This window comes from Hippopotamus amphibius, chromosome 1 (assembly GCF_030028045.1).
Source record: "Hippopotamus amphibius kiboko isolate mHipAmp2 chromosome 1, mHipAmp2.hap2, whole genome shotgun sequence".
NCBI classification, from domain to species: Eukaryota; Metazoa; Chordata; class Mammalia; order Artiodactyla; family Hippopotamidae; genus Hippopotamus; species Hippopotamus amphibius.
This window is the reverse complement of record NC_080186.1, coordinates 145,299,589-145,439,737: the sequence shown is the minus strand read 5'-3', so window position 1 is coordinate 145,439,737 and position 140,149 is coordinate 145,299,589. Positions and strand designations below refer to the sequence as shown.

Sequence of the window (140,149 nt, the reverse complement as noted above, 5' to 3'; positions counted from 1 at the left end):
ACTCACTATGAACTATTGCTTACTATTTTTATTATATTAACATTACAAAAAAGGTACCTAAATTTGTCTAAGAGGAGCAAGACATAGTTCTATAAATTTTAGAGAACGTGGCTTTCCCAAACAAAAATGCAGGTGAAGTATGCAGCAGAAATGGCCTTCTAGTGAAATATAAAATTACACAAACAATGCAACAAAAATATTTTGCATGACTAGGAGGAAGAAGATTCACATACAAATAATCCCAAACTTGTTTACAAACTATATTTTTTGGCCATTAGAGGTCAAATTATAGTCTTGATTGAGGGAGGTCAGAAAAAATTGAGCCATGTACTGCTTTTATCATAATATTCCAGAACTGAAAGATTTGAAAGAACAATTCAAGAATTACTGTATGCTCTAGATATTGCTTTAAAAGACAATGAAAACTGTAATGTAAGGAATATTTATATAATCCATTTATTTAATAAAATGTAAATGTGTAATATTTTCTGTAATAACAATAATTATACATGCCCTCAAGAGTTGTTGAATGTAATATATAAAATGCATGGCTTGTTTCTGAATCTAGTTATTGCTTTAAAAATTTTATTGATAATTTCATGTGCTACCCCTTACCAGAACAGAATCTCTTCATATTGAAATTAATATTAAAACTCTCTGAGTTATAGCAACTCAAGAAAGGTTGTATAAATTGACATTACTGGCAATAGAATATAAATTAGATAAAAATCTTGATTATAGATAGTAGATTTTAAGTGTTCTCACTGCATAAAAAAAGGGGGAATAACTACGCGAGGTGATGGATGTGTTAATTAAGTCAGTTGTGGTGATCATCTCACAGTGCATTCGTATATCAAAACATCATTTTGTACACCTTGAATATATAAATTTTTATTTTCAGTTGTACCTCGGGGCAGGGGGAATCTTTTTTTTTAATTGACGTGTAGTTGATTTACAGTATTATATTTCAGGTGTACAGCAATAGTGATTCAGTAGTTTTACATTATACTCATTAAAAGTTATTACAAGATAATGGCTATAATTCCCTGTGCTATATAATATATCCTTGTTACTTATCTATTTTATATATAGTAGTTTGTATCTCTTAATCCCATACCCTATTTTGCCCCTCCTTGCTCCCCTCTCCCCACTGGTAACCACTAGCTTTTTTTCTTTTCTCCTGTATCTGTGAATCTGTTTCTATTTTGCTATATACATTCATTTTCAATTTTTATATTCCACATATAAGTGATATACAGTATTTGTCTTTGACTGACTTCACTAAGCCTAATAGTCTCTAGGTACGTCCACGTTGCTGCACATGGTAGAATTTCATTCTTTTTTATGACTGAGTAGTATTCTATTGTGAATATATACCACATCTTCTTTATCCATTCATCTGTTGATGGATACTTGGGTTGTTTCCATATCTTGCCAATTGTAAATAGTGCCGCTATGAACGTTGGGGGTGCATGTATCTTTTCAAAGTAGTGTTTTCATTTTTTTCTGGATATATACCTAGAAATGGAATTGCTGGTAGGTCTATTTTCAGTTTTTTGAGGAACCTGCATACTGTTTTCCATAGTAAAACAGCTGCACCAATTTACATTCCCACCTACAGTGTACAAGACTTCCCTTTTCTCCACATCCTAACGAACATTTGTAATTTGTTGACTTTTTAATGATAGACATTCTGACAGGTATGAGGTGATACCTCATTGCGGTTTTGATTTGCATTTCTTTAATAATCATTGATGTTGAGCATCTTTTCATGTGCCTGTTAGCCATCTATATGTCTTCTTTGGAAAAATGTCTGTTCAGGCCTTCTGCTCATTTTTTGATTGTGTTGTTTGTTTATATTGAGTTGTATGAGCTGTTTATATATTTTGGATATTAACCCCTTGTCGGTCATATTGTTTGCAAATATTTTCTTCCGTTCCATAGGTTGTCTTTTCATTTTGTCCGTGGTTTCCTTTGCTGTGCACAAGCTTTTAAGTTTAATTAGGTCCCATTTGTTTATTTTTGCTTTTGTTTCTTTTTCCATAGGAGGCAGATCAAGAAAAAATATTGCTATGATTTATGTCAAAGAGTGTTCTATGTTCTCTTCTAGGAATTTTATGGTTTGGGGTCTTATATTTAGGTCTTTAAACGATTTCAGTTTATTTTTGTATATGGTGTGAGGAAATGTTCTAATCTCATTTTTTTACATGTAGCTGTCCAGTTTTCCCAGCACCACTTATTGAAGAGACTGTCTTTTCTCCATTGTGTATTCTTACCTCATTTGTTTAGATTAACTGACCATAGGTGCATGGGTGTGGGAATCTTGATTATAAAAACATAATAATGTTAAAATGAAGGCAAGAAACGTTTTATAGAATAAATACATATTAATTTATGAATCACATCTTTATTTTAGCCTAGCAAACATCACTGTCCAATAACAGAATGTCCAGAAATACACAATGATAATTAAATTCAGTCATCTTTGGTATTTTTATCAACTTACAGTCATATGAAACCCATGACTTTATGTATACCTTATTTTGTGTTATAAAAGTATATTTTGTCTTCAGGAAGACAGAGCATATTTTGTAAGAGTTTAATCGTGTGATTTAGAACTTCTACTTATTTAAAGACATCTGGGATGTGGTATTTTTGCCCCTGACCCTGCAAATGTTGGGAGGGGGCTGCTCGGATCCTGCCTTTGGTTCCCCTGAGGTGAATAAGCCAGAGGTGGGAAAGGGACGAAGACACACTTCCCTCTGGGTGAGAAGGAAAGTAACCAGCCCCCAAAGCCAGTCCCCACTTCCTGTCTGGTTTGGTCTCCTCTGATTTCCTCAGCCTGTGCTCCCCTCTCAGCCTGTTCCCCACATTCCCAGATGCTGCTTGTCTGACTAGTCCAGAGCTTCCGGCAGAATGGGGAAAGCAGAGGGTTTCCCTGGGAAAATATGCTCTGAGATGTTATCAGAGCTAAAAATATGCAGCCCTTAAGCTCCACCCTCATTAGTTAGAATAAAACCCAGAGATGTCTGCCTTCTGGAGTTTCAGATGAACAGGAAAGGGGGAAATCAAAGAGCCCCTGGTTGGGGCATTTCTTAAACACTTCTGGCAAGAAGCCCAGCCCTAAGCTGGAGAGAGCTCCCTGGACTCATTGGGGCTGCAGTGGAGAAGGGACTGATCTCCTGGGTTCAGCCCATCCACAGCTGCCATATATTCTCCTTTAATTTTCTCCCCTGTCATCAGCATCCCCATCCTATACTCGAAGATCCAGGCTCAGAAACCAATACAGGTTAAAACCACACCAAGGGCTCTTTACAGTTCATCCTGAGGTCCCAGGCTCCCCCTTGTCCCTTTTGAGATGCTCACACCTGCCCCTGTCAGCCAGCAATGCGCCCCTATATCACCCCCACCTCCCCATCTTCACGGACTCAGGCCTTCCCTCATCCTTCAGGCCTCACTTAAAACACTCTTCCTCCTGGATACCTAGGTCCCAGTTGCTCTGTTAAATACTCTCTGAGCATTCTGTACTTGACCTTCTTGCCGTTTATCAAAATTACAATTCAGTGTTAATTGTGTGACCATTTCATGTATACCATCCATGAGTATAGAGGCTGCATCTGTCTTGCTCACCACCATAAAGCCTGTGCCTTTCACAACAGGTAACACATTGAAAGTGTTCCATCTGTGTCTGCTGATGGCATCAATCCCCCTGTCCCCTCAAAAAAGCTCACCATGTAATTGGTGTCAACAAGTTAGCCTGCCTTAAAACAGCTGTTGTCATAGGAGAGAATAAAGGACTAATTGTCTGGCATTGACTGTGGACATGATGACTGTACTATATAGGGCGGTAGGGAGGACTGGAGTTGGGATAGAGGCAGAAGGGACTGGGGCAGACTCCAGAAGGGAACAGAGTACGGAATAGGCGTGAGGTCTGGGGGAGGCATGGGGCAGTTCATGGTGGTGTTAGTTTTCTCTTGGGATCCTCCTTAGCCAAGAAAGGGGGCAAAAAGGAGTAACTGGTTAAAAGCTGGATTCTTGAAAACCCAGCTCTGCCAGGAACTAGCAAATTCTTTTTTTTTTGTTTCTTTTTTCTTTTGGCTGTGTTGGGTCTTTGTTGCTGTGCGCCTGAGTTGGGACTACTCTTCATTGCAGTGTGCGAGCTTCTCATTGCGGTGGCTTCTCTTGTTGCAGAGCATGGGCTCTAGGCATATGGGCTTCAGCAGTTACAGAACACGGGCTTCAGTAGTTGTGGCTCGTGGGCTCTAGAGCGCAGGTTCAGTAGTTGTGGTGAATGGGCTTAGTTGCTCCTCGGCATGTGGGATCTTCCCAGCCCAGGGATCGAACCCGTGTTCCCTGCATTGGCAGGCAGATTCTTAACCACTGCGCCACTAGCGAAGTCTAGGAACTAGCACATTCTTAATCTCTCTTAACGTCAGATTCCTCATGGATAAGAGCAGTAGTGGTGATAATACCTATTTCTGCTGTTACTGCAATAATCAAATGATAGTATGCATGCATTACCTTCCACAGTGTTTTGGGGAATCAAGCACCTTCCTACTCTCGGTGCAAATAAAAGAGGATGTAACCCTGTATTATTACTGCTTTAAAAAATGACTGTGAGTTTAGTGGCTTGTAGGAGCACAAATTTATTATCTTACAATTATGGACATCAGAAGACCAAAGTCTTCCGATTTAATCACTAGGTTAAAATCAAGGTGTCAGAATTTCCTTGGGTCATTGTGAGGGCTGGAAATATTCTGTATGCTTATGAGGATGGCAGTTACAAGGCTGTATACATACATAAAATTACAGTGATCTTCACATATCATTTTAATATTTGTGCACTATTCTTTAAGAAATGTTACTTCAATAAAAATGTACATTTAAAAATTTAGAATTTTTTTTTCCTGTGGCCAAAAGCCAAGGATTATTAACCTGAGTCCCCCTAAAATTCAGTGCAAAGTGGTGTGTGTATGTAAGTGTGTGCATCTTTCTGAACCACGTGTTCACAATTTTTGTTAGATTCTTAAAGGGATGTGGGACCCCTAAAAAGTTAAAAATTACCAGTGAGGCCTTTCCCTAAAATGAGGAGCACTCGCTCATGGTTCTTCTGGGGTTTGACTCAAGGTCAGACAACTCTGTGCAGACCAGGCACTCTGGAAATGCAGGCTGGAGTTGGAGAGGCATAAATATATTTATTGGACCTGTCACAAAACAAACAATGACGTTTTTCTTTGGGCAGCAAAATGTAGATAATTATCTCCAGTCGTCGATTTTTAGCTCAATTTTAAAAAGGCGTGGCTTTCTATTAGCCCAGTGACTTGGCCTGCAGCCAGTCCAGAGCCTGCAGCTCCCCGCCTCCCCCCCCCACCCCACCTTACATCCCCATCCCCATCAGGGCGGAGGTCCTCCAGGGTGGAGGGGCAGCTTAGTCCCCTGCCCCACCTGACAAGCCATGAAGAAACCTTAACCAACACTCTGGATTCCTTTGGAACCTCTCTTCCAGGCCCGGCTTGCAAACCAGAATTTCCAGTGTGACTGTGTTGGCAGTAAGTTAATTAGCAGCCAGTGAGGACTGGATGCTCGTGGCAGTGGATCTATCCAAGGGGGCAGGGCAAGGCGTCTGGTCCTCTGTCTCACCCCTTGGTAAGAGGCAAATGGGAGGCTTGCAGCTCAGCGAGTGGAGGCCAGCAATGAGAGTAAAAGCCCCTTGGGGTGGGAGTCCAGAAACTGAAACTCCAACCCCAAAATATATTTGTCACTTGCATATATTGGGTGCTTAGTGGATGAATGCCAGGCCCTGTGCTGTACATATAAAAGCTTTACATAAAAGAATGAACTCTGATCCAGACACCCTAGGTGTGAATCCCAGCTCAGTCACTCTGTAGCTGTGTGGCCCCAGGGCCGGTTGCTTACTCTCTCTGTGTGCTTGGACCCTCCTCTGTAATATGGGCGTAGCAGGAGAACCTACCCTAAGCTCTTCAGCCTAGCTTCTAAGCTGGCTTCTTCCTAGCCCTCTGGCTTTTTTTTTTTTTTTTTTTTTTTTTGGATTGAGATACAATCCATTTACCATAGTTTATCCTTTCCAGTGTACAGTTCAGTGGTTTTTCATATACTCATAAAGTTGTACAACAGTTGCCTCTATCTAATTCCAAAACATTTACATCACCCCAAAAAGAAACCCCCCTACCCATTAGGAGTCACTCCCTACTTCCCCTCCCCCCCAACCCCCGAAGCCATTAATCCACTTTTTGTCTCTATGGATTTCCCTATCCTGGACCTTTCATATAAATGGAATCATATAATATGTGGCCTTTACTATGTGAACTCTTTCACTTAGCATAATGTTTTCAAAATTCATGCATGTTGTGCCAGGAGGTATCAGGCCCTCATTCCTCTTTGTGGCCAAATAATATTCCATTGAGTGCATGTCCCACACTTTGTTTATCCACTTATCAGTTGATGAACATTTAGGATCTTTCCACTTTGGGGCTAATGCTGCTATGAACATTTGTGTACAAGTTTTTATGTGCACGTGTTTTCACTTCTGTTGGGTATGTACTAGGAGTGGATGATTTATCTTGTATTCCTCTCCTGCTCCTTGTCAAAAGGGCCTTCCTTCTATCCCTCAAAGAAGCCAGGGCCTTTGCACTAGCTTACTTGTACCTCAGGGTCTTTGCACTAGCTATTCCCTCTGTCTGGAAGGCTCTTCCCCCAGATATTCCCATGATTCCCTCCTTGTCAGCCACATCTTACTTTAAACATCACCACCTCAGTAAGCTTTTCCCAGACCATTTTATCAGTCATTTTCTGCCTCTTACCCTATTTCATTTTCTTTGTACCTATTATTACATTCTGATTTAATACTTTTACATTTATTTGCATATTTGTCGCACATCTACCCTTTCTAGAATATAAGCTCCAGGAGAATAGTCCACCATGACACTAGCTATCCGCAGTTGTTTTAACGGTGCCTGACATGCAGTAAGCACCTATTTAACATCGGTTATCATCACTTGGTACCTCAGAGCAAACTTAGGAAGTAGGTCTTACTATAATCCTCATGTTACAAATAGAGAAACTGAGACTCGGAGAAGTTAAGTGACTTGGCCAAAATCCCACAAGTAGGAAGTCCAGAGCTTGGGTTTGATGCCAGGACTGTCTGTATCAAAGCTGGTGCCTCTTGTATGAAGCTTACTGCTTACTCCAGCTCCTGGGTCACAAACTGACTGTTCTGCCAAGACTTTCTCAGAGCTTATACAGGAGAGCAAGGAGGCAGACATGTGGACACTGTCTGGTCTCGCAGCACCAAGAGGCCTGGCCCCAGTGGCAGGTGGTAGGAAACCCCTCTCCTGGGAGCTTTGGCTGGAGAAAGGACAACTCAAAGCTACCAGCCAATCCCTATGGGATGCAGCAAAAGCAGTTTCCCCCCTGCAGTAGACTCTCTTAAGTAGAGCTCACCTGCAGTGCCACCGTCACTCAGGTGAACTTCGTCTTGCACAAACTACAGCAGAGACAGGAATGACTAGCTTCGTCATGCCAGTATCAACTCACTGACTCCCCCAATTAGCCTGATGAGATATATGCCATATTGTCCCCATATCATCGAGGTCCAAGGGGGTTCAGTAACCTACTCAAGGGCACCTGGCTAGAGAATGGTAGACCAGGATAGAAGCCCAGACTGTCCAACTCCAGGTTCCTGCTTTTACCCACTATTCTGTCCTGCTTCTCAGTAGTGAGTTTGAAAATAAGGCTTCATTTACAAAAGAATCCATCACCAGGTAGCTGTGTGACCCTAGACAACCCATGCAAGCTCTCTGGCCCTTAGCTGTATTATCTGCATAAATGGACAAGACTCAGCTTCTTTCCCAAGTGTGTTCCTTAGAACCAGGTGTTAATAGTATTATGTGGGTGCTGTGTGGGGGTGGGGGGTGGATTCCATGATCAGTGGGATTTGGAACACTCTGGGTTGAACTAAATTAAGCAGAATTCTTTATAGCAGGACTTCTCAAGGACTTTAATATGCTAATAAACAATTAGCATCTCTAAGAGAAAGGTTGAGGATGTAGCATTTCCCAAACTTTTTTGAACACAGAACAACATGGAGAGGTGTTTTCATGGAACACAATTGGGGAAACGCTCATTAGAGATGCTTGTTTGTAGGAAAAAGGTAGTTTTTCCTGAGATCAGACAGAATTCTCTTGCCTTTCCTTACTTTCACTTTCTGGGAAGAGAGGGACTTGTAGATATGCATGGACCCCTTCAGGCCTGAAAGGGAGTTTGGGGCATTTAGCAAGGAGACAGGAAAGGGAACCCATTTACTGAGCCAGTGCTGTGAATATGACCTAGGTTGTCTTTCATGATTCTCAAAACAGCCCTTTGAGGCAGGTTTAATTTAAGAAGGTGATACATTGCAGGTGAAAATGCTATCTTTAGAGTAAAACAAAAATGGGTTTGGTTTGCATCTTAGCTCTGCACTTTGATAGCTGGATCTATGTGAATTTGTGCAAGCTACCTAGCATCTCTATACCTCAGTTTCCATATCTGCAAAACGGATAATACCTTCAAAAAGATATTGTGCACATTATTAAACAACCAAGAAATCACTGAAGAAATCAAAGAGGAAATCAAAAAATACCTAGAAACCAATGACAATGAAAACACAAGACCCAAAACCTATGGGATGCAGCAAAAGCAGTTCTAAGAGGGAAGTTTATAGCAATACAATCCTATCTCAAGAAACAAGAAAAATTTCAAATAAACAACATAACCTTACACCTAAAACAACTAGAGAAAGAAGAACAAAAAACCCCAAAGTGAGCAGAAGGAAAGAAATCAAAAAGATCAGATCAGAAATAAATGAAAAAGAAATGAAGGAAACAAAAACAAAGATTGATAAAACTAAAAGCTGGCTCTTTGAGAAGATAAGCAAAATTGATAAACCATTAGCCAGACTCATCAGGAAAAAAAGGGAGAAGACGCAAATCAACAGAATTAGAAATGAAAAAGGAGAAGTAACAACGGACACCGCAGAAATACAAAAGATCATGAGAGACTACTACAAGCAACTATATGCCAATAAATTGCATAATCTGGAAGAAATGGATAAATTCTTAGAATCTTCAAAGACTGAACCAGGGAGAAATAGAAAATATGAACAGACCAATCACAAATACGGAAGTTGAGACTGTGATTAAAAATCTCCCAACAAACAAAAGCCCAGGACCAGATGGCTTCACAGGGGAATTCTATCAAACATTTAGAGAAGAGCTAACACCTATCCTTCTCAAACTCTTCCAAAATATAGCAGAAGGAGGAACACTCCCAAACTCATTCTACGAGGCCACCATCACCCTGATACCAAAACCAGGCAAAGATGTCACAAAAAAAGAACATTACAGGCCAATATCACTGCTGAATATAGATGCAAAAATCCTCAGCAAAATACTAGCTAACAGAATCCAACAGCACATTAAAAAGATCATACGCCATGATCAAGTGGGGTTTATCCCTGGGATGCAAGGATCTTCAATATACACAAATCAATCAATGTGATATATCATAGTAACAAACTGAAGGATAAAAACCATATGATAATCTCAGTAGATGCAGAAAAAGCTTTTGACAAAATTCAACATCCATTTATGATCAAAACTCTCCAGAAAATGGGCATAGAATTACCTCAACATAATAAAAGCCATATATGACAAACCAAAAGTCAACATCGTTCTAAATGGAGAAAAACTGAAAGAATTCCTCTAAGAACAGGAACAAGACAAGGGTGTCCACTCTCACCATTATTATTCAACATAGTTTTGGAAGTTTTAGCCACAGCAATCAGAGAAGAAAATGAAATAAAAGGAATCCAAATTGGAAAAGAAGTACAATTGTCACTCTTTACAGATGACATGATATTTTACATAGAAAACCCTAAAGACTTTACCAGAAAACTGCTAGCACTAATTGATGAATTTAGTAAAGTAGCAGGAAAAATTAATGTGCAGAAATCTCTTGCATTCCTATACACTAACAACGAAAAAGCAGAAAGAGAAATTAAGGAAACTCTCCCATTTGCCATTGCAACAAAAAGAATAAAATACCTAGGAATAAACCTGCCTAAGGAGGCAAAAGACCTATATGCAGAAAACTCTAAGACACTGATGAAAGAAATCAAAAACGACACAAACAGATGGAGGGACATACCATGTTCTTGGATTGGGAGAATAAACATTGTGAAAATGACTGTACTATCCAAAGCAATTTACAGATTCAACGCAATCCCTATCAAATTACCTATGGCATTTATCACAGAAGTAGAGCAAGAAATCTTACGATTTGTATGGAAACACAAAAGACCCCAAATAGTCAAAGCAATCTTGAGAAGGAAAGACAGAGTTGGTGGAATTAGGCTTCCTGACTTCAAACTATACTACAAGGCAACAGTAATCAAGACAGTATGGTACTGGCATAAAAATAGAAAGGAAGATCAATGGAACAGAATAGAGAACTCAGAGGTAAGCCCAAGCACATATGGGCACCTTATCTTTGACAAAGGAGGCACGAATATACAATGGACAAAAGACAGCCTCTTCAATAAGTGGTGCTGGGAAAATTGGACAGCTACATGTAAAAGAATGAAACTAGAACACTTCCTAACACCATACACAAAAATAAAGTGAAAATGGATTAAAGACCTAAATGTAAGGCCAGACACTATCAAACTCCTAGAGGAAAACATAGGCAGAACACTCTATGACATCCATCAAAGCAAGATCCTTTTTGACCCACCTCCTACAATAATGGAAATAAAATCAAGAATAAACAAATGGGACCTAATGAAACTTAAAAGCTTTTGCACAGCGAAAGAAACCATAAACAAAACAAGATGACAACCCTCAGAATGGGAGAAAATACTTGCCAACGAAGCAACGGACAAAGGATTAATCTCCAAAATATACAAGCAACTCATGCAGCTTAATACCAAAAAAGCAAATAACCCAATCCACAAATGGGCAGAAGACCTAAATAGACATTTCTCCAAAGAAGACATAGAGATGGCCAACAAACACATGAAAAGATGCTCAACATCACTAATCATTAGAGAAATGCAAGTCAAAGCCACAATGAGGTATCACTTCACACCAGTTAGAATGGCCATCGTCAAAAAATCTAGAGACAATAAATGTTGGAGAGGGTGTGGAGAAAAGGGAACTCTCTTGCACTGTTGGTGGGAATGTAAGTTGGTACAGCCACTATGGAAAACAGTATGAAGGGGCCTCAGAAAACTAAAAATAGAACTACCATATGACCCAGAAATCCCACTCCTGGGCATATACCCAGAGAAAACCATAATCCAAAAAGAAACATGTACTACAGTGTTCATTGCAGCACTATGTACAATAGCCAGGACATGGAAACAACCTAAATGCCCATCAAGAGATGACTGGATAAAGAAGAAGTGGCACATATATACAATGGAATATTACTCAGCCATAAAAAGGAATGAAATTTATTTATTTGTAGTGAAGTGGATGGACCTAGAGTCTGTCATACAGAGCGAAGTAAGCCAGAAAGAGAAAAACAAATACCTTATGCTAATTCATATATATGGAATCTAAAAAAATGGTACTGATGAACCCAGTGACAGGGCAAGAATAAAGATGCAGATGTAGAGAAGGGACTTGAGGACATGGGGGGGGGGGGGGCAAAGGGGAAGCTGGGACAAAGTGAGAGAGCAGCATTGACATATATACACTATCAAATTTAAAACAGATAGCTAGGGCTTCCTAGGTGGCGCAGTGGTTGGGAATCCGCCTGCCAATGTAGAGGACATGAGTTCAATCCCTGCTCCAGGAAGATCCCACATGCCGCGGAGCAACTAAGCCCGTGCGCCAAAAAAAAAAAAAAATAAAAAAATAAAACAGATAGCTAGTGGGAAGCTTCTGCATAACACACGGAGATCAACTCGATGATTGGTCATGACTTGGGTAGGTTGGGGGAGGGAGTCGATAGATGGAGGGGATATGAGGATATGTGTATAAATATAGCTGATTCACTTTGTTGTACAGCAAAAACTGGCACAATAGTGTAAAGCAATTATATTCCAATAAAGGGCTTAAAAAAAAGGTATTGTGAGGGTTTGCCACTATAATACCTAATACCCAGGAAGTGCTTGCACAGAGCAAGTATTCAATAAGAAGTAACTTTATTACTACCAGTATCATCATTATCTCAATTTTATAGGTAGGACAACTCAGGCCCAGGAAAGGTGGTAACTTGCCTAAGGCCACACAGCTACCATGTGTGGCTGAGGTGAGATCCATAGACCACCCCAAACCTGCTCTTCCCCACCCCTCCCCGCCAGGATCCCTAAAGGAGGCTGAGCTAGTCCCCATCTTGAACATAAAACACCTCTTCCACTTCACACCTCCTCTTGCATGCCACTTGGGAGTGTGTGGGAATTTCCCCTGAGACTCAGATGGTTCCACTTACCCAGAAGTGTTCAGACCTACTCGGCATCAATGTGCCTGTGTCCCAGGGCTCTGACAGATGGCCCTGGAGAACTGAGAAAGTCCTGAGCCCACGGGCATCCCTTCAACAGCCTCCTGAGCAGGGAGACAGCACAGAGGCCAAAGCACAAGTTTCCAGTCTCTTGCCCTGAATCAACGAAAGAAGCTCCTTTTAAAGAGGTTTATGTGTTGTCCTTTCATGTAACTTTGGAAAAAAAGGTTTTGATGCCTACCGCCTCCCACCAAGAAAAATATCGTCAAAAATCCTTCATTTTCATAGCATAATGAGGAAACTTAGACCCACATGAGAAGGACCTGCCAGGTCCCGATATGTTAGTGGCAGAAAGAGGACCAGAACTCACATGGCCTGACTCTTTTTTAATACCAGACATCAGAGTCCAAGATGGGCTTATTTTTTAAAATCCAAAAGGGAAAACAGCCTAAATTTGTCCTTCATTTTTGAGTTGACTCTTCCCACTTTTGGATCAGTGTTCCCTCTGGCCACGAATCTCACTGTGCCCCTACCCTCCCTGTTCCCACGTACCAGGTGCTGCACCTTCAAAGAGGTGTTGGGAACCAGTGTCACCACGGTCTCCCACCCTGCGGCTGCCGACCTGAGCAGCGACTCAGACCAGCAAGAGGGGGGAATGAGGATGAGACTGCAGTCAGTGCTTTGAGGACCCACTCAAATCCCAGTTTAGCCATTTCTTATCTGCGTGACCTTGAGCAAGTCACCAGACTTCTCAGCGTCTCACTGTCATCAGTTGTAAAACTAGGATAACTTCATGTACCTCGCGAGATTACTGTAAGGATTAGAGGTTAATACACACAAAGCACCTGCAGCACAGAAGTCGTGCAGCAACTAGGAGTTCATATCAGTATTATTACGTTTAACTCCAGCTGGTTTTAGATAAGATCTGAAGTTCTTTTCCATACACAAAATGCATTAGGCTCTCTGCACACCCACACCAAGGCCAAGCAATGCTGCCCTTCCACATACATTCCTCAGAGTGAGCTCTGCCCTGCATCGTAACGTGAAGCTTCTTCCACCTGTAAGCAGACGTTCTGATGGAGGATCCCATAAACACGGTGTGATCAGCCTGAGAAGAGCGGTCAAGAAATGGCTCTAGAATCAGCCTGCTGAGTTTCATCATGGCCCCACTATTTAATTACAGACTAGTTACGTCACCTTCCTGAGGCTGTTTTCTCATTTCTGAAGTAGGAATCATAGCAGTACCTAACTCAGAGGCTTATTGTGAGGAGTAAATGGGATAATGTTGTAAAATTCTCAGTGCACTGGCTCAGCCTTAAAAAGTGGCCCAAAAGTAATACCTCTTATTATCTGCCCTAAGGTCAGTCCTTTCTGCCCAGAAAGAAAGCATAGTAGGAGATAAAAGTGCTGGATTGGGATTCTAGCGACTTTGAATGAAGTACTTATTCTGCCACAAATTAGCAGAGTGATGTTGGCATGACTGCGCCCCCTCTGTGCCTCGGTTTCCCCATCTGCCAACTAAGGGGTGGATTCCTTGAGGCTTTCCAGCTCTAACTCTGAAGGATGGCTGATGAGAAGATTGTATAGCCATTCCATGTAGTTTCTGGTGCCTGTCTTGCTAGCTACCCCATACAGAGGAGGACCAGGAATAGGTCAGGGAAGAAGGCTCCGGCCTCCTCAAACCAGTGCCTTGGTTAAGAGCACTACTCTGGGGATACCCAAGCCCAGCTTGAAGTTCTGTCCCTACCACTGTGCGTGACCTTGGTAAAGTCACTTCACTTCTCTGAACCTCAGTTCCTTCATCTAAAAAACGGGACTTAGAATGGTACCCAGAGTAAGGGATTGTAATGACCAGGTGACTCAATGCCTGCAAAGTGCTTAGTGTACAGAGGAAGGACTCATTGTACTGTTTTTGGTTTTTTTTAATAAATTTATTTATTTAATGGCAGCATTGGGTCTTAGTTGCTGCATGTGGGCTTTCTCTAGTTGCTGTGAGCAGGGGCTACTCTTCATTGCGGTGCATTGGCCTCTCGTGCTGGCTTCTCTTGTTACAGAGCACGGGCTCTAGGTGCACAGGCTTCAGTAATTGCAGCACAAGGGCTCAGTAGTTGTGGCTCACAGGCTCAGTATTTGTGGCACACGGGCTTAGGTGCTCCACGGCATGTGGGATCTTCCCAGACCAGGGCTCTAACTGTGTCCCTGGATTGGCAGGCAGATTCACAACCACTGCACCGCCAGGGAAGTCCCTCACTGTGCTGTTTTATTAATCATGATTGATGCCAGTTGCACTTGGACCCCATCTCTGGGCATGATCCTCTTCTTAGGGCCAGTCTGAGTGAACTTGTGTCCATTCCAAGCATTATTTCTTATGTTCCTTATGAGCATAAGACAGTAAATCTCTTTTTGAGGACAGCAGCCATCCTAGGAAACCACGTGGCTGGCCTCTGCATACTGACTGTCTAGATTCCCATGATTCCAGGTCAGCTGGAAGGAGGCGACAGCCCTCTGTCCTTCCCCTCCCTGCCCAGAAGACCAGCTCTCCAGGACTGGAAAGGACCATAAACTACATCTTTTCCAGCCCTTTTACCTAGTGTAGGATGCCAGGAGGAGAAGTGGCCTACCCAAGTCTCATGGGATGTTACTAGACTTGGGACTCTAAGTCGTGCATGTGGTATCGAAGAGAGTGACTGCATTTGATTCTTGGCTTCTCGTGTAATAGGCTGTGTCCTCACTTGTTTGGAAAATAGGGATAATAATAAACCTTTGCTTCCCAGGGTTGTTGCAAAGATTAAACGAGCATGCATATAATATATAGCAAGTCCTCTAAAAATAGCATTCCTATTACTCACGTCTCTACTCTTTATTCTTCACTCAGTGCTTTTCAGCTGTACCATGGTGGAAACACGCAGTGCATTGATTTTGGGATTTCCTTTCAGCTGTGAAGCTGTGTGGGAGTAGTAGCATTGGTCTGAGGTGCCAGTCTGAAAACCTGATTGGAACCCTGACTCTGCTTCTCTGTTGCTTCATGACCTGCCACTGGTCATCTTCCCTCTCTGGCCCTCAGTCTCTTCCTCTGTAAGAGCACTGTCCAATAGAAATAGAATGTGAGCCACATTCTATATATAATTTTAAATTGTTCAGTAGCCACTTTATAAAAAGTGAAAAGAAATAGAGAAACAATTTTATTTTATTTATTTTTTTTTATTGATTCTTATTTTTATTTTTTTTTAATTTTTTGGGGGGTACACCAGGTTCAATCATCTGTTTTTATACACATATCCCCGTATTCCCTCCCTTCCTTGACTCCCCCCCCTTCGAGTCCCCCGAGAAACTTAATTTTAATAATATATTTTACTTAACCCAGTGTATCCAAGAAATAATCATGTCAACATGTAATCAATACTTAGAAAATTATTTAATGAGATATTTTACACCTTTTTTCTTATTAGTTTTTGAAATCTGGATGATTCTTGAATTGGGGTGATTTGGGCAATTGTCTGGTGTGCTTTTGGTTATCACAACCAAGAGGGGTAGAGGAAGGCAGGTAGAGGTATGTCTGTGCTACTGGCATCTAGAGGGCAAAGACCAGGGATGCTGCTAAACATCCTGCAGTGCATAGGACAGCCCCCCACAGCTGAGAATTATCTGGCTGAAAATGTTAACAGTGCCTGTTTTACACATACAGCACAATTCAGATTAGCCACTTTCCAAGTTCTCAGTAGCCACATGGAGCTGGTGGCTACCATATTGGAAAGTGCAGCCCTATAACATAAAACATTTGGACATCCCCTTAAAAAGCCAAATTTTTAAGAGTTTGGGCTTTGGTAAATTTGTTTTCCTGCTCATTCCTGTAAGTGACCAAATGAGATGTGGCTGGTTCACCCGTCTCTGGCTGGCTAAGGACAGAGCCCATCTGTCTCTCGCTGGTTAGACTCTTCCAAAGCTACCCGCCCTCCCCTGGGATACTGAGCCTGGGATGGACAGTGAACCCTGTTGTTCTTTTCTGGGGAGACAATGCTGCAGGCCCTGCTACCTACCTGACAAGGCTATTGTGGCTCAGGGAGAAAAGGGCTTTGTCAGGACAGCAGCCGAGGAGCCTGCAGTTCAATGGGGCCCTTTATGTCTGCACTCCCAGGATGCTGGATGCCAGCCCTGGGGAGGCCCCACCCCCTCCTAGAACAAATGGGGACCCTGAGGCCCAGAGAGGGTATGGAAGGCCCTCCAATAGATCCCAGTTCCTTCCACCTCAGCCCACTGCCCTAAAACATAAAATCCACCTAACACTGAAAAGCCCTGCCTCAAAGCACTGGGTGAACTCAGTATTGCCCTTAACCTGCGCAAGGGGGCTCCTGCCCCATGCCATGAAATTTGGCAGCTCCACAAATCACAAACACATATAAAATTAATGTATTAAAGAACACATGTGTATCTGTCTCCCAGGATCTGGGCTCAGCTGCAGAGCAAGGCAACTATTGGGTTGGTCAAAAAGTTCCTTCTGGTTTGTCAGTAATACCCAAACAAACTTTTTGGCCAACGCAGTATAACCACACATCTTCTCTTGTAACTTAAAAAGCCCAGGTCAAAGCGAAGCACTCCATCTCTCTTGTCCTATGTCCTTGGAACAAAAGCAATGGAGTTTGAATGCAGTGAGAGTTTGAAGGTTATACCTTGGCCAGCCTCAGAGATGGGCAGTGTTTTATAGCACAAGTTGGATCTGAGCAGCAGAAATGCTTAGGTAAGAGAGAAGACAAACTAGATTCTCTTGTCAAGTCCTCCCTCTCAGGTAGCATGGACACATTCATTTTTCTATAATGAAGTATCATTTCCCAGTAGGGCCACTCTCCGGTTTCTGGCTCCTCCATGTTCCGATTCATGCTGGTCTTGGAAGTACTCACCTCCATTTGAACTCTGGTGCCGCATCCCTCCAAGGTTAGGGATAGGCCTGGGTGTTAGGGGTAAAGATGCATGAACTTGGATCTGTCATGCGGGCAAGACCTATGGCTTCCCTTTCCTTTCTAACCTCTGCCCTACCCATCCCACCCCGGACTCTACGCAGATACACACACACACACACGCACGCACGCGCGCGCACACACACACACACGCACGCGAGCGCACACACACACACACACACACACAAAGGAGCAGGAAGGGCTGTCTTATTTGACAGATAAGGAAACTGATCCTTCTGGAGAGAAGATGACTTTTTAAAGTCATTCAGCAAGTTAAGGGAAGCCACATGCTAGGAGAACCCATCCTCTGAGGCCCAGGTAGAAGGCCACCAGTAGCGCATGGAGGGTGGTGGCTGGGGAGACAGATTGGGGACATAGCAACTCTTTTTACTCCTGGGTCCCTCACTTATTGGCTATGGGACCATAATATGTTACAGAAAAACTCGAATGAACTTTTTGGCCAACCCAATATGTAAGGTTCTTGGGGGACAGGGAATATGTCTGATTCATTTTGATCTCCAATTACTTCATTTCTTTCTTTCATTCAATTTACCAAGCTTCTGTCACCAATTCATTACACATATATGTATCTACCACTTCTTGAGCGCCTACTATAAGCCTGTGGCCTATTAGTGCCCCAGTGCAGATCAGACCTACGTTGAATGAATGAATAAGGCAGGGAGGCCGGGAGGCTGGAAGCCAGAAAGGCAGGCAGGAAGGAAAAAACCCGGGGTCCTGGATGCCCATGGCCCGAGAGAGCCCCACCTGGCAGCAGTGCCCCCCTTTTAGCCCCAACCTTCCCACTTCCACCTCGGCCAGAAAATTGCCCCCTCTCCAGCCACCCTGGAGCCCCTCAACTGTCCCTGGGGGCGGAACTGGGTGCCGGTCGGCGACGCGCGGAGGGGCGGCGCCCGGGGACCCGCCCCCTCGCGTCCTGCCATGGGCGAGGTGGTGACTCCCTCTCCGGGAGCCAGGCAGCCTCCGTGCCCCAGGAGGGCATGCGCCCCTCTGCAGGCAGCTCGAGGGCGAGGCCCCCGGCCCACAAAGTTGTCCAAGAGTCCGGGTGGCTCCTCCCTAGGGACCCTCCCCCTCTGGGGCGCGTCATTCTCCCCACCCCCGGGCCCCGACCCCGGCGGCTCCTCGCGCGCCGGCCACGCCGGGGGACAAGTCTCGGCCACCTGCTCCGGAGCGGGGGAACCAGGGCGCCGTCCGCCCGCGAGTCGCTGCGAGCGCCCAGGGCCCCATGGAGCTGCCGGCCCGCAACACCAGCTGCGAGAACGGTGCGTGGGGCCGGCGGGGACCCGGTGCCTTCTGCGCTTCGCCTTCCCTTCCTGCTGCTCCTTTCCTCTGCGTCCTTTCCTGCCTGGCGGCCCAAAACCCGGGAGGGGGTTCGCACGCGTTGTCCCCCGCCCAGTTCTCAGGCCCGTCTTGGAAAGGAGCGGGGCTCTGGCAGACCCGCCTCCTCTTTGGCGCTGGGTGGCTGAGGGGGCAATGGCAGAAAGGGGGCGGGCGTGGGAGGGAGGGGGCGGGCTTTAGCCATTGGAGGTGGTCTACCAAGGGCGGGGCGGGGGGGAGCGGGTCTTTTATGTAAAGTTACTTGAGATTTCAGTACCTGCCCAGGTCTGTCTCCCTGAGGCTCGCCAAAGGCAGGGGAGGGGACGCAGAGGCTTATCACCCCCAAACCCACATCCTTTAGGAAAAGGAGGGAAAGGATAAGGGAAGGTGCTGGGCTCTCTGCTCGAGTTCTTATTATGAACGTGGATAGTGGACTAGGCTCTTTACTTGCATTATCCCAGTTAATCCTTAACACAGCTCTAGAAGGCAGGTAGATATTATTACTTTACTGTCGCCATTCTGGAGATAGAGAAACCGAGGCTCTGAAGAGTCTGATGAACTTGCTCAAGGTAACACAGTGCGGAAATGGAATATAGACCCAGGGCTCTTGAATTCTAAAGCCTGTGCTCCTACCACTATGCCCACCTCCTTTCTTGGTGTACCTCCATTTTCCTACCTCGCCGTGGTATTGTAGCCTGTGGAATATCCCTGTTTTTCTAACTTTTCTTTTCCAGGGAAGCTTTCCAAGCTAGTCTATTGGGTGTTGGCTGGCTTTGGTTTTCTGAACGACAAGGCAGTCCATTTTCCTCACCTTCCCCTGGGAAAAATATGTTCCCCAGTCCTAGCATATTCTGGAAGAGAAACAGGAATCATCTGGCCCAACACCCATTTGTCAGATGAGCATCCCCCCCCCCAGAACTGGGTTTCCTTTGGCCATCAGCCCTCTCTCATTTTCTGTTTACCCCTATGGGAGGACTTGACTTAACTGAGGGCACTGTGCCCCTTGGGTGCCTAGGCCTCCCCCAAACAGCCAAGCCCACCCTTTGGACATGTACCTTCAGGAGGGCAGGGCAAGGGCGTGGGAGTGGGCTTGGCCTTCCTCTTGGGAGTCGCTTTCCTCTTGGGAGTTGCCTTGCTTGACCCACTTCCTCCCAGGTTCTGGCTCTTTTCCTGAACTCAGGGAACTCCCAGGATTCGACTCCTGCCCTAGCTGAGGAACAGGAATGAGCAGTCGGAACAAGTTTGATTAGGGACCCAGGTGATTTCTTGTCTCGTCTCCTCTGGATTGTGACACAGGCGTTGGAAAGAGACATGCAAAAGACACATGGGCACCCCCTGGTGGGTTCCAGACCCAGCTCTGCCACCAGGCTTTTGTGAGACTCAAGCACATCCATCCCCATCTCCGGGCCTCAGTTTCCCAGCTGAAAAGAAAGAGGGTTAGACGGGATGCCTTCCAAGGGCTCTTCCAGCTCTGCTGCTCCATGCTTCTGTGCTGTGGAAGAAAGGTCAAAATTGCCCTTACTTTGGCCAAATTGCCACTCCCTGCTCCAGAGATGCCAAAGCTAAAGCTGCCTAACCTTTCAGACTTTGGGCCCTTCTAGCGCAGGCCTGGAGATCTAGCTTGGTTTGAAGAGACGTGCCTGACCCGGGCTTACATCCTTGGCACGGGAGCCTGGGTCTTTGCGACACAGTTTGAAAAAGACCTTCTACCACCAAAGGTCCCAGACTCAGATGGTTATAGGGGCCCAGCACATAACACAGATGACTGAAGGGAGCCGGATATGGGCTGAGGGGAATTGCAAAGAGTGTGCCCTGTCTAGGGGCAAAACCAGTGCTGAGCTGCAGCCAACTGTTGCTTGTGGGACGGTGTGCCCAGCAAAGGCAGCAAAGCAGCCCTGAAGCTGAACTTTCATGGGAAATCTCCTGATTTTTAAATGTTGGTAATGAATTCATATTTTAAGATAAGCTTCAAAAGGCTCGGTGAAACCCCATCCCCCTTGCCGCCTGCTTTGTGGGGGTGGGGGTGGGGGCTGAGAACATGGACTTTGGCATTATGGGGGATTGGGAAACAATTCTGGCTTCACCACTTACCACCAGTGTAGCCTTAGGCAGGTTACCGAGCTTATCAGGGCCCCAGTTTCTTCAGCTAAAACCCTGGACGTGATCACTCTGCACTTTCATTGATAGGGATGCTCCTGGGAAGCCCCAGGCAGCGGGCCCTGTGAGTACCAGCACCGGAGGATTGTTGCCTATGCTGTGTTCTGTTTCCTTGAACTTAGGCAACTTAGTTCTCCTGACTGAGGGTCTGCCCCTCGTGTCCAAGTTTGTCCTGTTGTCCTTGGTGCTTGTGTCAGAAGAGCCAGCAGCAGTGTGCTGGCTCAAGGGCATGAGAACTGATTGACTCTCGCGGACTCTAGGACTTGGAAAGAGAGCTAAAGACAGATCCTGCATGGGGTGGCAGGGACACTGATCCCTCTGAGGCCTGAAGGAGGCCCCAGCCACTGACCATGAGCAACAGAGGTCTTCGAAGTAAGGCTTGGGGATGCTCAGTTCTTACAAACAAGGATGCTCATATCTCATCATCTTCAGGCTTAGGAGGGGCTGTGGACTCCAGCCTCACTCCCTCCTGTTACCTGTCAGGACTCTCCACTGTGGCTGGAGTTAGGGATACATAAATGAAGAGGCCTCTGGGAGGGGAGAATCCCTGTGTGGTCCTGAGCTGTTGGAGGCCCATGTGCCCAGAGGCTGGGAGGGGATTCCTGTGGAGGCCAGGAGGTTGGATTCAAGGATGCCTGAGAGCTGGGGGGACCCTGTTTGGTATGTGTTGGGGGTGGGGGGGGGGCATTAGTCTGGCTTAGGGGTGAGGTACTGGAGTTCTGGAGTCAAACAGCCTGTATTCTTAGGCAAGGTTCCTAACCTCTCATGGCCTCCATTTTCCATCTATGAAATGGGAATTAAAGACAGCGCTTATCTGACACGTGGTTGGAAGAACTTGAGTTTACGAAGCTAAAGTCCCTAGCCTGCAGTAAGCACTCAGTGAGTAGTGACTGTTCTTTTTAGTTTGGGGCCCAGGGTATGGATGGAGTGCGGCAGCAGCTGAAGCATGGGGTCTGAAACAGTGGCCAATTCCAACATTTTTAAAGCATGCAACTGTCCCCAGTGTGACTCTCTCACCGTGGTCTTCCCTAGGTTCCCTGATCAGCCTGTACTGCTCCTCCCAACAAGTCCTGTGCCAGATCGTCGGTGACCTTAGCCCCAAGGTGCCCGGCAATGTCACTTCCAGCAGCTGGCAGGAGAGGTTCAGGCAGAACTACAGCTTCTATGTCGGCCTGGGACTGGCCATCCTGTCCAGCTTCCTCGTCGGCAGCAGTGTCATCCTCAAGAAGAAGGGCCTCCAGCGACTGGTGGCCTCGGGCGCCACACGGGCTGGTAGGCTCCTGAGAGCAGGGGCGGATGGGGTGCTGGGAGGCAAGCCCTCAGCCAGCCCTGGGAACCTCCCTTCATGGGGTCTGTAGCAGTTTGAGAGCCTGTCCTAGATGGGCACAGAAGGCTCATTGTCAGTCCCGTTGGGAGTCCAGTCCACCAGCAGGAGACCTTCCTTTATAATCCAACGGTTCCTGAGAACTGCATGATCCGTTATTTGGGGGGAAGACAGGGAAAAGTCTCAGGGCCAAGAATCAGAAACCCCAGGTCTAGTCCTGGTTTTATTTCTTACCAGTTACATCATCACAGGTAAGTCACAACTTCCCTACAAAATGGGAATATAATCCCTCTGGCCAGAGCAATGTCAGACACTGCTGTGTCCTCCCTCACTATCCATCTGAGCTCCTGTATAGGCTACAAAGGAATTACTGAGTCTCTGTCCACAGGGATTTGCTTGTTGGGAAAATAAGATGTGTATCCATGAAACAATTGTTGAGAAAAGGAATCCTATGTCAAATAATTTGTTCATTTCATCATCATTCATTGTGTACCTGCTGTATGCCAGACCTGGGGACACAGTGCCCTGGTGGGGCATTGAGTTGAGTGGGAGAGACAGGCAAGTCGATAAACAGTTGTTCTGCAGCATGTTAAGTGCTATCATGCGAAAAATATAGAATGCTATGGCCATATTTTGGAGGGGCGTGTCAAGCCAGGCTTGGGAGGTAGCGGAGGTTTTCTGTAAGAATTGATTTAGAAGCTGAGACCTACATGATGTGGAGATAACAAGGAAAAGAGAAGGATGTAGTATTTCAGGGAGTAAGAACAGCATGTGCAAAGGCCCAGGGGTGAGAGACGTGAGTGATATGAGAAGCTGAAACTATCTCAGGATGGCTAGAACATGGAGGAGTAAGCAATGCCGTGAGGGCCAGCTCACGAAAGGTCTTGTAAACCGAGCTCCAGAGTTTGAGTGTAATTGTAAGTGACAAAGGTTTTAGGCAGGGGAGTGACATAGTTTGACTTACAATTTGAAAAGATCCCTGGTTGCTGGGTGCAGAATGGATTAGGGGACAAAGCTGGTGGGTGGGAGACCAATTAGCAGAGGAAAACAATAGAACATGGGCCAGGAAATTGCAGTGGGAATGGAGATAAGTGGTGGAGTCCAGAGATAAATTTTGAAGATAGGACTTACTGAGTTCAGCGTTGCCTGGCTCCAATGGGAGGGTGAAAAAATGACTCATGGTGACTCAGAGTTCTCTGATTTAAGCAACTGGGGAGACGATGGTGCGATTTTCTGAGACAGAGACTGCAGGAGGAACAGTTTATAGTAAGATGATGTGTTCAGGTTTGGATGTGTTCAGTTTAATGTGCTGCGGGACACTGAGCTTTGGAAGCAGACTATTTGGATTCCAATTCTAGCTCCTCGATTCCTGGTGATGTGCTCGTGGGCAGGAAAAACTGTTTTTCTGTGCCTCAGTTTCCTCTTCTGAAAAAGTGAGGATAGGAATAGTTCCAGCCTAAAGATTGTTGTGAAGATGTGTAGTGTGTTTTAAAAGATGCTTAGCATAGAGTAAGCACTAGTATTCATATTACTGTGATCTAAGTGGGAGGGCCTGATAGACAGTTGGATACCCAGAACTAGAGCCAGTTGTGCTCTAAAACGGAGAGCTGTGAGGTGTGGGGATGAAGTTGGGATCAGTGGTCATTGCTGCTCTATCTCCACTTCTGGCCAGGTGTTCAAAAGGCCAGAGACCTCCCAAAGTGCCAGAAGAATAGCTGCTTGCACTCAGGAAAGGGCAGAGCAAGTATCACTGACCATTCAGAAAGGCAGCTTCCCTGGAATCGATTTTTTCTCCAGTCTGCTATTTCAGTATCTTCTGAGATTTCAACTCAGAGTAAAATGCTCTCAGAGCACTTAACTTTTCTGGGAGATTCTGACTCCTTTAGGAACCTAATGAAAGTTAAAGACCATCTTAGAAAAATGGGCATTCACAGAAAGCGACATACAAGTTTGGGATTTTCACGAAACTGTCTAAAACCCAGCAGCAGCATCCTCATGGCTAACATTAAGTATTGACCATGTGCCAGGCTCTGAGTCCATCACGTGAATAAAGCAGACACAATTCTCGGCTTCATGGAGCTTCCATTTTAGTGGGGGAAATGCCAGAAGGTAAATAGATCAAATTATAGATGATGTGTCATTAAGGAGAAGAATCCCAAGAGGAAACATTAAAGATAAAAGGGTCAGGGAGGGCATTTTAGGGGAAGCAACATTCAAGGAAATATCGAAATGTGGTTAAGACTATTCCGAACATGGAAAAGCACGTGGCAAAGCTCTTAAGGCCAAAAAGAGCTCATCATTTTCAAAGAACTCAAAGACAGCCTGCGCAGCTAGACTGTAGTAAGAAGCGTGGCAGGAGATGCCTTTGGAGAGGTGAGCAGGGTCAAAACTATGAACAGTCTTGTTAGGGATTCTGGCCTTTATGCTAAGACTGTTTTGGAGCCACTGGCCAGCTATAAGCTGAGGAGTGACATAATTCTTAAAAGACTCCTGGCTACTATGAAAGGAATGGATTATAAAGGGACAAGAGTGGAACCAGAGGAATCCAAGGAGGTGGTTGCCTTAACCTAGGCCAGAGGTGATAGTGCCTGTGAGTTGGGTGGTGGCAGTGCAGTGGCCACACGTGAGATGCTTTTTGGAGACAGAATCAGCAGGATGGACTGGGTGCAGACGGTCGAGTAGTGGGAGGGTCAGATATGATTCCCTGGTTCCTGGCTTAAGCAACTAGGTACACGGAGGTGCAACTTACTGAGTTTTATTTGGTGAGTGGGGAACATTTAAAAATCAAGAATAACATTTAGGACAGAGTTTGAGATGCCTGTGAGAGACCCAAGCGTTGTCAAGTAAGCAACTGGATATACATCAGGGCTCAGAAGAAAGGATCCGGGTGCATATATGAAATAGGGCATCTAGATGGAATTTAAAGCTTTGGAAAGGATGAATTTGCCCAGGGCAGGGCCCAGAAGCAAGCCTGGAGGACTCGCCACAGCTGACATATACTGAACCCTTAGAGACTGGGGAGTGAAGATAGAGAAGGAAGTGTCCTGAGAAAGTGGGGCCAACCTCTAACTTAGTGTCCATGCTTTTCTACAGTGGACGGAGGCTACGGCTACCTGAAGGATCCAATGTGGTGGGCTGGATTTCTCACCAGTAAGTGGCTTCTTTGCTGGTAAGGGCAGTGCTCTATTGATGACAGAGGCAGAGATGAAAGGAGGGGTTGGTAGGGCATTTCTGTCTCTACTGTGCAAAATATGAATCCAAGGCCCCAATATCTAGGGGGGAAACCTTGACGGTCTTTGCGGTTAGAACATTTTACCTACATCTCACGTCACTTTCTCCATCCAAAGTCAGTCTTTCATCCATAAAGCATCTGTCCCTAGAGAGGTTTGTACAGAGCTGGTCATGATAAAGGTGTAATTTCTCAACTTCCCTTGGCACGCAGGGAGCTATGACTGCCCCTTGGAGTCTCCTGGACTTCTATAGGGCACAGCCCGGCACTCCTAAGTCAGTTGCCCTGTTCCATAGGCAATTGTTGTCTCACTTAGGATGTGGCTGGTCTGCCACCTAAGATTTGCCCAAATTAACATTCACACATTTCCCCCTCTTTCCACCCACCCTCTCTGGCTTTCAAACCCTAATTCTTTGGGATGGAAAATTAGCCAGCTTTCTATTTGTAATCCCCGAAGTCAGGTTTTGATCCCTCTTTTAGGCAGAGCTATCACATTCAGCATCTGCTTTCAGAGGGCCGGCCCAGGGCATTCTCTGTGAGCAGAGAGACAAAAGAGGCACTTGCAGGAGCCTGCAAACTGGAAACTCATATGGGGAGAAGTAGGCCCTTTGGGAATGTCTGACTTTCTAACCACCTGCCTATCAGTCTGTACTGTCCACAACTCTCCATTTGATACCTGGAGAATCAATAACTGTAGCTGTTTCTTTATTTGATAATTAACACTTTCTAGAGCTTACCTTAAACATACAAACCAATCATTGGCAGTCCCTGAGATACACTTAACCGTGCCCAGGCTAAAAGCCAAGAGACCTCAAGAACCAGAAGGCACCGTGTGACCCTGGACTCTAGGCCACCTCCCTGTCTTTAACCTGGGAGGATTTGGTCAGGATAGCCTGGGCCTGACCTTCAGATCAGATTCTGCAGGGAGAGAGCGTAAGGACCGGGATTTTGAGGAATGCTGGTCTGGGATTCTGTGAATCGTTGAACACTGAATGAAGCCGTCTCCACCCAGACTCATTTGGCCTGGAGATGGTGCATCAGAGCCACTGTGACCTCTTTTCCCCCTTAATTTCCTAGTGGCTGCCGGAGAAGTTGCCAACTTCGGGGCCTACGCATTTGCTCCTGCGACGGTCGTCACACCTCTGGGAGCACTGAGTATCCTCATAAGGTTACTGTTACCTCTTTTGCTGTCTCTCCCTATTTTCAGTTTGTTAACGTCTGGAACTGCACGTGGGCTCAACGGCTACTTGCAGTCAGGGACCTGGGTCAGTCCCAGCTCCCAGAAGGAGGCAGTGTGCCGTTCAGAGATCCACACCCTTGGATCGTGTGCTGCCTGTTGCTGTAGCGTCTCCTCCTCTGCCTGGGCAACAAAAGGGGCAGGCCGAGACCAAACCAGGTGGAAGCTGAATGCCTCACTCAGTGCTTCGGTGCCCCAATAGGAGAAGCACACAGATTGAAAGTACAAGCCCTAGATTAACCCTCACTGAGCTCTAACCTTATCTCTGCCACTTAGTAGTTACGTTACATGGCAGGTCACTTAACTATTCCAAGCCTCAATTTCCCATCTGCTAAGTGGGGATGTTCATAATTCCTGCCTGAAGATATTGTTTCAAGGACTAAATGAGATAATGCACAGAAAGTGCCCAGTATAGAACTGGCACTGAAGAGTAACCATGGCTTACATATATTGAGGGTTTACTATGTGCTGAATGTTCTAGATGTATAATGTTAACTCATTTAATCCTCACAGCATCCCTACTAATTAGAAAGGAGGGGAGACCTGAGGCCAAGAGAGGTTAAGCATCTTGGCCAAGGTGACCAGGTCCTAGGAGGCTGGGCCAGCATTCCCTCCCAGGCAGTCTAATTTCAGAGTCTGGGTGCTTAACCACTAGGCCATGTTGCCTGGAAAATGTTTGATGCTTTTAAAAATAACTGATACTAAACGTGTGCGCTTCCCATTGCCCCATTCCTCCCAAGCTACAAACATAGTTCCTCTGTGGGGGTCCTGAGCCCCATTTGAAGCTGGCTCTGATTGTCACCCTAACGTTGGAGCCCTGCTAAGTCCCAGCCCACCACACCCCATACCTATAATTTCCTGTTTTGTTTTACTGCTTGATGACAATTTTGCAACATTTATGCAGTCAAAAACCAGATAGAGCCATGACTCACATGGCACGGTTGGATGATGTAGTTGTGGTACCACTGTTGCGTATCTGATTAGTTCACAAATTCCCATCCCAGGAAGTTGGGAGAGGCAGGGAATCCTCCACCATGTGACCTTTGCCTTTGCCAATGCCAGCGGGCACTCGTGAACAGGCATCGTGGGTAAAATGTTTTTGGTAGTTTTAGAGGAGTGATGGGAGACACTCAGAGGAGGTTAGACATCAATCCCCTCTTTCCTGATAGCTTTAAGCAGGACTCATGAGGCTCATTGGGTGACCTTAGGTCAGCCAACAGATTTTTGCCCTAAACGAATGCCACCTTTGTAAAGAAACAGAAACATGCCCCAGCGATCATACCTGTTCTGTCTCATTTCCCTCCCTTCTTCCCTCACCTTTGCTGGCTCATTTGGAGGATGTAATGGGAATGAAAGTCACATCACCAAGGAACAGCAAGGAACTGGAGGTATTTTGCCCAGAAAAGACTCAAGGAGGTCAGGAGAATTCTTCTCAGTGAGGTGTAGAGAGAAAACCATAAGCTTTATAATTAGAACTTGAGCTCAAATCTGGCTTGTCTCTTACTAGTTGTATGATCATGCCATCATTTAAGCTTCTATGGGACTCGGTTTTCTCATCTATAAAATGGGCATAAGCATGTTTTACTTCTCAGAGTTGCAAGATGTTAGTGAGATAATAAGTGGAAAGTTCCAAGCACAATATCTAGTATGTAAAGTGTGCCCAAAGTGTCACTGTGGTTGTTTATATTGGCATATACAAATGGAAGAAGGAATGGATTTGTTTTGTATGGCTCAAGGAATAGATATGGGATAAGTAGAAACTACCATATTTTGGGTGAATAATAGAATGAACCTACAATGGATTCATTTGCCTTGTGAAGGGGTGAGCTGCTTGCCACCAGAGGTAGACAAGCCAAGGCTGAAAGCCTTCTGTTCGCAACGTTGAGAGAAGAGGTGCTTATTGGGTAGGAAGTTAGACAAGAGTGCTTTGAAGAGCTCTTCCAACTCTTCTGTTTGGGGATATTTTCAGTCTCTAAAACGGAAGAAATTCCCAGGTCTATTGTTGATTCCTCCAGCCCACACTGTAACCCTCCCAGAAATAAGTTTCTATTTCAAATATTTTCTAGGCATCTAGAAAAGCTTCCACGTGTGAGAGTAGTGAGCCCTTGCTCAGCTCCCACTTTTCTCCAGAACACTGGGGCTGGCCCAGACGCTCTAATTCCTTTCTCTGCTTTCACGTGCAGTGCCGTCCTTTCCTCGTATTTCCTGGGAGAGAGTCTGAACCTGCTGGGGAAGCTGGGCTGTGTGATCTGCGTAGCTGGCAGCACAGTGATGGTGATCCACGCCCCCATGGAAGAGAAGATCACCACGGTCGTGGAGATGGCTGCCAAGATGAAAGACACAGGTAGGCTCCAGGCTCCCCGGGAGCAGGAAAGCACTGGGGGTGAACCACGTTCTGACTAGGTTCTGGCCATCTCAGGTGCTGCCACCTGGAGGAGGAGGAGGCAAGCTCGGGGAAGAAGGTTGATGGGCTGGTACTAAGGCTAGCTTACCGGTTCCCATTCTGATAGGTATGGATGCTATTTATTACGTGTTTATTATGTGCCAGGTACCGTTCTAAATGCTTGTTTGCATCGTCTTAGTTCAGGTTGTTGTAATGGAATATCATAGACTGGGTGGCTTATGAACAACAGACGTTTATTTTTCACAGTTCTGGAGGCCACAATCAGGTCTGTGACCAAGGCCGTATAGATTTCGTTCAGTCATCTTCTCACTGTGTCCTTGCCTGGTGGAAGGGACAAGGGAGCTCTTTGGAGTCCCTTCTATAAGGGTGCTGTTGCCTTCATGAGGGCTCTACCCTCATGACTTAGTCACCTCCCGAAGACCTCACCTCCACATACCATCGCATTAGGGATTAGGTTTCAGCATATAAATGGGGGGGGGGGGGCATATTCAGTCAATTGCATGTATTATCTCATTTAATCTCACAAAAAAGCTCCTATGAGGAAGGTCCTATTATTAATCCTATTTTACAAAGAGGCAACTGAGGTTTGGGGGGTTTAATTAGTAACTTGTACAGATTTTATTAAAAACGTGTGTTGCTGGAACTGGGACCCATGTTTGTCTGACTCCAGAACCCAGATTCTTAATGCAACATCCCATTGCCGTGGGGCTCCAGGTGCTAATGGCATCCCCCCAGCTCAGGTTATCTCCCTCCCCCACAAAGGGTACATCGTGTTTGCTGTGCTTCTGCTGGTGTCCTGCCTCATCCTCATCTTCATCATCGCCCCACGTTACGGACAAAGGAATATTCTCATCTACATCGCCATCTGCTCTGTGATCGGGGCCTTCTCCGTGTCTGCCGTCAAGGGCCTGGGCATCACCATTAAGAACTTCTTCCAGGGGCTGCCAGTAGTGCGGCACCCTCTGCCCTACATCCTGTCCCTCGTGCTGGCACTTTCGCTCAGCACGCAGGTCAATTTCCTCAACAGGGCGCTGGACATCTATAATACTTCCCTGGTGTTCCCCATCTACTACGTGTTCTTCACCTCGGTGGTGGTGACCTCCTCCATCGTCCTCTTCAAGGAGTGGTACAGCATGTCGGCTGCGGACATCGTGGGCACCCTCTCTGGCTTTGTCACCATCATTCTGGGTGTGTTCATGCTTCACGCTTTCAAAGACCTGGACATCAGCCAGACCAGTCTGCCCCACATGCACAAAAACCCAACCCCCTCTCCTGCCCCAGAGCCCAGTGTCATTAGACTCGAAGACAAGAACGTCCTTGTGGACAGCATAGAACTCGCCAGCACCCCATCACCAGAAGTGAAGCCCAAAGTATTTATAATCCATTCGTAAAGCTTGATGTGAGCGCTGTGGTACAGCCTGGTTGCTCAGCTTCAGAGCCACCTGGTTGTTTTCAACACAGCTCTTACCAATGGGCTTTCTTTTCTTGAGACGTTCATTTATACCTCATCGCTGTTTCCGGGAGAAAAATCCCTACCCAGTGAGCAGTGGTGGCAGAACTTCCAGGAAACACAGCCTCAGTGACCAAATACCCTACTTTACATTGGTGCCAGCAGGTCCCCTGGACCTCCCTTCCCACTTGTTTCCTTGGTGCCATCTCCATGTTGTTGGAAAGAAGATAGGATTTGACCCGCTGAATGTAGCCCGAGCCAAGAACTGCCCTGAAATGTTGGTCATCAGGGAATCCTTCACACTAGTTTGCCTCCTGAGGCTGACTCACCGTTCCTGAGCCCCAGGCTGAAGTGCAGCTGGCTCCCCAAGGCCCAGAGAGCCACTCGCCATGCCTCCCATCTGGAACTAACAGACACGCAACTATTGTAAAATGTCTTGTTGCTTTTGCCACCTCATCTTCAGAGATGGAAGCAAGACCTCAGCTGACCTTCTTACTGTGAAAGCCACCTGACGTCTCAGGGAAACACTTCCACCAGCACCATTCTCGGAGCAGCCAGCCTGGAAATCAGCATCTGTTTCCATCCACTCCTTCCCTCTCTAGATACATCCTAAGGAGTTAGTCATGGAGACATTCAGGCAGTTATCTTAGGACTCAAAACAACACAATAACAACAAAAGGTGCTTCCCAACCAAGCTCTGCTGGCCAAGCCCAGGGTTTCATTTTGCCTCATTCTCCAAAGAGAACAGCAACTGAACTGCTTTGAAAAGTAGCCTGGCTGTCAAGCAGAATGCACTTTCCTTTTCCTCCAGGAGTAAACCAAAATATGACTTGGGGAGATGGGAGAAAAGTAAGGAACAAAGTCAGGATTTGGCAGAAAGCAGACACAGGCTCTCCGGAAACCAGGGGCTACCTTTTGTGTTTACTCTGTTGGCCAACCAAGAACCCCGGTGGAAAAGGCTCTGGGTAACTTCTGTGGGTTTGTTTGTTTGTTTTTGGATGCACCATGTGGCATGCAGAGCTTTGTTCCCCAACCAGGGATTGAACCCATACCCCTGCAGTGGAAGCGCAGAGTCTTAACCACTGGACCACCAGGGAAGTCCCCTCTGGGTAGCTTCTGGGCTGGAGCCTTAGAGGCTTGGCCGGTGGGATCAGCTTTGAATTTCAGTGACCAAGTGGGGGTATAAGCTTGGCATAGGGTGCATTCTGGCTGTTGACCTTACTGCCACCAAGTCCCCAACTCCACTGATGAGCTGCCCACACTGGGAAGCGGCGTGTCACGACTGCTCCAACACCACCTGCTTTGGGGACTGCCTTTGGTCCCCTCACATTTGGTCAGAGGCAGTCAAAAGAAACAAGAGCAGCCGGAAAGAGAATTAACATCCCCTTCCTTCCCATCTTCTTTCCAGCAGCGAGAATGTGAGGCTTGATATACGGACCATTGAAAGGGAGGTAAGGGAGCCAGTATATCTGTAAAGAAGGGAGACCTGGCCCTCAGCCCACAAGCTGGTGCAAAGCCTTCCCTGTGTAAGTCCACACCCGTGCCTGTGTTTACATCCCATGCCCTAAGCATAGCCAAGCCCAGGCCAAAACGCTTGCTGGCCTTGGAGCTCCAATGAACAGACTGGCTTCCTGTACCTCCAGCCTCAAAGCCCGAGCTTTTAATGAATGTGGATTTCTCTCTGTAACTAAAATCAATGCAACATGTTGGATCTTGAGAATGGCCGTAATCTGAGGGCCCTGAGAGCGTGGTCTGCAGGGTCAGGAATAAAGACCTCTGCGTGTGTTTACTTGATACTTACATCTTGGCTTTCCTTGGACACAGGACACGTAAACTGGTTCCTCTTGTGCCGGGGGGCCCGTCCCTGATCTCTGGAGAGTTGTGGCTGCCAAGGAAGTGCCTCCAGGGCTTTCTACAGCCACGCCTTCACTAGAGAAGGAAAGGCTACTTGGGAAATAGAGTCATTTGAAGACACCCATCCCTCGTTAATGCCTGAGCCCTTACGAGACGCCAACCACAGTGCTCAGAGCTTCACGTGAACACGTTAAGTCCTCACAAATCCTCAAGGTAGATCTATCACTCATGCCTTGAGTGACCCTAGACCTATTTAAACTAGACCAGCCTGTGTCCAGGTGCAAAGACAAACAGCTCCCTCGACTGGTCATGGGAAAACCCAGGGCTTTTCTGTGGCTCAAGCTCTTCCATGGTGGCCAGACAGGCTGGACGGCCGGTCTCTGTGGGAACTCTTCTGAGGAGTCCTTCGTGATGAATCCTGTCCAGGCTGGCCAGTGTGACATGAAAACAAACAAAAGAGTTGTCAAACCAGACAACGTTTCAAATGACAATTTAATTAAATACAAACAAGGAAAAAAGGCACCATGGCCCATTCAAGTATTTTGCATAGATATACAAATATTGTAAACAATTAATAGGTGGACGAGAGAAAAGAGGATCTGTTTTCTGTGAACAATCTCCCAGATAAAAAGAAAATTCACATTGCCCTGGATCCCAGACACATACGTACGTACACACAGTGGATGGTAAGAGAGGATGCGTGGAAGGGTGACTCTGGGGGCACTTGGACTGGATTTTGCATAACCTCTCCTTTGCAAGGTTCCCTATGGATGGGTGGGGCACCTTTCCAGTTGGCATACTCTTGGCTTTCTTGGGTGTCCAGCAGAGCTGTTATACACACATTTAACGCAGTTACTGACTTTAGAACTGATTCTCAATTTAAAACATGCAAGTCTTCCATACCCTCGGCCAAATAAGAACAAATTCTGACATAGGTAAGGGGAGGCTTTGTTCAAAAGGACTACTGCAAGAGATAGCAAGGGGCCACGGCCATAGGGCGATGGGGCTGCAACATTACCATCAGATCTACAATGAGACACCGTAAGATCTGCAAGCGTCTCAGAGCAGGGGCATAAAGGAGCTTTTCTTTTATAGGGAGAAGTAAATAAGGCTAAAAATAACCTATGGCAAGCAGGTAGTTACCACTGAGCCCAGTGCCTGGGCTAAAATTCCCACTGTGGCAGGGAGAGAAGGTGCAGTCTCCCTTGAGGTCCCTTGAGGTTTACATTTCAGAGATACCTCCTAGGCTCTTAAGGAAAACACGTCTAGGGTTGGAAAACTGGTGGGAGGCTAAGTTAGCGTCTAAAAAGATTTGCATCGTCTCCATCTGAACAGAAGACTGGTTAAGTCACTCCACCAAGGCTCCGTTAAGCTCCTCTCCTCCCCACCAGACCCTGAGCATGGACACACCCTCAGCCAGAGCCAGCCTACAGCCCCTCCCCGAAGGGTGACCAGAAAGACGGTCCCTGAATGCGGTTCTTTCCAGCCACGTTCACTTCCTCCTATAAAAGGCCTCTTCCTTCTGAGCTATGAGATGCTGCCAGATCTTGCAGCCACTTAGCTCACCTGCGCATTCTCCTAATGCAACCGCTCCCTGCCCCTATCACAACACTCCCTTCCCCAATCTTGCAGTAATCCCTGAGAATAAAGTCTCTCCTCCCCTAAGTCCATATCGGTTTTTGTCACCTCAAAGCAGCACATGGACACAGGAGGGGAAAAGAGGGCCATAATAACCAGGCTTGCTCCTGGGCAGCCTCCCTGACCTGCCAGAATGGTGACTCCTGGCTCCGTGAACACAGCCAGGAGTGAAACAGTAAGTAGAACCGCCTGCCAAAAGTCTTACCAAATTTTAAAAATTCAACCATCTTCCAGTTCACAGTACAATTTTTATGGGATGGAGGTGGTATTAAAATAATGGAAAACAAAAACAAACCAAGGAAGCGACAACTCGGGTCTCTTTCTGGTGTGGTTCCAGGGAGGGTGGACTTCAGGTTCAAAAGACTCATGCAGCCACAATGGCTGTGGCATCTTCACTTCAGAGCCTTCTACCTCCTGATGTGGGGGAGAAAAGCCGGGCATGCCACAGGAGCGTCGGCGGGGCACGGGTTGGGTTGAACGGTGATTTTAGGGGGAGGTGTCTCCACTTTTAGTTTTCTGGGACCCAGCCTTGAGGCCTGGGGCATCTAGAGTAGCACACTTAAATGGAAGGCCGTGCCCTGACCTCATCAGGCAGCGAGGACGGTGGACATCGGCTATGGGAGGCAACCAGGCCCCTTGTCGGCAAGACAGGGTGTGAATATCACCAATATCACAACTACCTGACTACCTGAGGGAAGAGAACTTCATTTTCCTGAGCTCCTTCTAAATCCACCCCAAGTGTCCCCGCAGGTGCACAGCCGAAATCTCCCACTTGTCTACAAACCCAAGAACATTGATTGAGCACCTACTGTATACAGAGAACTATAAGGGGGCCCCAGGGTAGTGGTTGGGAGTGAAAACTCAAGCCTCTTCCTTGCACTGAGGTTTTCAAGAGCAAATGTCTGTTCACTGCAGGAGGTGGGGAGGCCCCACGCTGCCCAGCACCTTTCTGGGGTGGGAGACAGTCCCAGAGAACATCTCCAGCGACTCTCTGAAAATCGTCCCACCTAGCAGAGCACCGCACAGCCCCCCTTCCCTGCTGCAGGGAGGGCAGGAGCAGAGGAAAGAACACAAGGAAGTGGATGAAAAACCATCTGGCTGGTCCCGCACAGACTCTGTTCCATCCAGCCTGCTTCTCCAGGGATCTCTAGAGACAGGTCTGCTCTCTGCTCAGAGGACAGCGGTCCTGCCTCAAGCCAGTGACCAGGTCTGGGGACAGGCTGGGGTTCCCAGGGTGTCCGCTCCCTTCCCTGCACCTACCACCATCCCTGAGGACCTTCCTCAGATTCAGGTCAGGGAGTCAGAGGAAGATTCACACTCTGCTGAGGTCACAACACAGCATGGAAAGTAAAGCTACGACCCCACAGCCATGGCCCGAGTCTACCCCGGTCAACACCCTTGAGGACCAAAGTAGGAAATCCCGTGGCCAACCCTCAGGCAGGACCCTGACGTACAGTCACAGCACCAGGTCCCAGGAAGTCGGGACTGCTGTGGATTCACTCTCCACAGCACCACACGTTAGGGGGGTCTGAGCAGGGAAGGAGAAATCAAAGGCGGGAGGCACTTGGAAAATACAGAAGCGAAAACAGAGAGCGAGCGAGAACGAGGGCTAGCGGAGTCGCAACCTTTGGCCTGACGGCTCAGAGGGGGCCTGGCTGTGCTCCCCTGCTGTCTACACTGCCTACAAATAGTACCTGCCTGAGTCAGAGTGACCTGTGGGAATAAGGGGGTGTGGGGGTTTGGTGATGGGGGCAGGGGGTCGGGGGGAGGAGTGCGGCAGGGGAGACGTGACTGGTTCACCTGCGGCCACAGAGCCAGGAGCTGTGACCTCAACCACGCGCTGGGCAGGGCCACAGCCGTGGCTGGAGTGACCCCCTCCTGATCCCAGAGCTAAAAGGGACGGTACGTGCCCGGCCTCTGTCCAGCCTGGGACCTGCGAAGAAGACGGAAGCAAAGGAAAGTTCTCACGCGTACCCTCCGCCACAGGATGTGGATGGATGGCTTCTCCAAGCTGAGTCCTGGCCCAAAGGGCGCACCAGCTCACACGGCCTGCACCAGCTCGAATGGCACCTCTGGGGTGAGGGGCCATCCGAAGGGCAGATGGGAGAGAAGCAGCCATGCATCCTCTTCCGCGCGCCCCTCCCTCCCAGGGCCTGAATATTGCACAAAACAACACTTGGGTGCCGTTGGACAGTAGTCACTCTGGGCCTCTGAAGAGGCCGTGGAGGCACTGAGTCAAGAAGGAGATTTTTCAGAGATGCAGTGGTTCCGGGAGGAGGGGAGGAGGGGAGGAGGAGCTCTGAGGTGGGCAGACATGCTTCTTCCAGATTCTGTGGCCACAGCTCCTCCGTGGTGTTGAGTCTTCAAGGAAAGGGAGAAGCCCCTTTACACGGGTCTAGATTTTCGAGCTAGTCATGCCCACAGCCCTCTGTGATCTGTATTCAGGAAACTGTGGGGAAAAAAAGAGACGGAGGGAGAGAGACATGAACTCCATGCTGATCAATGGGATTGGTGGGGAGCTGTCCTCTTGCTTGTGACAGGTGGGCAGGGGAGACAGGCTGTCAGCTGAGAAGAACGGTTTCCGCAGAAGTCTGTCCACGTGCCTGCTCGTCCAGACCATCAACTCTGCAGTGAGAGGCCTGGTGATGCCCACCCTCAGCGGACGAGCCATCCCTCCCCGGCCCACGCCACCCTCCTTCCCAGCAAAGCTGCAGCTCAGTCTGCAGAGTTCCCACAGGGCAGTCAGCCAGCTTCCTCACCTGCTCCCCTCCTCCCCAGCCCCCAGGACTAAGAATACATCAGCCCCAGGGAAGAGGTATTAAGAGGGGCCATTTGTGCACAGCCTCCCATAGGTCAGCAGTGAATGTAAATTAACTGCCTTGACCTTCACAGCAACCCAGTGGGGCTGGCTATTGCTGCTTCCTAAAACCTCTTTCCAGATAAGGAAACGGAGACTCGAGAGAGTGACTTGCTCAGGGCCGCTCAGCTCTCTCGTCAGCAGCAGACCCAGGTTTGCAGCTACCATAGCTCAGCCTCCTAAACGTCACCTTTCACATGAAACCAAAAAACCTCTATCACCAATTTAAGGGACAGTTATGCGGGCACCAAGAAATGAGAAGCTTTTGTCCTTTGCTTTTGTTCTGGAAGTCCAGCCCTACATCAAGAAGCATGAACTGGCCTGTTTTCTCAATCATATTTTTGCCCCCTGGGTCCCTCTGCCCCCAGAGAAGGTCAAGGGTTTCTGAAGACTCACCTTTGGGACAGGTGCTACCAGGGGCCGGGTCGGCTGAGGGCTGGAGGCAGGGGGCCACAGGACGGAGGCACCACCTGGCCTGGGGAAGTTCTTGCGGCCTGGCACTGGGTTAGCCGGGAGCGCCTTCTGGGGTGGCCGAGGCCTAGAGAAATCCTGGGGAGAAAGCCACAAGCCTCACTCAAAGGCCAGAGGGGACTGTTCAAAAGAAAATGTTCTCAGTGTTTTACAGGTCAAAATCAAGAGAAAAGGGATATACTATTTAAAAAGAATAGTCCCATTTAAAAAGAAATTGTGCACAGACGTGTTTACATGCTGAGGAAAAAGCCTTTTTGGAGAGCAAGCTGGCAGTATCTGTTAAGATTAGAAATGATCACTCTCTGACCTAATATGTAATTCTACTCCCTGTAACCCATGTTAGAGAGCTATTTGCACAGGTGCACAAAAATGAAATTGCAAGGATGTACCTTGCAGTACTGTTTGTGACAGCGAAAAGAAACTATAAATAACTAAAATTTCCATCAAGACACAAATTAGTAAAATTATACAGTGATATATGATGCAGCATTTTAAAAGAACGAAGTATGTTGATATGTGCTGAGGTGCAAAGATGGTCAAGAGTCATGGCAAGCTTAAGTACAAGCTACAGAGGATAGTTTATAGAAAATGTCACCCCCCCCCACCCCCACCAACAATGTAAATGCAGAGGTACAGAGGCAAGTCAGGAAGGATGAAGCCCAAATTGATAAAAGAGGTCAGAGGTTCGGAGGGGGCTGTGCATGGGCAGAGGCGTCATCCAAGTGAACATTCAATTTTTTTAACAAGAGCATACATGTGTTACCTGTGCAAAAAAAATGAAATTTTAAAAAGGAAGAAATCATATTTTCCATATTGTTTGTCTATGGGTGGAACAATCTTTCCTTTGTGCTTTTATATCACCTTCATGTTTTACTACCTTCTCAATAAGGCCTTCTCTGATGACCTTATTTAAAATTACAGCACCCCCCCCCCAAAGACAACCACAGACAATATATGGGATGTAGCAAAAGCATTCCTAAGAGAGAAGTTCATAGAAATACAGGCCTTCCTCAAAAAACAAGAAAAATCTCAAACAACCTAACCTACCACCTAAAAGAATTAGAAAAAGCAGAACAAACAAAACCTAAAGTCAGCAGAAGGAAGGAAATAATAAAGAAAGGAAGTAAATAAAATAGAGGTTTAAAAAAATAGAAAAAAGGCAATAAAACCAAAAGCTGGTTTTCTGAAAGGAAAAAGAAAATTAACAAACCTCTGGTCAGGCTCACCAAGAAGAAAAGAGAGAGGACCCAAATAAAATAAGAATGGAAAGAGCAGAAATAACTACTGACACTGCAGAAATACAAAAAATCATAAGAGAACGCTATGAACAATTATATGCCAACAAATTGGACAACCTAGAAGAAATGGGCAAGTTCCTAGACACATACAGCCCACCAAAACTGAATCAAGAAGAAAGAGATAATTTGAACAGACTGATCACTAGAGGTGAAATAGAATCGGTAAAAAAAAAACTCTCTGCAAACAAAAGTCCAGCACCAGATGGCTTCACTGGGGAATTCTACCAAACATACAGAGAAGAGCTTACACTAATCCTCCTCAAACTTCCAAAAGACTGAAGAGGAGGGAACACTCCCTAAGTCATGCTATGAAGCCACCATCACCCTGATGCTAAAACCAGACAAGGACACTAACAAAATTGAAAATTACAGGCCAATATCTTTGATGAATATAGATGCAAAAAAATCCTGAACAAAACATCAGCAGAGTGAATCCAACAATTCATAAAAAAAGATCACATACCATGAAAAGTTGGATTCATCCCAGGGTCACAAGAATGGTTCAATATATGCAACTCAATCAATGTGAAACACCACATCAACAAAAGAAAAGACAAAACCCACATGATCATCTCAATAGATGCAGAAAAAGCATTTGCTAAAATTCAAGATCCATTCATGATAAGAACTCTCACCAAAGTAAGTACAGAGGGAACATATCTCAGCATAATAAAAGATATTTACGACAAACCCACTGCCAATATAATACTCAACAGTGAAAAGCTGAAAGCCTTTCTGCTAAAATCTGGAACAAGACAATGATGCCCACCCTCATGACTTCTATTCAACATAGTATTAGAAGTCCTAGCCAGAGCACTCAGACAAGAAATAAAAGGTATCCAAATTGGAAAGGAAGTCGTTAAACTGTCATTATATACAGATGATGTGATAGTATATATAGAAAACCCTAAAGACTCCACACAAAAACTACTACAACTGATAAATGAATTCAGCAAGGTAACAGGATACAAAATTAACACACAGAAATCTGTTGCATTTCTTTACACTAATAATGAAATATCAGAAAGAGAAAGTAAAACACACTCCTTTTTAAAATTGCATCCAAAATAAAATACTTAGGAATAAATCTGACCAAGGAAGTGACTTATATGCTGAGAACCATAAAAACATTGACAAAGGAAACTGAAAATTATTCAAAGAAATGGAAAGATGCTTTTAGATTGGAAGAATTAATACTGTTAAAATGGCCATACTGCCCCCAAGCAATCTACACATATAATGCAATCCCTATCAAATCACCCATGACATTTGTCACAGAACTAGAACAAATAATCATAAAATTTATATGGAACCACAAAAGACCCAGAGTTGCCAAAGCAATCCTGAGGAAAAAGAATAAAGCTGGAGGCATAACCCTCCCAGACTTCAGACGATACTACAAAGCTACAGTAATCAAAACAGCATGGTATGGGTACAAAACCAGACATATGGATCAAGGGAACAGACTAGAGAGCTCAGAAATAAACCCACACACCTACCATCAACTAATCTTGAACAAAGGAGGCAAAAATATACAATGGAAAAAAGTCTCTTCAGCAAGTGGTGCTGGAAAAGTCAGACAGCCACATGTAAATCAGTGAAGTTAGAACACACTCTCACACCATATGCAAAAATAAACTAAAAATGGCTTAAAGTCTTAAATATAAGATGTGATACCATAAAACTCCTAGAAGAGAACAGGCAAAACATTTTTTGACATAAATTGTAGCAATGATTTCTTAGGTCAGTCTCCTAAGGCAAAAAAAATAAAAGTAAAAATAAACAAATGGGACCTAATCAAACTTACAAGCCTTTGCACAGCAACAGAAACCATAAACAAAACGAAAGACAGCCTATGAAATGGGAAAGAATATTTGCAAATGAGGAGACTGACAGGGCTTAATTCCCAAAATATTACAAACAACTCAAACAGCTCAATATCAAAAAACAAACAACCCAATCAAAAAGTGGGCATAAGACCTAGACATTTCTCCAAAGAAGACATACAGATGGCCAAAAGGCACATGAAAAGATGCTCAACATCACTAATTATTAGAGAAACACAAATCAAAACTACAATGAGGTATCACCTCACACCAGTCAGAATGACCATCAACAAAAAATCTACAAACAATAAATGCTGGAGAGGGTGTGGAGAAAAGGGAACCCTCCTACACTGCTGGTGAGAATGTAAATTGGTGCAGCTACTATGGAAAACAGTATGGAGGGTCCTTAAAAAACTAAAAACAGAGTTACCATATGATGCAGCAGTCCTAATCCTGGGCATACATCCAAAGAAAACTCTTAATTCAAAAAGACACATGCACCCCACTGTTCATAGCAGCACTATGTATAATAGCCAAGACACGGAAGCAACCTAAGTGTCCACTGACAGGTGAATGGATAAAGAAAGTGACACAAAGAACTATTACTCAGCCATGGAAAAGAATGAAATAATGCCATTTGTAGCCACATGGTTAGACCTAGCGCTAGTCATACTAAGTGAAGTCAGACAAAGACAAGCATCATATGATACCACTTACATGTGGAATCTAAAAAATGAAACAAGTGAACTTATTTACAAAACAGAAACAGACTTACAGACAAAGAAAAACTTGTGGTTACCAAAGGGGAAAGCCTTGGGGGGAGGGATAAGTTAGGACCTTGGAATTAACAGATACATACTACTACATATAAAGTACATAAACAAGGTCCTACTCTATAGCATAGGGAACTACACTCAATATCTTGTAATAACCTATGATGGAAAAAAATCTGGAAAAGAATACATACACATACACACATACACACACACACCCCTGAATCACTTTCCTATACACCAGAATCTAACACAATACTGTAAACCAAGTACACTTCAATTTTAAAAAATTACAATACCCCCCTACTCAGCATTCCCAGACCCCTTTATCCTAATCTACTTTTTTTTTGGGTATATATCACTTATCCCATTCCACCATACTATACAACTAACTTATTTTTTATTTTCTGCCTCTCCATCCCCCACCCGACCAGAAACAGAGGCAGGGGTCCTTTTCTGTTTCATTCAGTGATACAGCTCAAGCTTCCAGAGTACGCAGTAAGCATTCAATACATATTAGTTGAAAAAATAATGAAATTGTGCACTAGTCAAAAAATTTTTAATAACTATATTTCTTCTCTGATCAAAAAACAATTTTAAGGGGCAAAGAATGGACTATGCCACCACCCACAGATCCACAAGCTGGTGGGGTGCAAGAGAGAAGCCAATTCCACAGATGAGAGTTCTAGTGCCTCCTGTTCTGGATCATTCCCCATCCTGAGGTCACTAGCAAGCATAAAATGGCAAAAAGGCAAGCATGGGGGAGGATGGGAGTAAATCAGAGATCTTCTGAAAGAAGTGCCTCAGCCAGCAGAAAAGCGAGAACAGAAATGAAAAAGAGCAGATTTTTGTGACCAAAGAGCCATGTTGTCCAGCTCCATCCCTTCCCCGAAGGACAATGCAATCCCACATCCTTCCAGCCCAGACAGCTGCCAAATCGGAGCGGCTGCTGGAGGCCAGGACAGAGACCATCTCGGGGAAGCAACAGCTGGGTGCAGATGTCAGGATGCAGTGGGGAAATGCTTTGCTTCCTTGGCTGCTTGCTGTGCAAAATGAACAGCGTGTGTGTGTGTGTGTGTCTGTGTGTGTGTGTGTGTCTGTGTGTGTGTGTGTCTGTGTAGGCAGGGGGGTGATCTGGGCAGGAGCCTCATCCCATGGCAACACTGGGCCTCCCAGAGCGGGGTCGTGCCACAGGCCACGTCTGCGTTGACCCAGCTCGGCTCTACCAGGCACCTCACCCAGCTTTCCAGAGGCAGAAACAGCCCCTGCAGCACTCTGGCCCACTGCTCCTGTCTTCAGGGGGTTGTACCTCTATCAGCCAAGCCGCACACACCAGACACTGGGCAGTTGTGTGCGTGTGTGTCGGGGCAGGGGGAGTCCATCCCCTCCCAGCCCTCATCAGCAACTGTTCCCCACGTCCTGTCTATTTTCTCTTCTACACATCTCCCATTGGCTTCGCCCCGTCACCGCTGCCACCTCCTGCTCCAAGCTACCATCACCTCTCCTCTGGACACCGTTTAAACGTGTAACCCACGCACCCAGTCTCATCCCTCTGATGACAATGCTGCTAGAGTGAGCCTTTCATTTTTTAAAACTAATTTTTTAAATGTAATATACATTAAAAAAACATGAAGCATAAATATACAACCAGAGGAATTATCAGAACGAACACACCTATGTAATCCTTACCCAGGTTAAAAATAGAAGATTAACAGCCTCAGAAGCCTCTCTGGGTGCCCTGTCAAGTACTGTGCCTCCCTCTTGCCTAAATGTAGCTCAAAGCAAGATCCCTATAGATGGCAAATCTGATGTCACCCATGCCCCACCACTTGCCCTGTTCCCATCAAATGCAGACAAAATTCCTAATCCAGGCCCATGGCACAGTCTGGCCTCTCCTGGCTTTCCAGCCTCTCATCATGGCTGCATGGGCCCCAGGCAAATGGAGTTGCCTTGAAGTTCCTTCCATCTGCAGGCTCTCTCCATCACAAAGCGTCTCAACCAGCAGGTCCCTGGTCCAAGAACCTCTCCCACCCCTCACAGCCTGCTAACTCCTGCTCACCCCAGGTCTCAGCTCAAATGCCACCTCCTCAGGGAAGCCTTCCCAGATTTCCCAGTCTAGGTCCAGTCCCACATAACTCTTTCGAAACACACTGAACCTCTGTGACTACACCTATCAGGCTGCGAGGTCTGAGAGGCAGAGATGGCATCTGCTTTGCTCACCACTGCCTGGTACAGAGTAGAAGTTCATACACATTTGTAGAGAGAATAGAAGAGGTTAGAAAACGTCACCCTCCACCCCTCCAGAGTGGTCCACGTCACCAAGCTAGGAAGTGGTGGTGCTGAGATCTGAAGAGGGTGAATTCTTCCAGGGCAGGTGTCTCAGCTCTGGACTCCAAGGCCTAAGCCAGGACCTGACACACGGAGTGGTGAGGGTTTGGAGTCAGCGCTGGGTGCAAGTCCTGGCTACTCCACTTATAAACTGCCACCATGGGCTAGCCCCTCCATCCCCGTGAGACACAGCTGCCCAGCACAGAAGATGAGGGCAGCAGACACTCTCTTCCTAGAATGGTTCTGAGGAAGCGGGCGACTGCCCAGATCTAATCTCTGCCGCCTGCCCTGAGAGCAGCTGCCTCCCGCTGCCCGTCCTTGAGAAACCCCTGTCTGGGCCTGGGGCCCAGGAGAAGCCGTGCTTGGGATCTGTGTTTTGGGATACCTGCCACTGGCTGGGTGGCCTCCTGGGCTCTGGATTCCTGCCAGCAGCCGCCAGGGAGACTGAGAGTCAGGGCAGGACATGGAGCCTCCAGGCTTTCTCCCCACAAGCCGGAGTCCACTGCCCTGGCACCCCCGCCCCCAACCTACTGCTCGGCACCTTGGGGTGAGGCTGACACCACCTCCGCTGAACGAGCCTCCAGTGTGGGGTTTTTGAGGACAAACGGTCCTGATAGACTGGCCCCTCCCCCTCCTATACCGCTCTTCCACCCTCACACCCTTGCCTGCACGTGGCGGCTTTCTCCCCTCTTCCTCCCTTTTTCTCCTTTCTCCTTCTGTTACGGGTTGAACTGTGCCTCCCCCCCCCCCCCCACCAAATTCATATATTTCCACTCTACGCCCAGTACCTCAGAATGTGACTGTATTTGGAGACAAGGCCTTTAAAGAGGTGATTATGTTGAAAGGAGGCCGTGAGAGTGGGCCCTAATCCAATCTGATTGGCGTCCTCATAAGAGGAAATGTGGACACACAGAGACGTCAGGGTGCAATACACAAAGGAAGGACCATATAAGGACGTGGGAGAATGCAGTCATCTGCAAGCCAAGGAGACAGGCCTCAGGAGAAACCAAGCCTACTGGATTTCCAGCCTCTGGAACTGTCAGAAAGTAACTTTCTGTTGTTTAAGCCACCCGGCCTGTGGTATCTTGTATGGCCGTCCGAGGAGACGGACGCACCCTCCGTCTCCTTTTCTCTCCTCTAGACTCCTCCTGCCCTTTTCCCTCTCTCCTTCCCTCGTCTCTCCCTGTCAGTCTTTCCTTTCCCTTTCTGCATGGAATTTTCTATCCCACGTCTGCCCCAGATGAGAAAACTGGGAGAGCAGCAGCTTCCGCATCATCAGGGAACCAAAGCTGATGCTCTCGGCTCTGCTAAACCATGACACTGCCACGTCCCAGGGGCCCCCTGGGACCTAGAGCCAACCACGGTCCTCAGGGGCAGAGACGGCCTGGGCCCCATGCAGCCCTCTGGACCATGCCCAGGAACAGCAGTCCCAGGAGGAAAATGGGCCAGTCCCCACCCCACCTGAGGGAGTCACACCCAGACCACACGGGCGGCTCCAGAAGCCACGACGCCTGGCCACCACCCTGGAACGCCTGGGTCTGTGCTACGGGAACTTCTGCCAGAAGGTAGAGCTGGAGCCCTCAAAGCACGGAGACGCCGGGCGAACAAACTGCTGGGCAGGACGGCTCTGCTTCCAAAGAACACCACTGGTGGGGGGACAGCCCAGACCCTGCTCACCCCTCCCAGAGGCCCAGCCCCTTGACCTGCCTCCTGGATGAGCAAGGCATCACCGTACATCCCTCAGTAAGACCTCCTGACTCGTGCAAGATACCGATAGGCACAGTTTGGTGGAATAAGCACTCTGATGAGAGAAGTACAGAGGCACCAAACTCAGGCTTGGTGGTCAGAGAAGGCTTCTTGGAGGAAACGGCATCTAAGAGGAGAGCTAACGATGAACAGGAGCTGGCCATGCAAAGGGAAGCGTATGTGGCAGAGGAAACAGCATTTGCAAAGGCCTACAGCAGAGAAAAAGACCATAGGGAACTGAAACATTACCTGAACATTAACATGTGGGGTGGAAGGTGGGTAGTGGCTTGTCATAGAAGAGGCCAGCCAGGGAGGAAGTCCTCTGTAGGATATTTCCCCCTGCTCATCACCCTCGCACTCTGCGTGCCCTCTATGTACCAGAATGCAGAAAAGGCAGCCATCCCATGACTCAGCAAGCTCCCTCTTCCCAGCCTCCGTCATTCCCCAAATGATGGCCTGAAAAGCAATGCTCCTGGCTCAGGGCTGCTGAGAAGCCACTCACCTGGGAGAGGACGCACTTTGGTGCAGGAGGCACTGGCCGGCTTGGGGGAGGCCTCCTGGATGATTCCTTCCTCTCTACTGGGGGTCCAGCCCCTGGGGAGTTCCTAGCAGCCCTGCTGAGGTGCAGTGGTGCAGGTGGGGACCCACCATGCAGATAGTCCGGAGGGGGCCGGGGAGGAGGCTGAGAGGGCTTCCGGAGGGTTTCAGGGGTGTTGGTCACCTGTATGCATAAGACGAGGAACACCTGAGACACAGGAACCCTTAATACACTTAAAAGCTCAGGGCTGGGGACTTCCCTGGTGGTCCAGTGGTAAAGAATCCTTCCTGCAGTGCAGGGACGCGGGTTGGATCCCTGGTTGGGGAACTAGGATCCCACATGCCACAGGGCAACTAAGCCCGCGTGTTCTAGAGCCCAGGTGCCACAACTAGACAGCCTGTGTGCCGCAACTACTGAGCCCGCGTGTTCTGGAGCCTGTGCGCCACAACTAAAGAGAAGCCCAAATACCACAACGAAGATCCCACATGCCACAACTAAGACCTGACACAGCCAAATAAATAATAAAATTTAAAAAACAAAACACAAAAAATCTCAGGGGTGGCCTTGTGTGTCTTGCTGGCGTGAACAGAGGCCTCGGATCCCAGAGGTCAGATGCAACCTTCAAAGTCATCAGGGGATGGCAGAACCAGCTGACCATCAAGCCAAGAAAGTGTCATTTATCACCAATCCCATGGGCCCACAGAGGCACTTAGGAAAACCCAGCAGGGTCCTGACGGACAAAGTTAAAGTAGCCAAGTTCACAGTGCAAAGCCCTTACCTTTCGCTTGCCCTGGGGCGTCTGCAACTTGAATGTTGGGTTGGCATGGCCAGTTCCACTGTTCTGAGACACCCTGAAGGGACAGCTAGGAACGAGAAAGGAGAGAGGAAGAGGAAGGGGGGCGTTGTTCATCGAGGGTGAGTACCTGAGATCCTTGCGACCCAGACACGGCCACTGAGCAGCTCAATCCTCCCCAAGTCTGCGCTGGTGGAAGTAGGATGGGTCCTCCTGAACCTCAGCTCCCTAGGCATGCAGGCGGTGGCCAATGGAAAACTCCCAAGGAAACAGAGTGGGCCTCATACACAGCAGACAGTGTTCCTCAGCACCTTTTCTTCACCCTTTTAAGACCTTTCTCCCCCAAGAAGACAAGGACGTCACCAGCCATCAACCAATCTCCCTCAGGCATCGTTCCAGGAGGACCTGGGATTTAAAATCCCCTCTGGAAAAAGTATTATTTAATAGAGGACTCAGAGACTATACGTCTTCAATATCCAAAGGAATGAATCACTTAGGAAAGAAATCACTTTTGTCTTGATGGCCAGCCACCGTGCGATTCACTTGAGCTAGTCAGTTTTTCTCTGTTTCCTCAGTTTCCTGGCTTTAAAGTGGGGGCAAATCAATTAGATACACAAAAGCAAATACATTTCATTTCATATTCCAACTTGAATTGGTTGGGGGGATTCTGCTGAGAAGGATTCTCAAGTGATGGCCAGGATCAGTCGAGCGTACTTGTAATAAAAATCAGCTAGTAATGTCTGCCACAGTCAAGGAGCGTGGCGGGGGGGAGAGGGCGGCGTGTGCCTGACATTGGTCCTCCCTGAATCAGACCCAGCAACAACAAATTTTTCACCAGGCACTGCTTACGGAAAGCTTTGTGATCCCCAAGTGGACCCCAAAACCTTCACAGCACCCCATCATACCTGAACTGTTGCCTCAACTTGGAAGGCAGGGCTAAGGGCTTGAGGTAGCCCAGTTTGTTGTTCTGTTTACAGCAGTGGTACAGCAGCGTAAGGACCACCAGCACAAAGACAGCCGAAAACACGCCAGCTACCACAGGACCAGCACCTTCCAGAAACAGAACCCAAGTGGAAGACTTAGAAGCAGTTTGAGATTCAGCAACAGACTTCAAATAATGTATTCCTGATACTCTTCAGAGATTTGATTTTCATTTACTTTGTATTACTCATTTTAATGTAAAAACTATCATAAAAACCACACATTATGTACCACTGGGAAGCCACTAATATTAGCTTAAACAGCCAGGTCAACTTGCCTGGCACAGACCGCATGACAAAGCTTCCCCAGTCACTTCTGTTTAATTGAAGAGAGTCTCTTTCAAGGCAAGGAGTTTCAGCTGTATTATTATTTACCACTAGCTTTCAGCCTGAATCATGATTTTCCTGGACACAAAGCAACCAACACAAAACACTGAGAGGTATAGATTGATCTAAAATTAGAACTGTCACCCATAATCCACAATTTCACATTTGGTTTCACCAAACTGCCTCAACGTTCTCATGAATTATAAATCTAAATGTACAAGATATATATAGACCAGTGACACACTACTTTTATCTGTTTTATATATTGAGGTTTCCTCCTTGAAAGACTTTGCTCAAAAAAAAAAAAAGTACTCTGCTATTTTTAAAAAGCTCGGAAACCAAAGAGCTAAAATCTCTGAGATTTCCACTAAAAAACGGTAACATTTTCTGAGTGTCTGGTTCCTCACTTTAAGCTTTGTTCAAAAGTTCTGTTCATCCAAGGGGATCTGAGCCACTATAATGTGCCCTAGGTTTACGATTATTTTTAAGTGGCTGAGAAGGGGTAGTTGCCACCAGCGTCCCCCAGAAAGAATGGGATTATTCAATAACCTGTGGTCTGTCTTAATCTCTTTCTAAGCAGGACCATGCTCCTCAACAGAAGGGACAGAGGAAGAGCAGCTGAGCTGAGTCCCACACCAGGCTGCTAGCCTGGGCCACTCCTCCCACTCGACCCCTCTTCTCTCATCTCTCTGCATCATGCCACCCGCCCCCACGGCACCCACAAAGGTGGGCAGAAGCCCACGTCGGCCGAGCACTCACTCTCAGGGGGCATGGGCCCGCTGTCGATGCTGCCCCCTTGGCCCGGCGTGTTGCAGAAGGGCGGGGCCCAGCCCCGGAAGCAGTGGCAGTTCTGGTTGTTGTTGCAGACCTGCAGCGAGGGCAGGGCAGAGGTATCAGCACCCTGGAGAGCTCTGGCCTCCCACCGGGCCGGCCCCCATGCACACCATGGCAGAGGAGCCCCAGAACCCCAGGCACGCATACCCCTTGGCCATTGCACTTCTTCCCACAGCCTTCCGTTTCGAAGAACGACGTGTTCCTGCACTGCCCCTCGAAGCAAATCTGTAACGAGGAGGAAACTGGTCAGTACAATGGAAGGGACACTGGTTGGCAATTAGGAGACTGGGATTTTGCATTCAGAACATATGGGCCTGAAAAAGGCAGCCTACTTCAGGTTATTACAGTGAAAAATAAAAACAAACTAAAAAGTCAAGGACAGGATGGTAGTTACCTAAATTCTGCTATCACTTACGTGACTAGGGAGCAAACAACAAATATTATAAGACACTATAAAAATATAATAAATATGTGTTATTTCATTCTATATTACTATATGTTGGTTATATGTTAATTACTTAATTGTATATTACTATGCACTAATTTAAATATTATATACTTAAAAATAATGACCACAGTGGCCACTTTGTGCCAGGTACCATACCAAGTGCTTCAAATGTTTTTTATAACGTCATTCTCATAGTTAACTCTGAGACAGCTGCCATTATTTCCCTCAGGCTTCCCTGACTCCTAGTCTAGTCCACTTCTTAATTCATATGCTAATTAATTTTGAGGACAAAAGCGATAATAGCCAGCCCTTCTAAATGGTTTACAGGGATTATCTCGTTTAATCCTTACAACAATTCTATGGGGTGGATCTTGCTTTTACTGACATGCTTTATAAAGGAAGCAAGCCAAGGGGCCAGAGAGGTTGGGGAAGCTGGGACTTGAGCTCAGGCATCCTCCCTCCAGATCCACACTTCAGTCCCTGCCCTCTGCAACGCGGCCGGTGGCTGAGGGAGGCTGGAGGAAGGGACTCACGTGGTTATGGCCGCATTTGGTCCCAGTCATCACCAGGCCTGGGTCCAGCATGTCACCCTCCTCCTCGGGATCTCGGTAGACGTGGGTGCCCCGACATCGGATCTGCCTCCCATTCATGATGATGGTGGTGTCGATGGGCACGGCATTGGACTCTAGGGGCCGGGCCTCAGAACTCTGACACTGGATCTTCCCACACTTGGCATCTCTGGGCCCGAGAGGGAAAGAGGGAAGGAGATGGAATCAGAGGCAGGCGAAGAGCTGTGGCCCCAAAGAGCTTCAGTCTTTCTCAACCAGGACAGCAGTCTTGGATGGGGGAGAGGCAAAAGGGCAATGAGTGTGCTGTAGGGACTCAGCAGGAAACACCCCATGTGGACTTAGACCAAGGACACAATGCTAGATCCTTATCCCCACACGGATCTAGGCCAGAGGGCTGGCCTTGGGAAGTCCTCTTTACTGCAAGGACAACTGCCTGACCTGAGCAACCTGCGCCCTTATGCATCCCCATGCTCCCAGGTGCTGCAGCCAGAAGCCTGGTGTCATCCCCGACTTCCCATACTTCCTCCTTCCTACTCTAACTCACACCACCATCCTCTCTCACCTGGACACCAGGAAACTGATCTCCCTGCCTCCAGTCTTGCCCTATAGGAGTCTAATTTCCAAAATGCTCTCAAGCCAAAGTCCAAATTCCCCTAGCCATGCATTTGATTCAAGGCTTCTCATGATCTGGTCTCTGCTTATCCATCCAGGCTCATTTCTCAGCAGGCCCCTCCCTGCTGCACCCCAACATTATACTTTTAACTATATCAAAATTGTTATCAGTTCTTCCTACCACGAGTTTTTCTCCACTCGTCTCTGCCTGGGATACTCTCCCGTGTACCAGCACCATTCCCCATCCTGTTCAACTGGATAAATTCTCCAGATCTCAGCTCAGCATAACTTCCTTTGGGAAACCACCTCAACCCACTAAGACTGGGTTGCATGGCTCTTGCCATCATTACACTGTATTGTTAAGTTCCATGTACTCAGCACACTATCTGGCACATGGTAAACCCACAATAGATAGTGGATGGGTGGGTGAGCGGATGGATAGTTGAAATAAATGCATGAATGGGTGGGTGAATGAGGGTATAATTAGTACCCTGTGGAAATGACCCAAGGGGGCTGATGCCCTGCCCTACTATAGAATATCCCAGAAGGAAGTCTGACCAGCTTTCTAGGAAGCATTGCCATCCACTCCCTCCCTCTGACTTCCCTAGGGCTAAATGGCACCTTGTCAAAAGGGCCTGGAAAAGATTTATTTAAAGGCCCAGTTTGGGACCAGCCAAGCTGCTAAGAGGGTGGGAGTGAGGACAGAGCAGGAGTTGCTTTGTCACTCTCTTCTCATGGGGTCTGCCCTGTGGTCATCACCTCATGCTGCACTTCTTGTGTCTCCCATTCATGTCCTTCCCACAGTTTCCAAAGGTGTCACCTGCCACATTCACCTTCTCGAAGCAGAGATCAGGAGCAGGCCGGGCTCCTGGGTGGGCAAGAAACATTTATCAGTACGCTAGCCAACTTTAGTAGAAGTCAGAAGTCCCCAAAGGGCAGAGCTAGCCCTTGGCAAAATCAGAAGGTTAAGAAAGTTTGGGGGGAGGGAATATTCAGCCTTTTCTTTCTTTACCCCTATCAGTTATTCCACTCCCACCTCCTCAAGACCTACTCATAGAAAAAGATTTTACACCAGTTCTTTATACCTTATTGAGGTTTTACATCTGTGGGAGGTTTGTGTACTAAGCCTTCTCTCTAATGAAGAAGCCCATTTTTTTTACTAAAGGTAATAAATACCTGCACAACATTTTAAAGAATAAAGCATGTCTTTCCATTTTTTCTACCTAATCATTCCAGTTCCTACTTCCCTACAACCTGGAGAAGCAATCATAATTAATAGTGTATCTTCTAAAGATCTCTACCTTCTAGATACAATTCTTGTGTATCTTCTGGAGATAATCTGTCTAATAAAGAGTGGCAGCGTCATCTATTCACTGGTCTGCATCTTGCATTTTTCACTTAATGTATCGCAAGAGATGATTTTTTTTTAATTTGGTACATACAGAACTGCCTCCTTTTATTCAGCTGTATGATGTCCCAACATATGGATGTACCAGAATTACTTTAATTGGTCCCTACTGAAGAATTTATCGGTTGTTATTGGTATCACTAACAATGCTGCAATAAATATCACTGTCAGTCTATCTTCACAAGTACAAATGTAGGATATACATCCCTAAGTAGCAGTGTGGATGGGTCCAATGACAGGTGCACTTAAATTTTCGGTATCTCCAAACTGCTTTCCCTTGGGATTATACTTTTCTGTTTCCCCACACCCTCCACAACTATATTATTATTGTTACTGTTGTTATAGTTATAGTAGTATTATTATTAAGTTATTACATTCATTCTTCAGTCTTTGCCAATATGACACATGAAAAAAATCCTATCCCATAGTTGTTGTAATTTGCTCATAGTTTAAGGGCCATTCACATTTCCTTTTCTGTCTCCATTCTCTGCCTATTTTTGTTGGATTATTCTTATCCATTCACCCACTCTGAGAATTTAAAGCATCAAGGAACTAGGAAGAACACTGTCTACTGCCTCTCCCTGAAAGTCTACCCTGAGGCAAGGGGAGGAGAAAAGGTAACCCCTGGAGATACTGTTTTAAAGCCAAGGATTCTAAGCAACCCAGAGAGCCTGAGGGGGGGAGGCTGGCTAGGAAGCAGTGGGGCCGGAGGAGGGCCGCTGCCCCCAGGAGAGCCTTACCAGGACCCCACAGCTGCTGGCACTGCTCCTGGTAGGTGAGGCACATGCCGTTGTAGCAGTAGGCCTGGCTGCCCTCGCAGGGGGTGCCATCCATCTGGTAGAAGTTGGTGGGGCAATGGGGGGACTTGCCCGTGCAGAACTCCGGGAGGTCGCACTGCCGCGCCTGCTCACGGCACAACGTGCCAGGGGCCAGCAGCTGAGCCGAGGAACGAGAGGGAAAAAAAAGTCAATCTCCCACCTGCCCTCCACCCTCCCAGCAAGGGCTCATGCGCATCACTGGCGTGGAACACAATTTCCTATTACCATCATTTCAGAGTGCTTTTCACATGACCTCATTAGCGCAAACCACCATCAGTCACCTAATCTGAATAGTGACTTAGGGTTCCAAGGTGTTTTCACAAATGCTAACTCTACATAGCAGTCTTAGGAAGTAGGTAAGGAATAAGCAGGCAATAATTTAGTTTACTAAGTGCTTTAGTAATAACAGCTACTTTGTGGAGCTCTCACTTCAGTGCCCAGTACAAATATTACTTCATTTAGTTTTCACGATAGTCCTATGTAATATAATTATCCCTATTTTACAGATGATGAAACCGAGGCAGAAGAGGTTAAGTAATGTCTCCAAAGTCTCATGGTTAGTACGTGGCAGAAGAGCCAAGCCTACTAATATATATGTAGAGATACACACACATACACACAAACTAGCATTCATACACCTTTGAATTTACAAAGCACTCTGGCAATAATCCATCCCTGTTACTGAGCCAAGCACCCGGCTAAGTGTGTTACACACACTCATCTCATGAGAGGCTCACAACATTCATGAGCTAGAGACTGCTATTTGTCTCATTCTGCAAATGAAATAACCTGATCAACAGCACACCTTGGGCAACTGGTAAAGACTGAGTTTCCACCTGAGTCTTCCAGCCTCCCTGGGTGGTCAGTGTTACTAGTACTCTTCCCATCTTACAAATAAAGAACCTAGGCTTGGAAAGGTAATAGGCTGCCCCAAATCACACACAGGGCTTGAACTGAAGGTCTCAGACATCAAGCCTCATCTTTTCTTTCTTTTTTTAAAAAAAAAAAAAAAAAATTATTTATTTATTTGGCTGCACCGGGTCTTAGTTGCAGCACACAGGATCTAGTTCCCTAACCAGGGATCAAACCCAGGCCCCCTGCATTAGGAGCACAGAGTCTTAATTGCTGGACCACCAGGGAAGTCCTCAAGCCTCTTCTTTTCCCACACAGTTCTCTCCAGGAACTCCTTTCCAAGATCCAAGCTGAAATCCTGGGACTAGGAGATGGGTGCTCTCCATGCTCATTCTCAGGCCTTAGCCTGCGACTTGAGGACCTGACCCAGCACAGCCTCTCTGGAGGATGCTGGGTCCGTCCCAGAGTCAAACCAGACAGCGTGGGAGTTCCCCTGAGCCAGGCAAGAAGAGCTATGTCTGACTCCACCCCACCCACGAGGCCCTCCCAGGAAAGAAGGTGTGAAGAGGCCAGCTGAGCAGCTTGCTGACAGTCTCAGTGCAAGGGTGGCCTCAGGATGCATCTCTCCACCTGAGAGCGGGATAGAGAGGAAGGGGACCCACCCTGGAGCCAGCCTGCCTGGGTTCAAATCCCAGCTCCTTAACCAGCAGTGGGACCTATGTTCAGGCACCCGTAAGTGAGGATGATAACCCTCTCATGGTTACAGCTACGAGGTCATGCTAGGAGGAATGTTCTAATAAAGTATTTGAACCATATGTGGAACATAATGAGCCCTCAGCCCACAGTCCTATCCAAAACCCTGGGAACAGATGGGCTTCAGACTTTACAGATTTTAGAAAGCAGCTATTACACAGATGTACATACATAGGTACATTACATAGATGTACATAACATATGTATGTTACATAACCCACCAGTAAGGCCTAGGATTATACTTTATAATCAAACACATTAATATGTCTGCAATGAAATATAATACTCTAAGTGTGATTTTTTTTTTTAAGACTATATTTAGACTCATGTCAATTCAGGTCAAATTCTGCCACTAAATGAGTTAAAATATTTTTTTCAATTTTTTAGAAGTTTCTGAATTTCAGAATTGTAGATAAGAGATTGTAGACCTATAGTAATATTAGTGGTAAAAATGATGTGATCTTCCATATTAATATTAAGAGCGTGGGCTCCAGAGTCAGGTAAACCTGGTTCAGCCTCTTCCTGGCTGTGTGATCCTGGAGAAGCTACTTATCCCCTCTGAGCCCCAGTTTCCTCATCTTAAATCGAGGATATTAATATACATCTCATGGGACTTTTGTAAAGACTGAATGAGATGACACATATAAAATTCTCTGCACCATGCCTGGCACTAATAAGCAATCCATTAATGATGGTCAAAATGGTGACGAAGATCGTTATGAGCTCCAAATACTATCAAGCCTACTCTTTCAGGACACTTTTTTTTTTTTTTTTTTTTTTTTTAAATCTCCCACCTTCCAGCAGGCATACACAGCCCTCTGGGATGATCTGAACTCAATTAAGCTCAGTATAGGAAAAAGTAAACTTTCTTCAAGGGCCCCTTCTAGCTCCATGTTCCTGAAACTTTGATGCCAACGCTTCTCCGGGAGAGAGGCTGAATCCTGACCGTCACCCCCCAGCAGAGCCTTGGACTGTCAGGTCAGAACCCTGGGCAGGGGGGAAGGGCCACTTACCTTACACTGGTGACAGCAGGAGCCATGGGCACACTCCGCCCCCTCTCTCAGGGTGCAATTAGAGGCATTGCAGCAGGGGTTATCACATTCCTGGGGAGACAAGAAGGAGGGCATGAGCCTCTGGGGCAGCGGGGCAGGGGGACAGGAGACCAGGCAAGGTGAGGGCCTTCACCCCTACCCTGCCCCACATGCCCCTGGAGCCCCAGCTCCCTGAGAAATCTCTACCAAAAAATCACTTTATAGCTTTATCATTAAGGTAATGTGTATTTGTAGAAAGCACATGCACAATCACCAGTAACACACAACTTAGACACAACTCCTATTTGACTGTATTTTCCTAAGCATTTTCCTATACACATACACAGACATACTTATTTTACAAAATCATAGTATCGATACTGCTTTTTAACTGAGCATAATATGCCCACTTCTCCTTGTAATCATGGATTCTTCTAAAACATGATTTTTAGCATCGTATTACATTATATGGAAATTTTGTGATTTTTCTCATCCCCAACACAACAATCAGAGACCGTGTCTTCTACTGCTGCTCTTTCTGCCCCCCACACTCCTAAGCCTTACCATCTGATAAAAAGATGCCATCGGGAGTCTGGGTGTGCTGGAACAAGCCCTGAACCGTTTATGTCAGCTCCCGGGCCTGCTTCCCCAGACTTCTCTCGCCATCTCCTGCTCCTCCTCAACCCTCGCTGGCCTGGACCCTTCTCTAGGGGTTCCATGCTCTCCTCTCTTCCTTCCTGCCCTGAAGGTCCTGATTTGCTTACATACAGCATGAGATTTAAAAAGATGATGATTGTCTACAAAACGGGAATAGTTACAGATGTAGAAAACACATTTATCGTTACCGGGGGTAAGGGGGGGAATAAATTGGGAGATTGGGACTGACATATACACAACTACTATATGTATAAAACAGATAACTAACAAGGACCTACTGTACAGCACAGGGAACTCTACTCAATACTCTGTAATGGCCTATATGGGAAGAGAATCTAAAAAAGAGTGGATATATGTATATGTATAACTGATTCACTTTGCTGTACACCTGAAACTAACACAACCTTGTAAATCAACTATACTCCAATAAAATTAAAAAAAAAAAAGATGTCGAGATGCCCAGTGACTCTGAGTGTCCCTGTCACACACCTACTATGGTCACAGGCCCATCCATGGGTCCCTCCCTGCAGGATTACAAGGCACGATGATGCCCATTTCACACGTGGGGAAACCGCGGCTCAGACAAGCCCAGTGGCTGGCGAGTGTGGGGCAGCCCTGTGCTTAGTCACCACATCATAACCATCACTGGTCAGGTCTGGCTTGTCGGAGAGACACATGCTGCCACCTGAAGACAGGTACTCACCCACCCATCTTCCCCTCAGAGAAGGAACAAGGGTACTTTCTTTCCATGAATCTCCTACCACCCTGGGCTCCAGGCAGACCTGTGTTCCTTCCCTTCCCCCTTCCCTTCTAACACACCATGTTTCTTCCCGCCCCAAGGCATGGTTCGTCCTCTAGCTCCAGGCAGACCTGTGTTCCTTCCCTTCTAACACACCATGTTTCTTCCCACCCCACGGCATGGTTTGTCCTCTAGCTGAAATGTGCCCTCCCCTCCTCGTGCACCTTGCTGACACCTACCTCAGCCTCCGGCTGTGGGGTCAGAGGTCACACTCCCACCTGAGTAGGGCAGCTCCCCTCACATCACATACACTCCTGACATCATGCCACTGGCCCTCCCAGCACTTACCACAGCTGTATTTATGCATTTTTTAAAAATTGAGATACAGTTAACATACAATAAACTGCATATATTTAGAGCATACAATTTGGTATCCCAAATGTATTAATACATTTTTGCAATTATTTCGTCAATGTGTGTTTCCCCCACTGGACTATATACTCCATTAGGACAGGGACCATGTCTATTTTTCTACCTATCTATTTTCTTATCTGTGGCACATGACATAGTACCACATATTCAGTAAATATTTGTTGAATGAGAAGCTACTCTGAATATAAGCCAACTGGCCAAGCCCACTCAGACTGCTTCTCAACCCCACTGGGCCCTCTGTGATAATACAGATCTCTCCTTTCTGAAGGGTCTGGTGTGATCTCTCTGAACTCATGGTCATGCAGGGGTGAGCCTCTAACTAATTCTTGTTTTATTATGAAAGTTACGTGCTAGCATTAAAAAAAAAAAATCAAACCATAGAGAAGATTATAAAATCAGATAGTCTTTCCCCAAATGTATAGACTCTCAATCTCACCCCCATGATTTATTCTGAATACACAGAATATTTTCGTATTCTCCCACAAATTGTTTTGCATGTTAACATACACATTTTCACCCTTCAAAAAACAGATATGAAACTATCCAGTTCTGCTTTCTTCAGAACAGCAAGCATCTGTTAAAAGTGAGAGAGCTCTGCTGTACACCCACCACACTCATTCTGAAGATCGGAAGGAAGGAAAGGGCTTGTACACCAAGAGTTCTGCTCCTTCTTCCTCCTAGAAGCTTCTTTCAGACTTGACAGTACTTCCTACATCCCCTTTCAATCACCTGTTCTCCAGGCTAAACAGCATGAGCTTATTTTAAGCATCCTCATAAGGCCCAAGTTCAAGTTCATATATCTGGCTGCATGGCCTTCAGAATAAATTCAGTGCAGCTGGAGGGCCAAGGAAGCCATCTGTAGCTCCACTGGTAAAAGACTGCGGTTTCTGGGTAGACCAGATGCTCACAAGGTGAATGCCACAATTTGCACACAAATAGTGTCAACTTCAGACTGGGAGAGTCTACAGAAATTGTCCATATTTAAGGCTTACTCCCCACATCTTATTTGTGATGAGGTCTTTGGTAGCCATGTGTACCCTGGAAACGCCTATGACTAAATTTTCAATCGCATTCTCTTTGACCTTGAGATCTGAAGCCAATGCAAATTCTTCCCCGCCCACTAGCACCAGTACAACACCTTACCTCCTCCTCCCCACAGTCACACTCTTCCCCATCTTCCAGGTACCCATTTCCACATCTCCGGCCTCCATACAGCGTCCTGGTGTCCGGCATGTTGGAGAGACACATCCCTCCACCTGACTGCAGATACCTGTCCAGCTCCCTCCTGTTGCATCTATTGAACACTCTGGGAAAGGGGTGCCTGGGAGAAGAACAAGGTTGGAATTAGCTGGGAGTCTGAGCATCAAACAGCCAGAACAGCGTCAATCCTGCTGCCCATGAGGCTGATTCCAGCTGGACTCAGACCCCGTAGTCCCATGAACGTACATTCTGCCCCCCAGAACATCACCGGTACATTAACTTTCTAAGAATTAAGAAGTATTAAGCACCCCATAAGGCTTTTTGTCCTCACTCTCCATGGAGGATTTATTTGAGAATCTGAAGCAACAATTTCAGCTCTTTTCATGAAAGAGTTGCAATAAATAAAGGATAACTAGTATGTTACAATAGGTCTCTGGAGCTTTAGAGCTGCATAAAATTCCAGCCAACCCAAACTTTTCCTGAAGCTGATATTAGATGGAGATTTTCTTGGTACAGCAGACCAGGCCAAAAAAGGCCAAGTTCATGGGTTTAATTTCTTTGTTGGGCCAGTGATCTGATCTCTGTTCTAAGGATGCAGGCAGCACTCCAAACTCAACCGGCTAATTCACAAACACAGGGCCCTTATCACAAGAGTATGAAAGGTCCTGGGTCCCGCTATTGGGAAAAATGATCAAAAGTTATACACTCCCTGGCAGCAGGTCAGTACCACAATTTGGGTCTATAACGGAAGAGTTATCTTGATTCCAATTCTCTAAACCAACTAAAGGTTAAACACTGGAGGGTTTTCTTCAGTTGCCAGCAATGTCACAAAGAATTTGTTACTAATAATTGTTAAATTGCTAAAATTTGTGAACAGCTTAAAAACAAATTGGAGTAGTAATTAATATAACTCTCAAACCATTTGTCTACAAATACGTTTTTTAGATTAAGAGAGAAAGGGGTAGACCTAACAGTGAGCTCAAAGGGATCTGAGGATGACCCATGGAGTTGCCTGCTGCACAGCAACATCATCCTTTGTGTGTCACTTTCTCCGAGAAGTGAGGAGAAAACACTGGACACGGGACCTCCAAGAAAGCTGCGTCTCCTCTTGGAGACAGTGAAACACCACTCCCTAAGAAGCATAAGCAGGCCCTAATGGTTTGGGGTAGGAGCAACACAAGCTCCCACCCCAGTGGTGCCTTCTGAAGAGTGACTTGGGTCTCAGAACAATTCAGTACTCTCTGCTGTCTGAGTCTGGACCCTGAATATAGGTCCTTGAAGAAACTCCAGAATTCTCTTTCAAAGGCTCTGGTTTAAAGACCCCTTCCACCTACAGGGAGATGGAGCTGCCCTGTCTTTGCTGCTTGTAAACACAGCCCGTAAATTCCCCGAGGAGTCACTGTGGAGGGTGTGCACGCTCCCCTTCCTTTTCCTCGCTCTGGAGGCTACATCAGCACTTTCGGTCAAGCCTGAGACGTAACAGCCACGATCACCCTTCGTTCACATGGAGGGATTCAGGGTTGTGGCTGTTATAAACGGGTCCCCGGCAAAAATTCATGAAGTGGAAAAGATACATGTGGTCAAGGCCAATTTTACAGCTGAAGACACCCAAGACAGAAAATAAATGTATCTAAGGTTCTACCACACCAGACTTCCTGCTAGAAACCCATGCTCCTTCCACACATCTGTTTTCTTGGTCTTCTTCCAACTCTTTTGTTGTCAAAACCCCCTTCCTCTTCAAGGCCCCCGCTAGAAGCGTAACAGAGGCTGCCTGGGCCGGGAGCGACACGTGGGCTACACTGGCCTGCGGTGCTCTGCGCGCCTCCCCGCCCCCGCCCCCCTGTCCCACTCACCCGGTGGCGGCTGCCATGATGCAGCCTCCGTCGGCCGCGCTGGCGGAGCAGCAGTCCGCAGAATCGTGGCTCATGCCGAAGTTGTGGCCCATCTCGTGGGCCATGGTGGCAGCCACGCCGATGGCATTCTCTGAGTGGTCCTGCTCAGGGAGAGCATTCAGGTCAAGGACAGCTCCCCACTGTCGCCCCGCCTTTTCATCAGCCAAGCCTCACAGCTCTCACTGAAGACAGAACTGCTGTGCGCACAGGCTCGGCGGTAAAGCCTGTGCTCTTAACGACACTGCTGACTCGGGCAGTAAACACAGGCGGACGGAGGGGTGGACAGATAAATGGACAGTAGCCTCCTTGCTGTCTACTTCACAGGTCAGAAACGAATAGTCCAAATACTGTCACAAAGTCAGAGAGACGTTCAAAAGAAGGCAATAATTTCCTAACTGTGACTTTGAGACAGGCTCTTGTTCCATAAAGATATACATAACAACATAAGACTTCAAATAAAAAAACATTTTATCTTACAGCTATATCTTACAGTTTCTCAGCCCCTGGTCTGGAACATATAAGAGGTCTAGTGACGTATGATTAACGAAATTGCTTCAAGGTTCTCCTAAGCTTGAAAATTGGAGATAAATGACAATAAATGAAAATTCACCCCTGAGTACCTCCACCTCTTAGAGCTTAATGCCTTCATTTAAAACAATGCCCTTCTTTATGCCCAACCTTCTTTTTTCTCTGCAATAGTTAATATAAAATTATTTTTTAGAAGATGACCTCCTGTTTTGTGAGGCAGTTTTCCACCTTCTGCAGCATCAATATATTGGCTGATACTCACCATGTTGACTCCTCCAGACTGGTACACAGAGCACATGGCCATGAGGGGAGCCAGGCCAATCGTGGTGCCATGAAAGGACATGCCCCTACAGGAGGGAAGGAGAGAGGCTGACTGGGGCGGGAGCTGAGAGGGCTGTTTCCACGTGCCCCACAGCAGGTGGCCGTCATGGCATTCTTTGGCCCTGCTGACATCATTCCCAAGGGGAGAGGTCCCGCTATTCTAGGCCAACTGGACAATGTCCTGGTCACCACACCTCTCACTTCCTCTCACCTACTCCCTCACTGCTCCAGAGAAACAGAAGAGAGAGCAAAAGTTCACGTCTTCCCAAAATATGCCCATAACCCCATTCCCTGGAAGGAAATGGGCAGGGCTTACAAGCTGCATCCCATTCCTGCTGCAGAGGAAGAGGTCAGAGGGTGAGGATGAGGGAAGGGTGGCACAGGTTCTGACGCTGAAGTGAATCATGCCCACTTCCGCCAGCTGCCAGGGTCCCCTGCCACAGCCCTAGCTCTGTGGTGTGTGTGTGTTTTGGGGGGGGGGGCGGGCAGCAGCTGTGGGGGCTGATGCTTCATTCCTGAATCACTCTGGAGCCAAGGAAACAGATGTGTCCCATCAGGGGCCTCACAAAGTGCAGCTGGGTGCAGGGATGAGCTGTTTCTGCCTTTGTGTTGCAACTGTGATCCCAATCTGCCAACAGCCAGCTACATTCCCCCAGTCTGATACACACTTTTCTCAGCTGTACACATCCAGGGCGGGGGCAAAGGAAAGAATAAAATACCAGTGTCTTCTTGCATGCTACAAACATGAAATTTATTTAAAGGATCTACATGGAAATTCATTACATCATGCTCTTATATCTCTGCGTTTGTCTTCTCACTCAGACCATGATATCTTAGAGAGTCAAGACCATCTAATTTATTCTGGGGTCATCAGAACTTAGCATAGCATCAGAAACACAGTGCGTGCTTAATACATGTTTGTGGAATTCAAGGCAGATTTATCTTCAGAGAAACAATCTGCAAAATAATACATACAAATCTCTATGATGCCCTGCTGGTTATGTGAAAAACGTAGACATGGCTCTGAGGAAGTCCTACTGGAAAGTGGATTCAAGGTCTTGCCCAATGCAGGACACCAGGCTTTCAAAGATCAGGCCAAAGTTCTGGTAACCAAAGACTCTTCCTAGGTAAATGTGCCACCATAAGGTAAGCACTCAGGTTTTTGGTACAGCTATTTCCCCAGTCTCTTTTAAAGAGTAAAAAATAGGCTTAAATGACTGTTGTTTTAGAGGGATATTTAGGCAACAGGAAAAAAATAGTTTTATTATGTATGTGCCTTTTGTTGAAACGTCCTCGGAATACATTTGGAAGTCGACACTGAGAAACACTAGATAATCACCACGGGAGCTGTCACAGGCCCCCATGACCCCCGCCAGTTTCTGTTCTCTTCTCTCCGGGATTGAACAAACTCCAACACAACTGCCCTCTCCCCCCAGGTCTCCCTGCCCCCAAACACATGATTCCTGCACTATCTGGCACTGTGACCATCTCGCAGTTGGCACTGAGCCCCTGGGAATGATGTGAAGGACAGGCCAAGGAGGCCCCTCTCCTGTGCCTGCTTCGGGAAATTAACTCCTATACTAGAACAAAGCGCCATGAAGATCAAGGTGAGCCCCTTAGAAAGTCTGCTTCAACACTGCCATGACCAACAGTCACTTCCCAAACACACACCCAATTGTTTCAGAGACTCAACTAAATACGTCTAAGGCTAATTTTCTTATGTGGGTTGTAAACACGTCTTGGGATTGCTATGGCTCAGGCTTTTTAATATTTTCCTGGATATACTGGGTACAGAGCACATGCCTGAGGAAGACTTGGTGACCTGGGCCGGAGAGTCAAGATGGCTTCAGTCCAGCCAACACTTCGCACTGGGGAGAAGGGGACGGACGGCACACGCCACGCAGGCAGGGGCTGTGCAGCTGAGGCCAAGACCACACATACGGAAAAAGGCTACTTACGTGATTAACTGCGCATTGTCGTGGTTCTTCCGGGTGAGCAGCTTGCGTCTCCAGCTAAGAAACGACCAGAGGGTAGAGTACGGGTTCTCCGAGACTTCACACATGTTCCCGTGAGTCCACACTTCCAAGCCCACGAGGGCAATCCGGATATTCAAGGATCGGTAAAACTGAAAACACACACAGAAAAGTCACTGCATCATCTGTCAGCACCTCCTGAGATCATGAGCCCCTTCCCAGCCCCAGTGCTCAGAGCACAGATTCCAGATTCCTCTGCTCTACCTGCCCCTGCCTCCAAGGGGAGGCGGGGACAGGTGTTGCCCTTCTCATTTCTCAGAAGGGGGGGGGGAGCACACCTAAGAGAGGCTCTGCCTCTGGTGGCAGAGCTGGGGTGATGTGGCTTAGAGAAATGAAGACCGAGATGGGACACGGAGTTGCTTTCAGACATGCACAGGGCTCTCATGCGGAGAAAGGCTCAGCATTGTGGCACATGAGCCTAAAGTGGGGCTCAGTCTATCAGTAATACAGACAGGAGGACACTTCATTTCAAGTAGGAAAAAAGCTCTCAAAGCAAGCTAAGCCCTGCTGTTACCTGTAATAAGGACCTTTGGCCCAGGTATCTGGTTTCAATTATCCCTTCCATCCCTCCCAATTCCTTACATGGCTCTTATCATTTTCATGCATCTCTAAAAAGTTCTCTTACATATGGATATTTATTTATTTATTTATTTAATTGGCTGTGGTAGGTCTTCATTGCTGCACACAGGCTTTCTCTAGTTGTGGTGAGCGGGGGCTACTCTTCATCGTGGTGCAGGGCTCCTCATTGTGGTGGCCTCTCTTGTTGCAGAGCACGGGCTCTAGGCACGTAGGCTTCCGTAGTTGTGATACATGGGCTCAAGAGTTGTGGCTCACAGACTCTAGAGCGCATGCTCAGTAGTTGTGGCGCACGGGCTTAGTTGCTCTGAGGCATGTGGTATCTTCCTGGGGCAGGGATCGAACTGGTGTCCCCTGCACTGGCAGGCGGATTCTTAACCACTGCGCCACCTAGGAAGTCCCTATATGTGGATTTTTAAAACAACTTTATTGAGGTATAATTTACATATCACAGAATCCACCCATTTTAGGTGTACAGCTCAATATTTTTAGTAAATTCACCAAGTTGTGAAGTGACCACTGTAATTCAATTTCAGAATGTTTTCATCACACCAATAAGATCCCTTATGTCCATTTACTATTGCTGCTCAGTTTCACCCTCAGACCCGGACAATCACTCATCCACTTTCTGTCTCATAGATTTGCCTTTTCTGGACATATTCTATAAACAGAACTACACAACATGTGGTCTTTTGTGCCTTCTTTCATTTAGCATGTTTCTGAGATTCATCCGTCTGGTAGCCTGTATCAGTCTGCCATCGCTTTTTATCGCTGACTAGTACTCCATTGTGTGGATACACCAAATTGCATATGGCTCCTTTACTGGAAGATGTCTCCCACTCATTTTGGAAGTAAATGGGTATAAATGATATACATGTAGCTAGATGTGCTTACTTTCAAAATTCCCTTCCCCATCACTGGGGGTTTTCGGGTTTTGTAAAGGATACCATAGACAGGTTGCAAGGATTAGGCTGCAAAGGTCCCAGATAATCCTCAGGATTTTGTCCAACCCAGAGATCCTGAAATTTTCTAAATGAGACTTGATCCTTGGGCTCCTTAAGGCTAGAGTTACATCTAACTTGGATGACACAGTATCTTTCATCTCATACACACACAGCAGGAAGAAGGTTTTCTTTAAAGCTAAGTACTGGAAGGCGTAGGTACAAGGAATTCTTTGACTGGCATACCCTAGAGAATACTGAGGCAGCAACTTAAAAAAAAAATAGCAGGTAAACCTAGGTTACACGAGCAGGAGATGCTCTCTTAATCCGAAAGCTGCAGGTACTGCCCCGGGTAAATACAACAATCGTTGCACCAATGTTTCTCAAGCACTTTCTATGTATTAAGCACAGAGGCCTAGAGAAGTTCAGTAACTTGCCAAAGTCTCAGCAGGAAGCTGGCGGAGCCAGGATTACGGCCTGGATTATCAGACCTCAGCGTCTGCTCATGACCCTACACTGCTGAAGGGCTGCCGTATTTACACATCCAGAGAATCAATTTGCCCCCAAGAAATTGTGGTGTAAATGCGCTCCAGATTCAGCAGTTATCAGTTGATGTCAATGGAAATTTTGATTTTCCTGTTTTGTGCCAGGTCAATCATTACAGAAAATAAAGGGTTTGGATTCCGATTTGAACTTGCTTCTCTAGGGTGCTTTCCAAGGTCTTAAACTTGGCTTTTTTCACAGTTAACGAAAAACATTTAGGATTCGGTTCCTGATTCAGCAGCTCAGTACAGTGCATTCCAGTTTTAGTTCCATAATAGCTCAGCTCAAGTAGGTGGGTCAGCAAGCCTCAGAAAAGTGGGTCTGCCTTCCCTCACCCCAGCCGGGAGTGACGAACCTCAGCTGCAGACAAGAGAGCCAAGACTGCTTCACAGAGCAGACCAGCAAGGCTGGGGGTTTCCAGCAAGGATGGGGTTTGCTAACGCCTCTCTTCCCCTTCCACTTGTCACCAGCACCCCTGTTCTATCACCCAGACCAGCTGCAGAGTCCACAAAGGGGAGACCCAGCCAAGTCTCCCACCTGCAGCATCTCCAGAACAATAGATGTCACGTGTGGGATAACAGGGTCTACCCCCAGGGATACAAGCTTTTCTTGTTTTCCCAGATGCTAAGTGTTTGGGCTGTGGGATCATTTAGATGTTACTGTTGAGTGAATTTAAGGCTAGAGAGAGGATGGGACTGTGTCCCTGGAGTCCTTCTTTACAGGAAATGCCAGTGGTTGACTTTCACCTGTCACTGATCGCTGACTGGCGTTTCCAGAGTCATCTAGGGCAAAAACAGGACCTGCCCATCCAATGACTTCAGAACACTACCAAACTTCCTTGTAAATCCCTAAAAATATTTAAGTTCTCTTCCTTATCCTCTAATATTTTTTTAAAAATGATTCCCCCATTGTGACCTGGGACCCATGAATCCCTAGCAGGCCCAGAGTTAAGTTTCAGAAGTTTTCTGAGTGCCCTGAAATTGTACAAAAAATGTGATCAGATTCTCAGAGACCTGCGATCCCAAACATTAAAGTCTACTTTTTAAAACTATTTACTACTTGCCTATCAAAAGGCCACTGTCATTCCAGGTTACCTCTTCTACTGTATTTTGCATTCTTTCATATAAACAAAGTATTTCCAAGTCCCAGACCAGCTTCTTCGAGTAAAATTCAAGAATTTGGGTATTTCCTAAGTGCATGTTTAAAAGAGCCTGACCTCTGGAAGTTAACCATCTGCGTGGCCTTCCTAAGAGACAAAACCAAATGATTTTAGAACTGTTTTACACATGGAGATTATACAGATTGACCCCAAACAAACCCACTCCTCAACTTTTTAAGGCAGGGGTGAGGGAAAAGGGGTGAGGGGACGGTGCTTTGGGTCCTCACCACTGCTTCAGCCTAGAGGAGTCTGTTTTCATCGGACGTTCACATTAGACACTGGAAAAAGGATTCCACCAGAAAAACAAAAATAATCCAAAGCTATTGATTTAAACCAACCCCTCATTTTGTAAATTAAAAAACAAAACAGCAACCCAAACAAGACAAGTTACTTGGCTAGGTCCTTGCGGTTGACGGCCTTATCATGACCACCGAGCCTCTGCGGCATCACTACTGCCTCCTGGAAGCTGGTGGGGCGGCCAGTCCAGCAAAAGGCAAGTCAGGTGTGAGCTCCTGTCCTGCAGCTCCTCTAAGGTGCTGGCACCGTTCCCACAAGTACACACCTGGTCTCACCTTATCAACGTAATTGGCGATCTCCATGAGTTTGTGTTTGGTGGCGTCCTGGTCTAGTCGATTCTTCTGAAACTGAATGGGGCAAGAAAAACTAGGTGAGACCCCAGAACCCTTCCCAGGACCCCGCATATACTACAGTACTTGTTTTTGAATTCCTTTTCATTTTCTTCCATCGTCTATGAGCAATCATTTTCATACAACTGTCTCCCCGACACACAATGTCAGTTCAGGGACGGCTGAACCTGGGTCACATCCATCTTGGTATCTCCAACTGCTAGCTCTGTGCCGGGCACACAGTAGGCACGCAATAGTTGTGTAGTGAATTTAACTGTTTTCTTCCAGCCCTTGAAGTCAACCTTGTTCTCCTGTTCTCCTAATTACAAGGCCTCCCACAAATTCCCACTGGGGCTTAGAAGAGGGCCTGATCCAATCCTTGCCTCAGTCATCACCCCAGCATGGAGCCACCATCACAGGGATCTCACAAGGCCCCCCTGCACGTGATCCGTCAACATGGTCAGATTGTTGCTGAACACCTGCAGTGTGCAAGGCACTGCACTTGGCGCTGGGCAGGATGCAAATTGTGAGGTCCCGGTCCTAGCTTGAAGGAGCTTCAGTGAAAACACGGAGAGGACCAGAAATAACAACGATGGCAGATTCTATATTTAAGGAGTATGGAATTGAAATGGGCTGAGAAAACCTGCACGGAAATAACTGCAACAGGAGGCCGCGTGAATGACACAAATTGAGTGCTAGCAACGAGGACCATAAGACCTTGGCAAACAGGCTCCATCTGTTTGCAGGCACGCCACTCAGATCAACTAGCAGTGCCTTCCACAGTGAGAAGAATTCTAAGACTGCAAGGGGCTCAGCAGGAATGAGTGCTGTGCTCGATTAGAAACGTCTGCCAAGAGTACCAGGAGGAGCACATTTCTGTAGGTTGCCTCAAATTTATCATGCCTGCTTCAAAGCGATAGATCACTTTCAGCTGCAATGATGAAGGAATGCTTCACAGCATGAAGATAAAATGTGCTACAATGGCAGCCTAAATTTGAACATGATGGGCATGTCCTATATGTTGCCATTGTTACACAGAACCTGGACACCTATCTGATTTACCTTGGGTACACACGACACATGTCACTTCAATCCAAACCTCCACGTCCTTCTTCACCGCATCCCACAAGAATATCCAAGAAAGAAACAAAAAGAACAGCCAAATAAAACACCCTGGGATATTTGTCCGGATGGGGGCGTGTCTCAGCCGGGGAGAAACCCACCGTTTCCTATTCTCCCACTGCTTTTGGACTTTCCTGGGCCTCCTCGGAACTGTAACTCATGACAACTGCAATTTTCTCACTTTCACCATTGCTTTCTACAGAGTTAAATTCAATGTAAGCTCCTGCGACTTAGACCTTTCCAAGGTGTTAATCCTGAAGTTTCTCTTTACAGAGTCATCCCATTTCTAAACTGCTCTCACTGCACAGAAAGTGTTGCAGCATTTAGTGAGTATTTATTAGAACGTCAGAGTCAGATTTCATTGTCTTTCAAATACATTAATCCTATCTTCAAACCACTGTCTTAAGGAATAAGGAATATATCATGCTGTCCTGAAGAGCCTCAGGCAGGAGTCAGCAAATTTTTTCTGTAAATGGCCAGACTGTAAACACGTTAGGCTTTGCAGCCATATTCTCTCTACCACAACTACTCAACTCTGCCCCCGTAGCTCAAAAGCAGCCATGTGCAATACATGCAGAGGTAGGCATGGGTATGTTCCAGTAAAACTTTATTTATAAAAACCTGGAGTGGGGGACTTTCCTGGTGGCACAGTGGTTAAGAATCCGCCTGCCAATGCAGGAGACAGGGGTTCGATCCCTAATCCTGGAAGATCCCACATGCTGCAGAGCAACTAAGCCCGTGTCCATAACTACTGAGCCCATGTGCTGCAACTACTGAAGCCTGCGTGCCTAGAGCCCATGCTCTGGAACAAGAGAAGCCACAATGAGAACCCGCACACCAGAACGAAGAGTAACCCCCACTCTACGCAACTAGAAGAAGCCTGTGAGCAGCCACGAAGACCCAACGCAGCCAAAAATAAGTCAATAAATAAACAAACCTTAAAAAATAAAATAGAAAAGGGTGAAGCCATTTCCGTATTAAAAAAAGCAAACAAACCTGGAGTGGGCTGCATTTGGCCATGGGCTATATAGTAAAGAAAAGAGTATCCAGTGTAAAGTCTCCCCCTTACACATTCTAGGCTGACACAGGCCTTACTTAAAACATGGTGTATCACTTGGTCTTTCCCAACTACCCCACATTCTGTCTGTAGCTTGAAAGTCCCTGGCAAATCTGTTCTCACAGCTATCCTGTCTCCTCCTACAACATTCCATCTTGCTCTTCCCCTGCCTGGATCTCCCATTTCTCCTGAGGAATGAATAAGCTGTGAGCCACCCCAGGTGCTCCCACCTAGACCCAGGGAGATGCGCGGTCATTTTTACTGCTAAAAATCCTCTCTCCAGGCAGCAACACCATCTATGTCTCTGCTCCCTGTGCTAAGCTCAGAGCCCAGAGGAGAAGCCTGGCCTGTCTCAGCACCAGGTTATAAATCACAGATAAGGCAGCCCTCCTCTTCCCTGTCTTCCCGTCCTTTCAGATTAATTAATTGTCAGGAATACATTTATGCCTGCGGAGGATGAGAGGCCACTTGGACAGGGAGTGGGGAAAGAGGTGGTGAGGGGGGCAGGGATTTGTGAGCCCGGGTGCCAAGCCTCGCCTACTACATCCCCCACCCACCCATGCTGTAAACCATTCAAAGCCCAGGACCTGAGAAGTGAGCACATTCCCTCTCTACCATCCCCCTGCGAGGCTGCTGCTGGAGGCCCTCTCCTCTAGAACAGGAAGGTGGCCCCAGGCGACACCACAGTCCTGAAGGCACCTTGGGCAGATACTTTTCCTCTTGGGGGTTTGCTGTGAGCCTGGAGCTCAGGAGACTGAAGATGTCCTATGCCTACCCCGCCCCCACTTCTCCAGCTTCCAGACTCACACCCAGTGGGTTTTAAAACCCTGCACCAGGAGTCCTCTGGGCAGAGTGAAGGGCTGAGCAGCTGTGTGTCTACATGCTTAACTATCGGGGTCCCAGGAGCTTTCATCTAAACAAAGGATTCTGTGGTTAGAAAAAAAAAAAAAGGTTTGAGACCACTGTATTGGATGATCTCAGGTGCAAAGCTTAAAGATGTCCTGGAGCCGGAGGAGCTCAGCTTTCTTCCAGCAACTCTTCCCACTAGGGCAGTTCTGTCAGGCAGGGGCCAGCGCCGTTAGCATCTCCCATGACCACACAGCCGCGGCTTTTAAATCACCTCTGGATTTTCCTCCCCACACCGCTCCCCATCCTACACACACACCAGTCTTTGGAAAGGAAAACAAAATGAAAAAAAAAAAAAGAAAGAAAGAAAGGCTGCTGGAAAAACCGATACCTATAGCAATTAAAAAACAAAACTCCTCTCAAAGCAGAACAAGATGTTCCCTTGGCCTGGAGGGCCCTTCACCTCCGCTTCTCTGCCTAGCTAATGACTCCGTGTCCTTGCAGGCACTCAAGAGCCACCTCCTCCTGCCACTAACACTGGAAGGCAGCTTTCCCAGCATGAAGTCTGGTGTTCTTCCCCCAGCCCCGCACCCCCTCCAGGATCTGTGCTTTGGGATTGCTCCTCTGTGGGAGCTGCTAACTAACCCATCTGGATGGTATGCGACAGACGGGAGCTGTGATGAGTTCTGTTCGAAAGGCAGCCCCAGGCGAGGTGCAGTGTCAGCACGTGGGGAGTGTTCAGCTCATCTGACCTTCCACGCCCAGAAGATATGTCAGCTATGTGGTTGAGCCACAACATAAAGTGAGAATGAGGTAAAATACGGCTACTGTAGGCAAATGTGGGCCCTGGGGCCTGAACCCATTCTTTAGGAGTCAGCTTCAACACCACTGCTTTCCTCAATTCCCAAAATCATGTTGGATCCCTCATTACCTCTAATCCTCTACAATGAACCATCCTAGCAGTCATCACACTTGGAACTAGAGAGTTTTTGTGCTGCTGCTGTAAATTCTGTGATGTGGGGAAGGCAGGTCTACCTCTATCTCCTGGGGCTAAGCACTGTGCTTGGCACATAAGAGAGAATCAAGAAATCAATGACTAAATGAAATGAAAGAGTGAGAGAGATGAGTGTTCATCAAATCTTAGAAGCCAAGGCCCACGAAAACCTGTCTAATTTGAAGAGTACGGAATTAAAGGCCAAACAGCTATTCCTTTAGGTCAGTAGTTCTCAAACTTGCCTGTGCGTCAGGATCACACAGAGGGCTTGTTAAAACACGGACTGCGAGACCCCAGCCCCACAGCTGGGGCTTCAGTGCGTCTGGGGTGTGGCACCAGAACCTGTACCGCCACAAGTTCCTGGGTGCTGCTGATGCTGCTGGTCTGGGGACCACATGTTGGGAACCACGGCTTAGGTTCTCATTCGGCACCAACATGATTCTAAAAATGGACCCACACATGGGCAAGAAAATTGTATTCAATCAGATAAATACACGTATTATCTTTGCAAAAAAAGTTTTTAAATTTCTATAGAGAATTCATGGCCCCCCAAAGAATAAGTACCAAAATCTAAGCGTCTTCGGACCCAGTCTAAGAAATGTTAATACAAATAACATTCTTTGCCCTGATTTTCTGATTAATATATTGAGCTGGAAGAGAGTTTTCCTTGTTTTTTTCCCAACTATGTTTAAAATAGCAAAAAAGAGCCCTTGGTCAGATTTAAGGTCAAAATCACATGACAAACCGGAAAAAGATGAATGCTTTAGTATTTCCCCAAAGCAGTTTGAAGGCTGGAATGGAAGCTATCAAGAGAGCGATTTTTCTGCTAAAACCCACTGCCTCCCCCTTACCTCTGCATAATCAGCCACCAGATAAAGCTCCACATACTTCATGGAGTGTAAATCTTCCCTTTTTACCTAAAAAAGAGACATAAGCAGATCAGAGCTATAGAAATGGTGAACCTGGCCTCATTTCAAAAAAAAAAAACTGCTCAGAATGGTGGAGTTGATAAGCAGTGGCCCTCCTGACTAAATCTGTACCTGGGATCTCGAGACAGCCCCAGCTATCGCCGCTTTACCATCATCCTCACTACACCTTCCGCCTGCGACCTTGGTTATCGCCGGAGGCTGCTCTGGGACACTGGGTCCAGTCCTTTAGTCTCCAAAAGTAATGAGCTGGCTGCCTAGTGCAGACAGAACAGAGGCCAACATACCGTGAGGGAACGCGCTGACAATCAAGTTCCCAAAAAACATTTAAACCACGTACCTCTATTTTCGGTACAAATAAATACAAGCACTGTGTGCATGTGGTTAAGCGGCTATTTCAAAAAGTGAGGCATTTTTTTCCTCACATTTTAAAGTTTCTGAAATCAGCACCTCAGAGTACTTTAAATGTAGTAATGTTTTCCCCCAAAGCAATCATTCCGTCGAATACAAGGGTTTCTCATACTCAACAATGACGTAAACTAAAAAGAAAAAGCTATTTCCTCCTTCTTAGCCATCTCCCTTTAATTTAGAAATACTCCTGGATCCAAGGGAAGGGTCTTCAGAGGGGCCTATCCCCGGGTTGACTCTTGCACTGAGAAACTCACCCTGCGAGGTTGCTTCTTGGTCTGGTTCGTAAACTGAAGGACCCAGTCCCTGGCGGTGGGCTTGGAGTGCTCGAACCCACAGTTCCCAGGGGGCAGCTTGAGATGCTCGGATCTGTAAATAAGGTGGTGGCCCTCGCTGCCAGGGAGAGGCTCGATGATGTAGCTGAGGTTACTGCTCACCATAATCAGTCCTCTGTTGACAGGAGAAATAGAATCTCTGGTCAAAGATTATGGTCCTGGAAAAGTCCCTTCCTCAGACCTCAGTTTCCCCATATGCAAAATTTCACAGTTGGTTTTGATCATTGCTTCTTAATCTTATTATGGGGTCATGCACTCCTTGGTGAGAATCTGATGCAAACTCAGACTTCCTCTCCAGAGAAATGCACATGTATATGAGATGTGGTGCATGGTTTCAGGGTACAAAAGCTTATTACAGAGAAGCTTGAAGGTTCTCAAAGGGCTGAGCCAGGGACAATTCATACTTATAAAGGATGGTAGGACTAGGATCCAAAAAGCCTCCCAAACTCAAACATGACATATGACAAATCACAGGTCAAAACTTTATAGACTGAGAAAAAGACAGTATGGTGACCAGAGAAACAACACTGGCCTGAGAATGAGGAGACCCACCAAGTTCTAATCTTAGCTCCAACATTAAATTGTCAAATGCTCTTCAACAAACCTCTTCAATCACTCTGAGCCTCAGTTTCCCCAGATGTAAATGCTAATTTTCTAACTTCACAGGACTCTTGGGATGATTAAATGGAAAGACAAGTGTCTTTGTTCTTGTAAACCAAAGCTAGAGACATCACGGATGGCATGCCTACCAGCCCCAACTTCCCTGTCTCAGCAAGGCAGCTCTGCGGTGAGGTGATACCCACCACCAAGCATGTGTGACTACTCTTTTCTCTGGGTTACAGATACTAGCCTTGAACTCAAAATAAAGATGTACATTTGTTCATTATATTCTTTTTTCTTTTTTCTTTTTTTGGCTCGTGGGCTTAGTAGCTCTATGGCATGTGAGATCTTCCCGGCCCAGGGCTCGAACCCGTGTCCCCTGCATTGGCAGGCAGATTCTTAATCACTACACCACCAGGGAAGCCCGTTTACATTCTTTTTAATTAAATAAATAAATAAATAAATTTATTTATTTATTTTATTGGCTGTGTTGGGTCTTTTTTGCTGTGCACAGGCTTTCTCTTTAGTTGCGGTGAGCGGGGCTACTCTTCGTTGTGGTGTGCGTGCTCCTCATTGCCGTGGCTTCTCTTGCTGCGGAGCACGGGCTCTAGGCACATGGACTTCAGTAGTTGCAGCACATGGGCTCAATAGTTGTGGCTCACGGGCTCTAAAGCGCTGGCTCAGTAGTTGTGGCACATGGGCTTAGCTGCTCCATGGCATGTGGGATCTTCCTGGAGCAGGGACCGAACCCAAGTCCCCTGCATTGGCAGGCGAATTCTCAACCACTGCGCCACCTAGGAAGCCCGTTCATTATATTCTTGCACTCATTGAGCCCTTACTCTGCATTAGATGTAATCTAGACATAATTCCTATTCTCGTATAACTCACATTCCATTGGAAGACAGACAGTCATTGATTCCACAAATATTTCCTGAGCTCCTGCTATGTGCCAGGCATTGTGCTAGTTGCTGAGGACAGAGCAGTGAGCAGGACAGACAAGATGCCTGCCCTCATGGAGCTTAGAGTCTGAACATAGGAATAAATCACTATAGTATATAACAGAGAAGGCAAAAGCTTTCCTCACGCTTAACACGGATGGATTGGACACAGCTGCCTGGGCTGCTGCATCAATGAGGCTTCTGGGTGCTTTATCTGGACTTGGTGAGAAAGAGTGCCACTCCTTATTATCAATCACTATCACCAATAATCAATGGGAGGGACAGCAGAGGCCCGTGCAGCAGGTATTTGCCATCCTTGACACAGTGAGATGAAAACTAGAGCAAGGGAATGTGCTCAGGGCCCTGAGGAAGGAAGATCGCAGCAAGGAATCCCAGGGACCCCACAGCACTTCGTGTGCTCCAAAATCTCAGGCTCTATCCACCCAGAAATTTCAAAAGGTAAAGTGTCGCCAGGCCCAACTGGCAGGATCTCTCTTCGGCTGTCTCAGCTTCCATCCCCACCCCTAACCCCTCCAGATCCCCGCCCAGCTTCTGCCCTTTGGGAAGACAGGAGAGACCGCGCCAGGCCCTGATCAGCAGCAGCCCTTCCTGGAATCCATCCCTGGTTGACCTCATTCCAGTGCCAGGGAGTCTGACGCCTTCCCGGCTGCCTCGCCCAGGCTGACGCAGCCATCCTGGACCAGCCCCCGGCGGGACACCCGAGGCGCTCCCTGAGCAGCTGGGGGTGGGCATGGAGCAAAGAGCAAGGGGTGCATCCGCCCCTGGGTCCAGACAGGAAAGGGCAGAGGGCAGAGCTGCTGCGGGCATCCTGTTCCCAAGCTATCTTCGCATCTCTGCTGACCAAGCCACCTCAGTTTCCCCCAGTGGCTACAAACATAGGGAACAAAGGGCTTGACCACAAACCAGCTGATGGCTTTGGGTTGTGGCTGTGGAGATAACACCTAGTAGGTGGAAAGTTCCAGTGTAGCTGACCACGCATCCCTTGAATAAGCCTCTAGGCCAAACAGGACAGAGACCACACAGAAGCTTAAGTGCGCAGTGAATAACAATCACGGTCATTATAAATTATTGCATCTCTGCTATGGACCAGGCACTGTGCTGAGTATTTTACACGTCACACCAACCTCTACGATCCTTACAAATATCATCCTCATTTTACAAACAAGAAAACTAAAGCTCAGAGAGGTTAATTAACTGACCAACATCACACAGGCAGTAAAAACCTAAGCAGTCTGCTTCGAGGTCCCAAGACCTTAACCATGACCTCACACTGCCTCTGTCACGAAAGCCCTGTAGAGTAGCTATAAGTGACAAGAATCAGCAGTCCTCCTCTGCGCAGTGACTGGCCGTCACCCACCCGGCCTCTCTGAAGGAAGACAACAGCTGCGAGAGCCATTCAGTCCACGTCTCACTTCTAGACACCATTTTCTGAAAGTTAACTACATGCCAGGCACGTGCTTACAATCGTTCTTATTTCATTCTCACATCAATGCTGTAAAGTACCATCACGGGTCCCATTTTATAGATGAGGAAACAGCCCCCGAGAGATTAACTAACAAGCTCTCATGGGTATTCTGGGGCCCAAGACGTAAGGTCTGGCAGACTCTGGAGCCCATGCCCTCAACCTCTGTGGCTACCTGCCTCTGTCAATGAGTTCCAAACCTAGGGGTCAGAGGTTTTAGGATCAAAGCTCCCAGAGCTATCCATTAGAATATTCTCCAGGATGTATGAAAAATGCTTACGTCCAGTCCCAGCCTAGGAGACACAGATACTCTAGGCCTGAGCATCTGCATTGTGAGCAAGTCCCACAGTAATCCCCTGCACAGCCACACTCAGGAACTTTGACCTGGAATCCAGGCTCTGGCAGGGTCCTGTCTTTTCACAGAGCCCCAAGCAATTCTGTTCCAGGGAGTGGGCAGATTATAACTGGAGAAACACAAGTTCAGAAGGACGCTGATGGTCCTTTCAGCACTAGGACTCTGTGGCCACTCCCCTCCCCTTCCCTATTGCAGTCCCTGGTAACTTGCCTGTGTCACAGTTGCCATCCTCCCACTGCCTGGGGATGGAGGAGAGGGTGGCACAAGCCCCAGCACATCACAGCAAAACCCAGCTTTGAGAGTGGGGGGATTTGTGAGAATCTAGTTCCCATGGCCCTCCCGTCACCAACCTCAAGCCCTGCTAGCTGTCCACCCCTGAGCACTCACCAGTCATTTCTCCTTCTAAGCATCTCAGCTGATCTAATTTGCTAAATATAAGCACTGGCAGAGCTTAGCCGCTGGGCTCGGGAGGGGGACCCAGGAGGCTGGGTGGCCAGGACCTCACACACTATTCTCCATTCCGCTCTCCATCCTACTTCTCACTGTTGAGCGTTTGATACAAATGAAATTGTCCAGAGAAACCTTGGCAGGGCAGGGCAGGCAGGCAGCGGGTTTAACCCCCGAATGACTGCAGGACTCGTTCAAATGCACTCTTCCAAGAACTAGGCAAGAACTGCTTCTTGGGAATTGGTCCATTCAGAGCTAAACCCAAGGGGACACACCCTACGTGCCTACATCCAGAGCTGCCCTAAGAGGTAATCACTCTGTTACCCTTCTTTCCTTCCCCCAAAATCTGCGTGCAAGTGAGAAGGAGTTTCAGGGAGCTTCAAAGCCAGCACAGAGGTGATGTGATCACACGGGTGATGTGGTCTCTCTGGGATGGGGTGGCCAGGCACAAGTGGAGAGCATGGGCTAGGGAGGGACACACCTGGATTCAAACTCTGGCTCTGCTGTCTTCTAGCTTTGGAGTAAGTTACTCAACGAAGCTGCCCCTCTCACAGGACTACTATGAAAACTGAAGTAACAGGCAATGCTTACTAACAATTAGGGTAATATTTAAAAAGGAGCGTTAACAGTCATTGAGCATGTATTTAACACAAGGCAGGGTACAGGCATCTTATTCAGTAGCCTTTCAACACATATGCATTGAGCACCTACTATGTGCCAGGAACAGTTCTAGGCACCAGGGATGCAGCATGATAGGAAAAAAAAAAAAGTCCCTGATCTCAAGAAGGTTGCATTCATCACCTAATGTAATTCCACCAATGATGTCACTGTTGTTGCTCCCATTTTACAGGTGAGAAAACTGATGCTAGAGAATTGAAGAAATCTGTCAGGTTTTAAACCAGGAACTGCCTGACTCCAGAATCCACATGTGACACAACTTGATGCTGCCCCATGTGGGCTTACTCTATGCCTGACACAGAGGTAGCATTTCTTATCTGTTCTGCAGAAGGAAGGCCAGGTATTCAAAGGGGAAAGGGCCATGCCTCTCCTTGGCAAAGGGGCAGATAGGCAGGGACTAGCTCCTTCTGTCCCAGATGCCCCATCTCCTAGAAACTCTGCCCACTCTCTCTGCAGTGTGGAAATTCTGACACTGAAGGATCCTTTTCATCATCTGGTCTACTCTCCTTCCTCAGATAAGAAGAACCAAAGCCCAGAGAAGTAGGAACTTGCCCAAGGTCACCTACTGAGCTACTGTTAGAGCTGGGGGCAGATCCCAGGTCTCCTGACATCCAGACTCATTACTCACGGGCAGGGCCGTGACACCACCCTCCACCCCCCGACCAGGTCTCAGCAGCCCCCTGCACCGTGGGTACCATCTAGACAGCTGAGTGAGGCCCATGGGAGGCAGCAGCCTGGCCAAGGCAAAGAGGAGGAGGAAATGAACTGAAACGGGGAGGAAAGCTCAGAGGGAACACAGCTGGGAGGTGTGGCGCTAGATCTGAAACTCGGGTCGCTTAACTAAATGGTGAGCTCCCACTAAGCCATCACATGCATGTTCACACACATCCTCCTGTGCTCACTCTCAACGTCACACCCTCTCTCTTCCTCTCGCTCCTGCAGAGCCGGGACCCAGGGACCCGGGGTAAGGTATAACCACAGTGAGAGTGGGCCCCAGAGTCTGGAGGACAGACCCGCTAGAATACAAGAGTGATGCCTCAAACAGGTGACTACAGAGGATCTACTGTATGTCTTTGAAAGACTTTCTATCTAATTAAATTTGCCAGACGTTCCTATTTAAGATACTATGCGGCCATGAAAAGGATGAGCTAGATTTATGTGTGCCTAAGACATAATGTTAAATTGGAAAAAAAGCTACAGAATAGTATGTATAGGGTAATCTCATTTGGATTAAAAAAATCATACATACACACAATTATGTATTTCAATTATGTATCCTCCTCAACAGCGATTACAGATGGGGAATGAGATTGACTGAAAGGGCAGGACAGGAGAATGGATTTTCACTTCTTTTAGTTTTATGCTCTAGTATTATTTGAATGTTTAGCACACTCATTAATTATGATAATTTTTAATAAGCATTTTCTTTACCAATAAACTGACCAATCAGGTGAAAAAAATGCTTTTACTGCAATAATACCTCTCCTGCTGATAGACAGTGAGCTGGGGACACACACACACGCACACAGCATCTGCCAAATCCCACAGGTTCAGTCAAGAACACCTCAGCCCAGTAACGTCCAGATTTCTTCACAAATAATCACTGTTCATAACATTTATATTTTGTGTTAGTTTGCAAAGCATTTGTGCATGCAACACATTTGTGTAGGACATTTGGAAGATGAGTCCTTCACAGGAGACAGGCTTGAGGAGTATGGACAATACACATCCCTAGGAAGTAGTGTGCCACGTCTTTTCACGGGTGTACTGTGTAAGCATCCACAGTTGCCACTCAATTCTCAAAGGGACCAGTGGCCTAAACAAGATTACAAGGCATTATATTACATACCCGTGTTCCTTTCTGGAGGGAATATTTCTAAAAGGATACACAAGAAACTGGTAACAATGGCTGCCACTGGGGAGGGAGGATTCAGGAAACAGGAAGAGACCTCTTTCATTGTACACGCTTGTATTATTTGAATTTATTTTTACGATGATTCTGTATAACTTCTCCAATTAACTTAGCCTAAAGAACTGCTTTGGAGAGAAGAGGGGGCCAGGCAACAATCTAGAAACTCAGCTGCATTCCTCTGTATTTGTATCATCGGCCTGAAGATCCCACTTGGTATAAATCCTACCTACTTTCTCCAGTCACAAAGAGCATGTTTCCAGAAGAGAAGCACAATTGCTATGGAGACTTTCCATTGCAGCGTCGCTGTATGAGCCTGGGTGTGGGGGTGACTTGAGGGTTACACGGGTCTGAAGCCTGCTGCTGCTGCAGCCGCTCCTCCTCCGGAGTCCGAATCGAGCCATCTGGCATGCGTCTCCAGCTCTTAAATCAGTCGGGCCCACGACACCCTTGGTTCCTTAAAGTGTGTAGTGAGAAGGCTGGGAAAATGAGGCGGGTGAACCCCACCGGAGGGAAGCGTGCAAAATAGAAACACATGGATGGCTCACCCGATCTCCCCCTGTCAGCACGGCTGTGGGAATGATTTACAAGAGGCCAAGCCAAGTTCCCACTGCCCCAGACCAAAAGGACAGAGGGAGAGGCAGAGGGAAGCAAGTCACACCTGCATGTTCCCTTTCCTCCTTCTTGGGACAGACGTTGTTTACTTGCGGACCGCAGGTGGCGGTGGCTGGGCCTGTAAACACCACTGGGAGGCCAGTTGGCTGGACTCAATCGGGTCACTTGAGCAGGGGATCTGGGACCACGGTTATGACCTCCCAGCCAAAGCTTGTTTCCTGCCTAATTCCCTCCGGCAGACTCACCATGAAACCTTACAGAGGAGTCCTGGCTCAATTTATAAACAAACGTGGAATCAGGAGCACGATGCGCCTCGCGCTGGCACGTGAGCCTGGCTGAGTCAGCGTGCTTTCACTGTTGCAAGACGCTAACAATCCCCCGTCCGCATGCTGTCGGGTTAAAACAGCACTTCACATTCTCTACCGTGCCTGTCACCCATGCCCACTTTCCAGATGAGAAACTGAGGGCTCAGGAAATTACTTCTATATGCCTGCCTTCCCTCTACCCGTGTAGGGCACGGGCGTAGAACAGACACCCGGTATTGATTTGCTGAATGACAGAAACCATCACTGGCTGAATCCATCAAGAGAGAGGAAGGGTACACACTGGAAATACCTCCTGCTGGCTCATGAGAGCCAGCGCGTGTATATCTTCCCAATGCTGCCTTCAGTACCATCACGTTGATAGCTTTGTATTGGTCATGGTGTGGATATTCTTACCAGCACAGTGGCAGATGCTACATACCACAGCTTTCTTTTTTTCTTTTTGTTTTCATAGAGCTAGTTTATCAGCGCCCTGGGTGTAGGTACCAGGCAGCATAGGCAATTAGAACACAGGTTCTTCAAATCATCATCTCTTTTCCAAAAGGAGGGGAGGGTGGGAAGAGTCTAAAGAAATGATTTTTATTACTTCAACATACATGTATAGATCCTACTATATGCAAAGCACCAGGGCAGGCTGGAGGGGAGAAATAGATATTGAGATAGAATTCATATTTTCAAGGAACACATATCCTCAGGTATAGGCTATAACATGCACACAAACCACCTGGGGATCTTGGTAAAATGCAGGTTATGATGCAGTAGGTCTGAGGTACCGCCTTTTGAACAAGCTCCCAGGTGATGCTGATGGCGCCCCTCTGCGGCCCCGCCTAGGAAGCAACAGTCTGGAAGGTGACTGAATGCCCGTATACACCGGCCAGCTCTAAACGTTACATATCTACTAGCACGTGCAATCCTCACAACACAACAGATGTATATTTCCCTTACCCATATTTTACAGATGAGACTCCCGAGGCCCAAGGTCACCCCTCTGGTCAACGGCTACTCACTCAAAGCCGGGTCATCTGGTTCAGAGAGTGAAGTCACTCTCTTCCCAACATGCCCCCTCGTTGGAACTTTTCATTTTCTGTCTTGAAGATTATCCTTGCTTCTGCCTTCTCTTCCTGCTCCCTTTTCACTAGCTGCCCATTTCCTTTTTCGCCTCCTATAAGCACTTCTACCAGAGAAGAGCAAAGGAGACGTGGGAGTAAATACTCACACTCATCCATTTCAAGTGTATGAACCACGTCTTTTATTTCCTGTATTCTGGTGCTTTGACAGCGGGGGCCTTGCTGCCGCCCCCAGGGTTAGCCGATTCCTAGAGGTGGTAACTCATCCGTGAGTAAGGCGTGCCTTCCAGTGCGGTTCTCACTCTCCGGGCCACCCCCCGCCCCCCAGCCGGCTCACCCGAGGGCCAGGTGCCAGACAACGAGGGACAGCCCGTGCGCCGGATCCCACCGAAATTATTCAAACTAGCCAATCCTAAGTCTGCGTGTCGCCCCTTGCCTGGCCCTTCCCACAAACACCCCAATAAAGACTCTTGCCCACATTCCCTCTCCCCCTCCGCCTCCTGACGGACTCCTGTGCTGCCTGTGCCCCTGCCACCGCCTCCCCCCGTGCCCCCCGCAGGGTGGCATGTCCCTCCTCTTGGGATCTTGAGTACAGTAAAGTGTCTTTTCAATGGCAGTTGTCTCCGGCTCTGTTGGCTTCACCATACCTAAGGAATAATAAAACCTCCAGTTCCTCAGGAAAGGGTATGCTCAAACCCAGTGAATCTGTGGGTTATTTCTTCTCCTCCTCCTTCTCCTTCGCACCACCATCACCATCGAGGAAGTATTATTTCCCTTGTCTCTGCCAAGCTCAGCCCTTCTCAGAGCTGGCTTGCATACATTCCCAATGGAAGCTTCTCAGAGCCCCTGCCCAAGGCCAGCCCCATGTCTTAAAAATTCCATCCCTGGGGAGAGTGCCAGGTGCCCCCCAGCACTGTCAGGGCCTCTTACCTCATTCCCCGGCAGGTGCTGAGCATGACACTGGACTGTGCTGCCTTCCTCACTGTCCCATGGTAAAAGCAGTGATCCTAGCAAGGAGAAAGCGGGTAGTCAGACCACAGGATACTGATACGCAGGGCAATGTAGCATCTCGTGAAGGTCAGGAATGGTTATAGACCCTAAGCTCACAACGTGCAAAGACCTTTCCAAGCCACCATTTTATTTGACCCTCATAATATTCCTGGGCAGTGGGACAGGGTGGATGCCATCATCCTCACTGAAAAGATGAAGAAGCTGAGGCTCAGAGGAGCAAAGAGATTTGCCACAGGTCTCACTGCTAGGTGGAGAGGCCAGGATTTCAGATCTCTTTCCATGACACGATGCTGGCCACAGGAAACACTCCCCACTAGACTCACCTCTGTGACCCTCCCGTAAGGGTTGAACAGTGTCTCCCCCAAATACATGTCTATCCAGAACCTCAGAATGTGATCTTATTTGGAATAGGGTCTTTGCAGGTGTCATTAAATTAAGATGAGGCAATACTGAACTAGTATTCTTATAAAAAGAAGAGAGGACACAGAGAGACACACACACACAAAGAAGAAGACCATTTGAAGATGAAGGCAGAGATTAGAGTGACAAAACTAGACGCCAAGGAGCACCAAGGATGGCCAGGAGCCACAAGAAGCTGGAAAGGCAAGGAAGGATCCTTCCCTAGAGATGACAGAGGGAGCATCACCTTGATTTTGGACTTCTAGCCTTCAGAACTGAGAGAGAACACATTTCTGTTGTTTTAAACCTCCAAGTTTACAGTACTTAGTTACAGCAGCCCTAGGAAACTGATCAATCCCCAGTCTTCCCCACCTCCCCTGAATCTCTGCATGCCTAGAGCAGACCTGATCTGGCACGTGTCCATGGACACGTGCAGGTCTGCCGCTGCTCTCTAGCCAGGGTGTCTCACGACCATCTGGTCTTCCCAACCTGGCTGGATTCCTCATGGCTACAAACTGCTATGAGCTAGGGCCAGGGCTAGGCCCCGAGACACAACAGTGAGCAGACACAGACACAGGTCCAACCTTCGTAGGACTTACGGTCTTGTGAGAGCCAATCCTAGTTTAAAAGCCATACAAAGATACAAAGATAATTACAAATTATGAAGAGTGACTTGAAATAAAGTTTGAGGTGCCAGCAGAGGGTTTGATAAGTAGGGTAGCCGGAACATTTATGAGGCAAAGCAGCACCCTGCTGAGAGTGACAGAGTGCTAAACCAGACGGATGGATACAAACCAGGACTGTCCCCAGCACACTGACGGGTGATAACAAGGGACACATTCCTACAAGCTTCTTCCCAAATAGGTCAAGAGATAAGCTGGTCTGAAGAGACAGAAGGCAAAATCCCCAGGGCAGAGCCAGGTTCTTAAGAAGGTCTTAAGAAGGATGCAAACTGTGTAGTTGCAGACACGGAAGCTTTATCTTTCCCCACAGACGTGCTGGGCCTGAGCAGGGCCAATCAGGAACCCCTGGCATTCACCTACTTGTTCCTTGGTCCCCAGCAGGCAGGCATGTGACCCAGGAGACAGCTAACCCATTGGTCTACACTCTCCGGTTCCACCCTCTGCTCAGCTCGAGGCATGAGTCTGGTGTAACACGCTTTATACCGGGTTTTCACACACATCACTGCACGTGGTGATAATGCCTGCCATCAACTGCTATTAACAGTAAGAGCGAACACCTATCCAGCTCTTGCTCCTGGATAAACAACTTATGTGATTTTTTCCCTTTATTCTGATCACAGCCTTATGAGGTAGATACTCTTATTCTCATTTTTTAAAAGGGGGAACTAAAAGTTGGAGAGGTTTAAAAAAAAAAGTTGGAGAGGTTTCAAGTTATTCACAGGGCCACACGGCAAAGTGGAGATTCAAACCCCAGCAGCCTGACTTCAGACTCCACGCTCTGTCTCTCTTAGCAAAAGCACACCCAGCAAAGTGCAGGGAACTTCATTTGTCAAAGCTCTATTATCTTCCAGTACCAACGGAGACTGAGATACCAGTCTAAGCCTTACTGCTCAATGGTTATCGCGACTTCGGCATGTTCTTTTTTCTCTTCTCCCCTCAATTTCCTCATCTGTAAGATGTGGCATTGGAAGAGATGTTTATAAATTCCCATAAAAATCAGTGATTCATCTCACCCTTCTATAGCCCTGAGAGTCAGATTTCAGCATATCCAATTTTCAGATGAGGAAACTCAACACTACTGTGGTCGAAAGGGTTTTTCAGGTCACACGGCCTGTTAAAGCCAAGACTAAAACCCTGGCTTCAGACCCCAAACTCTGCAACTCGTTCTACTGGAACACACTCATGGACCATTCCCCCAATGACCTGACCTAGATCAGGGCTGGAGCCCACAGGCCTGGTGATGAGCTGGATAAGGTTCCCAGAACTCCTGCTACCCCAGGCCAATTCTGGTAGGAGAGCGTGGTCCGCAACATTTGGGTCAAGCCAAGCTAAATGGATTATTCCATTCCCATTTCTCTGAGTCTTCAGCTCCCAAGCAAGTCAGAAAGCTAACTGGGAGCCCCCTGGGACTGGGTGGGGGCTCTGCAAGAGCCCAGGAGCAGGGGACGTAAGAAAATAAAGAGTCGTCCCACACGTCAGCCGGGATGTGCTTCGGTCAACAAGACTTTCAGGAAGGAGGGGCTCTCTGGGAGGGAGGGGAAGTTCTCTCACTGTCCTCTGTTTCTCAAAGGCCCTCACAACATCTCTGCCTAATCCTGAGAGCACAAAGAACAAGTAAACGAACACAACAGCCATGAAGTCATCGCATTCCTTCCCAGCTTCTTGGCCTAAGGGGGCCACCCTGAGGGGGCTTTCATAGCAGGAAGCATGAGCTCATGTGCACTGAGTGAGACCCATTCTTCAGCTCCGGGCACAGAGGTGCAGAAGCCAAGCCCAGAGGAGGGTGCTTTGTGAGGTCATGAGGGCGAGGGGCTTTCGAGGCATGTCTGTCCCCTCCCCGCCTCGCTAGAGACAGGAGACAGAGGTCTCAAGTGAGGAAGAAGCTTCAACCAAGGGGCCTTGAAGAAGGTATGGAGCCTGCCCAGAAGTGAAGGGACACAGCCTACTTGCCTGCTGCAGGCACAGGCCACTCCTTCCCCATCCAGGAAGGTCTTGGTGAAGAAGGCAGCACTGATCTTCACCTCCAACCATCCAACATGTTTCCTCAGCTACCTAGTTACTACAGATCTCTTAGATCTACCAAAACGTCACTGTCCTGAGGATGATCTGAGAAACTCATCTGTGCTGTTAACGACTGACCAGGGGTTGAACCCAGGCCCCCTGCGTCGGGAGCGTGGAGTCTTAACCACTGGACCGCCAGGGAAGTCCCCTGGCAAGGATATTTTAAAGACGGGATCACCTGGGAGTCTCAGGTTCCACAGGAAGCTGCTGGAGGAGCACTGAGGCAGAGGAGCCCGTCCTGCTGCCCACACACCACACCTCCCAGGTGTGCACACCATAAAAGCCCAGGACGTCCGGCCCCAAAGGCAAAAGACACTGCTCCTTCTGCCAGTCTGTCTCCCCTTCTCCTTCATCCCTGTTCTCTGGCATAGAGTCTGAGAAGGATCACTCAAATCCAGAATTTCTCAACTTGGGCACTTCTGACATCTGAGGCAGGATAATTCTCTGCTTTGGAAGGCTGGCCTGTGCACTGTCGCGTAATTAAATTAGCAGCATTCCTGGCCCCTCTCCACCCGATGCCAGCAGCATCCGGCTCCCAGTCATGATAATCCAAACTATCTCCACACACCTCCTAGGTTGCCCTCCGTGGTTGGCTCAAACGGTCACAGAAACAAATAGAATATTTTAGGGTAATTGCACCTGATTAAAATTGGTATAAATCACTGTGAGGCATATTCTCTTTGCTTTATGTTAGTTACCAACATATTTAACAAAAGCATAAGGAAAAGAAACGATTTAAACCAAAATCACTCCTAGTTAAGAACCACTGCTCTGACCCTACAAATTCTAACAGGTCCCCTGCAGGAAAAGCTATCGAACCATGAAATGTGTATGACTCACCACCTTAAATGTCTACCAGTGACCAAATGGCATGGTGAAGCAAACTGAAAGACTAAAACTGAAAGGCCGTTTTTTAAATGACAAATCTTTGTGCAAACAGCCAAACTCAACTCTGAGGGGGAAAAATACCCAATATGAAGACAGTAGCAAAATAAGAAAATCTTCACATACTAAAATCACATTAAGAAGGCAGAGTGCAAAACCTTACACCCATATTAAAAAAAAAAACTTGCACGTGATTGGGTGAGACGACATTATTACCAGTAAATCACTTCTTTTACTTAAACTTTTGTTAGTGTGTAGGTAATTAACATACAGCAAAGAAAATGGTATGCTTCACAATGATTTACATCAATTTTAACCAGATGCAACTTGCTTAAAATATTGTTGGTTTCACCATTTTAGCCAGCAAAAGGAAGGGTGCACTTACAAAACAATAAATTCATATTTTGTTTCTCCTGCTCATGCCTTGGGTCTCAGTCAGGGGAAACAATTCCTTCAGGAGAGGGACTGTCTCCATTCAGCATCTCCTCACTTCCTAGGGGTGGGTCTGGGATAGGGCAGCTGCTTGACAGATATTTGTTGACTGGAACTTACCTTGGATTTCAGGGTAGTGGTTTGAGGGTTGCCACTTGGAGTATAATGGGTTTCTGTGTAGGCTGGAGCAAAAAGGTGCCTGGAAAGAATAAAAACAGACATTTGTCTCCTAACATGATGGACTTCACCCTCCTGGGAACAGCAGCCAGTGATTCTAACTGAACCTGGTAGAACCACCTCAAGCATCTCCATGCAGAAGGAACTGGGCAGTCTTGCAGAAGGGCTTAAAGAATAAAAAGGAAAACATAATGAAGTTAGTTATGAATTTTGAGTCCACTGGGACCAACACTTAACTCAGCCACAACTAGATGGAGCTGACCACCAAAGCAGTGATCTTAGATCTTCACTTGTTCTGGGTCCTGGGAAAATACATGTGCAAACACATTCACAAAATTTCCCAGGGTCTATAGACCCTATTGTGTACCTTGATTATTTTTCCAGTGCATCCACCAATATTTGGTATCAGCACACCAATTTTTCTTTTAGGCAATCCCTGTTCCCTGTTGCATGTTTTGGTAAGGCTGTCAATCAAGGTATCCTAGCTGGACTTGGCCAAGGGTGGCCCATGGTGCAAGCTAAGCCAATAGAGTAATGCTGCAAAAACTTAACGGAGGCGAGCTATTCATCCGTTCCTTTGTTGCTGCTGCATGAATTCCAGGAGTTTCCTTTGCCCATCTTTTCTGAGACCTAGTGGTTAAGATTTGCTGAGACCTGGTAGTTCTATGCATTACGCTTCCAATATTTTTTATTCCTTTTCTAAAATTGGACGTTGGTTTCTCTCTTGCCACAGACCTCTTAAAGCTGAGGTTAAGAATCCCTTGCCAAAGGCAAGGTGACCCCCAATAAGGCTTTTAGAATTTTTCTGAAAGTTAAAAGAGAAATAAAAGAGCCAAATGGATTCTTCAACTAGTTCAGCCATATTAAAAGCAGAAAGAATCTAAAGGAAATCGAGGTCGGGGGCACAAAGGTTTCTAACGGAAGGCACCATTAAAAATTGGGAGTCTAACTAAAATTGGGAGTCTAAAAAAATAAGTGGATCTATATTTACTAATATGGAAAGCGGTCTAAAACGGAGTTAGAAAAAGACGATAAATTTCAAGAACGTATGTACTTTTTAAATCCTTTTAATGAAAAACTAACAGCAGTACACACTAGTGCAGGCACTGACGACAGCTGGAGAAAAGCATCCCCATCGTTAACGGTCGTTATCTCAGGGGATTACAGAAGATGTTCACATCGTAAGCTATATATTTCTGAAAAACTGGCTGATTACAAAAATAATTATCCTGTATTTATTTTGAAAACTGAAAATCTAATTTGAAACTGCTTTTTAAAAAAAAGAAGAAAATACAAGCTGAGGCCAGCACAGAAAGCCAAAGGATTCTGCAGGGACCACCCTGGTTTTGTAAGAGGGGACATTTCCCACGAGAGAGGGTCACTAAAGAGGGTCTCTAGAGTCCCTCTAGAGTCACTTCCAGCTCTCAGTTCCGGGACGCTGGACTTTCAGATTCCTCCCCCCACCCCCCAGAGTGCAGTCAGAAGGCAAATGCCGTAAGGATCGTCTCTTGCCCTATGTTAAGCCCTTCAATGTCCAGCCTTGGACAAGAAGAAAAGAAACCCAACAGGGAGACGTAAAAACAAAGCAACGCAGAAAACCCAGCTTGTGTAGAGAAACTCCAGTTCACATGGAAAATGTGGGTGAGTAGCTAAGCTTCCAGGTGCTATCTCCCTTTCTCTTTCTCCTTCGCATCTAACCCGTCAAGGATCTGAGGGAAATGTCACCCGTCTGTCTGAGGGAGATAAACTGTAAGCCCCAGGAGCACAGAAGCCAAGCTGTTCTGCTCACCAGTATAAATCAGTGCTTAACATGTACTCAGTGAAAGAATGTGCTAACTAAGCACTGAACGAACGAATGAGCGAATGAACGAGGGAGTCGTGGGGCATCCTAGGAGCTGAGGGCACGGTCTGCCGTCCGAGAGACCGTTTCAGTCCCACCTCTGACATTTACTGTCTCTGGGGTGATGAGTGGGTTACTTTACCTCTCTGAACCTTTGTTTCCTGTTCTGCAAAAACTCTGCTACTTGACAGGGTTGTCGTCAGAATAAAATGACACAATCCAAGAAAAGAACTTAAAACCAGGCCTGGCTCCGAGTGGAGCTCAGTAAAGGTTAGTGATCATCATTACTGCTTTCAACAGGGATTATGATGGGAAGAACCCAGAAAAACTGGTGGAATTTACCTATTTCCTTCCAATTCCCCCCAAGCCATTAACTCCCTGATATATCTCTTGAGATGAAAAAACAATGAGCTCACTCCTACAGCCCATTTCCTCCGTCTGCTTCCACAGACTGCATAATGGACGGCGAGTCAGGAGTCCATCCTGGGTGCCAGCGGGGAGACGTGAATTTTCCCACAGGAAGTGCACTCCTGGAAAATACATCCTCAGCCTCTTCTGAGTCTTAGGGGGGGGAAATATTCATCCGGGGACATCAAATGCTCCAAAGAGAGCAATCCAGATTGAACCTCGGAGGAGTCCACATTCCTGTCGGTTCTCAGCCACACGTCCTCAGAAGGGTAAGCGTCTTTCTGCACCTTCTTATTCTGAGGTTCTGCCACTGTCATCATAGGACTCTCAGAGCCTCAGTGTGGAGAGGGACCTCAGGAATCATTAAAACCAAACTCACTGGACTGTGGGCTCCCTAAGAGCAGGGAGCACAGCTGCCTTGTTCCAGGCATCTCCCCAGCTGCTAGTACCAGGCAGGTTTATTCTGTGAAAAAGTGGATGAATGAATAAATGAACAAATGAATGAATCTTCTACCTTGTGTAGGAATCTACCTGACGGCCGTTCAGCACTGGACATCTCCAGTGACAGGGAGCTCCTGAGAATACCAACTCCACTTCTGACCACATATATAATAGTTAGAGAAAATTCTTACACTCAACTAAAAACTACCTCTCTCTGTAACCTGCACCCACTGGTCTCATTGTGTCTTCTGAATCTAAACAAGACAATCTGCTCCCTCAGCCACCTAACTGCCCTTTTCAGGAGCAGCAGCATCTGTATCACCTAGGAACTAGTTAAAAATGCAGATTGTAAAAAAAAAAATATATATATATATATACACACACACACACACACACACACACACACAAGCAGATTGTTGGGCCCCACCCCAGACATCCTGAAGCACAAAGAAACTCTGGGGTTGGAGCCCAACCATCTGCTGTTCTCATAACTCTCCAAGTGGTTCTTGTGCAGAACCACCACCCTAGGCCACAAGTTCTCAACATACTTTTAAAGCAGGCAAACTTCAGAAATATCCCCATGTCTCACGACCCAAGCCCCCACTCACCTTTCTACCTGCACCACACCCTAGATCATTCGGAGCTTAAGAAACCCCGAAAAGTTGCAATCAAAATAGTTCACATGTATTTAAGTGTGAAATAATTTCACCTTCACAACACACCTATGAGGACCCTGAGACCTCAGAACAGTAACTTGTCCAAGCTGTCACAGCACAGTATCAGAGCCAAGTTTCAAAGCCAAGTCTGTTGGGCCAGACCATACTTTTTAAGCAGTTCTCTGCTCTGTCTCTATTAGAAGGTAGAAGCATAAAACGAAAGCACTGCCAGCTGTAGTCCAAAGCACAGTTTCATGGTGATGACAGCACACTTGAAAACATGTGATGCCACAAAAAGGAGACTCCTGGCTCTTAGATGTGAATGTATGCAGAGAAGAGCAATCGAGGTAAGCAAAGCACAGGGCAAGATAAAGAGGATGGACATGTAAGGACTTCAGGGCTGGTTCGGTTTTTTTGTTTTGTGTTGTATTTTTGGTTTTTTGTTTTTTTTAAAATAACAACCCTTTCCCCGAATGGGGTTATGGATGTTGGCCAGGAAGGTCGTCCTTCTTTCTAGAAGCAAAAGGAAGGGTCATGTTTCATCACCACCATCTGTGCAATTGTACCAATTCACAAAACACCACTTTCAAATGCTCCCAATCACCCCAAGCTAGGCCCATCTATGCCTCCGTGCCCAGGTGATGCCTTGGCACTGCTCTCGGCACCAAAGACACTATCCCCTCAGAGACAGGCTGCTGCAGGGCCACGGAGAAGCCCAGCTGTCCCTTCTCCAACCACATCTTGTTCTCATCTCCTCTCTGACAAGCGGCTGGCTGAGCAGATCTCCAGGAAGCTGTCTCTCACCACTGGAGTGTATTAGAATTTTCAGGAAACGAGTTGTGAGTGATGTGTGTCCAGGAAGAGAGGACTATCCAAGATTTCCCACCCCGCCCCCTCCTTTTTCTGGCTTTGATGGAAAAGCAATTTCTGAAGAAGTGCCTCCCGCCCGTGCCCTTGAGGCTCACAAGCCCACAGGCAGGCAGAGATCACACATCATCCCAATGCTAATAGCAGCCAGCAGAGCAGTGCTCACTTTGGGAAAAACCCACATAGCCCAGACCCCAAAGTCCTCAAGCAATCTTCTGAATCCTTGCATCTTCTGAATCCCAACTGGGAAAAGAGGCTGTCCCCCAAATACTGGGCATAAAACATAAGGTCACTCTCCAGGGAAGGACAACAGAATTGCCTGTGGTGGCCTAGAAACGAACGGCACACATAGCCAGACCCCTCAAAACACACCGCAGTTAACCCACCTTCCCTAAGGCTCACAGCTTTAAAACCCAGAACCGTCCCTTTAAGCACTATGTACTGTCAGACCCATTTCAAATGATTCTCTAAGCGTCTCTAAAACTCCCTCTGGGGAGAGAGAAGCAGCAGGACTAAAATTTTCAAACCCCATCCTGCTGCTTCGGATAAGCAAATCAGTGAAGACAACGTGATCATTTCCAAACTACCTTGAAAAACAACCTACCCAGACATGCTCAGCATAAACAAACAGTACTCTGCTCACCGCAGTGGCTATTTTTACTGACACCTCCTCCTTTTAGGTCTTGCTCCATATCTAGCTCTTTCAAGAGTCCTGGGGCACTTATACACTAGTGATGCTTGGGAGGTACAGCCTTGCTGGTCCCTCTTATCTTCCCTGCAGGAGCCTCACCCTCACCCCGTCCACCCATACGGGTGATAACATAAGGCTCTTTCATTTCTCACTCATACTCATAATGCCGTCATAATGGGACTCAGTCCAGTAACACAACACCAGGAAACGCTGTGAAAAAAATATAAAATCCCAGGCCCCATCCCAGCCCCATTGAGAATTATATTCTCTAGAGAAGGATTCAGAAATCCATATTTTTAATAGTTTTTCCAGGTGACACTTTTTCAGGCTCTGAGAATTCTTCTACTCCATTGTATCAATTTTAACATTCTTAATTCTTTTTCTCATTTCTAGACTCCTAAGCACCCTCTCAAAATCTAACGATGATACCAGCACAGCCTAGAGGGAAAGTTCAGGGCTCAAAAAGGTTTGGTTTGAGCACCAGCTGCACTACTTTCTAGATGACCGTCATTTCAAATCCTGGAAATGAGGCAAAAGATCACCATTGATGCCTTTCAACGTCAAATCACAGGCTCTGAGAGACCTAAGGTTCTTTGGACTCCGTGGGGGGAAATGTAGCTTTGAAAAGACTGTATACAATTAATTAGGGCATCTCTTGTAAAACCTGTAAAATTAGATGTTAACTTGTAAAAACCTAATAAGATACAATAGAGATGCAAATGATTTCCATCAAGCAGAAAAGATAACTCCCAAGGTTATGATTTTATTGCCCTTAGGATATTAACCAGTTTTGTATGTAATTTAGCAATGTTATCTCAGCATTCCTTCTTCACTATTGAAAGAAAATGTTTCCTTTACCTATCCAATTTTTAAACCAGTTTTATCATTTTGTTGGTTCCCCCATTAATTAGATAAATAAAACTGACAAATGCTCACTATTTGTATGAGAACTGTTTTCACTTGAGCCATCTAAATTCTGTTTCCTACACTGCAAGTGAACAGTGTCATAATTATGACCTCACGGCTCCACTGAGAGGATCAAATGAGAAAATACATTTAAGTACTAGCTCTGACACTTATAAGTTCTGTGAACTTGGGCAAATCGGTTAGCCTCTCCGTGCCTCAGTTTTCTCATCTATAAAATGGGGGAAATAATAGAATCTACTTATACAACACTAGGAGAGTGTCTATGAATATTTGCTAAATAAAATGAACAAATGTGAAAAAACTGTTTGCAAAGTGTAAAGTATTTGTTTCTACAAAGATCATTGTTAACATTTTCTCCAAGAGGAGCTATGTGCACATATGGTAAAACTTGGTAATTGTTAAACCAAGACAACGGACTTCTGAGGGTTCATAATGCTAGTCTCTCTCCTTTTGGGTAGGTTCAAAAATTTTTATATTCATATTTTTTAACTAGCGAGGTGATACAATGCACATTACAAGCTATTCAGTCTCAGTTTCCCTTTCTATCAATTGGAAATGGTGATGCCCAGGACAGGAGGACACTGGGAAGAGCTTTTGAAAAGCAGAGAGCGATAATCTATGTAATCGCTAGTGCTTGGCCCATATTTAAGACAAGATAACAAATTCAGTAAGCAGTGTTTTGTTGTCTTTTGTTTTCAAAGAGCAAGAAAGAAAAGGGAGAAGAGACAGCTCGAGTTGTCTCAGAACCAAGATTTCCAAAGCAGTGCTCATTCCACCTCTGACGCCAAAGGAATGGAAACAAACCTACATGCCAAAGGCATGGCCCTAAAGCCAAATAAGGGGCCCATGGGCAGAGGCATTCCTTTTTGAGGGAACAGAAAGTATAAGGAAGGGGGAACTTTAAAGGTTGCTCCTGATGTAAAGGGTAGGAGATCTCCTCCTACTCCAAGGACTCACTTGAGCCAGCATCATCGCTACTAGAGGGCCAGCTCCAGAAGCAATGCTGCAAAGCAAGATGGTGCCACCCACAAGCCTGGCATAAAGCCAAAGTATGTTGTCTTTAACCTTCTATTAAGGAAGTGTCCAAACAATGCATTAAATCAACACTCCTTTTCACCAAACGCATTCCATTACATCTTCTCCCAGTCTCCACAAGACCTGGCACCCTTCCATCCAGCTCCGGGTCCTGTGTTTTGCTTTTGTGTTGTTGACGAAAGGATGTTTGGATGAGCACTGTTGACTCCTGTGGCCAGTAGGGTCTTTATTTAATCCTCTTTGGGCCTCGCTCTTGGATGCCTCCACAAAGATGAGTAACCTCTCCGTGCAAGTAGGGCTGACCTCTTAGGACCAGGATGCTAAACTATCAGGGACCTGAGAGACCCTCAAGATGGCTCAGCCAAGAAGAGCTTACGGGTTTGTTTTGCAGTGTCCTGTAAGGTACCTGTGAAAGGCACTTATCAGAATTGGATAAGAACAGTTCGGGGAAACGGGTTACTATGTTTACTACTTCTGAGAAAAGCGAAAAAGGGGAAACTAGTTACCATTAGCAACCAGTTTCCCACAGCAACAAGTTTCTGATAAATAACCACAGCTATCAGATTTATCTGAAGGGAAGGGTAAACGCAAGAGGCAATGGTTAAATTGTACAGATAAACCTTGGGGCTAAGACACAGGGGAAGTGAAGAAAAGAATCCTCTAAGATCACAGGACCTAAGAAAACATGCTTAGAAAAAGGGGAGTAGGTGGGCCATCCCATGAATAAAGGCTAACAAATAAAAAGTGAAGACCACAAACCAACCTGCCCTAAGTGTAAGTTCTTGGTCCCGTTGTTTAGGCTCTGAATAAATATCCCAGTAACTCTGATAAACCTTGCCCAATGTTTCTTGGCATCCTAAAGCACAAGTCACAGTGAATGCACAAGTCAAGAGGTTAGAACTTGGGAAGTCCTCCTAGATCATAGTAGACATATGTTGTCCTAGACTGCCCAGCATCCTTGACACTTTCTTGGGAAAACAGTGCCAAATTTGCATTTAGAGGAATGTTCTCCTCTTGCTGACTGGGGCCACCTGAAGTCAATCATAACAAGCCAGGACAATCAGGTCTCATTTCACTGAATTGCATGATGAGTGACACTGAAACAGGAGGGAAGGGGGCAGGGCACAAGCTGTGAAAGAATGACATAGCCCAAGGACATGACATAAACTGATTAGAACCAAATGGGTCCAAGATGGCGGACAAGTGGACATCCACTAGACCTTGAGCCTCAGTATACCGCTCACTGTAACACATCAGCAAGCTAAATGACACACCCACAGGTGCCATGGCAGTTCCAACGCTGACGGTAAGGATCAAAAAGTGCACGATGGCCCAATTCCTGGAAATCCCTGCCCCTTCCAGAAACAGCTGGAATACTCCTCCCACTCACTAGCCTATGAAATGACCCACCCCTATTAAAAACTGACAACCCCATACCCTGGTGACTTTCTCACCTTCTGAGATGGCCCACACTCTATCTGTGGAGTGTGTTTCTCTCTAAATAAATCCACTTCTTACCTATCACTTTGTCTCTCACTGAATTCTTTCTGCGATGAGACTTCAAGAAGCTGAGCTTCATTAAGTCCTGAAACCAGGTGTGTGATCTCAGTTGGAAGACAGTGAGTTTTGGCCGCGTTCGAGTCCCGGCATGTGGGTTCAAGTCCCAATCCGAGGTGCACAGTTTCAACACCTGGTCAAAATGGCCACTGGGGGCACCTGAAGATGATGCCAAAATCTTAGCCTCTACACCAGTGCCGAACTGAATCTCAGAGACAGAGTTTTAGGTAAAGTAGAAAAGTATAGTTTTATTGCTTTGCCGGGCAAAGGGGAACACAGCAGACTCCTGCACTTGAAAACCATGTGCCCCAACCCAGGGAGGATTTGATGAGGGGTTTTCTAATAATGGTTCAAGGGCGGGGTTGCTGACTAGATTAGGGTGTGTGCAGGGTCTCCTAATCCTCATGAGCTTCTCTGGTCCCTTTAATGTTGCCTCAGGTGGTATCTTGGCTGCTCCTCCCTAGATTCGCAACTGTTCGAATCTGCCCTTTGCAACTTGGGGAAGGTCACGGAGGCCAGAGTCCTGCCTACAAGAAACGGGGGACAAAAAGGCCTCCATGCCCAGGAGCCGACAGCGCCCCACTCGGTTTCAAAGAAACCGTCTATGAATGCGTAGACCCTGTCCTTTTCAAGCTCTATCTAGTTCTTCAGGTTTTCCCTCACTCTATGTGTTGCCTCATACCCTTCCCATGAAGTTTTTGTGGAGGGGAGAGGGATTGGTGAATAAATTGCAGTCTACTGCAACAAAAAAAATCTTTATATGCCACCCTCTCTGTTCAGTGCTTCCCCCCACTCCGCTCTAACGGATGAAAAATTTGAAAAAGAGCAAAAGCAACTTACCAACACCACACAAGTATACTTTCCTTCTGAATATAATCAGTCTAAATAAACTAAAGCTAGCTAAACATCAGAGGTAGATAATCCAAGAGTTAGGCCATCCAGACACTCTCAGAGGGCAGACAGGAAGGATGTTCATGCAATCTCATCAATGAATGCTCATTAAACAGCATAATATGGCACAAACTGCAGGGCACATGGCCTCAGGAAGACCAAGTTCCTCCTGGCTTGAATTCATCACGTATTTGCTCTGGATTCCTGGCCAAGCTGCAGTGCCTCTTCGGAACCTCAGGCTCTGCATTTGCTGTGCCTCTTCGGAAAGCCCATTCCACTAACATTTACTGAGGCCAATCCTGGGCCAGGCACCGTGCTAGGGGATGTGAAAGAGGCAAGCACAGCTCTCCTGCCCCCCACGTGGCATCTCTCTCATAAAGATTAGAGGAGGCTGAAGGGTGACAGATTATGCCACCCAGACACGCCACTGTAGCATACAGGTCATTCTGAGCTGAAGGCAACTGAGAACAAGCAGATACAAGAAAAGCTCTCTACCCTCCTCCTGTTTGCCTAAAAGTGAGACATCAATTCCCAAAGGTGTCCCTCCTTCTCTCTCGACCAGGAAGGACAAAAGTCAATCACGAGACAACTTCAGACCCCGTCAGCATGGAGACGGCACCAGAGGAATCCACACAACAAACTTTACAAACTAGCCTTTATCTACCATTCATTTCCCAAATATTTACCTTCTTACAGTTTGCTGCCTTTAGAAGCCTAAAACCTCTTTCCTTTTTCCTACCATTTCTCTACAAACTTATTGTTCTTTGTTGAAGGTGCTGCAGAAGCCTGAATTCTGTGTCACTCATTTTTTCTGAGCATCTCCCATATATATGTGTTAATAAACTTCTGTTTGTTTCTCTCTTATTAATCTATCTTTTGTTACAGGGTACCCAGCTGAGAACCTGGAAATGTAGACAGAAAATTATTTTTCGTCCTTTCCAAGGTCATCTGTGAAAGTACTTTGCAAACACTAACAGGTCACACAGAAGGTAGGTATTACTACTTGGTCCCTAGAAACCAAGTCTCTGTTTCACAACCTATCTTCCTTCCTTCCTAGAACTGCTGCAAACCAGAGCCACAATCAACTTCCAATTTCCCCTAACAAGCTGCCTACACAGCTTTGGAAGAGGGGTGCCTATACATAAGCATGTGTGTGTGAGCACGCACGTGTGTGTGTCTGTGTGTGTGTGTGGGTATTGAGCACAGAGAGGAGAGGCCGCCTAGGGATCAGGAACTCAGTATCCTCAACGTTCCTGATCTCCTTTTCCACAGCCATATCCCTATCACCACATAAGTGAAAGGCCAGTTTAACCTTTGCATTCTTACCCAAGCCCCAAAATCAGCATCAGTAAGAGATAAAGAGCTTCCAGAATACAAGAAGCCTGACATCTTTCCCAACACTTAGATCTCCTCTTTCTCCAACACTCCAGTCTTCCTCCAAAGGAATCCTTTTCCATGACTTGTCCTTCCTTTCCTGGGAAGGGGGGGATGGGGGGCTTGGAAAAAGAAACCATGCCTGATATAATGCAGTCCTTATAGCCCCTTGGCCCATCTGGACCCCTCTCCAGGGAGACTGACGCAAGAGGAGAAAATGTGGGGGCTGCCAGTTTTCTGCAAACCCATAACCCTGGGGATAAAAGGAGGAGGAAAAGGGGGCAATGGGGCACATGGGAGCTATGGAGGAGACTGGAAGACAGCCATAAGTACAGAAGTCATAAAGGCCCATTTCTCCTTAAACTGGCTCAGGAAAGCCTGGCCCAGCTCCACCCACTCAATGGTATCCTTGTTTTCAACAAAAGCTGGTTTGAGAACCCACAGGGAGCCCTGCTGTGAGGACTCACCAGTTCCTGGGAGATCAAGTGCTTAGAATTGTAGATGGGGGGGGGGGGGGGGGGTCTATGTAAGAGTCCAAATTACAGAGATAACCAGGGTAAGGACAGAATTCGCTTCTGCCAGGACCTTTTAGGGTCATGGAAAGGGTAAAGGATGCTATTTTTCACATAGATTTTATCAGTGGATTCCCCTCTACCACAATCCTGCACAGTTGATGACTGGGCATTGTTACCTTCAACTGAGAAAACTAAAGATCTGAGAAAAGAAGTGGCTTATCCGAGGTCCCACCACAAGCTAAGGACAAACCCAGGGACTCATACCACTGTCCTGCTACTGACTCAAGCCAGGAACTTCAGACTGGCCTTTGAATCCATCCCCTTCCTCTGCTCAAAGTCAACCCCTCTCCCAGTCTCCATGATTCCACCCTGTCAGTATCTTTGGAATCTGCCCCCTTCTCTCCATAGGTGCAACCACTTCCCTAAGTTAGGTCACCATAATTTCCCCCTCAGATCATAAGCTTTTGAATGGGTCTTATTCCTATCAACAGTCTTGCTCCTTCCAATCCCTCCTCCACACTTCAGCCTAAGTAATCTTTCTCACATGCAATTTAGATGCTGTCACAACCTGGCTTTTAAAATATTCTTCATCATCTCCCCACTGCCCTCAAGATACACACCCAGTCCTTTAAAGGAGCCTACAAGGCCTTTCAAGGACTCACCCTGCCTACCTGAACAACTTCTCTCACCATTTCCTTCCTCCCTCTTGCTCTCTGCTCTGACCACAAAGAACATCTTTTCATCATCAACAAAGGCCTTGGAGCCTTTGTTCCTGCTACTTGCCCTGCGTGGAACCCATCCCCCTTGTATAAGCCAACTCTACCACCCCCACTACCACCACCCTACTTCTTCCTTTTGCTTCACTTCCTCCTAGAAGCCTTCCCCGACCCCCAGTCCAGGGCAGGTTCCTCTTCCCCATGCTCCCACGGTGCCCTCAACTTCCCCCATCACAGCATGCCCCACACTGCTCAGTAATGGTTGGATTATCCCTCTCCTCCACTAAGCTCTAAGCCCCATGATGGCAAGCTGTGTTTGCTTGCCGTTACTCTTCCAGGAACACCCAGGACCTAGCCCAACACCAGCCACATAGTTGGCACACACAATATTTGTTAAATGAAGGAAGAGATGGTATGAGAGACAGGAAGTTAAAAATTCCCAGTGAGTAATCAACAGCTCAAGCCCAATACACTGGAGACACCTGTCGGAAAAACCAGGGATTCTCTGACCCAATACCTGTTTCCAGCTGAGTCTGAGCAAGACCTGCGGCTTGCTCCAGGGTGCCCAAAACCCTATTCATTTAGCTTTCAAGGTTATCAGCCAAAAGTCTGTGGATGTCACTGAGTTCTAAATAGAAAGAGTAAAGGTTACATTCTTAATATTAGAATATCTCCTGGGCAAAATGTAAATGCAGCTTCATTTTCAGGACTGAACCAGTTCAGAGGCCTCAGAATTGGCATCCTCCTCCCACAGACTTCTCCCCGGGTGTGACCATGCTGCACGTCCTAAGCACAAAGGCTGGAAGGTAGAAATACCCTCCAGCTTCCAGGGAGTCTGGATGAAGACTCTAGGCACATCCTTGAAGATGAAAACAGAGGTCTGGAAGGTGGGACTTCCAGCACATCTCCCAAACCCAAATGTAGATCCACACATCCATCTGAATCCTGCCCACCAGGTCCTGCTTCTCAGGAGACTCCCCCGACTCCCTGAGCTGTGCAGAGGCCATCTTTGCCTTAGGCGCCACCCCCTGCAGGCTACGGCTCCACAGGCAGCCTCCATCCACGGGGCTCAGCCCAAATTTCCCTTCGATGGCGAGAGGTTGGGGAAGAGCTGCTTCTCATCTGAAGAAAATACAGCTCAGCTTCAAATTGCACTTCAAGCCTCTTTCCTTAGCATATGGTTTTACCAGAGGCAAGAGAGAACCCAATAAGAGAACAACAAAATTTGAACTCTAAGCCACTCAAATCCACTGCCCAGCTTTTGCAGGGAGAGAAACCCCTTCCCCACTGCCACATACCACTCTTCTGAATCACAATGATTTGGCTAGCTGGAATACTGAATTCCTAAGAGCTCATTGGCACTACAGTTTCGGTTCCCCTAGATCCAGACCAAATATTTATCTATTAATCTCTCAGTCTGAATTCCTTTCTCATTCTTCCACTCATCTCTCCTCCCTCCCTAATCCAAAGCCTCCCCTCCTTGCTCCCACAAGACAGCACTCCAAGGGACCCTCTTTAGGGATGCTTTCTCTACCCCTCAGTAGGAAATTCTCCTTTCCTTATCACCTCCTCAACACTTTACTTTTAACTCTATTAAGTAAATTTGTAACCATCCTGTATTATGCTGTTTGAGTGTTTTCTCTCCCACAGAGAGTAAATGGCTACAGGGCAAGGATATGGTCTTTGCATCTACTCCCTACAGCACCCTAGCACAGGACTGTACATACAGGTGCTCAATCAGTATTTGCTGAAATCAGTACTACAAAGCTACAGTAATTAAAACAGCATGGTGTTGGCACAAAACAGACATACGGAACAATGGAACAGAACAGAGAGCCCAGAAATAAACCCACACATCTATGGTTAATTAATATTCAACAAAGGAGGCAAGAATATACAATGGGAAAAAGTCTCTTCAGCAAGTGGTGTTGGGAATCTTGGACAGCTGCATATAAATCAATGAAGTTAGAACACACCCTCTCACCATACACAAAAATAAACTCAAAATGGCATAAAGACTTAAACATAAGACATGACACCATAAACTCCTAGAAGAGAACACAGGCAAAACATTCTCTGACATAAATCGTACCAATGTTCTCTTAGGTCAGTCTCTCAAGGCAATAGAAATAAAAACAAAAATAAACAAATGGGACCTAATCAAATTCACAAGCTTTTGCATAGCAAAGAAAACCATAAACAAAATGAAAAGACAACCTACAGACTGGGAGAAAATATCTGCAAATGATGCGACTGACAAGGGCTTAATTTCCAAGATATACAAACAGTTCATACAACTCAACAGCAGAAAAACAAACAAACCTATCCAAAAATGGGCAGAAGACCTAAACAGACATTTCTCCAAAGAAGACATACAGATGACCAAGAGTCACATGAAAAGATGCTCAACATCACTAATTATTAGAGAAATGCAAATTAAAACTACAATGAGGTACCACCTCACACCAGTCAGAATGGCCATCATTAAAAAATCTACAAATAACAAATGTTGGAGAGAATATGGAGGAAAAGGAACCCTCTTACACTGTTGGTGGGCTATAAGTTGTTGAAACCACTGTGGAAAACAGTATGGAGGTTCTTCAGAAAACTAAAAATAGAGTTATCATATGATCCAGCAATCCCACTCCTGGGCATATATCCAGACAAAACTATAATTCAGAAAGATACACGCACCCCTATGTTCACAACAGCACTATTCACAATAGCCAAGACATGGAAACAACCTAAATGTCCATTGACAGATAAATGGATGAAGATGTGGTCACATTGCTATATTTAAAATAGATAACCAACAAGGACCTACTGGAAAAAAATTAAATTTTTTAAAAAAATTTAAAAAAAGAACTATATACGTCAATAAATGTTAATAACGTTAAAAAAAGATATGGTACATATACATACAATGGAATACTACTCAGCCATAAAAAAGAACAAAATAATGTCACTTGCAGTGACATGGGTGCAACTAGAGATTATCATCCTAAGTGAAGTAAGTCAGAAAGAGAAAGACAAATACCATATGATATCACCTATATGTGGAACCTAAAATATGACACAAATGAACCTATCTATGAAACAGAAACAGAATCACAGACATAGAGAAGAGACTGGTGGTTGTCAAGGGGGAGGGGGTTGGGGGAAGGATGAAGTAGGAGGTTGGCATTAGCAGATGTAAGCTTTTATATACAGAATGGATAAACAACAAGTTCCTACTGTATAGACAGAGAACTATATTCAATATCCTATGATAAACCTTACTGGAAAAGAATATTAAAAAAAAAGAATGTATACATGTATAACTGAATCACTTTGCTGTACAGCAGTAATTAACACAACATTGTAAATCAACTATACTTCAGTTAAAAAAAATTGCTGAAATCAAACTTGTAGAGCGGAGTCAAGTTAGTTCTGGTTTAAAAGGCAGGAGATCCATTAACCAATGAATGGATAAACACAATGTAGTACATCCACACAAAGGAATACTATAAAGCAAAAAAAAGCAATGAGGTACAGATGCATGCTATACAACGCGGATAAAACTCAAAAACATTACACAGTGAAAGGAGTCAGTCACAAAAAACAATATTATATAATCCTATTTATATGAAATATAAGCAAATCTATAGTGACATCAGACCAGTGGTTCCCCCACGGTGTTCGGGGAACATGGGAGGTAACTGCTCATATTACTTTGCTAAGGCTGCCTTAAAAAAGTACCACACACTGAGAGGTTTAAAAAACAGAAATTTATTGTCCCACATTTCTAAAAGTTAAGCCTACGATTAAGGTGTTAGCAGGGCCCTGCTCCCTTTGAAGGTACTAGGGAAGGATCTGTTGAAGGCCTCTCTCCTAGCTTCTGGCATTTCCTTGGCTTGTGGCCACACAACTTTAATCTTCACATGGCATTCTCCCTCTGTGCGTGTCTGTATCCAAATTTCCCCTATTTATAAGACACCAGTCATATTGGATTAGGTGCAATTCTACTCCAGGATGACCTCATCCCAACTAATGACATCCACAATGACTATCTCCAAATAAGGACACTCTGAGGTATCAATACAAGGGGTTAGGACTTTGGCATATGAATTTGGGGAGGACATATTCATCCCATAACACTGCTAATGGCTTCTTTTTGGAGTGATAAAAGTGTTCAAAAGTTAGACTATGATGCTGGTTGCACAACTCTGTAAATATAATAAAAAACATTGAATGGCATACTTATTTAAATGGATCAACTATATGGTATGTAAGTTACATCTCAATAAAGCTGCTAAAAAAAGGAGGAAAGTTGGATTTAAAGAGTCTGCCCAAGCTCAATAACCAACCCATTAGTGAGAGTGTGTGAAACAAGTCTCTCAACACAGGTGGTGGGTTTAACTTACAGAAAAGCCAAAGGCCAAGTGCCTTTATCTACCTGTTCTGTGTAAACTCCCTGTGACCCAGTGATTCACATCTAGGAGGTAATCCTCTAGAAGTACCTCCCAAAGAACACGAAGGTGTCCACTCCAGCACTATTGTGTAAAAATGGAAGAAAAAAAAAAGAGACAAAAAAAATAGTTTGAATGGCAATCAATATGGGGTGATTAAATTAATCACAGCATCTTGATTATTACTGAATCTGAACGATGGGTATATGAGGATTCATTATATCTTTCTCTCTACTTTTGTGTGCATTTGATAATTTTTCATTATAAGAAATTTTAAAAGTTAATTATGGCATACACATACAATATACTATCATACAGCCATATGATCCCATAAATTTACATAGAAATGTATCCCTAATATACTCCCATACTGTGCTGTATGAATGTAAAATGGCACAGCCTTTAGGGAGAAATCTGTGGAATGGGAGGTACGATTTGTCAAAATTTAAAACATTTTAGACATACATGTATATGACCTTGCTAGGTATTAATTCTACAGAAATACTTGCAAATGTGCTTAAAGATTATGTATAAGCCTATTATTGCAGCATTATTTGCAATAGCAAGAAATTGGAAAACTGTCCATTAATAGGCAAATTTTAAAATTTTGGTCCATCCATTCAGTGGAATCCTATGTCATCATTAAGAAGAATGAAATAGGTCTATAAATATGCTAATGGAGAAAGACATTGAGGACAAAAAATAAAAAAGCAAATTACAGAATAGTACATAAAGTATGACCTCAATATTACTTATGTAACTTTTTTGAATTTTATTATCAAAGTTTCAAACACTCCAAAAACTGCTTCTGTAAATTTTTAAAAATAATTGATGATTGCCCATACTATATTTCCAAATGAAAAAAAAATAGGTAATAAAACTTGGGAATATAGTATGACCCCATTTGGATAAACATACATAGAAATTTATATAGGGTTAAAAAAACAATCTATGTGAAATACTATGTTCAGGGTAAATGCTCACTCACTGGATGACAGCTATCATTGCTATCTTAAGGTAAACAGCCTGATGGTCAAGGGTTCCTCAAACTCAAAAATCAACTCTTGGACTTCCCTGGTGGTGCAGTGGTTAAGAATCCGCCTGCCAATGCAGGGGACATGGGTTCAATCCCTGGTCCGGGAAGATCCCACATGCCATGGAGCAACAAAGCCCGTGCACCACAACTCAGGAGCCTGCGCTCTAGAGCCCAAGAGCCACAACTACTGAGCCCACGTGCCACAACTACTGAAGCCCGCATGCCTAGAGCCCATGCTCCACAAGAGAAGCCACCACACTGAGAAGCTGGCACACCACAACGAAGAGTAGCCCCCGCTCGCCACAACTAGAGAAAGCCTGAGTGCAGCAACAAAGACCCAATACAGCCAATAAATTAATTAATTAATTAAAAAAAAGAATCAACTCTCGACTTCCTCCTAGTACACAGCTTCCCTTCACTCTGACAAGGGTCCATCTAAGGCCAACAGGGCAGCTGACAGCTTCCTCCCATTCATTTTACCCTGTGCTCCTGCTGAAGGGCCGCCAGGAGAAATAAGCTTGAGACAAAAGAAAACCATGGACATCCTTCCTGGCTACAGAGGCAGCCCTGGCTGCAGGTCCCTGGAAGGAGATAGAGCCAGAACTGGTGAACAAATCCCAACCTCCTTATCAGACAGCTTAGAGCCTTGCCAAGGGAGTGCCCGGGCACTGATTCTGCAGGCAGAGACAAGAGGTACAGTTTGGCCAACTGGAGAACACTGTAAAGCCATATTCTCGAGATACAGTTAGGTCAAACTGGGTACGGCAGGGGACCAGAAGTGAGTTTCCTCCCAGGGGCAATGGGTTTTAAGGTCGTCTTCCTAATTACATTTGGAAACCAACTCAGGGGAATTCCCTCTTACTTCATTCTTAAATGTTTTTCCCATCCTGCAAAATACAAATAATAGTGACTATTTATTGGGCTCTCACAGTGCACCAGGCACAGTGTAAGTCCTTTAAGAGCATTGCATTATCGAATGTCACATGACATCCAACGAGGTGGCCACTATTATTAGCCCTATCATGTGGATGAGGAAACGGAGACTTGCAAAGGTAAAGCAACTTGCCAAAGCTTACACCTCCAGTAGGTATAAGGAGCCAGGCTCTGACTTCAACGTGCCTGGATTGCAGCACTATAATCCACTGAAATCCAAATTCTAACCTGCGCCTGAGGAAGGCAGAAGGAAAGGGAAGAAGGAGGGCAGAATAACAGAGAAGTAACACCAGTGTTCATCGAAGAAGAGCATACCGAGCAAGGACAGGGCATCCAAGAGGCTGTATGAGGCCACAGCTAAGAGCCTGGCCTTGGAGTCAAACAGATCTAGCTCCATGTCCTGACTCTGCCTGCCCTTCCCACCCAGATGACCTTAAGCAAGTCACACTGCTCCATGCCTCAGGGTCCGCATCTGCCAAATAGGACTAACACAGGTACCTACACCTCATAGGGTTGCTATGATGATTCAATTAGATGAACTATGTGGAGACTGCACAACAGAGCCTGCTATATAGGCATCTCCTATGTTGTAGCTATTACCGTGACTGATGATATCATTATTCCTATCTGACCATTATTCCTCAGCCAGAAGCTACCTGAAGGCAGACTGCATCAGACAACAGGACCCAGAACTTAGGAAATGCTTATGGTAACCACACAGGCTATGTCTCAATATGTTTTTCTTCTGTTACTCTTACTTGAAGACAGTCACAGCGGCCACATACAATGCTCTGCATCACTAAGACATTTTAGAAACCATCCGTTCTTGACTTCACATTAATGGAAGTTAGCATGTATTGAAAACCACAAGTGACTTATTTATTTATGTGCCACAGTGATACTACACACATCATAATACATTATCACTGGGACTTCCCTGGTGGTGCTGGGGGCCAGGGTTCAATTCCTGGTCGGAGAACTAGGTCTCACATGCATGCCACAACTAAGGAGCCATCAAGCTACAATTAAGGAGCCTGGCTGCTGCAACTAAGACCCATCTCAACCAAATAAATAAATATTTTTTTAAAAAGTATATTCTCACTAAGGCTCACAAACTTAGTGTATTTATTTCCTGTGCCTGATGTGTAACAAATTAGTAACACAATCAAAAGTTACTCTTTCACAGCTCTGGAGGTCAAGAAAGCAAAGTCAAGGCATTAGCAAGGCTACACTTAGTCTGAGAGGTTCCATTCCTGGCCTCTCCCAGCTTCCAGTGGCTGCATCCCTCCCATCGCTGTGGTCACACTGTGGTCTGTGAGCAAATCTCCCTTTGCCTTCCTCTTATGAATATACTTGTGACTGAATTTACAGCCCACCCAGGAAATCCAGAATAATCTCCCCTTTTAAAAATCCCTACGTTAGTCACACACAGATTCTTTTTTTGCCACATTAGGCAGCATAGTCTCACGTTTCAAGAATTAGATTGTGGGTCTTTGGGGGGGTGAGGAACATTTTTTAGCCTACCTCACCCTGCAATGAAGTTACTTTCTATTTTTTATGCAGGAGGTATAGTAAGAAAGGGATCAGAGTTTGACTCCGGGATCTGCCTGACATTGGGTAAATTACTCAAATTCCTCATTCTTGAGTCTCCCCATTTATAAGATATGAATAATAATAAAATCTTCTGAAAAGCGTTGCCATGAGGACTAAATAAGATGGTATGTGAAGTGCCTCTGCACAGTGACTGAATCTCAGTAAACACTCACTAAGGAGTGAGCATTAGCATGAACACAAATGAATAAACAACATGCAGAAGGCAAGTGACTTGCCGAAGGCCACCTAACCAGAAAGTATCAGTGCCTGGAACTGAATCTGGGTCTCTCCTGCACCAAAGCCCAAGCCTGTTCTACCCTGTGGATTAGGCATTTGGGGCTTATATGCTCACAGCCTTAAGAATCAACATATCTAGGTTATTTCAATGGTGGATGCTACCACTTCATACTCTCTTCTGGCTACTGGACAGCTGCATCCCTTCAGATCACCACTTCTAGTTACTGAGACTGAGTTTACACAGTGGACCGTAAGAAAGCAATATCATGTTTCCATTGATTTAGAAATAATGGAGACCCTGCTTATGCAGGGGTGCAGTTAAGAATTTGGCTTATACAAAATCACATCAGACTGGCTGGCCATCCATTTGGTCTGCACCTCCAGAGGTTCTGGACAACATGGCAATTATAACCGTAATCAATCTCCATCAACAAAGTTACAGTTGGAAACTGCATTTCAAACAGGACCATGAGGTCTCCCTGGGGCAAGGTACCTAGCCGAGGACTTAGAATTTAAATCCACATAGGCATTCACTGCCTCAGAGTCAACGCAGCAGGGTTAACTCCAGTTCCCAATACTTCAAAAAAATGTTTGAAGAAAATTTCAGACACTCACAGGCAGCTCTCTTCAAATTCTGATGTCCCCACCCATCCATCCAACCGTTTCCTCGGCACCAGTCTCCTCGGATTATACAACCTCAGCTGTGGGGAATGGGGAGCCCAGCTGTGTACCGAGTTTGGAAAAACATTTTGAATACTTTAGATCTGCCAAATACTTGGTTAAAGAACGATATCCTCTAATTTCTTAAGCCATGTGTATTTTAAGTGAAATGTAATCCATATGTCTGTGACTCATTTAAATGCACTTCGGTAAAGCATGGCTCACCAAGAGCGCTGGGATATATCTAAGCCTTTCTTAAGCTTCACTTTGATCCAGGAAATTGAATTCTGCCAACAACAAATGAAGCTCCTGACAAGAGAGGATCAAAGAGAGCTGTCCTTTACACTAGGTAAGATGTTAAACTCTATTCCTCACGCTGGAGGAAGCTGGGAAGGTGGGTGCCGGGGAGAGCTCTGTGGCCTGGGTGGTACACAGAGTTTTCCTCCAGATCAGCTACGCATTTCCACCAGGCCTCCTTGGAAGAGAGGTGCAGCAGTAAGCAGTGGTAACTAACCCACCCTGTCTACTGCTGAAAAAACACCTCTTTTGCCTATTTCTCCCCTTTTAGTATTACGCAACTCAAATAGGGTTGAAGGAAAAAAGCCAAGGAGCTAGATCACTCCATTAGCAGTGAATGACTATTAATTGTCAACGCTGTAGCTTGACTTCCAGGACAACAAGAGCAGTCTCCATCCCTAAGTTCTCTCTGAGGGACTGATAAGAAGTTAAAAGTCAGAAGTGGTAGCAGGTACAAGAATCAGTAAAGCTCCAAATGCCTAAATTCTGCCTTGACAAGTACTACTCCCCATGAGGTCTGGAGGTAGATATACACACAAAAGAAAACAAACATCCATTCTTATTAACTAGCTTTGTACAAACAGGATTTCTCTTTCGCTAACTGGGCTGGAGCACAACGAATGGGGTGAGACCAAAGGACATCTCTCCCATTCTCAAGCCAAAACCTAAATCTTAGCATCGTTTGGACTCAAGGAAGGAAGTCCACTGAAGAGATGAGAGTTCCAGAATGTGCTTAAGTTAAGACTAGCAGAGAGAAGTAGATGGTGAAAGGTCCTCTGGGCACAGTGCCCACTGGTTGAGCTGCTCATTTGCTTTTGAAGGGGACCTTGTAATGTAGGAATGCAGCCAGTGAGCATCCTGCAAGCAGGTTCAACAGTTCAGTGTGCCCTCCTCTTGGGAAAAAGTAGAGAAGGGAGAGAGCCAGGGCCTACATCTCCCTGGAGGCGTCCAACTCCCCAGATGTCTACAGCTAAGGAAGATTCCATTTGATTTCAGCAAACAAGTTGTTGTTCACTATGGTTTCTGGATTGATGAGGCAGTCCTCAGAGCCTGGGGGAAATTACGTGGAGAAAGAGACATTATGGATTTATGCCTCTAAACTGTGGGTTGTGGAAATAGCAGCCTGTAATTTCTTTCCTGTAATTTCCCTTCTCGTGTTTATGTTGCCTTAACAGTGGGTTCTGAGCTAGCAGTTCATCCTCAACTTTAAGGTCTGTGGTTTTGGGGGTATTTGCCTTTATCCCACTGCCCCCTATTTCCAGGAATGTCTCCAGAACTGGAGAGTAAATGCCCTGAGGCAGGGACTTCTTTTCCATTTTCCACTTATGCGGTATCCTTTAAATAGGTAGCACAGGAAAGGCTCTAGGAACCCAAATGGGACAAAACCCCCATTTGACAGATGAGAAAGTTCAGGCCCAGGAAGGCCAACTGGTTTGTTGACCACGTCTGTCTCTGAGCTCAGTACTCTCTCCACCATACCACACAGCCCTAATCATAAGTCAGATTCTCCTAACAACAGCTATGTATCAACATTTGCAAATGATGGGTATAGGTGTGAGTAAATGTAAAACTAGGGAACATATCAGAGCACTACAGTTGAGTACTCTGTACTCACATCACATACAGTTGTGTCCACAGAAACATGTGTAGAGCAATATGCATGGTATCATCTCATTTCTCCTCCTCCCTCAGCACACAAACAGCAGCCTGGGTATGCTTCTGTGCAACTGGACCGATGAGTATCTATGTGCGTGCTCTCACACACAGAGAAAAGGTCCAGGGTAGGCCCACCAACTGCTCACAGTGGATTCTCCTTGTGGGTGGGAGACTTTCAATCTTTTACTCATGATATTTGGGTATTGCTACGTGTTTTACAATGAGTATGTACTGCTTTTGCAATTAAAAAAACCACGAGAGAGAGGAAAATAGTATCTGCCATTTACTGGGTACGGAGAACAAGCCCAGCACTATGCTGGCCCCATGACAGACACCATCTCATTTCATCCTCCCGGTGGCTCTATGGCATGGGACTCTTACTATACCCCAGATAGGGAAACTGAGGCTTGAAGAGGACATACAGTTAAGTGGTGAGTCAGGATCTGAACCAGGACCCTCCAACATGAAAGCCACATTCAGGTTATCCCTATGATGTCACTCTTTTCCATCTGCACTCAATAAAGAAAAGGGTGTGTGTCCCCCATGGGAATGTCATCCATTTATCCTGAGTTGCTTCATGGCAGAAAAAGGCTGCCAGTTGCCATGCTATGGAACTAAGACACCTTGGGGTGTCTGCTGCCCCAGCTGAAGGCCCATTTGCTGTGTCTCTCTCTCCTGGCCCAACCCCCATGCTCCTCTGCTATCACCATTCTTGGCAATCTCTCCATGTGTGAATTCCATTAAAGGCCTGCTCACTGCTATTTTGGGCCATGCATTAGCACATGGGCTTTGATTAGATGAGAGAAGGCCAGACACCTCCAGACGATGATAAAGAAATCAGAAATGTCCTCTCCCGCCCCTCAGAGTCCTAGAAGCCCTTGTCCACAGCTGCTGGGAGGCCTGAGGATCCAATATATGGGGAAATGTAGGTCAGGGAAGGGAGAGGGAGTGGAAAGCTGCATAATCTATTAGGACCTTTGAACGTGGCTGTTCCTACTCCTTGGAATTGTCATCTCCCCGCTGTCCACATGGCTCACTTCCTCCCCTTCTTCAGGTCTGGACTCAAATATCAATTCACCACCATGGCCTGCTCTGGCCACCATTCCAAAACAGCACCTCCCTCCTGACTCCCTGCTCTTCGGAGCCTTATGTTCCTTTTGTTTCCTCCGTAGCGGTTGTCATCAGACACACTACACATTCACTTATTTATTCACTGTTTCCCTCCACTGGAATATAAGCTCCAGGAAGGCAGAACTGTTTTATTCACAGCTACCTCTGCAGGACCCGCACTGGGGCCTGGAATGCTATAGATGCATCCGAGATGGAAAAGATGAATGCATCAGCTGAGGAAGTTAAGAACCAGAGCCTGAGGGTCAGTTAGCACAGGGCCTAGTTTCCCCTCAAATATCATGGGATGATAAAAACTTTATCATTTTTTATAAAATCTGAAGACTCAGAAAAGCAGAACCTCCCCCAACCACCCCCCAAAGCTGTTTTGCATCCAGACTCGCACGCACCATGAATGAGAAGGCTTTGGGAAGTAAACACACGAGGAAGTCGTGTGCAGTTGGAGTTCCGCTTGCTAACACATGTTCAAAAACAAAAAGCCCAGTTTAGACGAAAATAGCAGGAAGCCGTCCCCCAGGGATACCTGGTGAGGTCATACTGCTTGGCTCTGCTGCTTCCATTTTTGTCAGGTCTTCTGCCTTCTGCCAATTCAAGGAGGCCAGGAACCACATCCAGCCTGCTGCTGGTCACTGGGAAATAAGACAGCTGCTCCGGGCAACGGACAACACAACCACATCTCCGGGATCTCCTCTGTAACCTCAGTGTGGGACAGTGAAAAATAACAACAGTACTCGACTGTTTACTATGTGCTCTGTAAGCACTCTGTGTACATCACTGCACTCAGCCCTCACAACCACCCACGTGAGGCTGGCATTGCTATCCTCCTTTTATAAGAGAGGACACTGGGACTCCAAAATTAACCTGGTGATGTTCCCCAGGTTACTCAGCTAGCAAGTCAAATCTGGGTTTCTGTGACTCCAGATCCAAGAATACAAATGATCCTTATCTCACCTCTCTCATTTGCTTGCTGTGTGGCCTCAGACAAGTGCCTATCCTTCTCTGAGCTGACGTTTCTGCTTCCATGCCTAAGACTGCCGCATTCAAGCGTTCTCTAAGGCATCTTCATGCTCTAACTTCCTATGGCTTCTTGCAAAGATTCCAAAATATGAGGGAGGGATGAGTCCTGGGATGCCTGCTTGGCCAGTCCAACTCCAAAGGACTTGCCCTTGACACCAACCCCATCACATGGGCAGCCCAGAGGGAGCTGAGGGGTCAAATGTTCCAGCTGGAGACAGAATACGACAAATGAGATGGAGGTGGCAAGAGGGGATATTTAGACTAAGGCTAGAGGGCTGGGGCCATGAGAAACTGAAGCAGGCCGCTGAGAGAGACATACCCTCTGAGGGCCTTTCCTGTAAGACCAAAGGAAGACAATGCAAGGAGAAATCCCACGCGGACAGGGCCTGCACCCTCTGCAGACACAGCCAGCCAGGTCTATTCCAGGGAAATGGGACAAAAGGAACACATTCTTAGGCTAGCTTTACTCCAGGAGTAAGGTAGGCAGGAAGTATACACTACTTCTTTAAGGAGGAAAGTAGCAAAAATGATTGAGATGCCCATCTTTCTGGCTTCCTGAAGGCCACCACATACTGGAGGCAGGGGAAAGATTCAGATGAAGCCCATTACTGCACACGCTGCTTAAGTCGTACCTTTACCACACTTCCAGCACCACTCATCCTCCTCCGCAAGTGTCCAAAAAGCCCAAATTTGGAATAATTTATATTCTTGCTCTCCATCCAAGCTTAGCAGTCATTCCCATCCTTCTGGATATGGGAAGGGCCCTATCCATCCCTTTCTTGGCAGGGATGCATGTGATTACTCATCTGCTTCCAGGGGACCGGAGGCTGCCAAGAGGAGACAGGCAGTTCTCCGAGCCATGCAGCCTTATCTGCAAGGTCTGTGCGGCAGAATGTAAGTGGGACTGTTGGTGGGGATATATCAGAAGCCCTCAGAGGGCCCTGGCCAAGTAAGGAGAGCTCTCCAGTGGCCAAGGCAGATTGGGAATGGCCGAAGAATGGGCAACAGACACAGCCATGCCTTATGTCTACTCACCTGCTCGATAACATGAATCAAGATACAACTGTGCTTGATGGCAAATCAATGTGCAAATATTTCTGAGCCAGGCAGCTACCCAAGAGGCATGAGGTTAGGGAGATGGAGGAACTAGCCCAATGAAGCCAGGAGACTGCTGACCACGCCCTTATTGGCAGAAGCTCAGAGGTAGCTGACCCAGAATAGATGGGTGTGAGCACCAAATCCCAGAACACTCCACCTTGCCTCTCTCCTCTCTGCTGTTTTCCTCTAATCTCCTTCATTTCCTGCTGTGCGCTGTGCTGGAGCTAGTAAGACAGCTGCTGAAGTCCTCCAGCCCATCCCTCCCTTTGTCTCTCTCACTCTCTCTCTCTCTCTCTCTCTCTCTCACACACACACACACACACACACACACACACACACACACACACACACCACACACACGCAGTGAATTCTAAGAGGCCCCAGAAATACAGCCTGAGGAAATTCAAGGAAGACATTAAACAGTCCAGTAATTTCACAGCAAGTCAAGAGACTGTGGAAACGCTAGCTTTGCAAGATGCCCCCCACAAAGAAACCACAAAGATTGAGAGCATGTGTCTTTTCGCTGCTTCCTTCCAAAACAGTGGCACCTGCGTCCGGCTCTGGCCCTACAAGTGGGTTGCTTCATTTTAGACAAAGGAGAAGTCCACTTACTCATTCTTCTCCAGGTCCAGGATCAGTTCTCGCCCCTCAGCCATCACCCTGAGCTCAGCTTTGAGTGGATGCTAAAAGCAACAACAAAAGAATGTCAGTTCCTAAAGGCAGGGAACCAGCCTCCCAGGAAGGGGCACAGAATCTAGCACAGGGCTCTGACATGGATCCACAGGAAGTGAATGAGAACGGGTCAATTACATTTCCAGCCCAAACATGAAATTACTTCAGTCCCAGAAGGACCCAATTCCCCTCCCCCATCTGCCTTCTCCTCAAAGACAAAGGAAAGAAACGTCAAGCTGAAATGTGGTGTAAGTGCCTGCATGCAGGCCTGGTAAAGGCAAACCCTGAAAAACATGATCTTGGACAGTAAATTCTGAATGGAGTTAAATCTGGATTCAAGTGCTGGTTCTGACACTATAGTTGTGGACTTGAGCATGTTACTGAACCTCCCTACAGTTCAGCTTTCTCATTTATAAAACAGAGAAATAATAGTCAACTTTATGGGGACCTTGTAAAGATTAAGTGACATGGTAAATGTAAAGAATCTATTACAGTGCTTGGCACACAGGAAGCCCCTGTTACGTGCTGGCTGTTATCTAAAATGCCAGGGAAAGCCTCTTCATCATGGGCTCGTATTTTATTTTATATTGGCTCTCAGTGTGGATACCCCTCAATCATCTCAGAAGAGACAGCGAGAAGGACCTTCAACTAAGGTCTTAAAGGTCTGAAAGATGCATTTTACACATAAGAGAAAATTTACTGAGGACAAAAGTAGCTACACACCCAGAACAGACCATTTAAGGTATCATACAAATGGCCAATAAGCATAAAAAACATGTTCAGCATCACTGGTAACCTTCCCTCACCCAAAAAGATATTTTTAAAGATATCTTAAAAAAAAATCAAATCAGGGACTTCCCTGATGGTGCAGTGGTTAAGAATCCACCTGCCAATGCAGGGGACATGGGTTCAAGCCCTGGTCCAGGAAGATCCCACATGCCTCGAAGTAACTAAGCCCATGTGCCACAACTACTGAGCCTGAGCTCTAGAGTCCGCAAGCCACAACTACTGAGCCCATGTGCCACAACTACTGAAGCCCACACACCTGGAGCCTGTGCTCTGCAACAAGAGAAGCCACTGCAATGAGAAGCCCGCACACCGCAATGAAGAGTAGCCCCCACTTGCCACAACTAGAGAAAGCCCGTGTGCAACAGCAAAGACCCAACGCGGCCACATAAATAATAAAATAAATAAATTTACTTTTTAAAAAAATCAAAGCAAGATTTTTTTACAACCATAAATCACAATGCAGCGGAGTATGCTATAGAATGGGCACTCTCACACCCTACCAGTGAGAATTTAAATCAATGACCAGCTCACCGAAACATAATTTGTCAGTATGGACCAAGAAGGTTCTTATCTGAAGGGAGTAATGGAAACACAGGCAATGGTTTATACACAAGGATGCTCATTACTTACAATAATGACTAATGAAATAGAAGCTAAATGTCCAAAAACAGGAGCATGGTCAAATAAATAACCCATTCATACGAGAGAACATTAGACAATCGTTAAAAATGAACTTTCAATAATTTCTAAATTATCAAGAAAGCACACATGATAATGATTAAGCACAAAGGTTTAAAACATAAGGCTGTGTGTTTTATTCATATACGCTTTTGTCAAGGGACAAAAGTAGAGAGAAATAAACCAAAAGGTTACCACAGTTACTTCTCGGGCGTAAGATCATGAATTAATTTTATTTCCTTTCGTGCATTTTTCCATGTTTTCATAATGGCTTTTTATATTTTAAGAAATGGACTTTTTAATCTTCTTTTACCTAGTTATTGTGGAAAATTTCAAAGAAATTTGAAATCCAAGTCATCATAAACTTCCATGTTTTAACAGTTCAATTTAGGGCAACTGAACTTTCCTTAAAGGCAGAAATTATTTAATTAAAACACGGTATTTAGGATTTCCCTGGTGGTGCAGTGGTTAAGAATCCACCTACCAATGCAGGGGACACAGGTTCGATCCCTGGTCTGGGAAGATCCCACATGCCGCGGAGCAACTAAGCCTGTGTGCCACAACTACTGAGCCTGCAAGCCACAACTACTAAAGCCTGTGAGCCTAGAGCCCATGCGCAACAAGAGAAGCCACCGCAATGAGAAGCCACAACAAAGAGTAGCCCCCACCCACCACAACTAGAGAAAGCCTGTGCGTAGCAATGAAGACCCAATGCAGCCAAAAATAAATAATAAAATTTTTAAAATGTCTGTTTTAAAAACAAACAAAAAAAAACAGTATTTACACATTTAAACATATTTTTTAAAGGATCTATTCTTTGTGGTGTCTTTAATGTATACTTTCTAACTTTGGACCAAGGAACTGATAAACACTTGAAGTCTTTTTCAATCCATAGAAGCTCTTGCTAGAGTAAAGCTTCTACCCCTTTTAAGGTTGACCTCAAAGCTTAGTTTTGGCTTGTGTGAGAAAGTGGGTCACCCGCTTTGCCACCTCTGCTTGGTAGTCTGCCTCTTCCAAGCACTTTCTCTTCTTATCAGGTTCAAATCCCACTTCCCATTAGAGTCCCGGGCATCCCTGAGACTTCCGTGCCTCTGAGGGCTCTGATGAAATCAGAACATTGTGACCTAGGATGCTTGTGCAACCCCTGTCCTTTGCTTTTTTTTGCTCATTTATCCTACTCACTTCTCTTAAGAAGGGACATTTCAAAAACATAAGGAGAGGAAGCCAGGGGGATGTTTACCCAATAACTTTCACTAAGAAATTCACTTCTCTGTTTCTGATGCCCTGATTCAGCTCTACCAATAGCAATTTCTGGTTGCTGGCCCCTTTGCCACTTCACTCTGGGGAGTTCTGGAGCAAGGGCTCTGCCCAATCACATTAAGCATAAGGGACGCAGTCCCAAGTGGGCATTTGAGGAAAAGCACACAGCAACAGAGCTGTATCAATTCCTTATCCAAGAGGTAGGTGGCCAAGAGTGGAAACAAAAAAAGGAAAGTTGACACAAATCAAAACACTGCCACTTCTCCCCCAAATAGACACAAGCTGCAACATGAGTATGAATATTTATTTTTAAGTGGGTAATCCAAAAATATTTCTCTAGTCTGGAATATGCTCAGACACTGATATTTAAAATATGATGCTCCTTGTTTCCAGGGGACATTTCAAGCAAAACAATGCAACAGCACTGCAAGGTTTTATGTAGCTTCCCTATCCAGATTCACTCAGTTTTTCTCTTGCAACTCCACTCTGTGCTAGGAAGGAGTAACATCACCTCTCCTAGGAAGTGTAGGGAGCTGACCCACTGTTTACACTTCCCCAGGGCGGGGTTCAATTCCTTTCTCTTCTGAGCTAGATTAAATAGATCTTCAGCTCCACAGGGTATTGGAAATCTATCCTATATATTTGCATCGCCCTTAAGACATACTACAATATTTAGTATATAGTGTTCAGCTAATGTTTGATGAATGAAGTAATTACATAAATGAGAATTAGATGCCTGAGTGAGACCTACCTCTCCTCTCCCTCTCTGACATTCATTCATTTGTTCTTCAACCAATATTTATGGTGCCAGGCACAGTGCTAACTATTCCTACAAAATACAGTGACCCGGATTCAGGGCAGACAATGGCTGGGAACAAAGACAGGATCTGAGTTCCACTTTGTTTCTCAGGTCCTTCCTGAGGATGCCCGGCATCCCACATCTGGAGGGAACAGAGAGGCATCTAGAAAGTATCAGATCCATTCCTTGGACAATAATGGATAGGGTGGAATATCCAAGATCCTAATTTTTAAAAATAGCCTGCTCTAAGACGGCCATCCATTAATTTGTCTAGACTTTTCCTGAAGCTATTTTCAGTCTCTCCTACTTTTTGATGAAATGAACTCCATGCATTTATTGTCTTGGGGATAAAATATTATTTGCTTTCATTTGTCCTAACATTTTTGGTGTAAGCTCCCTTATTAAATCCAAATTGGAGCATTTTTGGACATTTCTGTATTACTCTAGCCATAACGTCACAGATTCTGGGCATTTCTACTCTCCATTTACCTTTCCAGACTCAAGGACTACAAAGTCTGAAATCTGTCCTGACACAGCTCTTTCTTTTCTCTCCTACTATAATCTTGCTCTTTTATGCCGCCCAATAAATCACTGACCATTTGAACCCAAAGAGCTCTTATTCACTACCCCTCCTCTGCAGCCCTCTTCCTTCTTATCCCCTCTAAGCCCTATTTTATAAATGAAGAAACTGAGCTCAGAAAGTGAAAGGTCCAATAGCTGGTTACTGGCACACAGCAATCACATCTTCTTTTCTAGTTCTTTCTTGTCTCACTTGAGCTATAAGAACCAGAATCAAAGACTATCCTAGACTCACAGGTCCTTCCTGCAAGAACAGGATAATGTTTTCTGTCTTATTCCCAAGCCCCTTGATAAGGCCTGTGCATTCTGCTGGTGCCACGGCCCAAGGAGCTTACTGAATTTTAATATTATTGGATTTTAAGGCAGATTCCTCAGTACTAGGTCCCTACCCTGCCCCTTATTTTAAAAATAGTTTGAATTATCATTTTTCTCTCCAAGTATATCATCTCATCAATAAAGTGAAGCAGGGACTTCCCCGGCAGTCCAGTGGTTAAGACTCTACACTCCCAATGCAGGGGACGTGGGCTCGATCGCTGGTCTGGGAACTAAGATCCCACATGCCTCACAGCTAGGCCAAAAAATAAAGTGAAGCACATATTAGGCAGAGCAAAAGATAATGACAACATTTAATCAATCCCAACTGAGAGTCGGTGATTTTTGTGACACATATTTGCACTTAGCTTATGTCAGCATTAACATGGATTTTCATCTCCTCAACTACTTGCATTTGGAAGTGTTCTAGTAGGTTGTCACACAATGAAGGAAAGTCCCGTCTGGGATTTCCAAAACTGAAACACAGAGAGCGGGCCAGAAAGAGAACTAATGGTGATAACTGGGCTTCCAGGAAAGTTGAGTAGGTGACCACAGGCCTCATAGAATGGAGCTGTCAGCTTCTGCCTATGAAAATGAGATTGCGTCTTACCTTCTCCCTCAAGGGGCTTTCTGCAGTCTTCCACTGAGGTACTATTAGTTCATGCTGCAGCTGGGGGCTGCCTTCCCCACTTCCTCCTGCCAACACAGGAAGCACATCATTGGAATCCCAGACCCCTGCACCCGAGCTAAGCCAGGCATGCACTGCCAACTGGGAAGACCCCATTTTGGGTTGTTAGGAGACCTGCTGGATTCCAGGCTCTTGGCAGAGTCAGGCACTCTGCTAGGTGCTGATAATATAGTGGTAGAAGGTGTGTATATACTTCACAAAGCTTACCTTCTAAAGATGGGAAGTGGACAACACAAATACTCTCAAATGGTACAACGGGCTCATGAAATAAAGAGACACTGAAGAGGGGTATCTATTTTAGACAGGCTGATCAGCAAGGATGGCATTTAATTGAGACCTGAGGGACCAGAAAGAAGACACAAAGATCTAGGGGAAGGGTGTCCCAGGGAGAAGGATCAGCAACAGCAGAAATGGCCTTGGCGTGTTTAAGGAATAAGCTGAAGTCAGAAGTAGCTAGAACCTAGCAAACGAGAGGGGAAATTGGTAGATACGGTCAGCAAGACAGCCATGAGTCTGATACCACAGAGGGCATGGAACGTGTCTGGATTTTATCATAAATAGACCTGGAAGGCACTGGAGGGTTTAGACACAGAGCAATATGATCTGTACTTGGTTTTGAAAGGATCTTTCTGCTGGCTGGGTGGAGGCGGAGAGCGTGGAGGTGGGGGAGGGGGGTAGGAGTGCTAGTAGAAGCAAGAAGGCAAGGCTGGAGACTTCCAGGAGCCCTGGTGAGAGCTGCTGATGCCTCAGACTAGAATGACATCAGTAGAGAGGAATGAAGTGTTTGGATTCTGGGTATATCTGGAGGGCAAGCCCTTGGGTATTATTCCCATCAGAGTTTTCTCATCTGTAAAATGAAGACAACGATACCCACCTGTCCATCTCACAGCATTACTGGGGAGTTACTGTGAAAGTGCTTCCCACTCCAAAGCGTCATCACATTAACCTGAGCATCCTAAGGGCAAATTTCGTTTGCATATCACTTCCTGCTTTCCAAATTATTCTCACCACCCAGTTCTCCGTACTTTCCAAATTATTCTCACCACCCAGTTCTCCATAGTTTCCAAATTATTCTCACCACCCAGTTCTCCGTACTCAAGACAACCGTGGGAGGTAGTTAGCAGGATTCCTATCTTGCAAGAAAGGTGAAATGAAATGTTTGAGGGTAGACCTCAAACACTGGTTGCAGACAACCTTAATAAAGTGGTAACTGCTTAAGACCTAGGCAAATTAGGCCCCATGAGAAGAAGCCAAATCCACCAGACTACTGGGGTTGGAAGTGAGGACTGCAGAGTTCATTGTTTCTAAACCAACCATATCAATCACATAGAATACAATGAGTGACAGAGAAGATGGCCACAGCTGTCCGGTTAGACTGGCCCAATTAAGAGTGATTAACTTTCCTTTCAGATTACTGACTTGACAATCAAAACATATCCCAAGAAATAATCTCATTAGATTAGCATTAGTTTCATCATATTAGTAAAAATAAGCAATTCATTCATTTACTCATTACATATTTTCTGAGTGCTTAACTATATGCCAAATACTATGCTAGGTGCTTGATATTCATTAGGGAAGCAGACAGGCATAGTCCCTTATCTAGTGGCTCCGATAAATCTAGATTCTTTGCAACAAAAAGGAATACTGTTTAATGGAACATTTACAGGAATGAAATGATCTTTATGATTACAAAAACTATTGAAACCAAGGCTCAATAATAGAGGAACAGAATCCATTTAAGAAAAATTGTTCGAACCTTGGAAATGAGGCAAAAAAAAGCAAGCAGGATGTCCCTTCAATGACACATTTGGACCATTAACAGACCTTCCCACAGATTAGTGAATTATCCAGGGGAATGTATCTTTGTTTGACTTCTTTATTTACTATTAACTAAAAGTCTTACCCTGGTTAGTTATGTGTTAACTGTAGCTTTCAGTCTGGTGGAGATGTAAATGACTTCAGTATAGTAGGAAGATAACTAAGAATTATGGTTGTTTGGCCCCATGGAACACTGACCACTTCTGTATCTGTCCCAGCACAGGATTTCAACACTCTTCCTCCAATGCCTGTATCACTCCTGTTCCTCTAATGCTTTGTACCAGCTTTACCATTCTATTCACCGCCTCATTAATGAATTGAATCAATCTCTGCCAACCTTTCATCCTGTATTCGTATGAGAGTCACGTTTTTAACTTTTTGAAAATTATACTTCTGCAATTTCTCGAAGGAATTCAGAGCCATCGAAACCATGTTTTTGAAGAATGTAACGGTGTGCGAAAGGCTCCTACTGTGGAGTATGCAAGACACAAAACTGTGCATATGGTATGGTTCCAATTTTATCAAAATATATTTATAGGCACACACGCACACAAAGACTGGAGAAAAGAGGAGAGGCTGGGAAAGCAGCGGAAAGAAAAGCCAAAAGCAGAAAAACAGAGGAAAAGGAGGGAGAGGAAGGCAAGCCGGGGAGGGACGGGCTTTCTGCCTGCTCCGGGTCTCCCGCATCCCCACCGCCTCCCCAGGCGCACAACGTGGGAACAAAGCCCGGGCTCCGGGCCGGAGGGGGCGCTGCGCCGAGGAGTTGCGCGGGGCGACTCCCAGCTCCCCAGGCCCCCCGACCCACCCACCTCCGAAGCCCCGCGTCCCCCCTACACACACACCTCCCCGCCCCGCTACTTACTTCTGGTGCATCCCGTCAGGGCGAGGGCCAGCAGGCAGAGCTGGGCGGCGCCCACGCCCCGGGGCATGGTGGCAGCTGGCCCCTCGCGCACCCCGCGCTCAGCAGCACGCGGCCATGCCTGCAGCCTAGCCAGGCCGCGGCGCTTCTGGAACCCACAGCCGCGCGGCAGCTCCCAGCCCCGCTCTCAGCCATTGGCCGGCACGCTCCGCCCCCAGCCCGGCGGGGGAGAGCGGGGGCGGGTGGAGCCGGGGAGGAGCCTGCGCGACCCCTAGCAGCCAGGCGTGGCGGGGAGGGGGCAGCGGTGCTCAGGTGCGGGCCCTCCGGGGAGGGCGCGTCCGAGCCGGAGGAAGGGTAGGGACTCACGGCCGGCGCGGTTCGAGGAGGGACGGGGGCTCGGGTGTGAGGGAATGAAACTGGACCCCTCTGTCCCACACTGGGCTAGATGCCTCGGGTGACGCTCAGAGGCTACTCGCCCAGCACTGTCCTCCAGAGGCCGCCACGCGTGGAGGCAGGCTCCGAAAGAGTTAACCTGGCACAGAGAATTAAGTGCTATATGGAGTTGTTTTCTTAGCAGGGCACAAATCAAGGATCCTTTCCTTCTGACTGGGAGGAGCGGGGTGGTGAAGAGAGGATTCCCAGAGGAGAAGACAGCTGAGCTCAGGAGGAGGCGAAAGGCAGCACCAGACAAAACCCCTAGACAAACGGACTGGGGCGGGAAAGCCCATGGGCTTATTGGGGGAAAACCGGAATTTGGAATGGTTAGGAGTTAGGGCTTTGGAGGGATGGGAGCGGAGATGAGACTTGAAAATAAGAAGCACAATTGTCACTTACTGAGGGTTTAGTGTCTGCTAGAAGAAGAAAATAAGACTGATACAGCACTTCCTAAGTGCCAGACACTGTCTTCAGTACTTTACATGTGTCAACTTATTTAATTAGTTAATCTAGGAAAAGAACTACTTTTTATTGTCCTTTAATATGTGCCAGGGACTCTGTATACATCAGCTCTTTTCATTAGCCCAATGATCCTCTGGTTTAAATACTAATAGTATCCTGATTTAGAGATAGAAAACCAAACCTGAGAGGCTGAGTAATTTGCCCAAGGTCACACAGCTAAAGTCAGAGTCTGGATTCAAGTCCAAATCCGAATAACTCCAGAACCCCTTACAGTACATCTTAATTTACAGATGGATAAACTGATAATCAGAGAAAACTGCCTTGCCTAAGATCCCTTAGCAAGTTTTGGCAAAGCCTGGTTCTAGAGCCTTAGACCTCTTGTCATCTACTCCTTTCATTGAGTCTCCTTCTTCAAACCCAGGTTTGTACAGCTAAACAAGATGCTGTGTTTGAGGGAGGAAAAGGCACTCCTGGAGATTAGTAGGTATGTCTGTTGAAATCATTGGGCATAAATATAAGATATTGCTCTTGCCTTCCATGTATTTAGAGGCTGTATTAGTCTGTTCAAGCTGTTCAAAACACAAACTGGATGGCTTAAACAACAAAGTTATTTTTTCACAGTTCTGAGATTAAAGTGTTGGCTTAGTTGGTTTCATATAAGGCCTCTCTTCCTGGCTTATGGAAGGCATTCTTGCTGTGGCCTCACACGGCCTCTTCTGTGCTTGTGTGGAGAAAGCAAGCTCTGCTGTCTTCCTCTTCTTAAGGCCACTAATCCCATCAGACAGAGCCCCACTCTTATGGTCTCTTTTAATGTTTATTACCTCTCTATAGGCTCCATCTCCAAATACAGTCACACTGGGAGTTAGGGCCTCAACATATGAATTTGGGGACACAATTCAGTCCATAACATTCTATCCTGTGGTCCCCAAAATTCTTGTCCTTCTCACGTGTCAACTGAAAAAAATGTACAATGTGAGAGCTGTGAGTTAAATCTTATTTGGGGCAAAATGAGGACTATAGCCCGGAAGACAGCATCTCAGGTAGTTCTGAGGAACTGCTCCAAAGAAGTAAGGGGAAAGGTCAGAATTATATGGTTTTAGTGAAGGGGGTCAAATGCAATCAAGCACACATTTTGGCAGATGCTTGCTGCTAGTCACAAGGAGCCAATGTCACCGTTAATGATTTTAGTGCTTTTCTAGATATGAGAAGATGCAAGAATTTGGGCTCATAAAATCTCCCAAAAATATCTAACTATCTAAAGGCTTGTTCTACCAGTTTTTCCCAGAGCACAGAATGCCTCATTCCTGATCTCCACCCTGAACTCCTTTCAGGGGGTGTTGAAGGTCAGCGACTGCAACGGCTCGTGACTTACTTCAGTCTTGTAGAGGCAAATAGCAAGCGCCAATTTTTAGTTGACACGTGCAAAATACATTTACCTCATCCCAACAGCTCCAAAAGACTTAACCCATTCCAGCATCACTTCCAAGCCCAAAGTCTCATCTAAATATCATCTCAATCAGATACGGGTGAGGTTCCAGATGTGATTCCAAACACAGTCCCATTGGGGATTAGGGCTTCAACGTATGAATTGGGGTGGGAGAGGAGACAAAATTTAGTCTAGGACAGGGGCTCTAGCCCCAGACCAATGAGACTAGAGTTCTAGTCCCAGCTCTCTCCAGCCAGCTCTGTGACTTTGGCTAAGTCACTTCTCATTTCTGGGCCTGAGTTTCTGACCCAATGGCCTGGGAGTGGGAATGGCTGCTCCCAACCCATCTCACTCAGGAGTTGTGAGAAGCTGTTGAGATAATGGTGGTGAAAGTGCTATGCCAGGTAAAAAAAATGCTGAAGTATCAAATCTAACTCATTCTATGGACAATCTACTTGCAAAAGGCATCTAGGCTCCATACCTGAAATTTGCTCCCAATTGCTGGCACTCAGCTGATCAATATTTACTTAGCATGTGCCCCTGAAAATTGGGAATTATCTCACAAGAGAAAAAACTCCAGTGGTTTCTGTACTAACCAAAAAATGAGAAAGTTCCCAATTCTGTCTCTCATCTACCCTCTTCCACACTTATACACAGAAACAAGCATATATACAACTTTTGACCCCCTGGAAGACTTTCCATTTATCTGTAAAGAATGTATTTGTTATTTATAAAGAATACTACATCTCTACATAATCTTTAAAATTATTCATGACATTTAACCTAGTAATTACATTTCTGGGAAGCTAGCCTAAAAAAATAATCTGCAGTGCACACAAAGATTTATGGACTAGAATGTTCATAGTGGTATTATTTATAATAGTAAAAATATTGGAAACAACCTAAATATTGAACTGCGAAGGAATAGTTAATAAATTATAGAGTATTCATATGATGGATAGTTATGTGGCCATTTAAAATAATGTTTGCAAAGAATTTATGCTCTAATGTTAAGTGAAAAAAAGCAGTGTCCAAAATTACAAGTATAAGTGTGATTTCAGCCAGGTAAATAAAAACTTTAAAAAAAAGACTAGAAGGAAATGTGCCAAAATGTTGGTGGCAGTTAACTGTGGATGGATGAAAGCTTTTTTGTTTGGTTTGGTTTTTTTGTTTTTGTTCATCATTTTTTGTTTGTTTGTTTTGCCTTTTCCATTTTCTGCAATACTTACCTACTTATGTGTCACTTTAGTAATGGGGGTGGGTGGATAAATGATAAACACAGGAAAGAAACAAAAAAGGAATAATGGTTTATCCTGGTGTCTTATGCAGAGAGTTTTGCATACTTGACCTCTCTACACAAGCTTGATTCTCTCCTCTGATGTTAGGGAAACTGAGGCAGAGTTAGAGAAACCAGTTCCAAATCTCAGGAGTCCAGGCGACCCAGGTCACTTCTAGACCCATGTTCCTTCTAGCTGCAGTATAATATTGATACTGAGCAGGGCCCTGTGGGGCTCCTGGGCACAAAGCCTTTCTGTGTTCCCTATTTCTTTGATTATAGGAAAACAGCCTTCATTCAGCCTCCACGAGCTTCCCTGAGTTCCAGTGAGGAGATTCAAGCAGTTGTTAATTAATGAAGGTAGGGGTTGCACGAGACTTGGGAGAAACAGTCAAGAGCAGCCTTGGGGCAGGTCCTGCTTCCCCAGCAACAGTACACACAACAATATCTTTGAGCTATTTTGCGGAAGTTGAAACCCCCTCCAGGTGCGAGAAGTTAATGTTTAACGATGGGATGCTGCCCACAAGCATGTAGACCCCAGACCAGCTGGCCCTGAAGGTGGATGATGCTGACTCCTACTTAGCTCACCACCAGCCCATCAGAAGAATACAGGGCTATTATTGCCTTGATCCTTATCGCCTACCCCTGACCAGGAGCCCCAACTATAAGACCTCTTCCTGTTCCCCAGAGAGAGGGGCACAGTTCTTGAGGCGGTAGCCACTGTGTTCCCCCTTTGCCTGGCAACGTAATAAAGCGATTCCTTTCCACTCCTCCAAAGCTCTGTCTCCTATTTCTATTCGGCATGGGTGAACAGAGGCCAGGTTTTTCTTGGCAACAGTATCATGGTTAGGAGGTGGCCACCGTGCCAGGTTTAAATCCCTTTTCTGTCCTTTGCCAGCTGTGTGACCGTGGGCAAATAAACTTTTCTGTGACTTTGTTGCCTCATCTATAAAAGATGCTAATAATGATAGTTTCTAGATCATAGAGCTTTTTGTGAGGCTTAAATGGGTGCTTAGAATAGTACCTTTCACATTGTAAGCAGTTAACACATGCTAATTTTAATTATTCTCATTATACTGCTAATAAGTATGGGGGTGGGAACCGTATTCATAATGCTTAGCTTGTGCTTTTAGTTGTGCAATGTGTGAAGTCTAATTATATACTGATTCTTTAATTATTATCAAAAATAATGATCATATAATTGTCTTTTTCTTAACCCCACCTTCACTACCTCGTGAGCCCCTTGTAAACAGGAGCTGGACTTTTTTCTTCTCTCATCCACCCCCCCACATTTGGAAAGCACAAAAAATGTTTAATTAAATTAATTATAAATTAAATAACTAATAATAATTCTTTCATTCTGGCTCAGCACAAACTTCCAAGCTGCTCATGGGAGAATTGTCTTCATGGGAAAATAGTGTTGGTCCTGTGATAGCTTTCCTTTGTAAACCATTTTCCCAGCAAGCAGCTATTTTTTTTAAAAGTTTGGTTTACTTGAATATAATTTACATGCATTAACATTCTCCTTTTTTTTTTTAGTACACATGGCTATTAGTTTTGACAAATGCATATAATCTAATAACCACTTCCACAATCAAGATCACCCTACTGTCTCCTGTCATTCCTAACCCCTGGCAATCACTGATCTGTTTTATGTCCCTACAGTACTGTCTTTTCTAGAATGTCATATAAATGGAACCATACTGAATGTAGCCTTTGGAGTCTGGCTTCTTTCACTCAGCATAATGCACTTAAGACTCGTCTGTGATGTTGCATGCATCAATACTTCTTTCCTTTTTTTTTTTTTTTCTCTGCCTCTCAGCTTGTGAGATCTTGAAGTTTCCCAACCAGGGAATGAACCTGGGCCCAAGGCAGTGAAAGCACCGAGTCCTAACCACTGGACCGCTAGGGAACTCCTGATATTCTTTCCTTTTTATGGTTCAGTAGTATTCCATTGTGTGGTTATACCCTCGTTGTTTACCCATTCACCAGCTGGAGGGCATTTAGATGGTTCCAGTTTTTGACGATTATGAATGAAGTCACTATACATATTCAAGTTTCATGTGAATGTAAGTTTTCATTTCTCTAGGGTAAATAATTCAGAATGGACTTGCTAGGTCTTGTGGTTAACTTCATGAAAAACTGCAAAAAGTATTTTCCAAAATGGTTGTATGAGTTTGCATTCCTACCAGCAATGTATCGGAGATTCAGCTGCTCCGCTTCCTGGCCGCAATACTGTCAGCTCTTTTAATGTCAGCCATTCTGATAGACTAGTACCTCCCAGGCTTGTTCCCGCTCTTTAAATACTCCTTGAAGTAACAGGTTAGTATTGCTGGATACATTTTGACAGAAGGAAGTAAAGTCTAAAGAGGATCTTTTACTCTAGTCTTTTGGTTATAATCAAGATTGTAGTCTTTAGTTTTGCGTTTTTACCCACAGAAAAAGCAAACCCCCGTCACCAGTGGGAAAGCCATAAAGCTCTCAGAATCACTCAATCGACCAACCAACGGCATTTATTATTTGCCTGGCTTTTGCTGGAATCTATCAATACAAAGATTTCTAAGATAAGATCTCCACTGTAACAATTAGGGTAGGGGGAGGTTGGGGGAAAGAGAGAAAGAGGTAGAACTTACAAGTAAATTAAAGGGCTAGTTACAGACAGTGATCAAGCTTCTTGATGTGTGACTTGGGTCTCTTGATTTCCCAACAGCAGGTAACGTCTGCAGGATCGTGGATAATAATAATCACATAGTCACCATCACCGTTGTGTATTAAGCACCTCAAATGGTGCCAAGCACAATGCCTATATTATCTCATGTAGTTCTCATAACAGTTTCATGAGAGATATTAGGTCAAACCATATGAAATTATTGATTTTATAGGTCATAAAGAATCAAACTTTGGCAGCATAAAATGGTTCAACCTAATAAATAATAGTTATAATTGATTGTACAAGGCTTACAATGTGCCCAGTGCATTATTCACTTTATCCTCAGGATGACCCTCTACCATGGGTGCTACTAATAGTCCCACTTTATAGATGATGCAGCTGAGGCTGTTGGTGGAAGGATAACTTAAGCACGTTCATGCAGCTGCTAGGTTGGAGACAAAGCCTGAATTCAAACTGAAATGTGAAGAACTTCAGAGCCACTGAAGTCATAGTGGTCCGTGTTCATTATGCTACTCTGGTATTATTACAGATAAGCAAACTGAGTGAAGAGATGAAGTTGCCTGAGGTGACTGTGGGATCTACCATGCCCAAATTTGTAGGGCATCCTAGCTTCAAACTCCTGGCCAAACTGCCCTTTCTTTTTTTTCTCATCTCCTCCTTGTCACTCTGGAAATTAGGCTGAATTCAGGCTATCCTCAGGAGCACTTCCATCAGGGTAGTGCCCCCACAGCCAAGAAAGAGACATTGATACTTGTTTGCTCCCATGAAACCCTAAAAGAAAGATACTTTTAAATTACTGATAAACTTTATTTTTTTAGAACAAATTTAGGTTCACCACAAAATTTAACAGAAGACAGAGGGACTTCCCTGGTGGCTCAGTGGTTAAGAATCCACCTGCCAATGCAGGGGACACGGGTTCAAGCCCTGGTCTGGGAAGATCCCACATGCTGCAGAGCAACTAAGCCCATGTACCACAACTACTGAGCCCACCCGCCACAACTACTGAAGCCCACACGCCTGGAGCCTGTGCTCCGCAATAAGAGAAGCCACTGCAATGAGAAGCCTGCACACCACAACAAAGAGTAGCCCCTGCTTGCCACAACTAGAGAAAGCCTGTGAGCATCAACAAAGACCCAATGCAGCCAAATAAATAAATAAAAAAGAGGATAGAGAGAATTCCTCATACTTCCCCACACATGCACAACTTCCCCCCTTCTTCATCCCTGTGACATTTCCTTGCTTTGCTGTCTTTGCCATTTAAAATTAATAGAGCTCCTCCTGATTTCTTTTGGATAGTGTTAGAATGGTATCTTTTTCTCCATCCATTTAATTTTTACATTATATATATAACATATATATGTACATTATATATATATGTATATATATATATATAGGGTTTCTTCTACACATGTAATTGGTCGTTTTTTTTTAACAATTTCTTTTTTTTAATATCTTTTTTAATTTATTTTTTTATTCATTGGCTGCATTGGGTCTTCATTGCTGCATGCAGGCTTTCCATAGTTGTGGAGAGCGGGGGCTACTCCTCACTGTGGTGCTCAATAGTTGTGGCTCACAGGCTCTAGCGCACAGGCTCAGTAGTTGTGGCGCATGGGCTTAGTTGTTCCATGGCATGTGGGATCTCCCCAGACCAGGGAACCCGTGTCCCCCATGTTGGCATGTGGATTCTTAACCACTGTGCCACCAGGGAAGCCCTGTAATTGGTCTTGTTTTTTGATCCACTCTGATGATCTCTTTTTTTTTTAATTGGTACATTTAGACCATTGACATTCAAAGTGGTTATTGATATAGTTGGATTAATATCTATTATATTTGCTACTGTTTTCTATTTGTTGCCTTTGTTCATTGTTTCTATTTTTGTCTTCCACTTTTTTCTGCCTTTTATGGTTTTACTTGAACATCATATATGATTCCATTTTCTCTTTTCTTAGCATATCAGTTATACCTTTTTTTTTAAACTTCTTTTAGTCGTTGCCCTAGAGTTTGCAATACACACTTACAGCTAATCCAAGTCTACATTCAAATAACACTGCATCACTTCACAGGTAGTGTGAGTACATTATAATAAGAAAATAATCCTAATTCCTCCCTTGTATCATTGCTTTCATTCGTTTCACTTTCATATATATGTGTATGTATATATATATATATATATATATGCGCTGATGTTTTGTTCTCAGGTGATGCTGATGTTGTTGACAGGAGCACATTTTGAGACCCATTGCTTCTGAATGCCATTGAAAGGACCTGTAGTTATCTTTTTACCTCATTTCCAATTTTTGGATAATTTTTCTCAACAATTATCAACATTTAAAAAACCAGAACATTAAAAATAGGCAGAATACTCTTTGGCATAAATCATAGCAATATTTTTTTTGGATCTGTCTCCTAAGGCAAAAGAAATAAAAACAAAAATAAACAAGTGGAACCTAATTGAAGTTAAAAATCTTTGCACAGGAAAGGAAACTATCAACAAATGAAAAGACAACCTACTGAATGGGAGAAAATATTTGCAAATGACATGATGGATAAGGGGTTTGTAGCCAAAATATATAAACAGCTCATACAACTCAACATCAAAAATACAACCTGACTTAAAAATGGGCAGAAGATCTGAATAGACATTTTCCCAAAGAAGACATACAGATGGCTAAAAGGCACGCAAAAAGATACTCAACATCATTAATAATCAGAGAAATGCAAATCAAAACCACAATGAACTGTTACCTCACATCGGTGAGAATAGCTATCACCATCAAAAAAAAAAACCAAAAACCCACAAATAAATGTTGGTGAGGATGTAAAGAAAAGGGAATCATTGTATAGTGTTGATGGGAATGTAAATTGGTGAAGCCACTATGGAAAACAGTATGGAGATTCCCCAAAAAACTAAAAATAGAACTACCATATCATCCAGCAATTCTACTCTTGGGTATATATCCAAAGAAACCAAAGACATTTATTCTAAAAGATATATGCACCCCAATGTTCATAGCACTATTTATAATAGCCAAGATATGGAAACAACCTAAGTGTCCATCAACAGATGAGTGGGTAAAGAAGATGTGGTTTATGTATGTACAATGGAATACTACTCAGCCAGAAGAAGATTGAAATTTTGCAACTTGTAACAACATAGATGGACTTGGAGGGTATTATGCTCAGTGAAATAAGTCAGACAGAGAAAGACAAGTACTGTATAATATCACTTACGTGTGGAATCTAAAATATATAAAAAAAAACTGGTGAATATAGCAAAACAGAAACAGATTCACAGATATGAAGAACAAACTAGTGGTTACCACTGGGGAGAGGAAAGCAGGGGAGGGACAAGATAGGAGTAAGGGGTTAAGAGGTACAAACTACCATGTATAAAATAAGTAAGCTACAAGGCTATATTGCACAGCACAGGGAATATAGCCAATATTTAATAATAACTATAAATGGAGCATAACCTTTAAAAATTGTGACACTATGTTATATCCCTGAAACTGTATTCTATTTCAAGATAAATTTCTTTATATTAAAAAAGCTGATATGAAAAGAAGTGTGCAATAAAAAAGATATTTTAAAATGTGGAGGAAATGACTGAGATGTGGGAAGGAGACTGTTCTATAGTCTTTTCATACTGTTATGTAATGACTAAGATAAATCTTTGAAGAATCAGTAGATATTTTCCAGTTAGACATAGTAGTTGTGAGTGAAGAATGTTTCAAAAAGATAGAGCAATATTTATAAAAGAATAGCAGTGTGAATCAGTCTTCATTAAAAAGAAAATTCACGCAACCAACATTTACTGAGTTCCCACTAACTGCCAAGCTCTGGACCAATCAGGAAACTGCAGGAGTTCAGATTGGCTGGCATGCAGGCCGTCAAAATGGGGTAGAAGTTCAGAGTATAGGCTCTGGTGTCAAACCTGAGTTCAAATCTCAGCTCCAAGTTGTACAAGCTTGGATAAGTTATTCAATCTCTGTGCCTTGGTTTCCTCATCAATCAATACTTGTGGTGAGTATACATGAGAAAATGTAAGTAAAGCACTCTGCCCAGGACCTGTGTGTGATCACATGTCATCCACCAGTACTTCTTTCATGTTGTTAACTTGGTATAAATGAATACACACTACTTGTATGGGTGTACAAGATGATAAACTTTTTGTAACCACACACACACACACAAATCAGGAGGTTTATTGTTTTTTTGTTTTTTTTTAAGTCTTGATCCTGGCTTCTCTTGAAAAATTAGAAGGTTGGGCAATAGTCAGCCTAAATTCTCCCATGGTCACCACCACCCCCAGCCCACATGACATTTATTTTATAGGCATTTGATTTTGCTACCCCTGTAAAAGATGGTAGAGACATAATGCACACTTCTGAGGAGGGGCGTGAGCATAACTGGTTAATTCTCTCTGATTAGCTCAGACACCCAGGGCTGGCTTCACAGAAGTATGACCCAGGCAGTTGCACAAGACCCCAGTCTCAAAAGGTCCCCATACTTGGCTTAATGCCTTGCTGTTGCTATCTTGAAATTCTTAATAATTTATGGACAAGGGAAACTGCATTTTCATTTTGTAGAAGGACCCACAAATCATGTGGCTGATCCTACAGCCAACCCACACTTCATGTTAACCTTCTCATCACCAGATTGCTAAGGACAGGGGAAGGTAATTCTAGAATCAGAGATTAGGGGGTGGGGGAAACTATCTGATTCAGCAGACAAGGTAATTATTTCACTTTATAGCGAGAGCTACCAAGGTCCAGAAAGAAGGAACTGACTTCCTCAAGGTCATGGACAAACCCTGAAAAAGGAGCCAAATTGGAAGTCTAAAGTGATGAGTCTGCAAGGCAGCGAATACTAACGCTGCCAGTGAGTTTGTGTGTCTGATGTACCTCTGCATACCAATGAGAAAATGCCTGTTTATCACTTAGCTCAGTCAACTTTGGGTTGATCTGATTGAAGCAGGAGAAGGCGGTGGATAAAATGGAAGGGTGGGTGTGTGATCTTTAAATTGATCAAGAAAACTGTATAAACAGACTCAGTTTAGGATAAGGAAGAAGGAAAACATTATATATGAACTCCACCCCCAAATTTGTTATAAAGAGCAGACATCCACCTAAACCCCAAATAAATTGCAAAGGGCAAAGGCATTCAGGGAATGCCAATAGACTGCCTGATTAAAAATGGCAACAAAGCTCAAGGAAGCACTTAATTTCAGCCCGCCCCACTTAGCTGGAAAACAGCTCAATTACTTGTAGGTCTCAGCTGCCTGGTTTTAGGTTAATAGCTATATATACCCAATAAGAGAACTAAGTCTCTCCAGCTGATTGAGTGGTACACCGGACTCCCAGTTAGGCAAATAAGTCAGCCCCAGGTGGTCTTGCACCTGTTCACATCTGCTTGTGGTTGGGCAGAGCAAACAGGAACTGCTTTTAGGCTTCAAAGGGCTTGATTTATTCAAGGACTGAAAGAAGGCTTCCTTTGTTCATCTGTTCATCTATTCAACAAATATCTAGTAGGCAGTGGCATGGTGCTAGGCACAGGGAGACAAAGATAAATGAAGGCAGTCCCTGATAAGTTGGCAAGATACGTTGAAAGACGTAAAAATGTTCAAACCATTCAATTCTAGGAATTTAGGCAGAAGAAAGAAATGAAAAACAGGAATGTCTGAAAAGGTATAGCTACAAGGATGTTCATTACAGAATCACTTATTTTTTAAACTTTTTGTTGAAGTACAACATGCAGGCATGTGTTAAGTGCACATATCATAAATATACAGTTCAACTATTTTCACAGTCTAGACAAACCTATATAATTTGTACGCAGATCAAGAAAGAGAATATGAGACCAGAACTCCAGAAGCCCCTTTTTGTCCCCTTCTAGTCACAAATCCCCTTCCCACCAAGGGTAAATGTTAGCCTGACTTCTAACAGTGTAGATTAATTTCACCTCTTTTTGTACTTTATATAAATGGAGTCACACAGTATGTGGTTTGCAGTTAGGTGGGGGGGTTGGGGTAGTTGGGGTGCCCTGGCTTCTTTTGCTCAACGTTGTGTTTTTCAGATTCTACTATATTGTTCATGTAGTTATAGATTGCTCATTCTGTACAATATTCCATTATTGGAATGTCCCACAAATTATCTATTCTGCAATTTATAGACATTTGGATAGTTCCCAGACTGAGATTACTATAAACAATACTGTTGTGAACATTCTTTTGGTTAATATATGTCTGCATTTATTTGGGGTACATGCTTAGGAGTTACGTTGCTGGGCCATAGCATGCTGGGTCAGAGTATATGATCCACTTTAGCAGATATTGCTAAACAGTTTAGCAAAATGATTCCACCAATGTACACCCCCACCAATTCTGTAACAGAGTTTGGGTTTCTTCAAATCCGTGATAACACTTAGTTCCCATTTTAAAAAACTGTAGCCATGCGGTAGTGGTATCGAATTGTGGTTTCAATTTTCATTTCTCTAATGATTAACAAACTTGAAAGTTCTTCACATGATTATTGGCTACTGGACATCCTCTTTTCCAAAAAGTCTGTTCAAGTCTATTCCCCGTTTTTTGTACTGAGCAGTCTGTCTTTATCTTATTAGCTTGCAGGAGTTCTTTAAACATCTTGGCTATAAGCCCTTGGTCGGATATATGTATGCAGATATCCACTTCCGCTTTACAAAGTGCCTTTTCACTTTTCACTTTTGATGAAAAGAAGTTCTTAATATAAAATTAATATATCCAAATTTATCAATCTTTTTTATGGTTAGTACTTTTTGAGTCCTATGCAAGAAACAGTGTCCTACCCCAGGATCAGAGAAGTGTTCTCCTATGTTTTCCTCTAAAAGCTTTACTGTTTCTATTTTACATTTAGATCTACAATTTATCTGAAACTGATTTTGTTTATAGTGTGAAGTAGAGGTCAAGGAAATTTTTTTCCATATGGCAGTGGCTCTCCAACTGTGTATCAAGTCACCCGTGGGTGCCACAGTGAATTCACAGGGGTGTCATGGGATATTTTACATTTTTGAAGGAAGCATAGTGACATCTGTTGGGTACCATATAAACTATTAACTCAAAGTAGTTCACAGTTTCAACATTAAATTGTATTATATTCCCTTTAATGATATCATATTTTTGCAAAGCTGGGTTTTTCAAATTTGCTGTGACATAAAGTAAGTATCACTTGAAATCAGAAGATGAGAGTAATGGCGTTCAATCTGATTCTAACACCTGATAAGCTCTGCAGTGCCCAATAGCAGCACAAGTCTATTAGCAAATATTGTGGTTGCTTAAAAGTAAAATAAAATGTTACTTTTTTCTTTTAATTTATGTGTATTATGTAAATACTTACTAAGTTGTTTGGATCCAGCTGCTTGATAAACAGAAGTGTTAGGTATTTATATTTGGGCCTAGAGATGCCGTGAAAAAAATGACTGAGACGTTAAAGGTGCCATGTATCAAGAAAGTTTGGGACCCTCACTGAGGCAGAGCCTAGAGCAGTCCCATGATTCCCACCCTGGTATTTATGTTCTTATGTGATCCCCTCCTCATGAGTGTATGTGGGACCTGTGACTTGCTTCTAACCAATAGAATATGGCAAAGGTGATAAGATATAGGGATTATGTGTACATGATTACTTAAACTTGTAACACTTCAAAGGACTCTCTCTCTCGCTCTCTCTCTCTCACTTGTTGGCTTTGAAGAAACAACCTGCCATTTTGTGGGCTACTCCATGGAGAGAACCATGCAGCAAGGAGGCGAGGGTGGCCTCAGGCCAACAGGCAGCAAAACCCAGACTTTCAGTTTGGCAGCCTGCAAGAAATTGAATTCTCCCAATAACCACATAAGTTTGATTGTAGATCCTTCCCCAGTTGAACCTCTGATGAAACAGCTGCCCTAGCCAACATCTCTTTTTTTTTTAATATATTTATTTATTTATTTATTGGACTTTTTTTTTATTGGCTCTGTTGGGTCTTCGTTGCTACACACGGGCTTTCTGTAGTTGCAGAGAGCAGGGGCTGCTCTTCATTGTGATGTGCGGGCTTCTCGTTGAGGTGGCTTCTCTTGTTGCAGAGCATAGGCTCTAGGCACATGGGCTTCAGTAGTTGTGGCACATGGGCTCAATAGTTGTGGCACACGGGCTTAGTTGCTCTGAGGCATACGGTATCTTCCTGGAGCAGGGATCAAACCTGTGTTCCCTGCATTGGCAGGCAGATTCTTAACCACTGCGCCACCTAGGAAGTCCCCTAGCCAACATCTTGATTGCAACTTTGTGAGACCGTGAAGCAGAAGGACTAGTTAAGCCCAAACTATTGTTTACAGAAACTTTAAGATAATAAGTGTGTGTTGGGAATGCACACTTGGCAGTCCAGTGGTTAAGACTCTGAGTTTCCACTGCAGGAGGCACAGGTTCGATCCCTGGTCAGGGAACTAAGATCCCACATGCCACATGGCACGGCCAAAAACAAAAACAAAAAATAAGATAATAAGGGTGTGTTGTGTTAAAGTACAAGTTTGTGGTGATATTGTTACATGGCAAAGGTAACTAATATACTCGCTATGTGGATATCACATTGACCAGCCTCATTTAATGAAAATACAGTTCTTTGCAGTGTCACCTCTGGCATAAATCAGGTACAGCATTTTTTATAATAATGAAAGGTGGGGCTTCCTAGGTGGCGCAGTGGTTAAGAATCTGCCTGCCAATGCAGGGGACACGGATTCAATCCCTGCTCCAGGAAGATCCCACACACCACGGAGCAACTAAGTCCGTGAGCCACAACTATTGAGCCTGTGTGCTGCAACTACTGAAGCCCATGGACCTACAGGCCATGCTGTGCTACAAGAGAAGCCACAGCAATGAGGAGCCTGTGCACCACAACAAAGAGTAGTCTCTGCTCACCACAGCTAGAGAAAGCCTGTGCACAGCAACAAAGACCCAACACAGCCAATCAATCAATCAATAAAAATAAAAATACAGCCCTACCAAAAAAAAAAAATGAAAGGTAGAAGCCACCTAAATTTCTGATAGATTTTTGATGAATACATTTTATCCACTTGACAGAGTAATAGATAGCCAATAAAAATCATGTTGAAAAATAGCTAATTACATGGAAAAGTTTTCACAGTATACACAATTAAGTGAAAAAGATGAGATATAAAATCATATGTTCAATTACATCCTAATTGTGTAAAAGGTGAGTTTTGTGTGTATCTGCATTATAAAAATGGTGTTAAAATGTCTGGGAGAGGAAGGATTACAAGTGTTTAACAACCTTTTTGTGTGTTCTTAAAATTTCCTATGGAGAAATGGCCTACAAATTTCCTGCAAAGAGAACATACTACTTTTATACACACAAATTCATATACACATATTATTTAAATCAAAGAAAAGCCCCTGCTTTGAAGAATTTACAAGGTGGTAGAAGGAGATAGGCTATAGACAAACAAGGGCATATAAAGTGAGCGGTTGTATGTTCATGACCATTTAGAGATGCAACTTGAACCATCTTAACACAAAAGGCTCATGGGATGTGATTGGCCTTGCTTGGGTTATATAACATCCTTAGACTAACTGCAATAGCTAGAACATGGGGTTAGGCCAGGATCATGGGCCCACTCTATGAGCCTTGCCTGTCATCAGCACCACATGGAGGTAGCGGGGCAGGGAGGGATCTTCCCAAAGGAAAAAGGTTGCCATGAACAGAAGAGGGATGAGAAAGGTGACAGTGAAAGACTAGACAGGAAGCAGTCAGTTTTGCCTGGAGGAGCATGGCAAAGGCATAGAGCAAGTGATGCTTAAGCCGAGTGTTCCAAGGTGAGGAGAGGTGTTTCCAGATATCTGGCTCAAGAGAGCGTCTGAGGAGCAGGGAGTGAGTGATATGAAAAGTGATGAAGGAAGGCAGAGAGATAGAGAGAGACGAGATCATCCAGAAGTGGCTTCTGTGTCAGGTTAAAGCATGTGAGCCTTCATCCTGAGGATGATGGGGAGCCCCGAAAGAATTGAAGGCAAGGACCAATGTGTTTGATCACTTTTGCTTATCTGCAAGGTACAATACCCAATGGATACTATTATAAGCAAGAATAGAAATAATATTTTCTGTCTCCTGCACTAGCCTTCATGAACTCTCCAGTGGCTGTGAGGAGGATACTCTGAGGAATCTTTTATAATGCCCTCCACTAAACCAGTGGGTTTCCATGTTTTTGACCATAATCCTCTGTAAGAAATACCTTTTACATCACAATTCAACTGAATTTCACAAAATTATGTTTAAAAAAAAGCACAACACTCCCCTAGACTATCAACTCCGTGATGGCAGTGACCAAAACTGTATGAGTCGTTTAATTCTCACTATAGCCTCTATATCTGGCAGAATGCATGTCCTATGGTGGGCCCATAAAATTACTATTATTACTAAGTATGTATTTACTGAATGAATGATTCAATGGAAGGATTGATAAATGATTCAAAATGCACTACAAACTACAGAGAGTTATACAGATACAAACAATTGCTGTTAGCACCCAACTCAGAGCTAGATTTATGAGACTTATGTCAGATCACCAGAGCAGGCAGGGGGAGGGGATGCTGAGAGCAGAGTAGAATTGGGAGATAATGCCAACAGTGGGTGATGCCCCATATACCACATTGGACTACTTCCTGGACCAGGGTCTCCCTTCATAGCCCCACTTCCTCTTTAACAGACTGTGAGTAATTTCAGTGGGATATTGGAGACCATGATTCAGAGACTGGAGATGAGAGGGTTTGAAGATTCCCTCTCAAAGAGAGTGCAACAAATGCACAAGGTAGTCTTCTTCACTGAATAGGGACTTGGGTTTTAAAAAGCTACTGCTTTAGGTATCTTGAAAGTGCATTTGGCTCAGGGAGGGGCGCCAGGGACCACTTAACCCCATCATATCCTCTCTGCCGCTTGAAGCTTATTGATCAGTATCATTTGCAAAGCCCTTCCCTTGTGTTCTCTGTAACCAAAGTTCTCTAAGTAAAAAGCCAAGTCAAGGAAACAACTCTAAAAGGAGCAGTTTGCCCAACTATTAACAATGCTAACTGGGGCTGAGAAATTACTTCCTCCCAGTGTCAATATTCCTGCAAGGTTTAAGGATTAGGATCCCATTTGAAGAAGGGCTGGTCAGAAAAATTAATGATTTTCTGTCCTTTTCAAAGAGCCAGAAACCTTTGTGATGAACGAAGTCATCATTAAAGATCCTTAGTTCAGGATTGCACTAACAATAGTTTAATAGTTATAAATAACTGTGGGGGAATTTCGAATACCAATCACATGGAGCCTTTTTCATTCAAAAAGCAAGCCAAGAGTTAAGACAATGTTTGAAAGCTAAGGTTCAAGATTAAGGGGGTTTACAAACAAGACCTAGGTTGGATTACACTCTCTCCCCTTTGCCTTTTAAGTAATCACTTCTGTCAAGTTAAAGAACATACCTCTCTAAGCCTCAAATTTCTCAGCTATAAAGTTTCAAAGGTACTCTGAGGATTAGAAAAAAAATGTGGAAAAGAATTTAGTGCTGTACCTGGCACATCATGTGCTGGGTAAATAGTTGTGGTAGTAATGATGATGATGATGATGGTGGTGATGGTGGTGATAATCTTTGTTATTTTGTTCTAAATCAACATGAAGAAATATAAGATCAGGTTCACATTCAGAATCCAGTTGGAAAAAATGAGTTGGATTCCCAAATAACCACAATACCAGGCAGTATTTAAGAATGAGTAGCACATTCCTATCTTCTTGACTTTATCCAAAGCTGTTCCATCTACTGGAAAAGACGTCTCACACCACGCACCACGTTCACCTCTTCAAATATGGCCTGACTTTGTTTCAAATGCTGTTACTCTATGACACTCTCCTTGATCACTCAAGTCAAGCAAGTTCTCCTGCAAGCCCCCAACCCTTCATCTGTGGGAGAGTCCCCCTGCAGCCTTTCAATAAACACTGCTTTCTACTTGAGCTAATTTGAGTGAGTTTCTGCTTCTTGCAACCAAAAGAGCTTTGATTCAGATACTGCCAATGCATGTGGTTTTAGACACATTGAGCGTGAGGGTGTTGGAAACACGAGGGAGGATGGAAGCAAGCCAGGCAGAGGGTAGGATGTGTGAGTCACAGGCTGATCATCAAAGGTAGTTCAGAACCTATGAGATCTCTAGGGAGGGAAAGAGAGATGAGAGAAAAGATAGGAAACATGACTGATTTCAAGAAGAACTTAGATAAATTCTTGTCCCACTAAACCAAATCACACCACCACTGAGCACCTAGCGTGTGTGGCTGGGCACTGCCTAGGTATCAGGAGAGAATGTGAAGTAGAGTAAACACAACCTCTGCCCTTCAGGAAATTACACCTACAACTTCTACTGAGTACGGATGAAGTGCAAGGATGACTATCTTGCAGTTCTTTTTCTGAGAGGGTCTTAAAGCATGAGCTAGAAGAATTAGACGAGATCACACCAAATAATATATTCAAAAGTGCTTTAGAAATGGAAAACAGCTTTGTATATATAATTGATGTTAGGATTCAGCCCACAGTTATGGAGGACCTACTGTGCCAAGCACAGTGGCAAAGCTTTTACACATCTTCTTTGAAGGAAAAAAAAGTGCCCTAGAAGTAGGTAC

At 45.5% G+C, this 140,149-nt stretch overlaps 2 protein-coding genes across 4 annotated transcripts; one reads left to right on the top strand and one right to left on the bottom strand.

Annotated features, from left to right (window-relative positions):
* Window positions 1-18,460: 18,460 nt before the first annotated feature.
* On the top strand, window positions 18,461-35,811 carry NIPAL4 (NIPA like domain containing 4). Its single transcript, XM_057730156.1, has 6 exons — window positions 18,461-18,733; window positions 21,978-22,217; window positions 25,363-25,419; window positions 26,576-26,666; window positions 28,919-29,079; window positions 29,902-35,811. The coding sequence occupies exons 1-6, from the start codon at window positions 18,697-18,699 to the stop codon at window positions 30,528-30,530; spliced, it is 1,215 nt and encodes a 404-aa protein (XP_057586139.1). The 5' UTR covers window positions 18,461-18,696; the 3' UTR covers window positions 30,531-35,811.
* Window positions 35,812-36,442: 631 nt separating this feature from the next.
* ADAM19 (ADAM metallopeptidase domain 19) lies at window positions 36,443-121,345 on the bottom strand. Of its 3 annotated transcripts, none has more exons than XM_057730131.1 (23): window positions 121,223-121,345; window positions 118,462-118,547; window positions 113,375-113,445; window positions 86,685-86,763; window positions 82,024-82,100; window positions 72,601-72,793; window positions 71,861-71,926; window positions 66,937-67,008; window positions 63,071-63,237; window positions 61,054-61,138; window positions 60,225-60,364; window positions 58,315-58,492; window positions 55,326-55,415; window positions 52,630-52,825; window positions 51,241-51,349; window positions 49,834-50,038; window positions 49,000-49,077; window positions 48,778-48,886; window positions 47,617-47,761; window positions 46,697-46,781; window positions 45,883-46,101; window positions 37,335-37,487; window positions 36,443-36,530 (listed from the first exon to the last, which is right to left on the bottom strand). In XM_057730131.1, the coding sequence occupies exons 1-23, from the start codon at window positions 121,287-121,289 to the stop codon at window positions 36,477-36,479; spliced, it is 2,724 nt and encodes a 907-aa protein (XP_057586114.1). In that variant the 5' UTR covers window positions 121,290-121,345; the 3' UTR covers window positions 36,443-36,476. The 3 variants fall into 3 exon arrangements, with proteins under 3 accessions (XP_057586114.1, XP_057586122.1, XP_057586104.1); XM_057730139.1 differs by lacking the exon at window positions 36,443-36,530 and adding an exon at window positions 36,596-36,706; XM_057730121.1 differs by lacking the exon at window positions 36,443-36,530 and having other exon boundaries at window positions 37,272-37,487.
* Window positions 121,346-140,149: the final 18,804 nt, after the last annotated feature.

Excerpts from the sequence above, each read along its gene's own strand:
- NIPAL4 (XM_057730156.1), top strand. The coding sequence starts at position 18,697 with ATGGAGCTGCCGGCCCGCAACACCAGCTGCGAGAACG. Across the intron at positions 25,420-26,575 it reads GTGGGCTGGATTTCTCACCA|TGGCTGCCGGAGAAGTTGCC; the intron begins GTAAGTGGCTTC and ends TTAATTTCCTAG. Across the intron at positions 26,667-28,918 it reads GCACTGAGTATCCTCATAAG|TGCCGTCCTTTCCTCGTATT; the intron begins GTTACTGTTACC and ends TTTCACGTGCAG.
- ADAM19 (XM_057730121.1), bottom strand. The coding sequence starts at position 121,289 with ATGCCCCGGGGCGTGGGCGCCGCCCAGCTCTGCCTGCTGGCCCTCGCC. Across the intron at positions 113,446-118,461 it reads AAAGCCCCTTGAGGGAGAAG|CATCCACTCAAAGCTGAGCT; the intron begins GTAAGACGCAAT and ends TGTTGCTTTTAG. Across the intron at positions 61,139-63,070 it reads GACAATGCGCAGTTAATCAC|GGGCATGTCCTTTCATGGCA; the intron begins GTAAGTAGCCTT and ends TCCCTCCTGTAG.